General features: G+C 44.9%; 1 protein-coding gene across 3 annotated transcripts; it reads left to right on the plus strand.

The window, feature by feature from the left end:
- The first annotated feature begins 1,699 nt into the window (after positions 1-1,699).
- GLCE (glucuronic acid epimerase) lies at positions 1,700-91,991 on the plus strand. Of its 3 annotated transcripts, XM_062206220.1 has the most exons (5): positions 1,700-1,839; positions 76,172-76,770; positions 80,810-81,055; positions 87,201-87,291; positions 88,243-88,335. In XM_062206220.1, the coding sequence occupies exons 2-5, from the start codon at positions 76,185-76,187 to the stop codon at positions 88,250-88,252; spliced, it is 933 nt and encodes a 310-aa protein (XP_062062204.1). In that variant the 5' UTR covers positions 1,700-1,839; positions 76,172-76,184; the 3' UTR covers positions 88,253-88,335. The 3 variants fall into 3 exon arrangements, with proteins under 3 accessions (XP_062062204.1, XP_062062202.1, XP_062062203.1); XM_062206218.1 differs by lacking the exon at positions 87,201-87,291 and having other exon boundaries at positions 1,702-1,839; positions 88,243-91,991; XM_062206219.1 differs by lacking the exons at positions 1,700-1,839; positions 87,201-87,291 and adding an exon at positions 58,517-58,600 and having other exon boundaries at positions 88,243-91,991.
- The last annotated feature ends 25,750 nt before the right edge of the window (positions 91,992-117,741 follow it).

The following is a 117,741-nucleotide window of genomic DNA, read 5'->3' on the forward strand; positions in this document are numbered from 1 at the left end:
CTGGGTTTCCCATGTGGGTGGCAGATAATGGAGATCCAATATGGGGTGCTGTCATCGCGGGTGGCAGTTTAGCCAGCTGTGCCACAACACCAGCCCCTATCTTTCTCCTCTAAAAGCCTCCGTGTCTGCCTTGGATTTATAAGGGCCGGCCTATTGTTTTACTACCAGCTCAAGCCTCACAGCCACAGCCAATGTCTCCTCCCTCTGGATTCTTCTAACAGCTTTTGTCTGAGCCACTTACTGGCACTCAAAGTGTGCAACCATGTGTGGCCATTTTTCTTATTAAGCACAAGGTGTGGCTACAAGATAAGGAGACATCAATATGCAACACTTATCAAACCAGGAAAGCAGGCTGAAAAAAAGTCTGAAGAGTAGCTAGAGAACCCAGATGTCTTTAGGTGGGGTGGGGGTGGAATGGTTAACATTGTCAGTAGGCTGCAGACTGGTCCTTGGGGAAAGTGCCCCCCACACAGACCACCCTTCCATTGGGAAAGAACTCTTTTGTAACCTGCGAGAGAGGGCAGATTGGTGGAAAAACAAGACGAGCAAGCGGAGACGACAAATACTCTGTTTCTCGGGTAGTATGTTTGGGTGGGTGGGGGGGTCTCAGAGGCAGGCTGGTTTTGCTCTGTTCCAAGGGTGGGGTAGGTTGTGTTTGTGAGACAGAAGAGTTAGAGCCGCACAGAGAAAGCCGATGAAACAAAGTCTGGGCACGGCCGCCATCCAGTGCACAGGTGCAAGGGTTAACCTTGGCGAGGAGAAAGGGGGCTTTTTGCCGTGAACAGGGAGTAAGGAGGTGGGCGAGGGCTGCAGGAGAGGCGTAATAATAGACTGCTGTCATTACAGAGAGGACGGGCAAGCCAGACTTTCTGGGGCGAGTCCAGATTCCGTCTATTTAAATATCACAGTCTTCATTCATTCCTTCCGCCTTTAGTCCGTGCCCTGCGCGCGCCAAACGCTCCTGAGCACTGGGTCCTACCAAGATGGGACTCTGCATGGGATCTGGGAGTCTGCGTGGGATGTGGGAATCTGCTATGCCGTGGACTCCAGCGACATTGACTTCTGACTGGAGCCGGACGGCTCTTCGGTATGAGAAATACACGCATCCGAAGAGAGTCCTTTGTCAGACCAGATGTCCTGGGCTGGGGCTGGGAAAACATGGGCTTCTGAACAATGGCGCCCTGTGTGAGGTGGAGAGAGAGGAGAGGCCGAGACGCGGCAGAGGGAGGGGCCGCGCTGAACCCCGGCTTCTCCGACACCGACGCTGGGAGGAGCCCCGGGCCCCGCAGGACGCGCTGTAACCAGGGGCAACAGCGCCTCACTCCGCAAAGGTGAGGCCCCCGGCTTCTGCCCGCACCCAGGTGTCCCTACGGCGGCCGAGCAGGAGCCGGCGCGAGCCAAGCCACGTCATCCAAGCTACCTCGCGGCGCTCGCCCGTGGCCTTCGACTACTTCAGGTCACTTCTACCTTTGCCCGTAGTTTATGGATGGAGGGCGGGGAAGGGGCGGAACGAGTCACCTTCCCTCTTTTGCGATTGGTTACAGTCGGCTTCGAGTCCCGCCCCCCGTGCCGCCGCCAACAGGCCGCCAGGGCCGTCACTCCAGCCGCCGCAGCTGCCGCCCCTCGCGCGGCCCCGCCCCCTGGCCGTGGCTGGGATCTCGCGGGAAGAGCGGCGGGCACGGCGGTGGCTCGGGCTCCCGGCTGCGCGCGCGGAGCGGCGGGGCTCTCCTCACACAGGCGCTTCCTCGCCGAGGGGTTGGAGCTGCGGCGCCGCAGGCCTGGGCCGCCGCTTCTCTGCCTCAGGGCTCCCCGGTCCGCTCGCCCTGCGACGCTGCCCAGGTGAGGAAGCCCGGGGCGCGTCTCGGGGAGCAGCCAGCCAGGCGGGCTCCGGACGGGGGCGGCTCCGGGGACTGCGCGGCGCTGTCTGGTGGGCGCGAAGCTCGGCGGAGCTCGGAGTGCGGGCGGCGAGGAGGCGGTGCGGTGCGAGCCGGTGCTGGCGCCGAAGGGCAGTGTAGCGGCCGCCGGGGCGGTTTGCTGGGGCTCCTGGGGTTCTTCCGGCATTGCGTGTGGGTGGGTGGGTGGCGGCAAAGAGGGTCCCGGGTCTTCGGAGTCGAGGAGGATTTATGGGGTGTGGAGGTTCCTTGTGCTGGTGTAGCCGGATTCCGGGCTCCGTTTTTCGGGGTCCCGGGCTGTTTGAGGGGGGGCAGAAGAGGCAGTTTAGCAAAGTCCCGGGCCCCTGGGGGTGGCGTGGGGGACAGACCAGAGGGGTCTCTGGTGTCCTTTGAGCCGGGGTGGGCGTCCGTTTCGCATTCCTGGGCTGAAGAAGCGGGGTATCCGGGTTCCGGGGACAGACTAGGGGTGCGGGTGCGAGGTGCGGGTTCTGCGCGGGCAGGGGCCGCCTAGGTGGGCTGCTGGTGCTGGGGGTCTTTTCCGGGGTGTCTGCTCTGCCCAGAGGGGGGCGTAACTCGGCCGTGTCTCCCGTGTTTGGCGGGGCGAGTTAGCGGGTCCCCGGGCGGCCGCTCGAGGTGGGTGACGGCTGAGCGGGCGCTGGGCGGGCTGGGGCGGGAAGGGGCGCTCGCGCCAGGACATCCTGGATCGGCTTGGGCCGGTCCCGATCTGTCTGGAAGGGCTTCCCTTAGAGCTCGCTTGGAGGGTCCGTCCGTGTTGTCGCCTAGTTGGAGGAACAGTGGGTTTGCTCTGCAGTTTTCTCTGCCCCGGGATCCCTGTGGGGGCGCGCTGGGCTCGCTGGAGCGCCGGGGACTGGAGGGTGGCGGCGCCAGAGGTGGGCACCTGGGTCTGTAGGCTGTTTGGGGAGGCGGTGTCCGCGGGGTGCGCGTGGGTCCAGCTCCTCTGCAGCTGGGGGTGGGGACAGTGCGTGGTTCTGACTTCGCTTCCTAGGTGGTCTGCTTTGCCGATACCGCATTGGGAGCCCTGCCGTGAAGTCTTGTCTGAGTGTTAAACAGACTCAGGTGTGCTCTGGCTTGTCGCCGTCCTTGGAAGAGCACTTGCCCAGAGGAACGGCCCCAAGTTCAGCCTCTTAAAAAACCAGAACGTGCTGGAATTCGGAGTCCCAGCGTCAGAACCCTGCAGAAGCACCGTTTGCGACCTGTAGGGGTGGCTGATAGAGCTCCGTAGGGAATCCTGCTGGACAGAGTCGCTGTGGTGTGTCGGTGGCGAGTCTTACTTAAAGAGTTCTTGGGGACTAGCCGAGACGGAGGTGGAATTTCACAAAATGGCCTGTATGTATTTGTGGTTTTGAAACACCGCGTGGACCAGAAAGTGTGTGCTGTGTGTGGCTGACAGTTCTTCGGGTTAGGTAGCTACTTACAGAGGCCTGTAAGTGAAGCCTGCCGGGCAGCGCTGGGAACCGTTCTGTAATCTGGGTAAACACCAATCAGAGCATGCTAAAGCAGAGAATTTTGCCTGCCTCAGGCTTTTGTGTGTGTGTGTGTGAGACGGGTTTTTCTTAATCTTTTTTTTAATGACTTTTGTTTTTAGAGGTTAGGGATAATGTACTTTCTGAATGTTGCCGACGTTTTAAGAAGCAAGGGAATGGCATATCAGTATTTAACTCTGTGAAGTGTTTGTAAGTTTTCAGTGTTATTATGCAAACCAAGATACCTGATTGGCTCCCACAGCTTTCAAAATTGATCAGTTGTGCAGGTAATTTGGTCAGGACCTCTAAACCCTAAGTAGATCTCCCCGCCTGGGCTATTTTTAAGAGAAAGACGAAAAATAAATTAAGCAGATTTCAGAGTTGTTTTTTTTTTTTTTTTTTAGAAAACAGCTTTGAGGGCCGACGCTGTGGTGTAGTAGGCTAAACCTCTGCCTACAGCACTGGCATCCCACATGGGCGCCATTTCTAGTTCTGGTTGATCCTCTTCCAATTCAGCTCTCTACTATGGCCTGAGAAAGCAGCAGAAGATGGCTCAAGTGCTTGGGCCCCTGCACCCTCATGGGAGACCTGGAAGAAGCTCCTGGCTCCTGGCTTTGGATCAGCTCAGCTCCGGCTGTTGCGGTCATTTGGAAAGTGAACTCGCAGATGTGAACTCAAATAGATGAATAAATAAAATCTTTAAAAAGGAACAACTTTCTTGATTTTTAATAAGTGTAAACTGATCAGGCAACAAGTATCTGTCTGTTAGGTATCAGAACCCTGGAGGGATGGTGATTCCAGCTCATATACATCCAGAGGGGCAGGAAGGCAACAATTAAATGGGATAAGTACATGAAAAATTGTGATTCCACTTAGGAAGAAGTACCCAGGGTGTGTGGAGTTTAGCACTCTTGTTGTAGAATCCCTGAATGATAGTATCTTTGAAGTTTGTCCTGATAGCTAGAAACCAAGCGAGATAGTGCTCTACCTTCCAAATTATTGAGAAAGATTAAATTGTGATCAGTAGAGTTTGGGTGTTGAATGTCTTTGGACTCTGAGGATGCTTGTGTTGTACAAGTGTAAAACAGTCTGTAAGGATCCACATCCACCTTGTCTGTGTTGGCGGATTCTTCAGGCAGGTGTCACCGACGAGCAGAAGAGAGCTGTTCATACTTCCATGTTCCCTCAATCCACTTCTGTGAGCCGAAGTGACGTGATTGCAAGTTGGAGAAGTCCAGAGATGACATTTTGGTCACCGTGCAAATTTGTGAAGTGTATAATATTAATAAGGCTTTTTGCCAATGTTGCTACTTCTACCTGTGTGTACTCATGACGGGAAAGGATATTTCAAATATCTAAAAATTATAAGGACATGAGGTGAGGTGGGAAGCACAACAGAATAAGGAAGCAGACATGAGCAAATCTTACAACATGTTAAGGATGGGGGATATTTAATTATATAGACATAAATTAACCTTACAAACTTGTTTTTCAACTCTGTTTCCTGAGTTTGAGAAAAGAAGTTTTCAGACTCTTAAGAGAAATATGAAGTGTGTGTTTTGTGGTGGAGGAGGAGGCATTCTTAATGCGGCACAGACTTAGGAAAAGATTTTTTTTTTTGTCAAACATATTCACATCTAATAGATATGTTTTTCTTGTGAGGCATATGAACCATAAAACTGGTTTTATAGTTTCATTATTACACTGCTGAAAATGACAGTACCAAAGTGTCCTTGAATTATTATTCAGAATTCTAGAATCATAAATGTGATATACTAAAGCAATTTCTAGAAAGGAAGTCGTAAGACACAGATTTCAGTCTTCATTGTGCTATTAACAGTGTGACCTTGAATAATCCCTTAGTCGTTCAGAGTCTCAGTTTCCATGTATACAGTGAATATAAAACTAAAGCAAGACATGCCCCTGTCAGTAATCAATACAAGCTCCAGTTCCCAGGTTTGTGCTACATTGATTTTTATGTTGCAGACTGGCAATATCGTGTGTAGAAAAAGGGATAGATATCATGAGAGGGGCTGGTTCTCAGGGTTTACCTGAGTAGTTCTATGTAACTTTTATGTATCATACCTAATTTTAGATGCCTCTTTTTTAAGATACATGGGAAATATTTAATTCCAGAATGTACATTTATGAAGGTAAATGGTGTCCCTTGGACAGTTTAGCTTTGTCTGTTAAAGCATTATTGTTTACTTTTTATCCCTGGTTCTATCCTAGAGTGCCTGTGTGATAACAGCATGTCCTTGTTGGACTCTGAATTTGATGAGGTTTCTAGTGCTTGCCTCTAGACTGTTTAGTCCATCCTTATGCTACTGCAAAGGTGATTTTTCTGGTTTTTTTTTTTAATATTTACTTATTGTACTTGAAAGAGTTACACAGAGAGATGAAGGAGAGGCAGAGAGAGAGAGAGAGAGAGAGAGAGAGAAGTCTTCTATCTGCTGGTTCACTCCCCAATTGGCTGAAACGGCTGGAACTATGCCATTCTGAACCGAGGAGCCAGGAGCTTCTTCTGGGTTTCGCACGCAGGTGCAGGGGCCCAAGGACTTGGGCCATCTTCCACTGCTTTCCCAGGGCATAACAGAGAGCTGGATTGGAAATGAAACAGCCAGTTCTGGAACTGGTGCCCATATGGGATGCCAGTGCCACAGGCAGCAGCTTTACCTGCTGTGCCATAGCGCTGGCCTCTAAAGGTGATTTTTCTAAAATGTAAACCCATTGGTTGTTTCTTTCTTAAAACTCATTCTTCTTTACCTCACTCTGTGTCATTACAAGGTCTTTCATCATCTGGCTCATTCATTTCCTCACTGTCCTGATGAAAGCAGTTTACACAGTGAGCCTGGCTGCTCCGAGTGCCTTTCCTTCCCTTGTCTTGCTGGCAGAGTCTACGGGTTCTTCAAGATACTTCCTAACACCATCCGCTTTTTAGGTGTTCTGTGTCTAGGGTTTTCACTCACCGTGTCCTGTTCATCTGTTTACTTGTGTTGATTATGCATATCTGCCCTCTTGGGCTCAAAGTCAAGTTTATGTCTTACAACTTTCTGAATCTCAATTGCTTGCTTATGTGTAGTTGGCTCTCATTGCATGTTTGAGCTCTCAGTACCGAGGTTAATGTCTTTTAATGTCCAAGATGAATTAAACTCATATCTCAGTCCTATTTTCCTGAAAATTATGGAGTTGCTAAATTATCTTACTCTTGCCCCTTTGACTGCAAACTGATACTGTAGTTCTTAAGAAATGAGACACCTTACACTCTAGGAGTTAAGGGTTGCTCTGCTAAATGTGCAAAAGTCTTACAGAATTTTGAGGCAGCCACTAATCCTCATCTCTAAAGTTGTCAGGAGAGATAGAAACTAACTTAGGAATTGTAAGTCTTAGGCATCAGTGATTTGGTAGTTATTCTACATGGACTGCTTTTTACTTGGGAAAAGATAGTTGTAATGTGTTCAGGTTTTTATATTGGTTTAATAATTGCTTTATATACATTGCCTTAAATTTTCAAAGCAAATACTGAAGACTTCATACTTTGCTCAAGGTCATTGTTTATTGTGATGCAACCCGAGTCTACATGTAGGCCTGATGGACTCCAGGTTCCTGGCTGTTTCCTAAAACACTGCTATCTGAATATGGCTGCTTATTCACTGTGAAAATTGTTAAGACATTTTAATTCATTTTGTAAATTGAAGACATAGATTGTAAGGTTTATCTAACCCTTACAGTTCTCCTGAAAGAGTGTAGAGTGGAGAATTTGAGACCGATTGGACTGTAGAGGCCGTTTAGTCCAGTGCCTTCACGTGGCGTACGAGGAGAATGAAGGCATGAGAGTTGGTGAGCGGCTTGCTAGAGATCGCACAACCAGCTGTCTGTGATATTTGCTTTGTTAAGCTTGTGAACATCGGTGTTATTAAACTACTATTAGAATGGAAAACTAGATGCCTGCTTTTACCCCTTAGGGGGAAAATAAAATACCTAGAGTAGCTTTTTGGAAAAGTGGTGTTGAGGATCCGAGAGTCTTAAGGATGTGGCTTAAAGAGTTTCCTGACAGTGGATGACACATGGAAACACTTGGTGCCTGAGTCACATGGTCCCCTAATCTTTTTTTCCCTTTCTGTTTCTTTTTTTTTAATCTGAACAGTTTATTGATCATATGCTTGCTGAGTTACGATTAGCTTTACGTGTAATCATTTAAGTGCCAGCCATGGGTCAACTAATACGAATGGAGAGATTATCTGTCTGTCTGTCTGTCTATAAAGTAAAATGCCATGAGTGAGCCATGTAGTAGCTCAAAAGATTAGATAAGGGTAGAATGGGCTAGTAGTTACAGACGTTTGCGTGTGGAACAGGTTCAACTTAAATTTACCTTTAAATGAAGAATTGGAGTGGTGTGGGAAGTGGAAAAAACCAGGGAAAAGAACTCTTCCTCAACCCCTCCCCCCTTTAATCTCACTCTTGCTCACTTCCTTTCAGCAACAGTGTTTGGCAGGGCCTGGAACATGTTTTTCCAGATATCCAAATGTCTCTCTCTATCACTTCCTTCAGGTCTTAATTAAAATATCACCTTTCTGTGAAGTCTGCACTGGCCTCCTTGTTTAAATTACCTTTTCCCTTCTGTGTACCCTGTATCGCTCTTGCTTGCTTTGTTTCTTTGTTTTTTCGTTTCTTTTTGTACTTTTCATTATCCAACACATACTTCATTTTTATTGTCTTTCTGTCCCTTCTAGAAAACAAGACCCTGTGAGCCATGGGTTTTACCTGTTTTATTTAATGCTATATCCCTAGCACCCGGTACCTTTTATAAAGTAGCTACTCACATTTTTGTTGAATGAATAAAACAATGCAACTTTAAAGCAGGAACTTAAAGACCATCTGATCTACCCTTATCTTTTTTTTTTTTTTTTTCCTTTCGAGCAGGCACAGAGTCACAGAAACTCTCCATGGTGTTTGGTTTTTGTTTTGTTTTGTTTTGTTTTTCTTTTTCTTAATAGACCTTTCAAAACTAGTATACAGTAAAGTGTACCTTGTAAGTGACTGGCTCAGTGAGTTTTACATGTGGACACAAGGACCATCAGGCAGCTCAGGAGCTGGAGCATGTCCAGTACCTTAGAAGCTGCCCTCATGCACTGTTCAGCCAGCACTTCCCCTAGGGAGCCACTTCCCTGATTCCCATTACTACAGATTACTTGTGCTTATTCCTCAACTGCATATCAAGGGAATCAAATAATTTTTTTATGTCTTGTTTTCTTGGTACACCATGAACTCTCTGAGAGTCACCCATGTGTTTTGATTGGAAGTGCCTTATCCCTTTTCATTGCTATATATTATTCCATTGCTTGACTGTACCATTGTCTCTTACTGTTGATGTACATTTGTGTTGTTTCCAGTTCTCAGCTCTTTAAAAACGAAGCTGCATGAACAATTTTATGTATTTGTTTTGGTGGACATAAAAACTTGTTGACTAAATAACTAGGAGTTAAATTCATTTAAATATCCATTAACCTACCCACCCACCCATCCATCCACATATACTACACACACATATACTATGACCTGAGCTGCAGGAGCTGTGTCCAAGTCAGTAGGCTGACGCTAAGCTACCTGGAACAAGTGCCCTAGAGTATCATCAACAGGGTCTTCTCCCCAGTTGTTCGGATGGTGGTCCACCTAGAGGGACCTAATTTACAGGTTTGAAAGAAGAGCCCAGTTCCCCACTAGAGCTTTCTAGAAAGATTATGCCAATATTGAGTATTAATTTTAAAAACCTTTCTAATTTGATAAGCAAAAGACCTTACTTTGTATTTTTTTGATTATAAATGAAGTTGAGTGTTGTAAGTAGTTATAGAAACAATTAAATGTTAAAGCATTTATAAGAAACGATTTTTAAAAGAATGCCTCATGTATTCTTATAAGGTAAAAGATTTTAACAACTTAATGTTATCCTCATCTTTTCTTTGAATAAATTAATATTTGAAGGTATTACAAAGGCATACAAAATTCAAAGACCCAAACAGTTATCCCAGATACAACCACTACTATCAATTTCTTTTATTTTTTAAAAGATTTATTTATTTGTTTGAAAGAATTACAGAGAGAGAGCAGGAGAAACAGAAAGAGAGAATCTTTCATGCTGGTTCACTCGCCAAATGGCCGCAATGGCCAGGGCTGGGCCAGACTGAAGCCTGGAACTTCATCTGGGTCACTCATGTGTATGCAGGGGCCCAAGTGGTTGGGTCATCTTCCACTGCTTTCCCAGGTGAGTTAGCAGGAAGCTGAATCAGAAGTAGAGCAGCCAGGACTCGAACCTGCACCTGCATGGGGTGCTAGCGCTGCAGATGGCGACTTAACTTGCTATGCCACAGCACTGGCCCCAGTAAATTTCTTATATATACTTCTTTTTAAAAAAATTTTATTTATTTATTTTTATTTGACAGGTAGAGTTATAGACAATGAGAGAGACAGAAAGAAAGGTCTTTCTTCCATTGGTTCACTCCCCAAATGGCTGCTATGGCTAGCGCTGTGCTGATTCGAAGCCAGGAGCCAGGTGCTTCTTCCTGGTCTCCCATGCGGGTGCAGGGCCCAAGCACTTGGGCCATCCTCCACTACCTTTCCGGGCCACAGCAGAGAGCTGGACTGTAAGAGGAGCAACCGGGACTAGAACCTGGTGCCCATATGGGATGCTGGCGCCGCAGGTGGAGAATCAGCCAAGTGAGCCACAGCGCCGGCCCCCTTATATATACTTCTACAGATACTGTGGGTCATGTGTATACAGTCATCCCTTAGTAGCCTGAGGAACTGAGTCCAGGACCCCCTGCAGATACTAAACTCTGTCCCTTATATAAAGTGGCCTAGTGTTTGCATATAACCTACATACATCCTTTTGTATGCTTTAAATCATCTCAGATTACTTATGATGATATAAAGTAAATGCTGTGTAAGTAGTTATTATACTATATTAAGGGAATAATGACAAGAATAAATGTCCATACTCGGTCAGTACAGGTTTTTTTTCCCCTGAATATTTTCAGTCTGAGATTTGTTGAATCTGGGTGTGTAGCACCAACAGATATGGAGAGCTGACTGTATGTATATGCATGTGTGCAAACTTGTGCTAGAAGAGAAGAGTTATGGAGAGCATTCACTAAAATAATGTCTGAGTTAGATGTGGCATTGTGTACTGTGCTGTGTACTAAAAACTAGAAGGAGTCTACAAATGATTAGTATCTGGCTACTGGCCCAGAAGGAAGAAAAGCAGGGTCTGGTGGCTTTTGGCAGTAATTTTCTATAAGACAAGTGGCCTTAGCTCTTTTTATTATTAGATCAATTCTTTGACAATAGCACTTATGTTTATAGTACTGATTCTGTAGTACTGTTCCAAAAAGGAAAGCCAAGTTTTCAAAAATTAGTTGATACCTGAAAGTCTTTAAAAATACAAAAACTGTTTGTAGGTATGTTGGAAAACATTTAGAGAAAAATATTTTAGGATTTCATTGCTTGGCAGTTTCAGTTTTAATAGAATTTTCATGACTTTGTTGCTTAACAGTGAAAGTCTGAGTTTGACAAAATTACAAATAAAATTTATCATTTTCCTAAACTCTTATTTGCCTAACTAAAAACTAACCAGCCTTAGTATAAGTGTATTTTCGAAATATATATTTTAAAAGATTTTATGCTAATAAATGCAGTAATTTGTCTCATACATCAGAGGTCTTTTTGAGCTTGACTTGAATAAGTGGTTTAAGCAGTAAGAGTCAGAGGCTTTAATTAGATTCTACAGAGCTCTGATAGTTTAGGGAAAAGATATTTGCTTTTTGGATAGATTCTTTTTAAGGCCATTATTTCCAAAAATGAAATTTTGAGATGATTATTATTTACTGAATAGAAGTCATTGTGTGGCCCAGAATAAATAGGGGTATTATAAGAGATCTTATTTACTGAGTTCATGTCTGCTATTTGAGATAATTTGTTTTTTTTTTTTTAAAGGATTTATTTATTTATTTGAAAGGCAGAGTTATAGAGAGGCAGAGGCAGAGAGAGAAGTCTTCCATTCACTGGTTTACTTCCCAAATAGCTGTAATGGCTGGAGCTGGACTGATCTAAAGCTAGGAGCCAGGAGCTTCTTCTGGGTCTCCCATATGGGCATGCTGGTTCAAAACCAGGCTGCTCTACTTCTTATCCAGCTCCTTGCTAATGTTCCTGGGAAAGTAGTGGAGGATGGCCCAAGTGCTTGAGCCCCTGTGCCCATGTGGGAGATCCGGAAGAAGCTCCTGGCTGCTGGCTTTTGCATGACACAGACCTGGCCCTTGCTGCCTTTTGGGAAGTGAACCTGTTGATGGAAGATCTCTCTCTCTTTCTCTGTCCCTCCTTCCCTCTACTTCTCCCTCTTCCTCTCTCCTTTGCTCTCTATAACTCCTCCTTTCAAATAGTAAATATTTTAAAAAGATTCTGTCAGTGGAAATAATAGATCCTAATGATTTTCTTAAGAGAATTCCAGTGTACCATTTATTAATCCCTTCACCTAGCTTCCCTTAAGTGTTAACAGCTTATGTAATCATAGTGTATCTGTCAAAACTAAGATATTCATTCTGAGGTTTTTTTTAAAAGATTTTATTTATTTATTTATTTGAAAGGCAGAGTTACAGAGAGGGAGAGACAGAGAGAGATCTTCAAGGTTTACTCCCCATATGGCTGCAATGGCCTGAGCTGGGCATTCCAAATCCAGGAGCTTCCTCCAGGTCTCCCTGATGGGCGCAGGGGCCCAAGCATTTGGCTGTCCTCTGCTGCTTTCCCAGGTACACCGGCAGGGAACTAGATTGAAATTGGAGCATCTGGGATCTGAGCTACCTGCAATATGGGATTCTGGCTCCTGAAGTGGCAGTTTTACATGGTACACCACAGTGATGGCCTTTCATCCTGATTTTTTTAAAAAGATATATTTATTTATTTGAATGGCAGAGATACAGAGAGCAAAGGCAGAGAAAGAGAGATGTCTTCCATCCACTACTTGACTCCACTGATGGCCACAATGGCCAGAGCTGCACTGATGCTAAGCCAAGAGCCAGGAGCCTCCTCCAGGAGGTCTCCCATGCGGGTGCAGGGGCCCAAGGACTTGGGCCATCCTCCACTGCCCTCCCAGGCCACAGCAGAGAGCTGGATTGGAAGTGGAGCAGCTGGGACTTAAACCTGAACTGGAGCCCATATGGGATGCCAGCACTGCAGGCGGTGCTTTACCTGCCATACCACAGTGCCAGCCCCTCATCCTGATTTTTTAAGAAGGGAATTCAACAAACCCTTTTCTGAACACCTACTGTGTACCTTTATACATCGTGTATAAAGTGTGTTTTAGCTACTGAAGTATGGTGTCGGATAACAAGTAAAGTTTGGAAATAATAATAGACTGCTAAACTTGACATCATTCCTTGAGTGAATCCTCAAACAGTATTGAGCACAAGTCTTACTGGTTTTTATTTAAAAAGGCACTGATCCATAGGAGCCAGCAAGGGTTCAGAAGGAACAAGTCATTATCCTGGACTTCACTTCTTTACTTCGAGCGTAAGTAAACGGATAGTATCTCAGATGAGTACGCTGGCCATAATACATATCTAGGATTATAGTTACATTTAGTGGATCTTTGATTGTGTGCTAGACACTAGGTTAAACACTTTACTTAGGTTGTCTCATTTAGCTCACATTATACAGGGGAGGAAAAGGACCCTCAAGGCTATACACATAGCATTTGTCAGCTTCTTTTGATATAGGTAGATAGATTTGTAATTGATTCAGAGGCTGTCTCCAAAGCTTGATGATTAATGGAGTGATATTAAACTGCAGTATATTCTTAATGATGTGCCTCAAGATGCTATGTTCCCCCCTGTCCTATTTAGGATTTTTATTAGTGACTCTCAATATAGTCAGGAAGTGCTAAGTGTTTTTACAGAACTACCTCTACTTCTTTATTTTTAATAATTAGAACACAGTTATATTTAAGAAAATATGTGTTATAAAAATTTCATATTTGATATGTAGAAAAAAAGCCCTGTAATGGAATGTTTTTTAAAGTCTACACATACGCAGGGTGGGAAACTTGGAGAGCTAGCAGCAGTTAGGTGTTTGGTTGTGTGGTTGGTTTTTTCTTTGTTATTTTAGGCAGAGCTGTGTCCCTGACTGAGGGTATCCCCTTTTTTAGTGTGAAGTTGGTCAGTCTGTGGCTTGGTTTATTAAACTGCCCCAAAGGTGAGTGATAACTCACTTAAGCTTCATTTTTTTAAAAAGATTATTTATTGAAAGAGTTGAGAGAGGTAGAGGGACAGAGAAAGAGTTCTTCTCTGGTTCACTCCCTAGATAGCTGCAGTGGCCAGAGCTGTGCCGATTTCAGGCCAGGAGCCTGGAGCTTCTTCTGGGTTCTCCCACATGGATGCAGGGGCCCAAGCACTTAGGCCATCTTGCACTGCTTTCCCAGGCCACAACAGAGAGCTGGATCCGAAGTGGAGCAACTAGACTCGAACCAGCACCCATATGGGATGCTGGCACTGTAGGTGGCGGCTTTACCTGCTATGTCACATCGCCAGCCCCATCCAGCTCTTAATTCCACTTTCCTTCCAGCAGGTTCCTCACCAACACTGTTTTTTCCCTAACTTTTTTTGTTTGTTTGTTTGTTTTTGTTTTTGACAGGCAGAGTGGACAGTGAGAGAGAGACAGAGAGAAAGGTCTTCCTTTTGCCGTTGGTTCACCCTCCAATGGCCGCCGCGGTTGGTGCGCTGCGGCCGGCGCACCGCGCTGATCCGAAGGCAGGAGCCAGGTGCTTCTCCTGGTCTCCCATGGGGTGCAGGGCCCAAGGACTTGGGCCATCCTCCACTGCCCTCCCAGGCCACAGCAGAGAGCTGGCCTGGAAGAGGGGCAACCGGGACAGGATCGGTGCCCCGACCGGGACTAGAACTCAGTGTGCCGGCGCCGCAAGGCGGAGGATTAGCCTAGTGAGCCGCAGCGCCGGCCTGTTTTTTCCCTAACTTTTAAAGTTTGGCATATTAGCACTATATTATAGCCTGTTGTGAATTATTTATTGTTTTTACAATATGTTAGTTTTCTTCTAAATTAACAAGATTGTAAGCCTCTGAGGACTCCTTCACTGGGACTTGAAAAGTATTTAAAATTTAGAGACTTGGTGGTTAAATGTCAGCTAGTTTCATAAAGTAAAGCCTACGTAGAACTTCCGTGTGTTTGTTTTTACTTTTATCTCCAGTGTACTTTGTGTTTTGTCATCATCCAATATATTTATAAGATTTACATTTATTAGCAGTAATTCCACTTAAATCTAGAAAATAAGAGAAAAAATTTTATTCATCCTGGCATTCTTAATACTCCCATCCCTGAATTTCCCTTTCATTGTGTTTCTCTGCATATGCTGATTGCTTTTTCATTAGCCCTCAAAGGTGGCGGATCCTTAAAAATGTTTATTTTGAATGAAATTTCTCATAAGAAATAAAATCAGGAGATAACATTCCAAGAAATGTACTTACTGTGCCACTGGTATACTTTTCACATTATATAAACACAGGCAACTTGAGTGAAAAAGTATGTTTTAAAGTGTTTATTTGAGAAATATATCTGATGTCTAATGAACCACAGATGAAATTGGTTCACAGTCACCAGCTGCATTTTCTGTGTTCCCCATACAAAGTCTTTTTCATGCCCACTGGGTGTTTCAGACTTAGCTTGTCTTCAAGTCAGACTGCTATTAATGTATTTTGTTTTGATTGGCTTTCACACAAGGGAAGTGTGGGCTCCCATCGGAGATCTGATTGCCTTCGATGAAACTAATGACTTGTATTATGTTGCCAGGCTTCCGTTGCTTCTTCTCCGGGGGGCCTCTGCTATGTAAATTTTAAAATTTTTAAAAATAATATTTCTGAAGACATTTAGGAACTGTTGAATAGAAACACCTATGACAACTAGGGAGATGGATATATGTGGCTGGGAAACCTTACATTGAACTGAGTCATGTAATACATTTACTTCCTCATTTTTATTATTTTTTAATGTTTGTTTTATTGTTTAAGTGACAGAGAGAGAGAGAGAGAGAGCTCTCATCAGAGCTCTCATCTGCTAGTTCAGTCCCCAAATGCTTACCGTGGCTGGGGCTGGGCTGAGCCAAAGCCAGGAGCCATGAATCAGTCCAGGTCTCCCATGTGGGTAGTAAGGACCAAACCACCTGAACTATGACCTCCTACCTCCCAGGGTGCACTTTAGCAGGAAACTGGAATTGGGAATGGGAGCCTCTGAAGTTGGAGCTGGGTGCTCCAGCATGGGATACTGAATACCTGCGCAGCTTGATCAGGTTTAAAAGCTAAATTTCCATTATATATAAATCTCTTAAATATGTACTAATGAAAAGTGAGTAATTCAAAGTCACTAGTGCTGGGTGTGAGTATTTTTGTATTTGTGTCATCACTTACAGTGTTGTAACCCAAAGGGGCTTATATACTTGTGTGATCTGGTCAGGAAAGCCTCCCCCCCCCCCCCCCCGCCCCGCCCGCCGCCCCTACCGCCAACTCCTATATGGTACTGCAACATTTAATGTAAGTATAAACTAATATTTTCTTACAACTTTATGTACAAGTTTATAACTTTAACTTATCAAGTCAATCTGTGACATTGAGCGTGGACTCTTAAATTGTCTTTATCTTTAGCTTATTTTATTGCTTATTGTTTTATTTCCAGCATTTAGCAGTGTTTGATACATAGCAGATTCCAAATGTATCTTAGTGATGTTAATGAATGAATGAATGAGTGAGAGCTGCTGCCTGCAGTGCCAGCATCCCATGTGGGCGCTAGTTCAAGTCCCAGCTACTCCACTTCTTAAAGATTTTATTTATTTGAGAGGTAGAGTTACAGACAGAGGGAGAGACAGAGAGAAAGGTCTTCTGTCGGTTGGTTCACTCCCTAAATGGCTGCAGCAGCCGGAGCTGCGCCGATCTGAAGCCAGGAGCCAGCAGTTTCTTCCTGGTCTCCCATGTGGGTACAGGGGCCCAAGGACTTGGGTCATCCTCCACTGCTTTCCCAGGCCACAGCAGAGAGCTGGATTGGAAGAGGAGCAGCCGGGATTAGAACTGGTGCCCATATGGGATGCTGGCACTGCAGGCAGGAGGATTAACCTACTGTGCCACGGCGCTGGCCCCTGCTCCACTTCTGATCCAGCTCCCTGCAATGGCCTGGGAAAGCAGTGGAAGATGGCCCAAGTCCATTGTTTCACATTTCCTCAAATTTTATGTGAATAGAATCATTGTTTTTTTTTTTTTTTTTTTGACAGGCAGAGTGGACAGTGAGAGAGAGAGACAGAGAGAAAGGTCTTCCTTTGCCGTTGGTTCACCCTCCAATGGCCGCCGCGGTTGGCGCGCTGCGGCCGGCGCACCGCGCTGATCCGATGGCAGGAGCCAGGTGCTTCTCCTGGTCTCCCATGGGGTGCAGGTTCCAAGCACTTGGGCCATCCTCCACTGCACTCCCTGGCCACAGCAGAGAGCTGGCCTGGAAGAGGGGCAACCGGGACAGGATCGGTGCCCCGACCGGGACTAGAACCCGGTGTGCCGGTGCCGCAAGGCAGAGGATTAGCCTAGTGAGCCGTGGCGCCGGCCAGAATCATTGTTTTAGCTGGCTTCTGTCACCCAGCCTAATTATTTTGAGTTTTGTCTCCATTGTTGTTTGTATCAATAATTTATCCCTTTTTCTTTGCTGAGTACTAATATTTCAGTTTTCAGTGTACCAAAATTTGTTAATCATTCACTTGTGGATGAACATTTAGGTTATTTACAGTTGTATTTACAAATGAAGCTGCTCTGAACATTAGTGTGTTCATTACTACGTGTGAACAGTAGTATGTCCATTACTATGGATGTATATTTTCATTTCTGTTGGGTAAATACTTAGGAGTGGAATAGCTGATCACATGGCATATCTATTGTTTTTTCAGAAAGGCTAATTGTCTTAATACAGAAAGAGAACAGGGCTGGTGTTATAGTGTAGTGAATAAAGCCATAGCCTATGATGCTGACATCCCATGTAGTCTCTGGTTCATGTGCTGGATGCTCCACTTCTGATGCAGCTCCCTGCTGATGTGCTGGGAAAAGCAGCAGAAGATGACCTGAGCACTTGGGCCTCTGTACCCACTTGGAAGACCCAGATGAAGCTCCTGGCCGAGGCCTTGGCTTAGCCCTGGCCGTTGTGACCATCTGGGGAGTTAACCTGTAGATGGAAGATATCTCTCTCTATGTAACTCCACCTTTCAAATAAATAAAAAATAAATCTTTTAAAAATAAAAACTTTTGTTGAAGAGAAAAGAAGAAAAATGGGTGGTAGCTTGAGGGAAATGTTTAAGGTTTTTGGTTTCTTGTATTTACATTTTAGATAGGAAAATTAATGTTTATGAGAGGCTGAGAAAGATAAAATAGGGAGAATTTGATGGAGCAGAGTTAAGAGGTAATGGTAGTTGATGGGGATCTAGTGTATAAGTATAAAGGCAGGGGTTTGCATGGAGCAGAAGTAGTTTTAGTAATGAAAGATAAATCATAACATATGGGTACAGATGTAGTTGATAAATAGATGTGGTTGTGAGAGCTTGTGGAAATTCTGTTCTTAACTGCTTTCATTTTCTCAGTAAAATGAAAAACAAGATCAGCAGATGAACTGAGGATGTGTGGCGTGGGGGCACAGCTGTTTAGGCCTCCACCAGTGGCACCAGCATCCCATATGGGTGACAGTTCAAGTCCTGGCTGCTTCACTTCTGATCCAGCCCCCTGTTAATGCACCTAGGAAAGCAGAGGATGGCCCAAGTGCTTGGGCCCCTGCACCCATGTGGGAGACCCAGATGAAGCTCTTGGCTTCTGCCTGGACAAGCCCTGTCTGTAGTAGCCATCCATGGAGTGAACTAGCAGATGGAAGATCTCCCTTTCTCGCTGTAATTCTGCCTTTCAAATAAATAAATAAATCTTTAAAAAAGAAAAGAAAATGAGGATTGGAGGGAGAGTGATAGAAGATTGAAATATGGAAAGTATGAAGTAGTCATGTAGGGAAGTAGCAGAGTTAGTAAATCAGGAAAGTAGGGTATAATTGTTAGGCAGTGTTAGGGATTCATTTGAGGTTCCTGATTTTGATATCAGACATCGTGTGTGTACATCTGTCCAGCTGTGTTCACCTGTGCGTTTTACGTGTGTTTTGTAGCCAGAAAACTCAGTAGCTATCAATTTGAGTCAAGCGAGATCTTCAAAGCGAGAAGGAAGACAAGAAGTTCAGGGTGTATGAAACTGAATATGAATTTGGGTAAGGTGGGGATCAGGAACATGTAAAGGTGAAGGAAAATGAGAAGGTGGTACAGTTAACAGACTGCAGGTCTGATGGTTGAAGGATTGCTGGAGTTAGGATAGTAGAGGGAATGACGCAGAGTGGGATGCTGGAAAGTGGTGTTGGGATGCGTTGATTAAGAAGGTGTGAGGTTTGGTTCTGGGATTGTGTGTCTCCAATGGGGTTAGGGTAGGATCATTGGAAGAGAGGACACCAAGGGTCTGGGAAGACTGTGTGGATGCTGAGATTCACAAGATTGTGACAGTAATGGTAGAGATGGTGTAAGGAGCAAGCAGTTAACTTTCCAGAAATAGAGTGCAGAGCTTGATAGATAACTGCAGTAAGAAGAGGGGTTGGGTGGTTGCGGGCTGCTGATGAGAGGTTCCCAGCTGAATGTTTTTAGGAAGGTGACAAATAATGGTGTGGAGTGGGCACAGAGGAGCAAAGAGGATCCCCATCCCACCTCCAGGCCTTGACATGTGAGAAGTGGGGTGAAGACATGGAACATTTGGGAAAGCCTCAGGAGAAGGCGAGGAGGGGGCCAAGTTGTTGTTAGGGCACAAATTACTTTAATCAGTAGAGCTGGTGATGGACATCCCAGATACAAGGAAGGCTATAGAAAATAATCGTTGGTGTTGGAGAGGAGCAAAAACTATCCTGTAGCTTTGAATGTGAAGTTTATCTCTGTTTGATGTCTTGATAGCTTTATCCCTTTTAGTATCACAGAATTTGAAAGCATTCACTGTATTTCAGCATCTAGAAATTTTTCCTAAAAGCAAATGTCAGCCCCAAAATTGAAATCAGTTGGACGTGATAATGTTTTCCAGGAGTGATCCTGAACCATTAATAATGATTTTGTTACAGCTCTCCAGTGACTCCCCTAATTTATTTGTAGCTCTGAGTTCTCTCTTGAGCCCTGCCTCCCAGCAAGTCTTTCAGGAATAACCAAATCAGAGAATAGTAGTAATTATAAAAAGGAAGCATAGAGTTCCATTTCTTTTCCAAAGTTTCTTCACTACTTTGCTTTAAATTATTTACTAATAACAGTAACAGTGTTCTGAAAAAATTTTTAATACCAAGAAGGGCATTTTGATTTATATGTGGGTTTTGTAGTCTATCAGCTAGGTGTATTGTCCCGTTAATACCTGTTTAAGGTAGTCCTCCTTCAGCTTTAATAATACAGAATCTCAACCAAGCAGCCTTACATGATGAGGAAATTTATTAGCTCAGGATAACTTGAAGTCAAGAGGAAAAGTAGACTTCAAAATTAGTCAGTACCTTTATGAATATGCCCAAGGAGTTCGATTCTTTTCATTGTTCCTCTCTGCTTTCTGTTATGCTGGCTTTCCACCAGGATTCTCTGTAGTTGTAAGATAGTTGCCAGGAGGATACCATATATTACATAAAGATGAAAGTCTAACTTCCTCCTAACAGAACGGGCAGCCTTAACCAGAAGCCCCAGCAAGCCTCTCCTCACTTCAGACTTGCATGATTCCTCCTCATTTCTCAGTCTCTGGCAGTGAAGATAGATTAGCTCACTCTTGAGCTAATGTCAGTTCTCCAAGTTGCTGCCATTCTGGGTCATGGAATGTATATTGGAGAAGGCAGTCACACTGTGTACTGTGATGGCTGCCTTGGTATGTTCTAGTGTTTTGAGGGATTTTTTTTACGCATTGTTTTTCTGTTATATTTTCATAAATATATATCAAATATCCTTAGTCATATTTTATTGATTTAATTGCCGTGTTCTGAGCTTTCTATCATGTAAAGCAATGCAGCAGTTACTGAAAGCATTCCTTCCTGTAAAATTGTTGGCGTAGTGAAAAGATTGCAGCTAGTTGGCAAATTTGAATTTGTGTCTCCTTGTAACCAGCAATTCTTAACCTTTCACCCCCAAATAATTGACTTAGCTGCCATTTATAGATAGACCTCAGGGATTTGATTTCTATCTCCTTTCTCTCTGTCCAAGTTGCCTGAAGCACTGTGTTGAACTGGAAGTGAGCTGGGTTGTGATGAAGTTCTAATTCATCCTTTCTCTGCCGCCTCCTAGTGTTATCTCTGGCAGCTCACTTGGCCTTCAGACTGCTGATTGCTCTGTGAGCTGGAGAGAACTCCTTTTCTCTGTTGTTTTTATTGGAGTCAAATAAGCTGACAAGAAACAAATTTGCAATACATAGAGTGACATGTGCTTTTAAATTGCCTTAATTATGATACTAATGAAAGGATAGGCTGTTAAAGGGAGGGGACCTGTGTAACCTTGGAGACTGGCTCTGAAAAAGAAGTAATGTTGGATTCTGATATGGAAAGGGTATCCCTGGGCCTGTGGGGGCCGGCATCCCACATGGGCGCTGGTTCTAGTCCCAGCTGCCCCTCTTCCAATCCAGCTCTCTGCTTTGGTCTGGGAAAGCAGTAGAAGATGACCCAAGTCCTTGGGCCCCTGCACCCACATGGGAGACCTGGAAGAAGCACCTGGCTCCTGGCTTAAGATTGCTGCAGCTCTTGCTGTTGTGGCCATCTGGGGAGTGAACCAACGGAAAGAAAACTTTGTCTCTGTCTCTCCCTCTCACTACTGTAACTCAAATAAATAAATAAAAAAATCTTTTAAAAAAGTGTATCTCCAGAAGATTAGGATGCATGCAGCTTTTTTGAACTTAGAAGCTTAATGAATAAAAAAGGAAACTTTATCATATGTCAGCTATTTGAATGTTTAAGTGTTCTGCAGAGTTTTTTTTTTTTTTTTTTAAAGATTTATTTATGGGGCCTGCACTGTGGCCTAGTGGGTAAAGCTGCTGCCTGCAGTGCCAGCATTCCATATGGACACCAGTTCGAGTCCTGGCTGCTCCATTTCCAATCCAGCTCTCTGCTATGGCGTAGGAAAACAGTAGAAGATGGCCCAAGTCCTTGGGCCCCTGCACCCATGTGGGAGACCTGGAAGAAACTCCTGGCTTCGGATCGGCGCAGCTCTAGCCATTGTGACCAACTGGGGAGTGAATCAGCAGTTGGAAGACCTCTCTCTGTCTCTGTCTCTGTCTCTCTCTTTCTCTGCCTCTCCCTCTCTCTCTGTGTAACTCAGACTTTCAAATAAATATATAAATCTTTTTTTCAAAGATTTATATATTTACTTGAAAGTTAGAGTTGCAGAGAGAGAGAGAGAGTTTTCCATCCCCTGGTTCACTCTCCACATGGTTGCAACGGCCAGCACTGGGCTGATCTGAAGTCAGGAGCCAGAAGTTTCTTCTGAGTCTCCCATGCCAATGCGGGGGCCCAAGGACTTGGGCCATCGTCCACTGCTTTCCTAGGCCACAGCAGAGAGCTGGTTCGGAAGTGGAGCAGCCAGGACTCAGATGGAACTGGCACCTATATGGGATGCCAGCTTTGCAGGTGGTGGCTTTACCTGCTACACCACAGCATCAGCCCCTGCAGAATTTATTTTTATTTGATTTCTTATTTTTGTCCTTTTTTTTTTTTTTGGTTAAAGCTGTTTTGAAAATATTTGTCATGAAACAAATAATAAACTATAGTGATTTATGTGATATGTAGGGTATGATAGATATATTTGTTCATTCCTTCCAGTTATTGAATGTTTTATCATATATGCCTTCTGTTTTTCCTTTCTTAGAAACATTATTCTGTTGAGGAACCCTCAGGTTTCAGCAGTAAATGTGGCTGGAGTTTGGTTGTAATTAGCATAGGACAGATCACATTTTGTGACCAAAAACTCTAAAGAGCAAAATTTAGCATTTGGAGTTGAGTGAAATTAAGATGATTCTAAGGAATTTGACTTTTAAGAAACTGTTAATAAGTTTATTCATATCTTAGGTTACTTGCATGTTGAATCTGAATAAACTGTAGAGAGTATTAAATATAGTTTCAGTGTCATAATGTTGATGAAACAGATGCTTCTTGAATTAATAACATTTACCTTTTTCTTTTTAGCTGGTTGCTGTAACCTGCTATGTTGGATGTGGGGTAATACCTTCTCCAAATGAAAAGATCAGCGTTACCAAATGTCTTACTCTTTCCTATAGGAGATACTATGTACCTTGTATAATAGGCATTGACAGGAGAAAGGAGCTAACACATGCTGACTTTGTTACTGTAAGGCTGCCACAAAACATGCCAAACACTAGAGTTAAGGGAAAAGTTTATTGTCGGTGGGGGAAGCCGGACAGGTTTGCCAGGACTAGGGGGTGGGGAGTGGGGCAAGAGAGTAAGAGCGCATAAGAACAAGTGGTGTAGGGGAAGCAGGTCCTGTTAAACCTTTGTGTGTAGGGGTGGGGGTGGGGGGCAGGGAAGTAGTAGCAACGAATCCCATTAGCGTGGCAGTGGAGCTGACATCTGTGGTTGGGCCATCTGGTCACCTGGCCTCCAGCAATTGCAGCTGCGGCTAGAGCTGAGGACATGAGGACTGTGTCTGGGGCGTAGATTGCGCCACAGATAAGACTGTGCTGTATTACTAACAAGTACCACAAGTGTTTAATGGTTATATCACTTCATTCTCCCTCCAACCCGAAAAGAGAGTGCTGGTGTTCCCATTTTACAAAAGGAAACATTGGAATTTAGAGATTAAGTAAAGCCAAAATTACCCTAGTGCAATAATTCCACTCTCCCTCTCTCCCTCAGTCGTAGCCTTACTGGACATTTGTCAGAACTGCTTTTATTTAAGTAATACAATTCCTCTTTGAAGATGTTATTCTTATTTTGCAAATGAAGAAAGAGTTGAATGTACAGTTTAAAGAGTCAGAAAATGAACATGTGTACCATTATTAGGGAAGAGAACTTCATATAAAGTATCTTTTTGTTTGTTTGTTTTTAAACACTGATTGTGTTGCAAGGAAACTGGTGAGATGAGTCCGGGTTCGTGTCCTGGTGTTGATAACAGTTTTACGAGATGAGCACAGCAGTGAGAGTAGAAAAAGAGGTTTTATTTAAGTCAGAAAAAGAGAAGCTCCAAACAGTGTAGTCTGAGGGGCTGGTGGAGAGACCAAGCTGCTGAGGTCTTGCCGTCTAGGGGTACTTGTATGTCCTTACCATGTTACCTTCAAGGAACAAAGGTAGTGGTTATAGGTTAGTTACTGAGAAGGGTGGGGGCAGTCGCAGCGGAGCCCTTCCTTGCTGGTTTTTATCTAAATGTAAATCTTGTCATCACTGGTAAGTGTTTGTTACAAGGGGCTTCCATCCTGTTTTCAGCATATCTGTGCTGGGACAGCGCTGCAGTTTGTACCTGCTGGCAGGGGATTTTGGGATGGAGTTGGCCTGGCCTGGCTTGCTTTTCTCAGAGAAACCCCATTCATCGTGATGTATTGTACTTTTTATAGGTTGTTGGATTTGCTTTGCAGAACTGTTAAGAACTTTTGCATTCACGTTTTTGGGAGGGTTGGTGTATAATTTTATTAATGTCTTTTTCTAGTTTTGGTATAGGGTAGAGCTGGCCTTGAAGGATGAATGAGTTGGGGTCGGTGCTATGGCACAGTGGGTTAAAACCCTGGCCTGCAGTGTCGGCATCCCATATGGGCGCTGGTTCGAGTCCCAACTGCCCCACTTCCGATCTAGCTCTCTGCTATGTCCTGGGAAAGCACTGGAGGATGGCCCAACTCCTTGGGCCCCTGCACCCACGTGGGAGACCCAGAAGAAGCTCCTGGCTTCAGATCAGCATAGCCCTGGCCATTGCGGCCATCTGGGGAGTGAACCAGTAGATGGAAGACCTCTTTCTCTCTGCCTCGGCCTCTGCCTCTCTGTAACTCTGTCTTTCAAATAAATTAAATAAATAAATAAAAGTTTGTGGAAAATGCATATCATGAAAAAACTAAACACAGATTAAAAAAAAAAAAGAATGAGTTGAGAAGTGTTACCTCCTCTTCAATATTCTGGATGAAGTTTTTTGTTTTTTTTTTTTAAAGACATGTATTTATTTGAAAGGCTGATAGGCAGATAGGGAGAGAGATCTCCATCCACTAGTTCACTCCTCAAATGGCTGCAGTGGCCAGGAACCAGGAGTTTCATCCAGGTCTTCCACGTGGGTGCAGGGGCCCAAGCACTTGGATGAATTGGTGTTATTGGTGCAATTCACCAAGTGAAGCCAGTTGGGCCTGAAGTTTTCTTTGTAGAATGTTTTAAATACAATTTCAATTCATTTAATAGATGGAGTTATTCATGTTATCTATTTCTTGAGTGAGTTTTAGTAGTTTATCTTTCAAAGAATTTGTTTCATCTAAGTTGTTAAATACATTGACATAAATTTGTTTGTAACATTCCCTTACTATGCTTTTAATGTCTGTAATTTCTATCTCATTTGTGATATTGGGAGTAGTTGATCTTCTCTCTTTTTTCTGGTTAGTCTTGCTAACTATTTATCAGTTTTACTGATCTCAAAGAAATAGCTTTTTCTTTCACTGACTTTAAAAATTAATAGTTTCATTTTTTGGAGCAATTTTAGGTTCATAGCAAAATGAAAAGTACAGAGTTTCCATATACCTCCTGTCCTCTCCAACTTCTACTAGTATGAACATTCCACACCAGAGTGAACCTCCGTTGAGACATCATTATTATCCAAAGTCTGTGGTTTACATTAAGGGTCATTGTTGATGTTATACATTCTGTCGGTTTTAACACATCTATAATGACATGTGTCTACCACTGTAATAGCATACATGAGAGTTCTGCTGTCCTAAAAACCTTCCTCTCCCCAACCTTTAGCAACCTCTGATAATTTTGCTCTTTTTTCAATGTACCAGGCAGTTAGAATCATAGCACTTGGCATTTGCAGATTGGTTTCTTTCCCTGAGTAATATACAGTTACGATTCTTCCATGTCTTTTCATGGCTTGATTGCCCACTTCTCTTCAGCGCTGAATCATATTCCATTGTCTGTATATATCACAGTTTGTTTATCTGTTACCTACTAATCAACGTTTTGGTTGCTTAAAAGTTTTGACAATTATACATAAAGCCACTATAAACATAAGGACATACTTTCTAGTCATTTGAGTCCAGACTAAGGGGCAAGATTGCTGGATTATATGGTAAGAGTATAGTTTTGTAAGAACAGTTTTGTTAAAATAGTTTTACCAAACTGCTTCCAAAGTTGCTGCATTGTGTGAATTTTACTGATCTCAAAGAACTAGCTTTCGGTTTCATTGACTTCTTCTATTTTTTTCCTTTTAAAAAAAATCCCTGTTCTTATTTTTCTCCCATCTTGACATTCCTGTCTTCTGCTTTCTTCTCTTACACAGAGGAAGATATACTTTACTTATTCCTTGGTTTAACTTGTTCCTTTTCTTTTCTTGTCTTTTCTTTTCTTTTTTAAGATTTATTTACTTGAAAGGCAGAATGACTGAGAGAGTGAGACACAGAGGTCTTCCACCCACTGGTTCACTTCCAAAATGCCTGCAACAGCCAGGGCTAGACCAGGCTGAAGCCAGGAACCTGGAACTCTATCCACATCTCTCATGTGGGAGGAGGGGGCCCAAGTATTTGGGCCATCATTCACTGTTTTCCCAGAGACATTAGCAGAGAACTGGATTGGAAGCTGAGCAACTGAGACTCAAACTAGCGCCCCAGTATGGGATGCTCTTGTTGCAGGTGGTGACTTACCCTACTGCACAAAAGTATGGCCCTCTGTTTTTAATTTCTTAAGGTAAAATTTAGGTCATTGATTTGAGACTTTTTCCCCCCAAGATTTAGCAATGTGTGTCATTTAGTTTTACAGATGTTTTGATATTTCTTAAATGTTTTTCTGATTTTAATTATTAATATAATTCCATTTTGTTCAGAGAATATACTTTGTATGATTTAAAATATTTAAAATTTTTTGAGAACAGTTTTATGACTCAGAATATAATCTATTTTATATAATGGTTCTTAGTCTATTTGAAAAGATGTGTATTTTGTTGTTGGGTGGCATGTTTTAAAAATGTTAATTAGGATCAAATTGGTTGTTAATATCCCTGTCTGCTGTATACCTACTAATTTTCTGTCTACTTGTTATATCAATTGTTGAGAGAGAATCTCAAGTGTTAAAATATCTGCCGTGGAGCCAACATTGTGGCATAGCAGGTTAGGTTGCCAGTCTGTGATGCCAGCATGCCATATGAACACCATTTGGGTCTCAAGCTGCTCCACTTCCCATTCAGCTCTCTGCTAATGCACCTGGGAAAGCAGAAGAAGATGGCCCAAATGCTTGGGCCCCTGCCACCCACTTGGGAGACCTGGCCAGAGTTCCAGGCTCCTGGCTTCCTCCTGGCCAACTCTAAACTGTTACAGCCATTTGGGGAGTGAACCAGAAGATGGAGAATCTCTTTGTCTAACTCTGCCTTTCAAATTAATAATAAATCTTTTTTAAAAAGTAAATTTCTTACAGACAGCATATAGTTGGATTTTGCTTTTGTTTTATATAATCTGACAATATCTTCCATGTAATTGAGTTTTGACCATTTACATTTAATGTAATTACTGATCAGTTCTGTTATTTGATTTTTTTCTGTTTTTCTACATCTTTAATTTATCACAGTACATCCTTTTTTTTTTTTTTTTGGGGGGGGGGGACAGGTAGAGTTATAGACAGTGGCAGTGGCAGTGGCAGTGACAGAGAGAGAGAGAGAGAGAGAGAGAAAGAGAAAGGTCTTCCTTCCATGGGTTTACTCCCCTAATGGCCACTACGACTGGCGCTACGCCAATCTGAAGCCAGGAGCCGGGTGCTTCCTCCTGGTCTCCCATGTGGGTGCAGGGACCCAAGCACTTGGGCCATCCTCTGCTGCCCTCCTGGGCCACAGCAGAGAGCTGGACTGGAAGAGGAGCAACTGGGACTAGTACCTGGTGCCCCAACCAGGACTAGAACCCCGGGTACCAGTGCCGCAGGCGGAGGATTAGCCAAGTGAGCCACGGCGCCAGCCAATCACAGGACATCTTTAGTTTATCACAGTGTTCCTACAAAATGCTATTATACCATTCTACATATATGAACTTGACCATGGTCTGCTTTCATTTTCCTTATCCTACCCATTTTCCAAATGTTGCCAAATGTTTTATTTGTATTTATGATACAAATCCCTTGATAGATTGTTACAGTTGCTTTGACCAGTTTTCTTTTAAAGGCTTTTCAAAAAAGATAGAAAATATCTTTTATATTGATATTCATATTTACTCATTTTGATGCTTTTCATTCCTTTAAGTAGGTCCATTATTTTCTCTGCTATCATTTTTCTTCCACAAAAAAATTCCTCGTCTTTTTTTTTGTGCAAGTCTGCTGTGAAAAATTATCTCCGCTTTTGTCTTAAGAAGTACTTCATCAACATTTTCAAAAGGTATTTTTGCTAGATAGTGAAATTTATGTGTCAGAGTCTCCACCACCTCCCTCCAGGTACTTAGGAGGACTCCCAGGACTCAGCATGTAGTGAGCTCGTGGCTGGGTTTATTATAGTGAAAGGATAAGCTGCATTAGCAAAGGAGAAAGGTTTCTGCATGAAGTCTAGTGGAAGAAAAGCACAAGCTTCCAAGAGTCTGCTCCCAGTGGATTAAATATATCACATAGGACACATTTAATTCTTCCAGCAGTGAATTGTAATAGCACATGTGAAATACTGTCTAACAGGGAGATATTTAGAGACTCTGGTACCCAGGGTTTTGTTTTGTTTTTAAGATTTATTTATTTGAAAGGCAGAGGTAGGGGGAGAGAGAGAGATTCTCTATCCACTGGTATACTCCGAAGACATGCTGATCTGAAGCCAGGAGCCAGGAGCTCCTTCTAGGTCTACCATGTGGGTGCCGGGGCCCAAGCAATTGAGCCACCTTCTACCAGTTTCCCAGGCCATAGCAGAGAGCTGGATCGGAAGTGGAGCAGCTTGGACTTGAACTGGTGCCCATATGGGATGCTACACACTGCAGGTGGCGGTTTTACCTGCTACGCGTCAGCTCTGGCCTCTATACTCAGGGTTTTAAATGGGAGCTGGTCAGGTGAAGATCCTCTGCCTGGTGTTTACCAAACTTTCCCCAGGGGGTGGAAGTCTCTCCCTCCTTCCCTGCCTCCCTGCCTCCCTCCCTCCCTCCTTCCCTCCCTCTCTCTCTCTCTCTCTGTGTGTGTATGCGTGTGTGTAACTGCCTTTCAAAAAAATAAATAAATCTTTAAAAAATAAAATAAAATAAACAGCCTACTATGCCACAGCCAGCGGCCAGCCCCAACACAGTTTTGTAATGAATTTAGGATGCAAAAGCTCCCAATCCTGAAGGAACATACAGACATAGGCAGTGTACCTTTCTTTAATTGGTGAGTAATGTGCTGCGTTGTAATAGAAAATAGTGTACTTTGATTTAAAAAAACAAAGAAAAAAACCTCAGTTTTAGTCTAGGTTGAAGCACTTTTAGCTTTGTGTCCTTCAGCAAGCCAGTTAATTTCTTTGAGACTCTATTTTTGCCATCTGGAAAGTATGTGTGTGTGTGGGCGGGGGGTAGGTTCCAGAGGATGCCTGCCTGTTGTACATGCCAGCATGAAGATTATAGTGATGATGTGAAAGCACTTTGGCAAATGTTTAAAGCACCGTACAAATTTAAAATTATATTCATAAAATTATTTCCAGCTTAATCTAGTCTTGTTTTTATCTTTGGGAAATTTGTATGGTTTCTCATGTAAGTATTTTAGAAGTTTGCAAATGAAAAGTATTTAGATTGAAAGAGAATAAAACACATGATATTTTAGCAGAAGTTATGAATTACCTATGGTAAAAGATTTTATAGAATGTACTTAGAGTTTTTTTGTGTGTGCTTAAATTTGAAACTTTTACTTCTCCTTTCTTTCACTCCTAGACTTTGAAGCTCCTGGCAGTTATATCTTGTGATATGATACATGTGGACTTCCTGTTTTTGATTAGTTGTGGAAAATTATTTTTAAGAATCAATCTGATTTCTACTTGTTGTCTAAGACAATTTTTAATTATTCTTCCTCTCCTAGTTAGTATGTATCCAAGAGAATGCCAACTAATTTAATATAATTTAATATGAGTATAATTAAGGAGTTTAATCTGTCAGAACATAAATCATAATGATTGAAATATGAATGTAATGTTTTGGTACCTTCAAAATTACTCAAATTACTCCCTTTGTTAGAATAGATCAGAGAATACCTTGCTTGGTTCAGTTATTCATTAAACAGGTATGAATACAGTGGTTACTACTGCTAGTTGTTTTTTTTTTTTTTAATTTGACAGAGTTAGAGAGAGAGAGAGAAAGGTCTTCCTTCTGTTGGTTCACTCCCCCAGATGGCTGCCATGGCCGGCACTGCGCCCATCTGAAGCCAGGAGCCAGGTGCTTCCTCCTGGTCTCCCACGTGGGTGCAGGTGCCCAAGCGCTTGGGCCATCCTCCACTGCCCTTTCGGGCCACAGCCGAGAGCTGGACTGGAAGAGGAGCAACTGGGACTAGAACCTGGCGCCCATATGGGATGCCGGCGCTGCAGGCAGAGGATTAACCAAGTGAGCCACTGGCGCCGGCCCTCAGCTAGTTTGTTTTATCCCATGGAGAATACCATAGTGAACACAAAAGACAAAAATTCCTGCCTCTGGAGTTTCCATTCTCATGGAGGGAGATGGAAAACATCAGCTAAAAAGTGTGTGTGTGTGTGTGTATTCTGTAAGATAGCAATCAGTACTGAAGAGAAAAATAGAGGGAAAGCTGGTGAGAGTTCTGGGAAGCATGGGGGCTGGAGAAGCAAAAGTCTGAGAAAGAAAAGTAACATTGGAGCAAAGACAGGAAGTACAGTCCATGGGGCATCTCAGGGAAGAGCATTCCTGCTCTGAGTTGGAGCCTGTGTAACAGCTGTAAGGGGAAAGCCAGTGTGACTAATGCAGAGTGAGACTGGCAGCAGTAAGTGGGGTCAGGGAAATAATCAAACTTTGTGGGGATGTCACCTTTTCATCTGAGAAAAGGTGCCATCTCTAGAGCATGAGCAGAGTGATCAAGAGACCTGACTTTTTTTTTTCTTCCTAAATCATAATTGGTGAGGGATTGAAGGGTTCAATATAGAAAGATCATTTATGATAGTGTTGCAGTAATCCATGTGAATTTGGCTACAGTAGAAATGGTGAACTCTGAGAAACCATCAAGTATCTCCACAAATGCTGAATAACAAGTGCATCAAATCAAGAGACAAGAATAAGGAAGACAACATGACACATCAGAAGAACATGGTACTTCAATACTAGATTGTGAAGATGATGAGATTGAAGAAATTCCAGAAATTAAATTAAAAAAAAAATTGATCATAGGATTACTTAGAAGTAATCAGAAGCAAATGCACAAATTAATGAAATCTGTACATGACATGATAGAAATTTTCTCTCACAAAATTGAGATCTTTCTTAAAGAAAAATCAAAATGAAATCTTGGAAATGAGGAATTCAATAGAACAAATAAAAAATGCAGTGGAGAGCCTTAACAACAGAATTGGTGAAGCATAAGAAAATATCTGACTTAGAAGACAAAGCTCAGGAAATTATATAGTCAGACCAAACAAGAAGAACTTAAAAAACTAAAAAACACTGTTGGTAATCTACAGGATACTGTCAAACTGTTCAACATACAGGTTCTAGGAGTTCCTGAAGGTATGGAAAGAAAGGATTAGAAGGCCTTTTTAGTGAAATAATGACAGAAAATTTCCTTAATTTGGGGAAAGAAAGGGACATCCAAGTACAAGAAGCACATAGAACTCCTAATAGACATGACCAGAAAAGATCTTCACCATGACACGTTGTAATCAAACTCTCCGCAGTAAAACGTAAAGATTCTAAAATGTGCATGAGAGAAATGCCAGATTACTTTCAGAGGATCTCCAGTTACACTCACAGTGGACTTCTCATCAGAAACCCTACAGGCTAGGAGAGAGTGGTGAGATAGAGTCCAAGTCTCAAGAGAAAAGAATTGTCAACCCAGAATGCTATACCCTGCAAAGCTCTCATTTATGAATGAAGGTGAAATAAAGACCCTCATGACAAACAGAAATCAAAAGAATTTGTCACCACCTGTCCTGCCCTGCAGAAGATACTTAAGAATGTGTTACACACAGAAACACAGAAACATTGTCATCACTTTGAAAGAAGGTAAAGGAAGAAAATCTCCCAGTAAAAGTACAAAAAAAAAAAAAGAGTAAAAAATTGGAATATTGGATGTAATTGGCCTTGACTCTCTACCTTGAATGTAATTGGCCTCAACTCTCCAGTTAAAAAACACAGACTGCTGAATGGATTAAAAAACAAAACCCATCTATTTGCTGCCTACAGGAAATACATCTCACCAACAAAGATACACACAGACTGAAAGTGAAAGGATGGAAAAGATATTCCATGCTAACAGAAACCAAAAAAGAGCTGGTGTAGCCATCCTATATCAGACAAAATAGACTTTAACACAAAAACTGTTAAAAGAGACAAAGAAGGGCAGTATTTAATAATGAAGGGATCAATTCAACAGGAAGATCTAACTATAATAAATATATACACACCTAATTACAAGGCACATGGCTATTTAAAAGAAATGTTAAGGTATTTAAAGGGAGATATAGATTCAAATACAATAGTAATGGGGGATTCCAGTACCCTACTTTCAGCAATGAACAGGCGATCAACCAGATAGAAATTTAGCAAGGAAACAGCAGAGTTAATTGACACTGTAGTCCAAGTGGACCTAACAGATATTTACAGAACTTTTCATCCTACAGTTAGAGAATACACATTCTTCTCACCAGGGTGTGGAACCTTCTCTAGAACTGAGACTTTTGGAATGGGGTGGAAAGAAGTCTGGATTGGGTCAAGTCTTGACTTCATCACAGACTTGTTTTAGATGTCGTGGCAGTTCTTAATTTTTCTGTACTGTCTTTAACATTAATAGAAAAATGTCATTTTCTGGGAAAAAATATAAAGAAACCATGAACTCCCTGGATAAAGGTATTTTCAAAGAATTCATGAAAAGTGTGTATTATAAAAACTATTCATAGATTTCAAAAATGTTTACACCAAAATAAATTTGACTTTTAATTGTTTTATACAACCATTTGAAATATTTTTACATTTGATAGAGGGCTAGGAAGGATAAGAATTTAGGTTGAGACAGTTCTAGTAACTTGATATTCAGGGATTCTTTCAACGTATGTTTCTGGTGCCCTAATGATAATTTCTTTAATGAAATGAGTTAATATTAAGGAAAAGTTAATTATTTTGTGTCTTTAGGAGCTACATAAAAGCATGAATGTTATTAAAGAAAATCAGAATACATGCAGTATATTTTAATAGAAATTCAGAAAATAGTCTAATAGCAAGCTATACTTTGAGATAATTCAAGCTTCCAATCATTCCCAGCTTATCATATGCAATTTTATGGCTTAGATGGACGTAAACACGTATAAAAAATCTCTGCAGTGGCTGGTGTTGTGACGCAGCAAACAAGACTACTGCAGACAATGTAGGCATCCCATATTAGGGTGTTGGTTCAAGTCCTGGCTGTTCTGCTTCCAGTCCAGCTTCCTGCTAATGCACCTGGAAGTGCAGCAGAGGACAGATTAAGTACTTGAGCCCTGCCACCTACATGAGACACCTGGATGGAGCTATGGGCTCCTTGCTTCAAATTGGCAAGCTGCATCCCTTGCAGCCATTTGGGAGTGTACAGTAGATGAAAAGTCTCTCACTCTTTGTCAGTGTCTGCTTTGAATAAATAAATCTTTTTTTAAAAATTTCTGCAGTTGATATATGGCTGAATTTAATCCCTACTGTAACATTTTTCATTATAAAAATAAGCTCCCAATAGGCAGGAAATAAACATCAGATGGTGGATTTTTATTTCTTTTTTTAATAGTTTAAATGTTGAGCAATTTAGTTCTTAGAATAAAGACTACCATCCTAGATCTGTGTTAGATATAAGAAGGAACTTGTCCAACCTTGTCTTTTTACAGATGAGGAAATGTCTGCCCAGCGATGTGCCCAAGCTTGCTGGTGGCACAGCCAGTGCCAGATCCCAGGCCTCCTGCTTGTTTCAATGTACTGTACCTTGCAGCATTGCTAGTAATTAAGCATACTACTTCATTAATTATATTAATTAATTAATGTGCTTAAGGATCTCTAAAAATGCTCATGCCTGGCTGATTTTATTGGTGTGGGATGGAATTTGGGCACTGGGACTTTTTTAAAAAATATTTTTATTTATTTATTTGACAGGTAGTGTTATAGACAGTGAGAGAGAGAGAGACAGAGAGAAAGGTCTTCCTTCTGTTGGTTCAATCCCCAAATGGCCACTATGGCCGGAGCTATGCTGATCCGAAGCCAGGAGCCATGAGCTTCCTCCTGGTCTCCCATGCGGGTGCAGGGTCCCGTGCACTTGGGCCATCCTCCACTGCTTCTCCAGGCCACAGCAGAGAGCTGGACTGGAAGAGGAGCAACCGGGACTAGAACCTGGCACCCATATGGGATGCCGGCACTACAGGTGGAGGATTACCTAGTGCGCCACCATGCCGACCCCTGGGCACTGGGACTTTTAAATGCTCCTCAGGTGATTCCAGTGTGCAGCATAATTTGGGAACCTCTGCTCCACAGGGAATTAGTTTGCTTAGGAAATTGGAACCAGAGTGAAATCAATAGTGCAGTCTTCTGTCCATTTTGATTCCTTAATCGCATATTTGGCTGGGTTTTATTAGGACAATAAAAAAAAAAAATCTTTGTATTGCAAAGTAACCAAGATTTTTGCTAAGCAAGGACTTTCTTAATAAAATTGTTCTTTCACTACTTTGTATCTTGTAAATGAGATAGGCTGTGACAAATTCTTAATCATGAAATAGAACCGTTCTTTGACAATGATCAGGGCAGGGAGAAAGTCTTCTGCCGTCTGTTTTGGCATATTCTGTTGTTTTAACTAGATAAAATGCTAATTACTATTAAACTAATTGTTTATGGGGTTTTCAATATTTTAGAGCATATATAATATGTATATTATATATATGAAGAGGCAAAGAAGTGATTCCAGGTTTAAAAACAAAAGCCCTTTTCTTTGAAAGTGAGTTCATCAGAATCTGACATGCAGGATTGTGTGTATTTGGAACTGCATGTTGAGGAATGTGAAGTTTGCAGTTTAGTTATAACTATTCTGTGGTACTGTCAGGTACTCTTTGGCATAATGATGGCCACACATTCTAACTAGAAAATTCTGCTTCATGATTGGTAAGTGACATTGTTTCAAGATATCAATTCTTTACATTTTATATATTTGTGAGGTAGAGAGACAGAGATCCTCCATCTGCTAGTTCACTCCCCAAATGGTTACAACGACCTGGGTTGGGCCAGGCCATAGCCAGGAGCTTCCTCCAGGTCTCCCACGTGGGTGCAGGGGCCCAAGCACCTGGGCCATCCTCCACTGCTTTCCCAGGTTGCTGGATTTAGCAGGGAGCTGGATTGGAAGTGGAGTGCTTGTATGGGGTGCTGGCACTGTAGGCAGGGGCTTTAACCCACTGTGCCATGGCACTGGCCCTGATACCACTTCTTTTAAACAAGACTTTTCCTTCACTGTGACTGGTGTTGGGAGTGTAAAGTAGAAAAGTTGAGAATAGGAAATAATGAGATCAGAGCGTTTCAGGATTTTAGGTCTTTTGTTGAAGCAGTGTCAGGGTCCTGACAGGAAGCTCTTGGGTTGCTAGAGAGAGGTGCTAGGGGTGTGTTCTGTTGCCGCCATTAGAAATTATAACACATCATGGCTTCAACAACATGAATTTTATTACCTTACAGTTGTGTAGATCAACAGGCTGACACAAGTCTCACTGTTCTTTGTTTTGGCCCTTCCTCTGCACATTGCTATAGCAGTGTTTCATGTAATAGATGTTCCGGAGATACTGTTAACGAAGTCTGACTTTGTGAATCCTTTGCATTGACTTAGGAGCCTGACTTTTCCTTTTTGGCTGTTTTCTACTCTGAAAGTAGTAAGCAATTTTGAGTTTAACAAGCTAAACTCAGAAGACTAAAATTTAATCAGGGGGCCAGCGCTGACAGTAGGTTAATCCTACGCCTATGGCGCCGGCATCCCATGTGGGCCCTGGTTCTAGTCCCAGCTGCTCCTCTTCCAATCCAGCTCTCTGCTATGGCCTGGAGAAGCAGTGGAGGATGGCCCAAGTGCTTGGGACCCTGCACCTATGTGGGAGACCGGAAGAGGTTCCTGGCTCCTGGCTTCAGATCAGCACAGCTCTGGCCGTTGCGGCCATTTGGGGAGTGAACCAATGGAAGGAAGACCTTTCTCTCTGTCTCTTCCTCTCACTGTCTATAACTCTACCTCTCAAACAAATAAACAAAAAATAAATAAAATTTGATCAGGTACTCGCTGAAGAATTTTTTAAAAAGAGCACTTGGTAATTCTCAAGTGCTCATAAATTAGCAAACCCGCCTGCCTACCCTTCTCCCCTAACTGAATTCAACAACTAAGAAAGCACTTAAGCTATGAAAAGAAAACCAGCAGTTGCTTTAATATTCAAGGGCAGGCTTGGTACAGTGGTTAAGATTCCTGCATCCCATATAGGAGTACCTGGGTTCAAGTCCTGGTTTTGCTTCTGAGCCCAGCTATGTACAGGAGGTAGCACGTAGTGGCTCAAGTACCTGGGTCCCTGTTATCCATGTAGGAGACCTGGATTGAGTTGCTGGATCCTGGATTCTGCCTGGCCCAGTGTGGCCATTGCATGCATTTGAGGAGCGAGCTAGCAGATGGATAGAATATTTCTCTCTCTCTCACATTGCCTTTCAAGTAAATGAATAAAAACTAGTATTCATCAATATTGAAGTGTTACAAACTCAGAAGTAAACTAAAATAAACTCAATGTGGCTTTTTCTGTAGAAGGATATACTTTTAAAATAATGGAAGAGACTTGCTACCTATTGTTTACTACTGTTAGAGTGTCAGTCTTCCTCATAACACTGTTCCCTATTGTGCTCCCACCATATGCTGAGTCTATTGTTTATGCAAAACTACAGAATTCTTATCAATTGTTTACAGCCTTCTTTTCTCGATGATAGTTACGGTTCCAGTTCCCTAATAGGTTATTTCCCAACGCAGCAATAGGGAGCTTTAGCAATGATAGGTGAGATTTATGGATAATCTACCAAAGCACTGATTTTAAACTTGGCTGTCAGAACTTTTCATCAGAACTATTAGCAGGTGGCTAGTATACTTGTAACACAAATTTGGATTCCAAAGTGTGCGTGTCACCTGGAGCCTTAAGATGCCTTCTTAGTTTCAGTACGTACTGAACTCTCCATCACAAGTCTGTTCTTGATCCTTGGGTGACTTAACATTATGAGTATTTATGGACCTCTTCATTCTTACTCTTAATGACAGATAGTTTGAGTATATTTTATATGAGACTTCACTCCTTATGGAAGAACTTTAGGAATAATGGGTGGATAGTTCATTTGGTTTGCTTAAATAGAAATGCTTGTCATGATAAAAGTGTGGATGATATTAACTTTGAAGACAGATGATTGCTACTTTTATAGAAACAGGTGGTTTAATGTAACATAACTTTATTTATTTGAAAGGCAGAAAGATAGCTCCCAACTGCTGATGTATTCCCCAGAAGCCAGTAACTGGGAACTCAATCCAAGCCTCCCACGTGAAGGCAACCCCTGGAGCCATCACCTGCTGCCTCCCAGGGTACACACTCAGAGGATGCTGAGATTGGAACCTAACCACTCAGATGTGGGATTCGGGTATCCAAAATAGTGTCTTAACTGAGCGACAAACTGCTGCCCCTTGTATCAAGATGTTACTAGATAATGTTGATTTCTGTGAACATTTTTTTAGTATTGTGCATCTAGGAAGATATAGCATCCTGTTGGATTTAGTTCATATGTAAGAATTCTTATTAATTGGACCTTCTGTAGAAAATTATAGCATAACTAATGCAGTAATAATGACTTCCATAATTTTATGAAAAGGAAGCAGAACCCTCTGGTTATGTACATTAAAATACAGGAGTGACTTAAATACTTGTTTATGTAAAGACAGAGAGACAGATGAAATGTAATGACTTAGTGAAAGCATTTGACAGGTGCATTGCATCTTTGGAAGTGAGATTTGGATTATTTGAGCAGCCCTTTTTTAGTAAATTGAACACTAGTGAAATGATTGCATAGAGCAGTAAGCACACTGATTTGCAGTCCGTGCCGTTATAATGGATATTGAAACTAAACTGACCTTAGTGAACTATTACAGCTACCACACACAAATGGCTTCAGTTAGAAAGGGTATGGTGGCAGATGTAAGTCATATATCTTACCAAATGTGTTCCTGGGGGAAATAAACCTAAATTCTTGAAGCAGGCCATTTCACTTCTAATTGAATGTAATATTAGGAGAACAAAAGGCCTTAAGGCAGAAACTGTTTTACAGAGGCTATTTGTTTTCCAATTGAAACTTGTGCAACTGCAGGTTGACTTTTTAATATAATCTGTGACTCCTTTAAAGAAAATATAGCTATGTGAGATTAATTGCTAGATTTACTAGCACAATTGAGAACACCAATATCCTTAAAAAACAAGTAATCATTGAGGTTAGTTTAAATAGAAATAGGCGCTGTTTATGAATTTTAAAAATAATAGCTAGCATACACTTAGGAATCAAATAAAATGATAAAAGGTTCTGGAGAAATCCTCCCTTTGAACTTAGTTTTTTGGAAAGATCAATTCTTGCAGAAGAGTTAAAATTACTTTTGGGATGCTATGTTTTCTGGTTTATATCTTGGCTTCCCTTCATTGTTCTTATTCAAATAAGCAATTATCTTTTCCCTGATAATAAAGATGGAAACAAATTATTTTACTTTTCCATTTTGCATAGGCTCTCTCTATGCAATTGAAATGGAATGAATCACATTCTACTCCTCCTTAGTCTCTACTGACTATGAATCCATATTCTTCAAACAACAAAACAACAAAAACTGTAATGAAAGTTCTTGGATGAGATCTCTAAGCAGATCTCAAGATTCACTCTTCCATGAGGTGGGATTGTGATTAGCAGGTGATGTACTGCCTGGGGAAATTGACATTTAGGCTCTGGATCTCCCCGTGATTTTACATGGCAGGACTGAGCTGAGAAACTTGTCATTTGTTCTGTCTTTAAAGTAGGCAGATTAAATGAGGATTTGTATAGGCTGTAAAATCCAAACCAAATATCCTGGAAAAGCCTTGATAAGTTTAAGTATCAGAAATTTTATTTTTTAGAATGATCATGCAGTAAAACTGACTATCTGTGTGTAAGTCAGTGAATTCTGACATGAAAATTGATTGGTATAACTGTCATCACAGTTGGAATCTAGAATAGTCCCATTAACTCAAGAGACTGCCCTGTGCTATCCCTGTGTCATCTCATCCCAGTTCCTGGCAACTACTCTGTCATGTTACTTTTGTCTTTTCAGAAGTGGTCATTAAATGGAGTCATAAGTGTAGCATGTAGCCATTTGAGATTGCTGCACATGCATTAACTCAGCATAATGGCTGTTAAGATTCATGTAAGTTGTTCTGTGTGTCAGTATTTTATTCATTTTTATTGCTCAGTAGTATTCATTTGTATGGATGTACCACAGTTTGTTTATCCATTAATGAATGACATTTGAGTTGTTTCCAGTTTTTAGCTATTCTGAATAGAACTGTTACAATCATTTAAGTACAGGTATTGTCTGAAAGTAAGCTTCCTCTTGGGCAAAAATTTGTAGGAGTGGGATTGCTAGGTCATGTGGTAAGTTTATATTTTGCCAAACTGTTCTCTAAAATGGCTGTGCTATTTTATATTACCATTAGCAATATATGGGTGTTTTAGTGGTTCTTCATATTTGACAGTAATCACTCTGTTAGTCTTTTAACTTTAGCCATCCCAACAAATTTATAATGGAATCTAATAATGCTTTTAATTTGCATTTTCCTGATAGCTAACGATGTTGAACATCTTGTGGATTTTTGTCATATATCCTTTTTGATGAAGGTTTTGTTCTTTTGCCCATTTTTAAAAATACAAACTTTTTAGTTAGAAATAAGTTCCTTTATGTTCCTCATAATTGATAATATCTACAAAACCAACTGAATTTATCAGAATCAAGAAACTGAAACTGACAGGTTAATATTTGCCAAACTCCAGATTGCAAACTTAGATTTTGCCAGATTTTCCAGTAGTCTCCTTGCACTCCAGAATCTAGTCTTGGATTCCATGTTGTTTGTTGTATGTCCTTAGATTCCAGCAGTCTGTGACAGTTTCTCATCTATCTGTTTTTCATGACCTTGCCAGTTTCAAGAATACTAGTCACAAATTTTGTAAAATGTCGCACAATTTGCATTTGTCTGATGCTTTTTCTTGTGATTACGGGGATGTTACGGGTATTAGAGAATATCACAGATACTCTCTTATCGTTACATCTTAATACGGTGATATCATTTGATTTAGGTAGTGTTTGCTAGATTTCTCCACTATAAATCAACATTTTAAAAAATATTTATTTACTTGGGAGGGCAGAGTTAGAGAGAGAGAGAGAAAGAGATCGAGAGATCGAGAGAGAGAAAGAGATCTTCTAACTGCTAGTTCACTCAGCAAATGGCTGCATTGGCAATGGCTGGGTCAGGTTGAAGCCAGGAGCCAGGTCTCCCTCTGGATCTCCCACTTGGGTGGCAGGGGCCCAAGCACCTGGACCACACTCATCTGCTTTTCCAGGTGCATTAGCAGAGAGCTGGATTGGAAATGGAATAACTGGGGCCTGAACCTCCATCTGTATGGGGTGGTGGTGTTGCAGGTGGCTACCACGCTAGCCACAGGGCCGCCCCTAAAGTCAGTTTGGAAGCAAGATGCTGATTTCAGTCCATGCTCAGGGCAGTGGAGATTTAAGTTTCTTGTTATCGGTGGAGCGCATCCACATTTGTTATTATGAATTCTTCAGTAAGGAAGCTTCTCTTCCTCTTACTTATGTCCCTCTGCTTTCACTGGTTTGTAATATAGTTCAGATGGTTCCTAACTTACAAGAGTATAAAAGCATACACATACAGCCATTCTATTTGCATTTTCAGTACAGTAGTTGACAAATTATGTGAGATAGTCAACAGTTTATTATAAAATAAGCTTTGTGGTAGGTGATTTTCCCCCATTTTAAGATATGTAAGTGTTCTGAGCCCATTGAGGTATGCTGGGTTAAACTATGAAGTTTGTTAAGTTAGGTGTATTAAATACGTTTTTGACTTAAGATACAATTTACAATGATAAATATTGTGTAGTTCTACCAGAGTCAAGGACTGATGTGTATTGCACTGTGTTGTTTATTTTTTGCTACAATAGTTTCAGTGTTAGACCTTGTATCCCCTTGAAATGTCTCTATCCTTTTCTTTTGCATATTTCCTTGATTTCTAGCTTAGCACTGAACTCTTCTTGTTGGCATTTGATTGCCATAAATTAAAAATAAAAAAAGCTCTTTGTTTTTATTCCCAGCTTTTTTCTCTCTGTTGTTCATTTCTGTTCATCTATAGTAAGTTCATTGATTGTTTTTCTTCTGTCACTCTATTTCTGTCATTGAGTTAATTTTATTGAACTTTTAAATTTGGTTGTTGGTGTTGAGGAACGCTTCTAAGATTTCCATTTGGTTCTTCTTTATACCTTCTATTTCTTTTCTGAACTTATCTTTCTGTTTGTTTCAAGAATCTTTGCTCCTACATGTGAAGCATTATTCTGTAATAGTTGCTTTATTTTTTTTCACTTTTTTAAAAGATTTATTTATTTTATTTGAGAGGCAGAGTTACATAGAAAGAGGGAGAGACAGAGACGGAGAGATCTTTTTTTCATTGGTTCACTCCCCAAATGGCCACAATGGCCGGAGCTGGGCCGATTGGAAACTAGGAATTTCTTCCAGGTCTCTCAGGTGGGTGCAGGGGCCCAAGCACTTGGGGCAACTTCCACTGCTTTCCCAGGTCATCAGCAGGAAGCTGGATCAGAAGTGTAGCAACCGGACTAGAACCAGCACCCATATGGGATGCCAGTGCCACAAGCGGACGCTTAACCTGCTACGCCACAGTGCTGACCCTTTTAATGTTTTTAATATCTTGATCAGGTAATTCCAACATCTGTGTTTTATTAGTGTTGGCATTTCTGCCATGCAAGTTGAGATTTTCCCTGATTCTTTGTAAACCTAGTAAACCTTTGTAAACCTGGACATTTGGTTATTTTGAGACTTTGGATCTTGTTTGGCTCCTACAAAATGTTGAAATATTTGTTTTAGTTGGCGATCAACCCAGGTAAACTGCAAGTTCCTGCGGGTGGGGTGGGTTCAAGTCTCAGCTTCCTATTAGTGCACACTCTGGGAGGCTGCAGGGGGTGGCTCAAGGGTTTGGGTCCCTGCCATTCACATGGGAGACCTGAATCGGGTCCCTGGTTGCCTAACCTGGCCTCAGCTGTTGCAGGAGTTTGGATGGGAGTGTGCTCTCGCTCTCGCTAATAAGCAGTGTTTTTTTTTTTTTTTCTTCCTTGATTTATGTTTCAGCTGTACTTAAAAGAAGTTAAAGGGACAATAAGGATTACAGGATAAGTTCACACTTTTTTTTTCTTCCATATAACAATAGATTTAATAGGTTAACAATAGATTAACAATAGGTTAATTAGATTTTTCTAGATCAATATAAAATATTTAAATATTTAATGTTTAATTTAATATTTAATAATTAATTTTAAAAAATCAGATACTGAGGAGCAGATGTTTTGCCTAGTGGTTAAAATGCCCACATTCCACGTCAGAGTTCTGGGTTTGAGTCCCCTCTCTGGCTCCTGACTTCAGGTTCCCTGCAGTGCAGACTCTGAGAGGCAGCAATGACAGCTCAAGTAATTGGTTCCTGCCACCCATGTGGGAGACCTGGATCAGAAAACTTGATGACATTCCCAGCTCCTGGCTCAGCCCTGGCTCAGCCCTGGCTCAGCCCTGGCTCAGCCCTAGTCCTAGTCCTTGTTAGCATTTAGAGAGTGAACCAGCAAGTAACATCTTTTTCTTTGTGTCTCTCTGCCTCTCAAATAAAAGAAGTTTTAAAAATCAGATACTGAAGCACTGCCAGTTTGACAGTATCATTAAATTTTTAAAATATATGTATGTTAAGACACAGGCAGTTTTTCTTTAAATCAAATTATACTGCTTGCCTTTTAGAATTTATAAGGGTGGATAAGAATTGGCGGCTCACTAGGCTAATCCTCCGCCTGCGGTGCCAGCACTCCGGGTTCTAGTCCCAGTTGGGGCACCGGTTCTGTCCCGGTTGCTCCTCTTCTAGTCCAGCTCTCTTCTGTGGCCTGGGAAGGCAGTGGAGGATGGCCCAAGTGCTTGGGCCCTGCTCCCGCATGGGAGACCAAGAGGAAGCACCTAGCTCCTGGCTTCGGATTGGCTCAGCGCGCCAGCCGTAGCGGCCATTTAGGGGGTGAACCAACGGAAGGAAGACTTTTCTCTCTGTCTCTCTCTGCCTGTCAAAAAAAAAAAAAATGCAAAGGGTGTATAAGAATGGACCTGAATGAACTTGTTTTGGAATTTTTTCTGTTCATATCTTGGAAAGTATGCAGACTGAAAGACAATGCCGGCTTTTTAATTTGTCGACTCATTGGTGTCATTATGTAGCTGTTAGGACAGTAAAGAAACAAGTTTCAAAACAGACCTCTGAGGTTTAGCCTCACAGGAGATAACATAAAAACAACTTGATATAATTGACCACTATGGGACCTTCTTAAAGAAACTTTAATGTATTCTTCAAAAAATGCACAAAGCCTTCAAAAAGTTCTCAGAAATGTGTATCATGAAAAAATCAAGTATCTCAAAAATCTTTTGCACAAAATGAATTTATTTTTTAGTTATAATTTTTTGACAAACTTATTGAAGTACCATTGTCCTTGAGTCATTCTGTTTTCTACTAAATTTACAGAATTTGTTGTCAAGAAATAACCACATTTGAAAGAGAAAAATGCTGTTTTTATTTTTTTAAAAACAACCTTTTATTTTGAAATAGATTTAAACCTACCAATACATTGTAAATATTGTAAATATATATACATATATATATATATTCTTCACTGAGCATCCTTTATTTTGAACGTCTCACATAATCATGTCACAACAAGCAAGACTTAAGCATCAACATATGGCTCACTTTAGACTTTGATAGAAGTTCACCTATTTTTTTACTAGGGTCTTTTTCCAGGATCTCACATTACATTTGGTTATAGTATTTCCTCAGTTTCTTCCACCTCTGACAGTTGCTCAGTCTTTCATGACATTCACACTTCGATGTTTTATAGAATGTCACTCAATTAGGATTTCTCTGATGTTCTGATCGTGTTGAAGTTAGGCTCTTGGGCAAGAAGACTGCCGAGGTTCTGCACACCTCTCTCGGCATGTGACCAGGGCGATGTTAGCCGTGGTCACTTAATTGTGCAGGAGTCTGCCAGGTTTCTCTGTTGGAAAGTTAATTACTGTGGGGGAAGAAATAATTTGGGATTTCACAAATATCCTGTTTCTCCTTAAATTTTTGGCCACTAGTTTTGGCATTTATTGGTAGATCTTGTCTGGCACTGATACTACTGTGGTGTTGTAATGGTGATTTTCTGTTCTCATTTCTTCTGTATTTATCACTTTTAGTTCTTCTATAGGACTGAGTAATCCTCCCCCACATTTATTTATATAATTCATAATAATATATTTATATATTTACATAATTCATTATATTTGTTTTATTCTTTATATTGAATCAATACTATTGTTATTTATTTTACAGCTCAAATTATTCCAAATAATTACTGGGAGTTTGCTTTTAAATTCTTTCAACATATCCTTTTTTTTTTTTTTTTTCTTCTTTACACCAATTCTGCTTCTATAACATGCCTCAGACTCATCTTGAATTTTCTGTGTTCCATTTCTGGAATTACCTGCTTTTCCAAGGAACTCGGGTCTGTCTCAAATCCTGTTGCTGAACTGTACATTTACAGACCAATATCTGGGTGCCAGATATGCTCTGTTACCACTGAGGTGTTACCGCTTTGAGGCCTTTAAGTGGTCAGAACAAGGAACTGTTTGTATGTACAAAGAGATTTTTAAAAGGTCATGGAAAGGGCACCATGGCCTACCAGGCTAAGCCTCCACCTGTGGTACCAGCATCCTGTGTGGGTGCCGGCAGCCCATATGGGCGCCGGCCCATGTCCTGGCTGCTCCACATCTGATCCAGCTCACCACTATGGCCTAGGAAGGCAGTGGAGGATGACCCAGGTGCTTAGGCTCCTGCACCCATGTGGGAGACCTGGATGAAGCTCCTGGCTTTGGACCAGCCCAGCTCCGGCTGTTGCAGCCATTTGGGGAGTGAACTAGTAGATGGAAGATCTTTCTCTGTCTCTCTCTCTCCCTCTCTCTCTCTCTCTAACTCTACCTCTCAAATAATAAATAAATATTTTTTTTAAAAAAAGGTCATGGAAAATTAAGTAGAAGATGAAAGTAAAAAGTGTAAACTTCTAAACATAAGGTCCCTCAGGTTCCAGATAGATTTGTAAATGGTGATACTTGCCACTTGGTTTGTTCCTAAAGAACTGAGAGTCCTGGGGATTCAAACATGTCAGTACAGCCTTTCTTACATTATTAACTGAAGAAAAACGTGGGTCCTCCAAAGATGAGAAGACAAAAAGAAGTCAGAAGGTACCAGTCCAGAACTGTCGGGTGGGCCTAAGCATTTCCCATGAAAACTCTCACAGGTTGCCCTTACATGGTGAGAGGAATGGGCCCAGAGAGGACTCGTGTGAAGCTTTCCCAGACCTTTATCTGCCTAAGCCTGGGTGACTTTCATATCATGCTTTGTTCCTCAGAAATTTACAATAAGCAAAATGCTGTCAACATCCAGAAACACAGTTGCTGGGACCTTTGCTCTTTACCAGCCTGCTTTGTTTGACTGCTCCACTTCCCTGTCTTGGTAGCCATTGCTTTGACTGTACTTTTCTTCAGGATCATATTGGGGAAGTTATGTCTCGTCTCCTGTTACAGATCTTGGAAGAAATGCTTCTGGATCTTGCTAAGCCACTTGTTTAAAATTTCCATTGACAGTTATGCTCCTGTCTGCAGTGAATCTGGGGACAGCAGTCGGGGCAGTGGTGAGGCAGAAAATTGGCATAACTAATTTTTCAAGCAGAATTGCGTAAGATGAGCCAGTGGTGATGTCTTCAATGTTGACAGTTGTTTCTGCGGTTAGTGATTGGTTCTCTTCCATCAGAACATCATGGAGATTAATTTTTTCCTTACAAATTGATGGGTTTGGTCTGCTGCCGACTTATCTTCCACATTATCTCATCCCTTCTTCAACAAGCTACCCATGATAAACTGTGAATTTCTTTGGAACACTGACCCCATGAACTTTTCATTAAGCATCAGCGATTTCACTGTCTTTCCACATAAACTTCACCATAAAGTTGATGTTTGTTGTTGCTTCAGTTTTAGCAGAATTCATGCTGCTTCGATAGGGGCTGTCTTCAAATCCATGTCTCACCTTTCTCAGTGCCTCAGATCCTCTTTAGATGTGTTTTCAACAAATTAGCATGAAGAAATGTTTTGAAATCTATGTGTAGCTTATTTATAATACATATTTCCCATGAACTTTTTGAAGATCCCTCATATGCTAACCCATATATATGTATGTATACACACACACACACACATACATCTATATTTATTTCTGTGGCTGCTATACATTTAAAAAATTAGTTCACACTGATACCTCCAACTCCAGTCTAGCACCACAGGACTTTATCATTCCCCTTTTGCCTTTTCATAAGTGTTTTCTCTTATAGTGAGAAACCTGACTCATTAGTTGCAATGTGTTTATTATTACACATGTACAGAAGTTTCAAAATTTTTAACACATGCACTTGTGAGAAACATTTATCAAGTAGAATACACTTCTTTTTATTCTCACAGTTTCCAGCCAAAATACTGTTTCCAGAAGTTAGTTAAGTTGGGTGCTTTCTTCCATATCCCTTTCATTGTGTTTTGTTTATCGTCTGTTCCACACATAGTCACTTACCACAGTTCACAGTCCATTGTGGGGTTCCTGATGTCCATGGTTTGTATATCCGGCTTTACCCTTTGTGTTGTACATTTCTGCGGGTTTTGAAACAGTGTAGTCATGTATCTCAACATGTCCACCTACAACAGTTCCATGACACCCCAGTTCCCCTTGGGAGCCACTGTATAGTCAGACCCAATCGCTAACCCCAGGCCCTGGCAACCACTTCTCTTTAGTCTTTTCCGAAGCCTCCTATAAGTAGACTCATACAGTTTGCAGTGTCTTAGGTCTGGATTCTTTTTTTTTTTTTTTTTTTTGACAGGCAGAGTGGATAGTGAGAAAGAGAGAGAGACAGAGAGGAAAGTCTTCCTTTTTGCCGTTGGTTCACCCTCCAATGGCCGCTGCGGCCGGCACATCTCGCTGATCCGAAGCCAGGAGCCAGGTACTTCTCCTGGTCTCCCATGCAGGTGCAGGGCCCAAGGACTTGGGCCATCCTCCACTGCCTTCCCGGGCCATAGCAGAGAGCTGACCTGGAAGAGGGGCAACCGGGATAGAATCCAGCACCCCGACCGGGACTAGAACCCGGTGTGCCGGCGCCGCAAGGTGGAGGATTAGCCTGTTAAGCCACGGCGCCGGCCAGGTCTGGATTCTTTAATACAAATCGTTAATTTGTATTTTCCATTCCTAGGTCTGGATTCTTTAATACGAATTGTTAATTTGTACTTTTCCATTGATGGATAGTATTCTCTTGTATGAACCACAATTTGTTTATTCTCTTACCTGTTGAGGGACATCTGGGTTGTTGCCAGTTTTGCCAGTTTTGGTCAATCATGACTAAAGCTTCCCAAACCTTGACATAAAGGGTAAGTGTGGTTTATTTATGTACAGTCGTTTTCATTTTACAGGTAAATACCTAGAAATGGAATTATGGACCTTATCATAAGTTTGTATTTAACTTTCTAAGAAGCTACCAAATGTTTTTCCAAGTAGATACACAAGTCTGTGTTCCTACCACTGTGCACATGAGAGTTCCTGTTGTTCTACACCTCTGTCAGCACTTGGTAGTATTAGTTTGCTTTTGCCTTTTAGCTGATTGTATGTATGTGTAGTGGTATCTTATGGTTTTATTTTGCATTTCCCTGGTAATTAATGATGTTGGATACCATTGCATAAGTCATGCGTACACGTTTGTGAAAAAGAAATGGATCCCTTTTTATTTTCTGCTATTATGATAAACCAGATGGATAGAATCGTTTCAACATCTTGATTGAATCAGTTGCCATCATTGATGGCTGTTTGGTTGTGTTTTATGAAATACACATTTCCATATATGAGTTTTGATTATTTGTGCTTATCACAAGAAATAAGTTTTATATTGCAGAGTATTTAAATGAGAATATCCTTTCTAAAGCTATATTGCTTCATGGATATCTATTAAAAGACTGTTTCTTGTAGTAAGACTTTTTCTTACAAGATATGGAACACAAGGTAGATAGTAAGTAACTTGTAATACCCTGTCTTCTGTAATCAGTTCTGCTGTGGGGAAGATTGGCTTAGAGTTGACAGATACCAAAGTCAACTTTAGAAAAATAAATTTGAGGGCCAGGTGAGATCTTTGCCCCTTTGGCTATCAAATGAGCAAACAAAGCTAATACTTTCTTGCAGTATTTGTCAGTAAATGCAACCTTTGGCGTGTTCTTGTTAAAAAAAAAAAAAGTCAATACTGGATGAAAGAGATAAAAAATGAATGTTTTGGGGGCCAGCATTGTGATACAGTGGGCTAAGCCACCACCTGCAGTGCCAGCATCCCATATGGGTGCCGGGTTGAGTCCCAGCTGCTCCTCTTCCAATTCAGCTCCCTGCTAATGTGCCTGGAAAAGCAGAGGGATAAACCCACATGGAAGACCCACAAGAAGCTTCTGGCTGATGGATTTGGTCTTGCCCAGCCCTAGCTGTTGTGGCCACTTGGGGAGTGAGCCAGTGGATGGAAGATCTCTGTCTCTCCCTTTGTCTGTAACTTATTTATTTATTTATTTATCTGTAATTTATTTCAAGTAAATGAAATAAATTTTTAAAAAATGAATTTTTAAACAGTCCACCTTATATAGACATTCAAAATAGCAACTTAAGACTTTAATATATTACTTCATTGCACTGAATTTAAGAAAAATGTGTGGAATAACTTATAATTCAATGACTAAATTGTGAATTTACATTTAGTTTTTATAAGAATGAAATGAAGACATAGCAAATTATAGTGGTTTTTGGCCCTATTTGAGTTCATATTTAGTATTTTTTATAAAGATGTATGAGTATATTTATTAAAACAGGTACACAGATGCCATATTTAAGTAGACCTTTCTCTTTGCTTGCTGTGCACAGAATATATTAGAACTTAATATGTTTGAGTCTGGTGTTGGAATAGAGAGTAAAGCTGCCACCTATATGCTGGCATTCCTTATGTGTGCTGGTTCGAGTTCTAGCTGCTTCACTTCCAATCCAGCTCCTTGCTTAATGTGCCTGGGAAAGCAGCAGAGGATGGCCCAAGTCTTTGGGCCCCTGAACCCACATGGGAGACCCAGATGAAGCTCCTAGCTTCTGATCAGCCCAGTTGAGGCTGTTTGGGGAGTGAGCCAATGGATAGAAGGTAGCTCGCTCACTCCTTTCTCTCTTTTTTTTTTTCTCTCTCCCTACTTCCTTCCCTCCTTCTCCCCCTCCCCCAGAACTCTGCCTTTCTAATAAATTCATAAATTTTTTAAAAGAAATAATATATTTAATCTAATACACTGAGAACCTAATATATTACATAAAATAATATTCTTAAATGGGAAACAAATATATAAATTAAAGGATAGTATTCCTGTTTGGGGTTATTATGATTGATTCTTTGATACTTCTGGTTAATTGAGTTATTCTCTATTTCAATAGGAGAAAGTCAACCTAAGCAGTATTTTATTTACATATTCATAAATTCTGAAAATGATATTAGTAAAGTCATAAAATATGGGAAACATGACTTTCTTTGCTTTTTTTTTTTTTTTTTTTTAAGATTTATTTACTTGAGAGGCAGAGTTACAGACAGGGAAAGACAGAGAGGGCTTCCATCTGCTGGTTCACTTCCCAAATGGCCGTAACAGCCGGAGCTGGGCTGATCCGAAGCCAGGAGCCGAGAGTGTCTTCCAGATCTCCCACGAGGTGCAGGGGCCCAAGAATTTGGGCCATCTTATGCTTTCCCAGGCCATCAGCACAAGATAGATTGGAAGTGGAGCAGCCAGGACTCAAACCGGCGCCCAAGGTAAATGCTTAACCTTCTACTCCTCAGCACCGGCCCCTCTTGTAAGCTCTAAAATAAGCATGTCTCTGCAGATGTTCTGTTTGGTAGTGTGGTTTCACTGATGATATTTCTAGTGGCTACACCCTCTGTTGCTGTTATGATGATGGTGCCAGTCTTTGAACCAGAAAGTTTTAATTTAGAATGCCCACTCTAGTCACTGCACGTAACCTGTTGTCCTACCTTCTCAGGTCCTGTTTATAAATGACATATGTAAGATAAAGTGTTTCCCAGACTTGCGAAAAGGGGGGGAAATACCACATGTACATATACATTTATGCATATTTTATTTCTCTCCTCTCTTTTCTTGAAAAGCAGAAGGGGAAAAAGGAAACCATGTGGATTTTTGTTTCTTAAGGTGTTGATTTCAGCCTACTTCCTAGTTTATAGGAGACTACAAAGATGAACTTTGTGGTTTCAGGTCAATATGCTTTCAAGGCTGAGACTAGTGAAGCAGCAGCTGCAGACAGTTGTGCACATGTGACAGTTAACAGTGCCCATTTTGCCTTCCAGTGTTGCAGTCATTTCTGAAAATGCTGAGTTGAGGAAAAAGTGTGGCGTTTAATTTCTTTTGAGCAGCAGTTCTTTTGTCAACTCTGACTCAGGCACTTTGTTTTTTATATTATTTAGTCCTCATCCTCACTAATTAGCCTACAAGGTAGCTATGATTGTCTACATTTTAGAAAGACACAGTAGTAATAGTGGTAGAATCAGATTTTGAAACTTTGTCTTCTGACCTTAAAGATAACTCTTACTTATTTTATATTGCTAAGATTAGAAAAATAATAAAATGTAATAGAAAATCTCTTCAAACTTATAAGCCTCTAGGAAGAAAAACAGTATTTAGAAAAGACTGTCTCTGCTTTATGTAGTGTTTTGCTTAACCTTAAGAAAATTCACTTTTGGGAAACATAGTTTATATGTGTCAATATGCTAGAACCCCCAGCATGGTACTCGTTAATGTTAATCATAAGTCTAAATCTCCATCTGACACAGAAACAGATCGTTAATGACATTAGTGATAATTAATATTATCTTGAAAGCAAGTCATATATGAGCCAGAAACATAATATACATATCTGCATTGCTTTTGGGAAAAATATTCATTCCCAAAATTGAACACATGTTCAGTATCCTTTTGATAGTCTATTAAACTCTTAAGTGATGCTTAGTAAAATATTTGCAACACAAACTTGTATAAAAGTAAATAATACTGAAAAGTGTTTTGTCAATAAACTCATTTTGTGGCAGATCAATGAATTCCATTTGCACAATGATTAAAATGTCTTTATCTTAATGATATTTTACCCTTTAGTAATGTTATATTGTCAAGATTAATGACTTTATGTAGAATTATCAATGGTAAGAGTTTTTCCTAACATTCTTGTTGTATTAGTGGCCTTAGTGTATACTTAACATCAATTTATCTATAGACCAGTCATTAGTTATTTAGTATATTTATTCCCAGCATGTTAACATTCTCAAGTCAATAAATAAAATATTTCCAGTATGATGAAATTATATGGAAAATTGTTGCAGTGCATACAGGCAGTCAAACTATATAACTGTAACAAATGTCAGTTGACATTTACTAAGGAAAAAAAGTCCATTAATTCAGTATTTCTTTTGTAACATTCCAGAATAAAGTACTCAAATATTACAGTACTAGGAGGGATGTGTGTCTCTGTATTTTGATGTTACGGGTAGATCTACAGACGTAGTAAGTTCCAATGTAAGCATAGCTTTAATAATCAGAAGAGTTCTAGTGGAGCCAACACTGTGGCATAGTGGGCTAAAGCCACTGCCTACAGTACCAGCTTCCTGTATGGGCACAGGTTCTAGTCCCGGCTGCTCCACTTCCAATCCAGCTCTCTGCTATGGCCTAGGAAAGCAGTAGGAGATGGCCCAAGTACATAGGCCCCTGAACCCACGTGGGAGACCTGGAAGAAGCTCCTGAGGTCAGGTCGATTCAGCTCCAACCGTTGCAGCCATTTGGGGAGTGAACCAGCAGATGAAAGACCTTTCTGTCTGTCTCTCCCTCTCTCTGTCTGTAATTTTCAAATAAATAAATAGAAACCTTTAAAAAAAAAAGTTCTAGTGATGTTAGAACCAAAATTTTGGGCAATTATATTCCCAAGTCCTAGTATTTTGTGTGTGTGTGTGTGTCTGTCTGTCTGTCTATGTCTGTGTCTGTGAGATCTTCAAAATTAATGGAAAACATACATTGTGAAAACACCATGGGTAGATTTCAAAAAATTTTTATACCAAATCCACATTTTCATTCCATTTTTATTTTTTTTAAGATTTATTTATTTATTTGAAAGTCAGAGTTACACAGAGAGAGGAGAGAGGAGATTGAGAGAGAGAGAGAGAGAGAGAGATTTTCCATCCGCTGGTTTACTCCCCAGTTGGCCGCAAATGGCGGGAGCTGTGCTGATGCAAAGTCAGGAGCCAGGAGCTTCCCCACGTGGAGACCTGGAAGAATTTTGAAACTCTGTACACATTAAACAGTAACTGCCCCAGAACTCCCCCTGCCAATCACCATTCTTCAGTCTGTCTCTATGCTTTTTGACTTCTTTATGGAATTTGTTTAAGTGAAATCATATAGTATTTGTCTTTTTACAACTTTTTATTTCTCTTATTATAATGCCCTCAAGGTTCAACCACCTTGTAGCATTTGTCAGACTTTCTTTTAAAAGCTTAATAATATTCCATTGCATGTGTATGTCACATTTTGCTTATGCACTCATCTGTTGAGTGACACTTGGTGTTTTAGCTACCATAAATCATGCTGCTATGAACATAGATCTGAAAATATGTCTTCAGGATTCTGTTTTCAGTTCCTTGGGGTATATATCAAAAAGCAGAATTGTTAGATCATGTAATAATTTAGTTTTTATTTAAAAAAATTTTTTTCTTATTTGAAAGAAAGAGGAAGAAAAATATCTTCCATCTACCAGTTCACTCCCCAGATATCTACGGCAGGCTGACCTGGGCCAGACCAAAGGTAGGAACTCCACATGGCCTCCCCTGTGGGTGTCAGGGCCTAAAACACCTGGGCCATCTTCCAGTGCTTTCCCAGGCACATTAGCAGGAAGCTGGATTGGAAGCTGAGTACCTGTGACTCTAAGCAGCCCTCCAGTATGGGATGCTGGTGTCAAAGTTGGTGGCATAACCCACTGTGCCACAATGCCACTCCCTATTTTTATTTTTTTGAGGGGCCTCCATATCATTTGGTTTTTTTTAAAGATTTATATATGGGGGCCGGCGCTGTGGTGTAGCGGGTAAAAGCTGCCGCCTGCAGTGCCGGCATCCCATATGGGTGCCAGTTTGAGTTCTGGCTGCTCCACTTCCTGTCCAGCTCTCTTCTATGGCCTGGGAGGGCAGTAGAAGATGGCCCAAGTCCTTGGGCCCCTATATCTGTGTGAAAGACCTGGAAGAAGCTCCTGGCTTCTGGCTTCAGATCAGCGCAGCTCTAGCTGTTGCAGCCAATTGGGGACTGAACCAGTGGATAGAAGGCCTCTCTCTCTCTCTTCTCTCTTCTCTCTTCTCTCTCTCTCTGCCTCTCTGTGTAACTCTGACTTTCAAATAATCTTGTGTAACTCTGACTTTCAAATAATCTTTTAACAAAAAGATTTATTTGAGGGGCAGAATTAAAGAGAGGCAGAGAGAGAGAAGGAAAGAGAGAGAGAGCAAGAGAAAGGTCTTCCATCCGCTGATTCATTCCTAAGATGGCCACAACAGCCAGAGCTGTGCCCATCCGAAGCCAGGAGCCAGAAGCCTCCTCTGAGTCTCCTACGAAGGTGCAGGGGCCCAAGGACTTGGGCCATCCTCTACTGCTTTCCCCAGCCATAGCAGAGAGCTGGATTGGAAATATCTCATTGTAGTTTTGATTTGCATTTCCCTAATGATTGTTGAGATTGAGAATCTTATGCTTCTTGGCCATTTGTTTATCTTCTTTAGAGAAATGTCTATTCAAGTGCTCTGTCCATTTTTTAACTAGATTGTTTTTCTGTTGTTGAGTTTTAAGAGTTCTCTATGTATATTCTGAATATTAATGCCTTGTCAAATATTTGCAAAATCTCTTTCACTTCTGTAGATTGCTGTTTTACTATGTTGATCCTGTCTTTTGATGCACATTTTTTATTAAGAAAAATTTTATTTAATAAATATAAATTTCAAAAGTACAACTTTTGGATTATAGCAGTTCTTCCCCCCATATCCGCCCTTCCACCCGCAAACCATCCCACCTCCTACTCCTTCTCCCATCCCATTCTTCATTAAGATTCATTTTTAATTATCTTTATATACAGAAGATCGACTCTATACTAAGTAAAGATTTCAACAGTTTGCATCCACACAGACACACAACTGTTTGAAGTCTAGTTTTACTGTTAATTCACATAGTACAGCACAGTAAGGACAGAGGTCCTACATGGGGAGCAGGTGCACAGTGACTCCTGTTGTTGATTTAACAATTGACACTCTTATTTATGACATCACCCGAGGCTCTTGTCATGAGCTGCCCAGGCTATGGAAGCCTCTTGAGTTCACAAACTCTGACCTTATTTAGACAAGGCCATGATCAAAGTAGAAGTTCTCTCCTCCCTTCAGAGAAAGGTACCTCCTTCTTTGATGGTCCCTTCTTTCTACTGGGATCTCACTCACAGAGATCTTTCATTTAGGTCATTTTTTGCCACAGTGTCTCGGCTTTCCATGCCTGAGAAACGCTCATGGGTCTTTAACCAGATCGGAGTGCCTTATTAAGGGCTGATTCTGAGGCCAGAGTGCTGTTTAGGGCATTTGCCATTCTATGAATCTGCTGTGTATCCTGTTCCCTATGTTGGATCGTCCTCTCCTTTTTAATTCTATCAATTGTTATTAGCAGACACTGGTCTTATTTATGTGATCTCTTTGACACTTAATCCTATCTTTACGATCAGTTGTGAACTTAAACTGATCACTTTAACTAGGAAGATGGCATTGGTACCTGCCAACTACTTGAAATACACAATGACTGGGGGCCAGTGTGGGGGGGGGGATCTTCCACCCACTGGGCCACTCCCCAAGTGGCCCCTACAGCCAGGGCTGGGTCGGTCTGAAGGCAGAGCCCTTATGGAAAACACATCAGAGATTCCATGTAATCTCCAGAAGTCTTGAAGCTTGACCTTCCTAGTCACTTCCTGTTGCTAAGGTAGAAAAATGAGAAATCAAAGTTTCATTGGCTTTATGTTTGTTTTTAGTTAATAAATTAATTCATTTCTGTATTCAAGCTGTGTAAATTTACACGAAGAAACTGACAGTTAAATTTCCAGTCAAGGAGTAGGCATCACTAATGTACCTGCTCCCTGCCTCCCAACACAGACAGTAATAAGGCTGGGAAACACGTCTTCCAGTGAAGTAGATTAGCTTCTTTGTAAATTCATTCTGCTTCCTAGAGGTGCAGTTTTGGCACTAAGGAAAAATGATCTCTCTTGTTGCAAATATACATCATAGGGCATGATTAAAAAGCTTGATTCATAACCCAGGTTCCTATGGATTATTTGGAGACCGTAGCTGCTTTGTGGTTGGTTTACTAGAGAAGGGAAGAATTGTGTATCTTAATTTCGTGTTTCTTTAGTCACTTTTTACTGCATTTGAAACCTAAAGGTTATTGAATGAATAATAATTTAAATACTTATTTTAAGGAGCTAATTTTGAAAGCATGAATCATTGTGTAGAGGGTATGGTAGAGTGTGCTATGGGAAGAAAGCACACATACATCCAGATACATGAAATATTTGTGATGCAAACATAAATGCATAAATGGACAAAAGGATTTGATTTGGGGAAAAGACCCTAAAGATATGATTTTGTCTTTGCCAAAAATTTGTAATTCACATTTCATTTTTGTAAGTAATTCTGTGCTAGACTTTATATAAATATCAGTGAAAACTTAGTTTTAACCCTTAGAAAATGCACAGGCCATATATTTCTATATATTGAGAAATACTCTTTTGGATAAAATTTCATTTCTGCTTCAACCACCTTGTTGGGTAAATGGAATTCACCTTAAATTTAAAAGCCAACAGAAGATGCCTCTACTCTCTGCACAGCATGTTGTAAGGTCTTAAGAAGGAGATAAGTGAAAGTTGCTACAGTGCTGGAGTTAATTTAATTTGGTAACCTTCCTATTTGCTTAGAAAATTGTGCTTCTGGGAAATCTTAGCTTAAATATTATTTAATTCACATTTATTGCTGATAAAATTTATGTTCCTTCCTAACATATCCTCCTGTGGAAAGGCAGATTGTATTTGTTGCTTGATTGGTATTCTTATCAACTTTTATGAGATAATAAAAATTACAGAAGCTTAGAGAAAGGTGTTCTTTTCAGGAGAACTTTTACTTCATTTTTTCAAAACTGCTTATTCAGGAATGTCTTCACAGACCTTTTGTAGATACTTAGTAAATATTTGTTGATTAAATGAACAGATATACAGAGATGAAGGTTACTCTTTTTTATTGGCTTAGGGAAAGGCTACAACTTCATCCATAAACAATTTTCTTTGCCCATCATAAGCATGTACTGTGTGGCAGGCACTAAATTATTCATTTAATCTGGTTAGTACGGCATTTTCCTGAGTGACTTGCTTATAGATTCTTTACTTTTAGATAACCCAGTATAAGAGGCACCTCAGTGAAGGCTCTGAACCCTCTTCAGCAGCTAAGGATGACTGTTCAAATTTGGAGAGTAATAGATGACATCTGGGACATACTTTTTGAAAAAACATTAGCATGCTGCAGTAGTTGAAAGATAAGTAATACAAAATGGAGTACAGTGAAAATGTAGCACAATGGCAAAACCCTGGACTACATTAGAAAACTGGGTTTAGGCCTATAATCTGGTTTCAGTGTTCAGCTGTCTCTCTTACTAGACTTTGAACAAATTGTGACTTTGAACAAACGAGTAAGCTCCCTCAAAGAAAAATGGAACCCACACCATATTGTTTAGGTATGTATGAGAATACTTTAAGAAGTTTGTGGTAAGCTCTCTTCTGTGGCCTGGGAAAGCAGTAGAAGATGACCCAAATCCTTGGGCCCCACCTGTGTGGGAGACCCCGAGGAAGCTCCTGGCTCTTGGCTTGGGATCGGCGCAGTTCTAGCTATTGCGGCCAACTGGAGAGTGAACCAACAGATGGAAGACTTTTCTCTCTCTCTGCCTCTCTTTCTCTCTGTGTAACTCTTTCAAGTAAATCTTAAAAAAGTTTGTAGTAAAAGGAATTAAAATACTTTTTTTGGCACATACAAAAAACAAATTTTCCATGTATATGAGTTTTCTAAAAGTTCATGAAAAATATATATTAAAAAAAAAAAAAAAACCCATGCATGTGCTTCAAAAGCTTTGCGCCAAAATGAACTTACCTTTTCGTGCTGTTTTCCATGAAACCATTGACATGCCGCCCCCCCCCCCCCCCCCCCCGTTACCTCACGTGTTATTCCATCTAGTCCTGGCGACACCTGTGCAGGCAGACAGCGCAAGCCCTAGTTGACTGAAAGGAAGCTGCAACTGGAAGTGAAGTCACCGGCAGAGAAGCAAAGGTGATTTGGTCAACAGTGGATCCCATATCGTCCTTTTCTGGAAGACGGAGATGTATCCGCTTTATAGTTAGGAGAATTAAATATGATCACATTAATAAGGAACCCAAACTGCTAGCCTCTTCCTCTCTCCCCCTGTTTATAAAGGTTCCTGATTCCCTGTCTCCTGCTCTGCTAGTCTGTTGTCTTTTTTTTAAGTCACAAAAGATTATACAATTCAGAAGGCTGGTATATTAGATGTTAAATTTTATCATAAATACTAGAAAAGTGCGGAGTTAAATAACTGATAGAATTCACAGTGTAGTTTAACAACCTGGCTGATTATTCTCATCTGATTCCTGTTTGTATATACTCTCTCATTTAAAAAAGAATTAATTTAAAAGCTTTATTTGTGTGAAAAGGAGAGAAAGAAGAGGAAGAAAGAGATCTTCCATCTACTGGTTCATTCCCTAAATGGCCACAACAACCAGGACCCAGGAACTCCATCCAGGTCTCCCATGTGGGTGGTAGGGGCCCAGATACTGGGGCCATCTTCCTCTGTTTTCCCAAGCTCATTAAGCAGGGAGCTCCATGGGAAGCGGAGCATCCAGAACTCCAACCAGTACTCCTGTGTGGTATGCCGGCGTCACAGGCAGTGGTTTAACTCACTACCATAATGCCGATCTCTAATTTTTTCTGATAGGATGCTTTCTCTGAATTGCTTTGTGAAATAGCTCAAAACTGCGTTCTTTTATATCTGTATCAAAAGCTGGCCCAATAATTGCTCATATTTAATTAGTTTGAACACTGATTTCTCTGTGTCTTAGGATTTTAAAAATTACTGTAAGCAAGCTTCTTAACTGTCCCCTTTTGCATTCCTGTTTTACAGGATGGCACCAAACTTGGTAAAAGCGATTCCATAGAAATTCACTGTTAACAGCTGTTCTGTGGACTTCTTAGCATCGTTTACCAGGTTTGCACTATAAAGTCCCTCCTATGCATGAACTTTGCAGAGTAAACACATTAGGTTTTCTTTTCCTTGGCTTTCCTAATGAGTGGAGAAATATACACAGCTGGAGAAGCCTGGGACTACTTTCTGAGCTGATTTATTTACATAGCCTATGTTTAGTTTGACATATTGCTTAGAAGCCAACAGAGAGCTTTTTTAGTTAAGTACTATACAATACTTCAAAGAACATTGTAGCTACACTGCAATTGTTCAGCTTTTCTGGATACCAAGCAGCTCTTTGCTCTTTAAAAAAGATTCCTGTCCTAGTTCTTTATATTATTGCTTCAGTGCTCGAGAAAATTAAGCTGAATACATTTAAAAGCTCTTTTCAGAAACAGATTTTAGTTTCAGAAACTGATGCATAATGCTAATAGTTTAAGATTGGGGGTGGGGGGGCTGGTGCTGTAGGTTAAGCCACCACGTGTAGAGCTAACATCCCATATGGGTGCTGGTTTGAGTCCTGGCTGCTCCACTTCCAACCCAGCTCCCTGTTAATGCACCTGGGAAAGCAGCAGAAGATGGCCCAAGTGCTTGGGCTGCTGCACCCACATGAGACCCAGATGAAACTCCTGGCCCCTGGTTTGGACCTGGCTCAGTCCTGGCTGTTGTAGCCATTTGGGGAGTGAACCAGTTGATGGTAGGTCTCTATCTCCCTCTGCCTCTCCCTCTCTCTAATTTTGCCTTTCAAAAAAAAAAAATAGATAAATCTTTAAAAAAATAATAAAAGATTGGGTGTCCCTAAACCAACAGGAAATTGTTTTTGCTCCTACCTCATTAGGGGAGAGATTATGTATTATGGTCCGGTGTAAAGAACTTAAAGCTTGCAGTCAGTTAAATCTAGGTTTAAATCCTGTGTGCTTGCTAATAATTTTTCTTCAGCAGAGTTAAAAACTACTCAGACTCCTCAGCTATACAAGTATGCTGGTAATAATACCAAAAGCTTTGATTTTAGTGCCTGAAAGTGTGTGTAGCGCTTGGCAAATAGTAAACTAATTATTAAATATTTCCTTTTCCTGTAACTTTCTCTCCCCTGCCCCAACCCCTGAAAAAGAAGAGTTTCCTTTTTCATTCAAATGAGATTAAAAAAAAAGAAGAAGAAGAACTAAACAGGTCTCATGGAGTTCTGAGGACAGTTGAGGGTGGCAGGGTTGATTGGCATGTGGAGTCCTACTGATGACTTTCAGCACGTGCCCTGGATGGTGGGAAGGCTAGTAACACAATCCACTAATTACTCTGAAAACTTACATAACTGCTGGCACTGTGACTAGACAGTGCCTTCAGTGTCTGAATAAAGCCCATTCCACTCTACTGTGCATGGAGTATCTCAGTGGATACACTTGTGATAGACATGGGAAGAGGGAAATATGGAAATGAAATATGCCCTGCACCTTGGAGAAACTCCATCTAGAGAAGAATACCAACAGCTTCCTAATTAACCATAAGCCAGACTTGAAGGAGTTGTGCGGGTGAGATGTAAGTAGAAGCCCACATGTGGAAAGAGTGATTAATTTGTGCAGTAAGAAGGGCTTTCTGGGGAGATGCTGCGACAGAGACTGCTGGTCTCCTCACGGTATCCGCTTCTCTCTCTCACTAATAGAGCCCTAGCTTTTTACCTGGCACATTGCTACCTGGAACAAAAGACATCTCCCAGCCTTCCTTTCCACTACAGGGGCCGTGTGACTAGGATTTGGCTAATGCAGTGTCAGAAGTGCTGTGAAGCTTCAGAAAGGTCTCATTAAAGCAGAATTAATGAAAGATATGTTCTTTGCCCTGCTGCCTTTACTCTTTTTCTGGGCTACTGCACAGACATGGACATGACTGAGGCTCCAGTCATGTTCTGGGGTCACAGGGCGAGGTAGAAAGCTGGGAAGTGCCTAGGTTCCTGATGAGTATGTAGCCACATCCCACTCCAGACTAGGTACTTCTGAGTTTCTTTTATCTGAAGGAAAAATAACAATGGCTGAATATATGTTTGTTTATTGATTTAAATTTATTTGATGTCTGTTTCTGGCTGTAACACGTACTCCTCACTGGTACAGATGGCAATGTGGGTATGGGCATTTGACTCCTTCAAGCCCCGCCTCTAGTCACCACTGTAGTGACCACAGATATATCTAAAAATAGTAGGCCAGCAGTGGGAACAGGAAAGGAAGTGTTCATCTTCCTGAAATACAAGGCTGTCAGGAAATTTCTATCAAGACACAATGTAGAGGTCTCCTTAAGAGGTATTAGAGCTCCGAAGGATGGCTGTTTCAGGATTTTGGCAGTAGTGGTACTTGAGGAACCTGGGATCGCTTATCATACAAGATAACAAGAAAGCTGTCAACAGCCGCTTGGATTATGTCTAACGGATTTAGGAGGCCAGCGCCGTGGCTTAACAGGCTAATCCTCCACCTAGTGGCGCCGGCACACCGGGTTCTAGTCCCGGTCAGGGTGCTGGATTCTATCCCGGTTGCCCCTCTTCCAGGCCAGCTCTCTGCTGTGGCCTGGGAAGGCAGTGGAGGATGGCCCAAGTCCTTGGGCCCTGCACCCGCATGGGAGACCAGGAGAAGCACCTGGCTCCTGCCTTCGGATCAGCACGATGCGCCAGCCGCAGCGGCCATTGGAGGGTGAACCAACGGCAAAAAGGAAGACCTTTCTCTCTCTCTCTCTCTATCACTGTCCACTCTGCCTGTCCCCAAAAAAATAAGTAAATAAAATAAAGGATTTAGGAGCCATCCTGAAGAGATTTGCATTGGCTAATGATGGGATAATTAGAACACCAAAAAGTAATAACTGCAGTACATTGAAACACATCTAATGGGTTAAAAACCTATGAGTTCATGTTACTTTTTAAAAAAGGCCACTGTTTATTTTTGGATGTTATTGGGGAGTCAGTTCATTATTCTGAAAAGTGGTAAGTGATTCAACCATCAATTCTGCCTTTCCTATACAAGCTGTATACTTCACAGCAACTAAGAAAGTTGATTAAGGACAAAATTTTCTTTATAAAAGTATTCTAAATAATACATTGAGAAGGACTGGTAGAATCAGGATGGTAATCATCACTATTTTTCAACCCTAAAACAATCAGTGGCTACTAAAACTATTAGATGAATTGCTAATGGAGAACTTTCTAGCACCAGGATTGGGTTTACAACGCCTGATCATACGGATTAAGCTTAATAGCACAAAAAGAGAGATAGTTAGACATGTTGTATATTTCCTGATGAAAGTGCACAGCTCTATCATAAAGTATTTGCTGAAAAATCAAACACTACTTTTCATTAAACCTTCAGATCTAGCCTACTGATTTATAGGAAATACTGGAGGGATGGAATCTGAGCTAAGACCTTGCCATTTAAAAAAAAAAGTATCCTAGCATTTAATACAAGGCAAATAATAGACTTTTGATACAAAAGTTTACTTTAGTAACAGGAAATTTCAGAAAATATTATATGTGGTTGAAGATTTAAAAAATTGTGGAGTCCTTGGAATAATATGTGCAAAATGAATTTGCACACAGTAGGCTGAGACGAAAGAGGGGTTGAGCTGAGGGGCAGCATTAGGTAAAAGACTGGACAAAATGAGCCGAAGAATGGATGCTAAAAATACAGTAACCAGATAAAATAGAAGATAAATATATATGTTACCAAGTCAAACTGCCCAGAAGCAATAGACAGCAGATTAGAAAATTGGGTTCATGGTATGGAATACAAATTTGAAAAGCTCTTCCAAAATGTAAAAGAAAGGGAAGAGAGATGGTGAAAAAGATTCTAGACACAAAATACAGAGACCCAGTATACTTATAGACTGGCATCCTGGAAGAGACTGAACAAACTGAATAGGAACAATTATTAAACACACTGAAAGTAAAACTTTATGAGAGGAATAAAGACCTAAATCTTCAAGCAAATTTTTTGCCAAGCACCAGAAAAATTTAATGAAAAGAGACTGAGGGCTAATCCTATCCTGGTGAAACTTTGTAACTTTCCCTTATTAAAATGATCATCACCATGGGCATCAGGCATCCAGGCAAGGGGAAAAACGTAGATAGTCATGAAGGAAAAAAAGGTGGACTAGCCTTGTTCTTGCTATCAACATCAGGGAGCAATGAGCAGAGTCTACAGAGTTCTGTAGGCAATTTGAACCTCAAAAATTCTTTATCCAGCTAAGAAGCAACACACATTCTCAGTTCTTGAAACTATAGATAAGGAAATCTATTTTCAATTCTGTAAGGCTGCAAAAATATGTACCACCTACCTATCCATCTGAAAGAGTTATTCCAAAACGTACTCTAGCTTGGCAAAGAGATTATCCAGGAAAAGGCGGATTTTGCAACCTTTTTTCCCCACATATGATTTTTATCTTAGGGTTTAGCTAGTTCTTGAATTTACTATTTTAACCTTAGAAAGCAGGAACTTGAAAGTCACCACAAGGCCGGCGCCGTGGCTCAACAGGCTAATCCTCCGCCTTGCGGCACCGGCACACCGGGCTCTAGTCCCGGTTAGGGTGCTGGATTCTATCCCGGTTGCCCCTCTTCCAGGCCAGCTCTCTGCTGTGGCCTGGGAAGGCAGTGGAGGATGGCCCAAGTCCTTGGGCCCTGCACCCGCATGGGAGACCAGGAGAAGCACCTGGCTCCTGCCTTCGGATCAGCACAATGCGCCAGCCGCAGCGGCCATTGGAGGGTGAACCAACGGCAAAAAGGAAGACCTTTCTCTCTGTCTCTCTCTCTTTCTCACTATCCATTCTGCCTGTCCAAAAAAAAAAAAAAAAAAAGTCACCACAGTATGTAATAATCTACAAAAACTCGGTGTGCCAATGACCCTAATCTTCAGAATTACATAAGATGTTTCTGAGCTTGGGCAACATACGTAACACCTGTTTTCACTTGAAATTACTCCGGTTCCTACTAGTTAAATAAATGTAATGCATTTGGCATACTACAGATTCTCACAGTGTGGTCTGCTGACAAGCATAGATTTCACCTGGAACTTGTTAGAAGGGCAAGGGCTTGGGCTTCTACCCAGAGTTAGTCACTCAGAAACCCTGGGAGTGGGATCCATGTGGCCTGTGATTGATGAGGTTGGGCAAGCTTTCCCGGTAACTCCAATAAAATGTTAGAACCACTGGTGTGGTATATTGGTTCCCAGCCCAATTCATCATCAGAATCACCTGTAAGGATTTTTAAACTATCTTTTTTTCAGGTCAGAAGAGATTTGATCTTTTAGATTGGAAAATCACTGGTTTGCGAAAGCTTGGAATGAAAAGACCTAGGCCTGGCTCTCTTCATCAATATTGCTGAGCCTCACTATTTTCTGCTGCAAAAGTTTCCTGCCCATTACATTGTGTTGTTGCAGGAATTAAGTGAAATAAACAATTATGAAAGTACTTTGCACTGTGGCTAAGAAAATCTGTAGTTATAGGGCTAGTGCTGTGGCATAGTGGGTAAAGCCACTGCTTTGTGCCACTGGCACCTCATATGGGCACCAGTTTGATTCCCGGCTGCTCCATTTCTGATCCAGCTCTCTGCTGTGGCCTGGGAAAGCAGAAGATGGTCCAAGTGCTTGGGCCCCTACACCCACATAGGAGCCCTGGAAGAAGCTCCTGGCTTCAGATCTGCTCAGCTCTGGCCGGTACAGCCATTTGGGAAGTGAACCAGTGGGTGTAAGACCTCCCTCTCTGTCTGTAACTCGGCCTCTCAAATAAATAAATAAATCTTTAAAAAATTAATATGAACTTGTGTGAAAAGGCTTTAAGCAATGCAGTACAGATATTCATTGGTACCATACCAACTACCTTTCCATACTACTAGAAACAAAGCTTTCTTAGCACCGAAGTAATAAATTCATGAAGTAAAAAGTGAAAACTTTCAATTCCTAAAAATTCATATTCAAAAAGTAAAATGCAATTGGCAAATCAAATAAAAAGTAATGTGGCAATAGTCAGGAAAGGGATAGATTCTAGAAAGAACCACATGAGAAATTCTTATTAAAGCAGAACACAGGTGGCATATATTCATGTCCAAAGAACACTGGCAACCATGAAGAGTCTTCAAACAGGATAGTAAGCGGATACCTCAAAAAGTGCAAAAAACTTTTGAAATCCATGCACAGGTTTTCGTAGTACACATTTTAAAGACCCCTTCATATGTATGGATTTCAGAGTTCTTTTGCACTGAAATAAACATGTCTTTTTAATTCCATTTCCACAAACTTTCTGAAGTACCATCACATTCTTAGTTGTAGATCTGCTGGTGTCATGGGCAGAGTTTAACCTATGCCACAGCACCGGCCTCCAGCATATCACTGTTTCTCCTAGTTTCAATTTTTTTTTTTTTTTTAATTTTTGACAGGCAGAGTGGACAGTGAGAGAGAGAGACAGAGAGAAAGGTCTTCCTTTTGCCGTTGGTTCACCCTCCAATGGCCGCCGCGGTAGGCGCGCTGCAGCCGGCGCACCGCGCTGTTCCGAAGGCAGGAGCCAGGTGCTTCTCCTGGTCTCCCATGGGGTGCAGGGCCCAAGCACTTGGGCCATCCTCCACTGCACTCCCTGGCCACAGCAGAGAGCTGGCCTGGAAGAGGGGTAACCGGGACAGGATCGGTGCCCCGACCGGGACTAGAACCCGGTGTGCCGGCGCTGCAAGGCGGAGGATTAGCCTAGTGAGCCGCGGCGCTGGCCTTGTTTCTCCTAGTTTCTAATTGCCATGCTTAAGAAAACTGGAATTACACTGATGAGTTAGCAGTGGCACTGAGATCCTTCTATGAAAGCTTGTCCAGCCAAAGCCCCCAGTGGGTTTATCACATGAGCTTCCACACTCTGGGCCAACAGGAGCCACCAGGTAGTCTGAGGTCTCCTTACAGACAGAGCTCCATACCACAAATGTAACACTCCCAAGTGCTGTTTTGAGTTTTATTTATACAGTTAGCATATTCTTCATTAGATGTTTTCTATAGTGTTGACATTTTTTGCGTTTGTTTTTCCCTTTTGTGTAGTTGATACGTTTATAGAAAGCTAGCAGAGAAAGCACAGGTATTGGTTTAAGTCACTTCTAAGCAGATTGGGGGGGGGGGGGTGTTGGCTTTTGGCACAGGGGTTTGGACAGCAGCTGGGACACCTGCATCTCATCTGAGTGTCTGGTTTCAAGTCCTGATTCAGCTTTTTGCTAATGCACACCCTGAGAGGCAGATGGAGACGGCTGAAATACATGGGTCCCTGCCACCCTCACTGGAGGCTCTTAGTGACCTAGCTTTCTGGCTCCTGCCTGGGCCAGCCTGGGCTGTTGTGAGCATGTGAGGAGTGAATCAGTGGGTCGAAGATCTCTTTTTGTCTGTCCCTCTCTTTTTCTGCATCCCTGCCTTTCAAATAGAATGAAAATGAATTTTTAAAAAATTTAAAAACCAAAAGAATATTTGTGTTGAGTACCTGAGCAGAGATATTTGAGCTAGCTATCAAGGCTAATTTTCATTTGCAGGTAATTACATGTACTGTATATTCAAGATTATATGTCTTTGCCAGAAATTAAACTGGATTTAAAAAAAAGCTTAAGCATTTATAGTCTTCCTCCCCCACTTTTTTTTTTTTTTTTTTTTGGCTGTGGTTAGTAAAAAGGCAATCACACAATAAAAATTATAAAAATTTCTTCTTTTTTATACCGTAGCTTTGCATACTTGTGTTGACTGTCCTGTGTATTGCCACTTTGGGGCTTTGAAGGTACCAGTACATTATTTTCAAAGCCTAAATTAACAGGGACTGATGAAATTGTGAGACTCCATTTCTTTCTCAGGGGAAAGTTTTGCTTCAACAACCTATACAACAACCTCATAGTAATTATTAGGAGAACTGAAGTGCCGTCATGCATTTGAAAGCTGTTGCTAGATTTGTAGAAGCAGTAGAGATCCTGTTTTCAAAGGCCTAATTACTGTAGTCCAACTGGAGACAAGTTAGCTTTATTAGACTGTGAATAAAAACTCATAGTTATGACTCTCATTTCTACTGAAACTGAAGAAAATTCAAAAGTTCTAGTAGCTTCATTTAAAAATGCTAATAAATTTTTAGAACAACTAGATCTCATTCTAGAATTGTATGTTACCAGTGGCAACTGTTGGCTCATGGTTCAAAATGCAACTTGATCTAAAATGAGATCTGTTCTTATCTGAGATCAGTTTGTAATCTGGTAGCCTCTTATGAATTAGAGTGTTTTCTGGGCAAGGAGAGCGTGCAGCTTCCCAACTATGATATTTATTTGCCTGCTCATAATACCGTAGGACACCTCGAGGTGCAGGCCAGCAGACTTGAGGTCAAGTCCCTTTCTCAATACATCACATAACCATGTGACTGCAAGTAAATTCTTTAACATCACAGAGCCTGTTTGATCATCTTGTAAGATAGGGGACACGCAGATTTTTTTTAAATGTTTAAATTTTCATCTTTGCTTTGTCTCCATGCTCTTCTTTTTATTATTATTATTACTATTTATTTGAAAGAACTGGAGAGGAGAGAGAGATTGAAAGAGATCTTTCATCTGCTGTTTCACTACCCAGATGGCCAAAATGGCCAGGGCTGGGCCAGACCGGAGCCAGGAGCTTCCTCCTGGTCTCCTGATCTTCCTCCAATGCTTTCCCTGGCTCATTAGCAGGGAGCTGGATGGGAATCGGAGCAGCCCAGACTCAAAGCAGCATCCATATAGGATGTTGGTCCTGCAGACTGCGGCTTAACCCACTACACCACAGTGGCCTCTCTCTGCTCTTCTTCTTCTTCTTTTTTTAAGTTTTATTTTATTTATTTAAAAGGCAGAGTTAGAGAGGCAGAGACACGGAGATCTTCCATCCGCTGGTTCATGATTCACTCCCCAAATCACTGCCACAGTAGGGCTGGGCCAGGCTAAAGCCAGGAGCCAGGAGCTTCTTCTGGATCGCCCATGTGAGTGGTAGGGGCCCAAGTACTTGGGCTATCTTCCACTGCTTTCCCAGGCACGTTAGCAGGGAACTGGATCAGAAGTGGAGCAGTCAGGACTCGAACCGGTGCCCATATGGGATGCCACACTGCAGGCCAGGGCTTTAACACGCTGTGCCACAGAGCTGGCCACTGTGCTCTTCTGTAGTAAGTCTTTTTGTGAGCTGTTATGCCTTAGTCTTTTCATTTATATGTCCCCCACTCTGTTTCTCTGGAATATCTGCCTAGAAATATAATCTTATTAAAATGTTGTAAGCTGCTACTATCATAGATGATTTTAAGTTTGTTGCAAAAACAAAACAAAACATAAAAATTACTTTCTCTTTTTTTTCTGTTATTATGTAAGTAGTTGCCAGAGAATTCTACTTGTTTACATTACATTACTGGAAGGTTCCTGACCACTAAAAATGTCAGGCAGTTCTCCTGTGAGATCTGCCACTAGATATGTAACCATGTGTATAATTTAAATCTTAGTCTGCGTGGCAGTAAACAAATGGGACATTGCTAATAGCAGCAGTTAAGCTGTAAGTCTGTTTTGAAGAATTGGCCAATACACAGCATCACAGCTGCCATTCCCTCATGGCAGTTGTGTTCAATGTTACTTGAATTTCGATTTCCAAATACCCAAATACGGGAAGGAAAATGAAACTGCCAAGTTCAAAGGTCAGGTATTTTTGTAAGTTGCATACTTCGCAGTGTTCATTCACCCGGCACATCTTTCCCGAAGCCCTGCTGTGAAGCAGACACTTTGCTAGGTAGTGGGGATGCGGCAGTGAGCAAAAGAAGCAGAATCCCAGCCCTGCTTTTTACTGAATGAACTTTAGTAGTTTGAGTCCTCAGTAAGATGAATCTGAAAAGTAAGACTTCACAGAAAAGCTCTTTGGATTGCAGATAATTTTAGAATATAAAAGTGTACTCTCAAAAGAAAACTGAAAGTTCTGTTTTACTTGTTTTCAGCTATTTCTGCAAAGATGTTTTTCCAGTTTCTTTGTGATGCCTACTGAATGTTATTTTCTGTTTAGATCCCCAAAGTTACTAAAGCAAATTTTTTTAACCCTGAAAGCTATTTTACATAGTCCATGGGTATGGCTAAACTTTTAAAAATTAGAAGGAAGCAGGCTTACCACCGTTCAGCAGTAAACTTTGCTTTTAACTTTAAGTTACCATCATTAATACCCAGCAGAATGTCAATGCCTTGTACTTTTTGAAGCTTGAGAGTAACTTACGAGTGTCACTTTTCTGTAGGTTGGCAGCATTGTAGTAATGCTACTGCGTTATTGCCTTTAGATCAGCCTGTTTGGTATTTTTTTTTTTTAAGATGTCTTTGTTTATTTGAAAAGCAGAGTTACAGAGAGGCAGAGGCAGAGAGAGAAAGAGGGGTGCTGCATCTGCTGGTCCACTCCCCAAATGGCTGCAACAGCCGCAGCTGGGCTGATCTGAAGCAAGGAGCCAGGAGCTTCTTCCAGGTCTCCCACGCCAGGGCGGGGGCCCAAGGACCTGGTCCATCTTCTACTGCTTTCCCAGGCCATAGCAGAGGGCTGGATTGGAAGTGGAGCAGCTGGGACTGGAACTGTCATCTGTATGGGATGCTGGACTGCAGGCAGCAGCTTTACCCACTATGCCACAGCGCTGGCCCGGCCTGTTTGGTATTAATACTTAGCACTCAGGGATTTCCTCCCTCCAAATTCCTTCCCTTTTCTCTCTCAGCCCCCTCCCCCACAAAAAGCAAGTACCTGCTTTAAAAACTAAATATTGCTAGACATTTTTAACTTAAGATTTATAATTTGTTCAACATTTTAACAAAAGTGACATTATACTCATTTTTTTCATATTAGTTAAAAATAGTAAACATAATTATGGAAAATTTAAAACCTAGTTTCCTAAAGTGAGATCATACTAAATGCCCTGTTTTGTAACCTCATTTTTTCAGTTAACAATCTCCATGTCACTATCTTTTCCTTATCAAATCTATCATCAAATTTCTTAGCCTAGGGCCACGTGTTACAACTGGTTGTTGTTATATCACTAAGTCTCTTAAAAAAAACTAGCACAGTCTTCTTTTTCTTTCCATATCACTAATTTCATTGAGACAGAGCCAGCTACCCTACAGGATGTCTCACCTTCTAGATGTGTCTGGGTGCTTCCTCATGTAACTTGTTCCTGTTAGCGAGAGGTCTGAATGATCCAGGTGAAGCATTTTTGATGAGAACATATGATAGGTTATATATTCCTTTTTATAATGTTTTAGGAGACTCAGTACTAAGATACTTCAAAAAGTTCAAGGAAAATGAATATTACAAAAAGACTGCATAGATTTCAAATTTTTTGTGCCAAAATGAACTTATCTTTCAGTTCTACTTTCTATGGACTTTTTAAGGATGAGTCATCATTAGTAAGAATGAAGCGGATACTGAATCTTTCTTCAAGTTTCACAATGACGTACTTTTAATTGTTTTTTTTTTTTTAAGATTTATTTGTTTATTTGAAAGTCAGAGTTACACCAAGAGAGGAGAGGCAGAGAGAGAGAGAGGTCTTCCATTCGATGGTTCACTCCCCAAATGGCCACAACAGCCAGAGCTGCACCAATCTGAAGCCAGGAACCAGGAGTTTCTTCTGGGTCTCCCACATGGGCGCAGGGGTCCAAGGACTTGGGCCATCTTCTGCTTTCCCAGGCCATAGCAGAGAGCTGGATTGAAAGTGGATCAGCTGTGTCTCGCACTTACGTCCATATGGGATGCTGGTGCCACACAGTGGCAACCCCACATTACATTTTTTTGTACTCTATTCATTACCACAGAACAGGGGAAACATGATACTTGTCTTTCAGGGACTGACTTATTTCACTAAGTATAGTAGTTTCCAGTTGCATCTATTTTGTTGCAGAAGACAGGGTTTCATTCTTTTTCACGGTTGAGTGGTGTGTGTGTGTGTAGGTGTGTGTGTACAATTTCTTTATTTAGTCATCAGTTGATGGACATCTGGGTTGATTCCATATCTTAGCTATTGTGAATTGAGCTGCAATAAACATGGGGTACAGATAATTGTTTCACATGCTGATTTCATTTGGTTAGGGTAAATTCCCAGGTTTGAGGTGGCTGGGTCATATGGTAGCTCTACTTTCACATTTCTGAGGAATATCCATACTGTCTTCCACAGTGCTGTACTCGTTTACATTGCCACCAACAGTGGATTAGGGTACCTTTTTCCCCACATCCTCGCCGGTGTTTATTGGCTTTTGATGTCTGTGTGAGAGCCATTCTAACTGGGATGAGGTGAAACTTCATTGTGGTTTTTGTTTGCATTTCTCTGAGGACAAGTGGTCCTGAGCATTTTTTTCATGTGTCTGTTGGCCATTTGAATTTCATCTTTTGCAATATGCCTGTTTAAGTTCTTTGCTTATATCTTGACGTGATTGTTTGTCTTGTAACAACAGTTCCTTGGGCTCTTTGAAGATTCTGGATGTTAATCCTTTATCAGTTGCATAGTTTGCAATATTTTCTCCCAGTTTGTCTTCTGTCAGTTGCCTCTTCACTTTGCTGAGTGTTTCCTTTGCAGAAGAGTCTCAGTTTGATGTAATCCCATTTGTCTATTTGTACTTTGATTGCCTGTGCTTCTGGGGTCTTTAACAAGAAGTCTTTGCCTAAGCCAATGTCTTGCAGTTTCCTCAGTGTTCTCTTCTAGTAATTTGATGGTATCAGGTAATAGGTTTAGAGTGGATTTTTATGTAAGGTGTGAGGTAAGGGTCTAGGTCAATCCTTCTGCCTGAGGAGATCCAGTTTTCCCAGCACCATTTGTTGAAGAGACTGTTCTTTCTCCAGGCTTTGATGTTAGCTCCTATGTCAAAGATTAGTTGGTTATAGATGCATGGATTGATTTCTGGGGATTCTGTTCCATTGGTCTACATGTCTGTTTTTGTACTAATACCAAGCTGTTTTGATTCTAACTGCCCTGTAGTATGTCCTGAAATCTGGTATTGTGATGCCTTCAGCTTTTTGTTGTGGACGATTACTTTAGCTATCTGAGGTCTCTTGTGTGTCCATGAATTTTAGCATCATTTTTTTTTCCTAGATCTGAGAAGAATATCACTGGTATTTTGATTAGGATCGCATTGAATCTGTAAATTGTTTTCAGTAGTATGGACATCTCCCAATCCACAAACATGAAAGATTTTGCCATTTTTTTGTGTCTTCTATTTCTTTCTTTAATGTTTTGTAATTTTGATTGTAGAGATCTTTCACATCCTTGATTAAACTTATTCCAGGGTAGATATTTAGCTTTTTTTTTTTTTTTTTTTTTTTTTTTTTTTTTTTTTTTTTTTTGTAGCTGTTGTGAATGGGACTGATCTTACAAGTTCTTTCTCAGCCATGGCATTGTCTGTATATACAAAGGCTGTTGATTTTTGTGTGTTGATTTTAAATCCTGAAACTTTACTAAACTCTCTTATGAGTTCCAATAGTCTCTTAGTAGAGTCTTTTGGTTTCCCCTATATAGAATCATGTCATCTGCAAACAGGGATAATTTGACTTCCTCTTTTCCAATTTGTATCCATTTAATTTCTTTTTATTTCTTAATGGATCTGGCTAAAACTTTCAGAACCATATTGAATAGAAGTGCTCAAAGTGAGCATCCTTGTTTGGTTCTGGATCTTAGTGGGAATGCTTCCAACTTTTTTCCCCAATCAATATGATGCTGACTGTGGGTTTGTCATAAACTGCCTTTATTGTATTGAGGAATGTTCCTTCTTTACCAAATTTGCTTAAGGTTTTTATCATGAAAGGGTATTGTATTTTATCAAATGCTGTCTCTGTATCTATTGAGATAATCATATGGTTTTTCTTCAATTTGTTAAAGTGATGTGTGACACTGTATTTTTAAATTATGGAAATGTTTAAGCTTGAAAGTATATAAATAGGGGCCGGCACTGTGGCGCAGTGGGTTAAAGCCCTGGCCTAAAGCACCGGCATCCCATATGGATGCCGGTTCTAGTCCCGGCTGCTCCACTTCTGATCCCAGCTCTCTGCTATGGCCTGGGAAAGCTGTGGAAGATGGCCCAAGTCCTTGGGCCCCTGCACCCGCATGGAAGATCCAGAAGAAGCTCCTGGCTCCTGGCTTCAGATCGGCACAGCTCCAGCTGTTGCAGCCATCTAGGGAGTGAACCAACAGATGGAAGACCTTTCTCTCTCTCTCTGTCTCTACCTCTCTCTGTAACTCTTTCAAATAAATAAAATAGATCTTAAACATAATAATAATAAAAAGAAAGTATATAAATAGTGAACCTCCAATACACATGTCACCCTCAGTTTTAGCAGTTACTTGTATTTTTCCAATCTTGTTTCATCTATTTCCTGCTGCCTTTTTAATTCTCCAGGTTATAATCACGTTGATATCAGAAAAGTGTTTTTGTTTGTTTGTTTGTTTTCTGACATGGCAAGATATCCCAGCACCAAATCTGGAATCAACCGTTTCTCCCATAAACCATGATTGCTTTCAGTAAGGGATGGTATAACAAAATTGAAATATAGGTTTATTGAAATTTTTAATTTTATTTTTATGTACTGTGCCATTGTGTCTCGTAATGGTAGCCTTGCTCCATAAGCAACATTACATTCCTCTGAAAGGAGAAGGCAGACACATCGCAGAGATGAGACTAAAGCTTCACTGACCAAAATGTTAGGCGTACCTGACAGGTGACTCTAATGTTGATGGGTAAATACCATTTAACACTATCAGGTTGCCTCTACTACCAAAGAAGGAATTCCTCAACTTATAAATACATGACTTTTGAAGGTTTGCTTTTGCTACCCTTTGGTTTTTTTGTTTGTTTGTTTGTTTGTTTGTTTTTTAGTATTCAACCCACTTTCTCATAGTCATAAAACACATCATAAAACATATTATTGACTTCCTATATCTTAAAGTCTATATATTTATATGAGAGGGAGAGACAAAGATCTTCCATCCACTGGTTCACTCCCCGGATGGCCACAATGGCCAGGCCTGGACCAGGGCACAGCCAGGAGCCAGAGACTTCATCTGGGTCTCCCACGTGGGTACAGGGTCCCAAACATCCTCTGCTGCTTTTCCCAAGCCATTAGCTGGATCAGAAGTGGAGCAGCCAAGACACAAACCGGCAGCTTAACCTGCTACGCCACAATACTGGCACCTGTATATTATTTTCAGAATGAGCCAAACCCAAGACTTTGCCTCATTTTCCCTCCTGCTGCCCCACTGCAATAAAATGTATAGAAGCCAGAGGTGAAGAAGCCCATAAAGGAGAAAAGGCTGTCTTCATTCTAGCATGCCGAAGGGCTGCTGGCAACCACCCGCCCTTCCTAAAGGAGCGCTGCGGTCAGCTTGTGCTCGGCCCGCACAGAGCTCCCTCCTTTAGCCCTTCAGGAGAGCAGTCGAGCAGAAATCCAGATCAGCTTCTTTGTGGGCGGGTCCTTTGGTCTCAGATACGCCATGTGAGGGAAACTGATGGCAGAAAAGAGAGACTGAATAACCAGGAAAATGGCCAGTGGAGGAAAATAAAACTAATCAGAGAGAACTTCACTGAAAGAAGAAGAACATAGCATATATAGAGATCCAAAAGCTACTACATCCATTCAGTGAGTACAGAAAGACATGAATTTTCAGATTTAAAGCGCATAGCAAGTGCTGAAACAGAGAATCAAGTAACATACTCTACCCTATCCTCACAGAACTGCAGACTTCTAGGATAAACAGAAGATCCAGAGAGAAGTCATGCACAAAATGACAAGTGTCAGGCCAGATCTCTCATCAGTAATCTGGAATGCTTTAAGACAGTAAAAGATTGCCTACAACACTTTGAAAGGAAATTGTGTACAGTCCAGGATTCTATATCCTGTCCAACTATTAATCAAGAATAAGAGCAAAAGAAAATTCCTTTGAGACATTTAAGAACTCAAAGTGTACTTTCTCTTGGAACGAAAAGAAATGAGTGAATTACACATTCACTGTCATTTTTCTTGAGAAACAGAAGATCAGCATTGAATTTTTCATTAAACATTTTCATTTGGGTTTTTTGTTTTAATTTTTTAAATCTCATTTCTGCAAAAAGGTTTCGCTGTGGGGAAAATAAAGAGGGATTATAAATAGTACAATTAGTAGTTGTGGATTTATACCATATAGTTAGCTTTAAAGCTGTGGCAAACAGCAACGGAATTACTTTCAGCAGGCTGAAATATTCCATATAATTGTACATGTACCTAGCTCAAAATGTTCCATGTCTCCCAACAACTCCCAACAGCTGGTGGGCAACCCAGGACTGCTTGCATCGCAGGCACAACTGACTGGTACGCCCATGGCCAGCAGAAGCAACAGCATCAATTCTCCCATCACAGCTGGAATGACTTGATCTGGCTTGAATTAGAAAGCATCATTCTGACTGTGGTGTTGAAAATAAACCCGAGGATGGAGCGGTGGGACAAGGGGAGAAGAAGCAGAGACCAGTTGGGACATCAGTGCAGTATTCTGGGCATGGTGGTGACAGTTGAGGTGCTGAAGAGAAGTCAGAGCCCAGGTGTAATTTGAAAGAAGAGCTGAGAGAATTTTCCGACTGATTAGAAGGAGGAAGAAGAGGAGAGTCAGGGTTTTTTCGTCTGAGCAGTAGGAAGGGGAGGGATAGGTTGAAGGAAAAGATTAAGTTTTAAATGTTAGATTTCAGACATCTGTTTAACCTGCAAGATGTCAGTTACTTGGATTGGCACATGGACATATGAAGATATTACAGAAAATTCATGGAAAATGGGATTAAAAGATAAGTTCATTTTGGTACAAGAAAATTTTAAATCTATGCCTAGTTTTTTCATAATAAACATTTTGCATGAACTTTTTGGAGATGCTTCATATATACCTTCTGTTCTGATGAAAAGTCTGAAATGGAGATACACTTTGGGAATAGTCAGCATGTAAATTGAATTTAAAGGCTTGAGATTGTGCGAGATCACTTAGGAATAAATAGAGATGAAGAGGTGTGAGGACTGGGACTTTACGGCACTTCATCATCTAAGGATCAGGGAGATAAAAAGTAAGGCAGCCAGTGAGATAGAAGAGAGTCAAGAACGGGGCCCTAGGAATCATCAGGAGAACATGTGTCAAGGAGTCACTGACTAGTTTATGCTGCTAAGAGCCTAAGTCGGATGAGCCCTGAAACTCACTGTTGGATTTAACAACATGGTTGTTGGTGTTTTCCTCGAAAAGCTCTGTTATGTTTTCTCATACAGCCACAAAGGTACTAGGATCTAAAAACAAAGTTGTCTGGACCTAAGTACTTAATAAATGGAACTGTTGGGCATTTCTTGCCCTAGGAGGTGTTGTGAAAAATCCTGAGATCCCAAGAAGGACACAAAATAAGAAAGTTAGGTATCTCTGCTTTGGAGGGTTACATTAACTGAGAAAATGGAGGTGACCGCCTACCTTTTTCTTTGTGCTAAAAAGCTTGACTTAGTGATCTTAAGTCTGATTAGATTATATGCAGTTACTAAGCTTTTCCTGACAGTGTTGTTCAACATAAAATGAAGACAACTTTATCCTACAAAATGTCAGTAATACATCTTGCATGCATTTTTCTTCTTGCCTCCGTAGGTATGGTCTGAATATGCGTTGCCTGGCAGCTCGGGTCAACTATAAGACTTTGATTATCATCTGCGCACTCTTCACTTTGGTCACAGTACTTTTGTGGAACAAGTGTTCCAGTGACAGAGCGATCCAGTTTCCCCGGCACCTGAGTAGTGGCTTCAGAGTGGATGGATTAGAGAAGAGAGCAGCAGCGTCTGAGAGTGACAACTATGTGAAGCACATGGCCAGACAGCAGTCTGAGGAGGCCTTCCCTCAGGAGCAGCAGAAAGCGCCCCCTGTGGTGGGAGGCTTCAATAGCAACGGGGGAAGCAAGGTGTTAGGGCTCAAGTATGAAGAAATTGACTGTCTCATAAATGATGAACACACAATTAAGGGGAGACGAGAGGGGAATGAAGTCTTTCTGCCATTCACTTGGGTCGAGAAATATTTTGACGTTTATGGAAAGGTGGTTCAGTACGATGGCTATGATCGGTTTGAGTTCTCTCATAGCTACTCCAAAGTCTATGCACAGAGATCCCCTTACCACCCTGATGGTGTGTTTATGTCCTTTGAAGGCTACAATGTGGAAGTCCGGGACAGAGTCAAGTGCATAAGTGGGGTTGAAGGTTGGTATCTGTTCCACTTGCATCTTCCTAGCCTGGTCGTGTTGAGGCCAGAGGAACTGTCGGTGTTAGACAGCAGGTACATCACTTACTGTCTAGAGATCTTTCATCGCCCTGACGTTGTAGGGAGTAACGGGTTAGGTCTGAACCTGCAGTGACTTTTTAGATTATGTGACTCCCAGGCTGTATTTAAGATCATACCTGAACAAATAGGGTTATTCCATTAACCTGCCTCTGAACTCTCACCAGGAGGATCAAGGAATGAAATATCTATAAGAGACAGGAACAGGAACAGGACCATCCAGTGGCCCTGGAAGTGTCCGCCTGTGGCCTTGTTACCTGGTTAACCAGATGTCGTCTCTGAAAGCGACGACAGGATGCACAGACCCTGATGTCTTTGAACGTGTGCCGAACTCGTAGTCTGCCACATGCTGTCTTTTACTGTCTTTCAGCCTGGGGCAGTTGCATTTCCCTTTGGGTATAAGTAGGACATTTTGTAATTTGCTTTTCAAGCTTATGATTGACTAGAAAGGTATCATTTTTAAACAGGGGGAACAATGTCATCTGTTTTGAGGGGCTGGCGCTGTGGCATAGCGGGTAAAGCTGCTGCCTGCAGTACCAGCATCCCATATGGGTGCTGGTTCAAGTCCTAGTTTCTCCACTTCTTATCCAGCTCCCTGCTAATGCATCAGGAAAGCAGCGGAAGATGGTCCAAGTCCTTGAGGCCCTGCACCCACGTGGGAGACCTGAGTGAAGCTCCTGGCTCCTGGCTTCGGCCCAGCCCAGCCCTGACCATTACAGCCATTTGGGAAGTGAACCAGTGGATGGAAGATTCTCTCTTTCTTTCTCTCTCTCTCTCTCTCTCTCTCTCTCTCTCTCTCCCCCCCCCCCTCTCTCCCTCTCTCCTCTCTCCCCTTCTCTCTCTCCCTCTCTCTGCCTCTCTCTGTCTGTAACTCTGCCTTTCAAATAAATAAGTATTTTTTGTTTTGAGATTGCTTCACTTCTTCATTTTGTTATGATTTTAATATCTTAATATTACTATCTTAAAATCTGTATTGAACATGCCTTGACTTGATAGATTTTTGCTTCAGAAAGAGGTTTGTGCTCACCTGGTGATACTGTGGATGTTATCAGACTGTCAGATCGACGGCCTGCAGCCCACCCCTGTCTTTGAAACTAATGCTAGCTTTATTCCTCATATTGGGAACTGGAGTCTGCATACTCTGATGCAGTTTCTTCCCTTATATATTGTTTATTTTTTAAGGTTTATTTATTTATTTGAAAGGCAGTTACAGAGCAAGAGAAGAAGCGACACAGCTCTTCCATCTACTGGTTCACTCTCTGAATGGCTGTAATGGCCAGGACTGGGCCAGGCCAAAGCCAGGTGCCAGGAGCTTCATCCAGGTCTCCCATGTGGGTGCAAGGACTTGGGCCATTCTCTGCTGCTGGGAGCTAGATTGGAAGTGGAGCAGCCAGGACTTGAACCAGCACCCATAGGGATGCTGGCACTGCAGGCCATGACTTTAACCCACTGCACCACAGCACCGGCTCCTATTTGTGTTTTTAATAATATCTTCACCAAATGTCTAGAAGGGGTTAGATTCACCTGTATTCTTACCATGTCAAGATAATTGTTACCACATCTGTGTGTATTTTCTGGAGGTCTTTGTACTTAGACATATGCTTTAACAGAGTTGTGTTGCTATTATACAGGGATTCAGAAAGATAACAGTAGATTTCAAAGCTGTTCTCTGTTTCCCCGTAACATATTAGGATTACAACGTTCCCCCTTGTTATTGAGTTTTTATTCTGTAGTGAGAACCTGCCATGATATCTGTGATGAATGAGGCTATTCTCTTTAGTTGGACACTTAGATTGTTGCCAGGGTTGTTTTTTTACTAATATAAATAATGTTGTAGATATTTACTGTTAATCTTCATGTGCTGTTTTAATTATGTTCTCAGAGTACTGCTAGTAGAAATATACTGCTCTGAAAATATAATTAACTACCATGTAAAATAGTATAAACTCTGAATCAGTTTTGTCAAACTCCTTTCCAAAAAGGTGAGACCTACTGAGACTTTCAGTAGCAGAGTGTGAGAATGCTTTTGTTACTCAACTCTTGCCACCATGGAAGATTTAGTTTCACTTTTTCATTTGAAAGACAGAGGTCTTCCATCCATTGGTTCACTCCCCCAAATGGCTACAACAGCCAGGAGTGGGCCAGGCTGAAGCCAGGGTTCAGGAACTCCTTCCAGGCCTTAGGTGGCAGAGCCATCATCTGCTGCCTTCCCAGGAGGCGCATTAGCAGGAAGCTGCGTCAGGGTGGAGCTGGGAGCTGTCAGGCACTCCATAGGGGATGCAGGCTTCCCAGATGTCATCGCGACCACTGCCGGATGCCTGCTCTTGGAGTATCTTTGGTGTTTTGATATCTTTTTGATATTTAACCTTGTGTTCATGTTCTTTCTTCTAGTGGTGTGATTAATATTTTTCTTCCATGTATTTGTATGAATTCTTATTTATAATGTAAGATTAGCAATGCTGTGACATTTGTTAAAAAATATTTTCTTCAATGTGGTTGTTTTTTAGTTTTACTTATGATTTCTTTTATAAAGTTTTAGTTTTTTTTTTTTAATAAAAATTTATTTATTTCGAAAGGCAGAGTTACAGAGAGAGGGAGAGATAGCAAGAGACCTTTATCTGCTGATTTGCTCCCCAAATGTCTGCAATGGCCACGGCTGGGCCAGACCAGAGCCAGGAGCCAGGAGCTTCATCCAGGTCTCCCAAATGGGTACAGTACCCAAGACCTTGGGGCAATCCTCCACTGCTTTCCCAGGCACATCAGCAGGGAGCTGGATCAGAAGTAGAGCAGCCTGGACTCAAACTGGCGTCCATATGAGATTGCCAGCACTGCAGGCGGTGGCTTAACCTGCTACACCACAATTCCCGCCCAAATTTTTAGTTCTGTTAATGGATTTTTTTTTGTTTCTTTAAAAAAATTATTTAGAAACAGTTACAGAGAGAAAGGAAGATACGGACAGAAAGATCTTCCATCAGCTGGTTTATTCCCCACATGGCCACAGCAGCTGGTGCTGGGCCAAGCCAAAGCCGGGATCAAGGAGCTTCATCCAGATCTACCACATGGGTGGAAGGGACCCGAGCACATGGGCCATCTTCCGCTGCTTTTTCCAGGTGCATTAGCAGGGAGCTGGATCAGAAGTGGAGCAGCTGGGACACGAACTGATGCCCATAGAGGATGCTGGCGTCACAGGTGGTGGCTTTACCTGCTGCACAATGACAACCCCTACTTCTTTGTTTTATGTTTTAAAAGGCATACCAGTAATGGAAAATTTTGCTCAGAATTTTATGAGAAGTAATTCATTAGTGAATTATTTTTAAGAACCTATAGCTAAATAAACAACTGTAATTCAATTATAAAACACTCCTTAAAATCTTGACAATTACATTTTTGACAGGAAGGGTAGAGAAAAGTATTCCAAGCTCAGATTATTATATTTTAAATTGCTTAGTTAAAATTGTCTTCTTAAGTAAGTAAATACTTTAACTATGAGATGACATACCGAGTCAGCTGAAAAATCACCATGCCATGACACTGGAGGGAGAGGTGATTGTGTGATTAACACGAGTGTTAAGTAAAATGTCTACGAGTTCAGGGCTAATATTTAGACTCCAACTGTGATGATATCATCTTGCATGCCTCTGAACTGTGTGAAATCTGTGTGAAATACAACATCTATAGCTGTGAGCAACAGGCATTAAAAGTCCATCCTTGAAAGGTAATTGATGGTGTTGCATTGCTGTCAGCAAATACTGAGAGGGTGAATGAGTATTGAATTTTGTTTTTCATATTTGGTTTATTTGGTACTAGTTTGCAGTAATTATAAAAACAGTATAATAAGGAAGCTGAAAAATTGCTGATAACTCAGTGACATTCTCCAGAAGTGAACCGGTGAGGAGTGCTCTTTAGAATAGGCTCAACAGTGGTGGACGTGACTCTTCATTGTATTTCTCTTTCTTATAGGTGTGCCGTTATCTACACAATGGGGACCTCAAGGCTATTTCTACCCAATCCAGATTGCACAGTACGGGTTAAGTCATTACAGCAAGAATCTCACTGAGAAGCCCCCTCACATAGAGGTATATGAAACAGCAGAAGACAGGGACAGAAGCAGCAAGTCTGGCGACTGGACGGTGCCGAAGGGCTGCTTCATGGCGAGCGTGGCTGAGAAGTCCCGGTTCACCAATGTGAAACAGTTCATTGCTCCAGGTAAGTTACACACTCTGTGCCTGCCAGTCTTCTGTTGATTTGTGGCACCTGGTATTCCCTTAAACTTTTTATATGGTTTTCAAAAACACATTAACAGACCCTTTCTGTTGCATACACAAAGAAACAAATGGTATCACCCGAGTGAAATCCTTGACGAAAGAACAGCTGAAAAATCAAGATTATTGAGAGAAATGTTCACCCTGTGAAGAGCCAAGCCAGAGATTAAATAAGAAACAGATCATCCATGTTGTGTACCTTCCCATAACCCATAGGAATGATGTTCCTTAATTTAATATGTGGTAGATGATAATTTAATTTTTAAAATACTTTTGCATTATGTAGAAATTTTTTATAGAGGGAGCTAGCCTTTCCTTTGCCTATTTTTTGCCAATGTCTTTATGCTTTTTCAAGAAAATATGACACATATTTCTAAACAAGCCTGCTTCCGATATTGAATTTTGTTAATGTACAAGATTATCTCAAACTTCATATAAAACCATTTTCATTAATAAAATCATTTATAAAATCAAATTAACTTTATGCAACATTTCCCCTTTTACGAAGGCAGTCTAATTAACTAGGATATAATGTATTTTTCTACACTAATCAATATCCATGAGAATTAATGAGCCCATTGCTTAGAAAAAGACAATGGAATAGTTTTAGCTAGCACCTCTGTGGGGATACATCATCAAGAGCAGAACACCCCCTTTCCCGCTGACCCGGCAGTCGGTAAATAAAGAGGAGCACCGCTGTCCGCCCTCTGCTGTGCTCCCTCCTTGTCCTTTGTGACGGCTGTGGAAGTCCCCGACCTTGAAAGCCACAATACAGATCTACTCATTCTGGATGGCCAACAGTAATGGGTCTGTGAGTGCTGACTGCAGTGTGAATAATGGGTGACCTTTGTTTTTTTTTCTGTAACTAGAACTTCTTTTTCCACATGGCATTCTGTGGTTTTCCAGTCTATAGAGCGTCTTTGCTTATTGTAAACCAACAGGCATGGCTGAGTAAGAAGGTACAAGGAAATGTTTTTAAATATTTAGCTACGATACCTAAGAGGTGATTGGAGCAGGGAATACTAGACTTCGGTTTTGGGTGCATTCAAAGGAGCCTGTTTTGCACTTAGTGATGTTGTCTGGATTAGTGTAGAAAGGAGCAGCCCTCATCTAGCTCTCAGGCATCTGGGAGGTTTTCTAGAGTGATCTTTTGAATGTGATCCTTTTTGGAGTAACAGATTTCCTTGTACACTTTTGGGTGATATGGGTAATACAGTAGGTAGGTAACCACATGCTAAGTGAGAGATGCTCACCCTGGCCATAGCCAGGAGCTGGAGAGAAAACTGCTTCCTACGCAATTCCGGGCATGTGGAAGAGAGAACTCTGTGACAGCCGCTCTACCAGGGCGACACAGCGACTCAGAGGGGGAGCTCGCTGTTGGTGGGAGTGTGCTAGCTGGGACTGGGGCACGTGTTTTGATATCCTGGATGTGCCTGTTGCGTATTATGAGGATATGAGGGGAGGGATGGTTTGAGGTTACATGGCAGTTACTGCTCAGAGCAGAGAAAGGAATCAGAAAGGTGAGACAGTTTTATTGAAGCCTAAGTGTGAGAGGTGAGGCTTTTTAGAGGGTGTAGGCCTCATGAGAGACAGAGGTAGAGAATCGTGGTTGAGAGAAGGTCAGCGCTTGTCCATAAAAGCAGCGGCCTAAGTGAGGCAGCACTCGGGCCCACGGGCTGCGTTCCGTTGGCCTTGTATTTTTTCCTTTCTTGGAAACAAAATCATCTACAATGCAGAATCATAAAATGAACCTGCTGCCTCTTTTTATTGTCTCATTGATGAATAATGTTTTGTTCCTAATTTTAAATGAATAGAAGGCCGGCGCCGTGGCTCAACAGGCTAATCCTCCGCCTGCGGCGCCGGCACACTGGGTTCTAGTCTCGGTCGGGGCGCCGGATTCTGTCCCAGTTGCCCCTCTTCCAGTCCAGCTCTCTGCTGTGGCCCGGGAGTGCAGTGGAGGATGGCCCAAGTGCTTGGGCCCTGCACCCCATGGGAGACCAGGAGAAGCACCTGGCTCCTGCCTTCGGATCAGCGCGGTGCGCAGGCCACAGCGCACCAGCTGCAGCAGCCATTGGAGGGTGAACCAACGGCAAAGGAAGACCTTTCTCTCTCTCTCTCTCACTGTCCACTCTGCCTGTCAAAAAAAAAAAATAGAAACTTTAGGCCTGTCCTATTCTGTTAAATTAAACTAGCTGTCCATTTCCCAAAGCACTCTCATTTCATTCCCATGAGCTCACTTTCTTCTGTCTCTGTAGCCACTCTGTCAGATTCTTGTGAACGTCTTTTGTGCCCAGCCCTCATCCCTCCATGTCTCTCCATCTGAGGGCCTCTTCTCACTCAGTGTAGGAAACCTGTTGATTAAATGAATGAATGAAGACAGCTTGTATTGTATTTCAAAATGCTGACTTAAAGAATATTATTTTTTACAGCTTCATAGAGTTGTAATTGACAAATAAAATTATGTGTGTATTTCAGGTGTTCAATGTTATGCCTTGATATATCAAGTACAGGTAGATACTTGTACTGAGAAATGAGTACTGTAATCGAGTTAATACATCTGTTGTCTCACATAATCACCCCGTGAGAGAGAGAGAGAGAGAGAGAGAGAGAAAGTGTGTGTGTGTGCTCGTGAGAACATTTAAGATCTACTCTCAAGGCCAGCATTTTTAGGTTCCGTATAAAAGTGATATCATTTTTGTCTGATGCATTTCACTTAGCATTACGCACTCAAAGTTCATCTGTCTTGTCACAAACAACAGGATTTCGTTCTTTTTTATGACTGAATGAGATTCCATTGTGTATAGATGCCACTCACCCATCACCAGACACATGTTATCTCTGACACATGTTATCTCTGTATCTTAACTATTGTAAATAATGGTGCAGTGGACATGGGAGTGCAGGTATCTTTTTGAGAAACCAATTTTATGTTAGGGGTATATACCCAGAAGTGGCATTGCTGGGTCACATGGCAGTTGTATTTTTAATTTTATGAGAAGCCTCCATACTGTTTATATAATGGCTGATCCAGTTTACATTCCTATCCAAAACGTATAAGGGTTCCCTTTTCTCCATGTTCTTGTCAACACTATTTATTTGAAAGGCAGACTTAGAGAGATCCTCAGTCCTCTGGTTCACTCCCCAAATAGCCACAACAGTCAAAGCCAGGTGCCTGGAATTCCATCCAGGCTTCCCACATGGGTGTAGAGGCCCAAAGACTTGAGCCACCTTTTGCTGCTTTCCCAGGTGCATTAGGGATACTGGATCAGAAGTGGAGATGTCAGTGTTGCAAGCAGCAGCTTAACCCTCTGTGCCAGAGTGATGGTTGCCCCTTCGGTATTCCGACAGCGATGAGGTGATAGACCACATGGCTTTCATTTGCATCTCCTTGATGATGAGTGGTCCTGAGCACCTTTCTGTGTAGCTTTTTTTTTTTTTTAAAGATTTATTTTATTTATTTGAAAGACAGAGTTACAGAGAGAGGTAGAGACAGAGAGAGAGGTCTTCCATCTGCTGGTTCACTCCCCAGATGGCTGCAATGGCCAGAGCTGCACCAATCCAAAGCTAGGAGCCAGGAGCTTCTTCTGGGTTTCCCACGTAGATGCAGGGGCCCAAGCACTTGGGTAATCTTCTGCTATCCTAGGCCATAGCAGAGAGCTGGATCAGAAGAGGAGCAGCGGGGACTAGAACCAGCGCCCATATGGGATGCCAGGGCATTAACCCACTGCGCCACAGCGCCAGCCATCTGTATATCTTTTGACCAGTGGTGCCATGTAGAAAAATCTATGAGAGCCTTTGTCCATTTTTTAATTTGATTATTTAATTTTTTTTGCTATTACAAATTCTTGATATATTTTGGGTATTAACCCCTTATCAGATACATGGTTTGCAAATATTTTCTCATGTTCTGTAGGTTGCCTTTTCATTTTGTTGATTGTTTCATCAGTGGTGCAGATGCTTTTTAGTTTGATGTCACCTTTCCCCACCTTTGTTATTCTTTGCTTTTGTTGCCTGTGCTTTTTGGTATCATATCCAAAAAATCATTGTCAAGACCAATGTCAATACTGACCTAAAATATGTATCATGCTCTGTTGCCTACAGCACATGTACATGTACCACAGATACCAAAACCAAGCAGTTGTAGTGACTCCTTGGATTAATTGCGCAGAGAGAGTAGTGGTCTTGGATTTCAACAGCAGAAAAGTTGGAACTTTCTACTTGTCAGTTTGAAGCTGAGTGCTCAGGCAGCTCACTGCTTGCAGTGAAGCTCAGACATGGGTAACTTGCTCTCATTCAGATCTTCCTGAAAGGTGTTAGCAGGCAGGGTGGCCTCTTACACCTGTCTGTGAAATTAGAAGACCTGTCTCATAAGACTGCTGGGAGGATTAGGATTGGTAGCTGGCTGTCACTTCTCTGACTCGGCAACCCCCTCTGCTGGTGTGAATGTTTTATGAAAACCACCAGTAGATTTTTTTTTAAAGGTTACATCCCATAATATCATTTATTTTTGCGTTATTGGTACTGATCTATTGTATTAAGACAAAAGTGATTGAACCATATCATTTCATTAAATTTGTAGAAAGTAAAAATTAGAATGGAATTATGGGAGGAAATAGGTGTGCCTTCAGCGTTCTCCCAGTTGGACTTCTGAAGATGGGTTATTGTTATCTAGTTTGGCCCAAATAAATGTCATAGTTAATACAGTTGTCCGACAAACGAGACATCTCCCTAGAATGGGAAAATAAGTAACACCAGGGCAGTCTGCTTTGCGGACTGTGACTTCATCTTGAGTGATTCGTGCATCAGCTCAGAGTCCTTCAGTGTCTCGGGGATGTGCACTGAGCTGCAGATTCCATTGCACTATAAATGCAGAAAATGCTAGTTCAGAGAAAGTACATGCTGACTTTTTGCCAGATAAAATGGATTTTTGCTGTATTTGAAGTTTACTTCTGAAATCCATTTTTTAAAGTCACTCAAAGCATTCGTTGATGTTCTCATTCTTGATACAACTTCCATAATTGTCTGGTCCATCAAATGAATTGATTAAGAACCTTGTGCCAAATCTATCTATACGGGTGGAGTCCTGTGTAGCAGAAGTTAAATGATGAACTCAACAAGCTGTTGCCCTCCAGGCTGGTCACATCCTGTAGCCATCGCAAGTTCACATTTCTCATCTTGGCTTCTGGTGACACACAGATTTCCTTAAGTTCCCCCATAGCAGAGATTGAGTCCTGTGCCTGTGTCTAAGAAAAAGATCCTTCACTGATGATTCTCACCAGGATGGCATTTCCAGGATCGTCTGTCTGTCAGTCTTTGAACTGTGGTCCAGGAAACCTGAATTCTGGTTCTCGCTTAGCAGTAATTAGCTTTTGGCCTTGGGCAAACCATTTAACCTTGCAAAGCTTGGGTTCCTCCATCTCTAAAAAGGGCATAATAGTTCCTGCCCCGTGAACCTCAGAAGATTATTATGAGGTGGTACATAGGATTTGAGTTAGAAAGTGTTGTATAAAAATTATGCCTTCTGGCCGGCGCCGCAGCTCAATAGGCTAATCCTCCACCTGTGGCGCCGGCACACCGGGTTCTAGTCCCGGTCGGGACACCAGATTCTGTCCCGGTTGCTCCTCTTCCAGTCTGGCTCTCTGCTATGGCCCGGGAGTGTAGTGGAGGATGGCCCAAGTGCTTGGGCCCTGCACCCGCTATGGGAGACCAGGAGAAGCACCTGGCTCCTGGCTTCGGATCAGCGCAGCATGCCTGCCGCAGCAGCCATTGAAGGGTGAACCAATGGTAAAGGAAGACCTTTCTCTCTGTCTCTCTCTCTCTCTCTGTCCACTCTGCCTGTCAAAAAAAAAATATGCCTTCTTATTAATATGTTCAGTTTCTTTTCTTAGTAGATCTAGATGAACAATATTCAGAAATCATCTTGCTTGTAATTAGTAATTATTGTATGCGGTAGAAATTTCCTATTAATTTTGTCAAATAAAATAGCTCTTACTGTTTGATTACTATGTGATAATTAGTGATATTAACTGCTTTTACTTATTTCTACGTTCCAAGCCCTTGTCTTTTTTTTTTTCCCTTTACAATGACAGCCATCTTATCTCCAGCATGGGAAGGAACTGAGGCTCGAGGAGATGCATCTCACAGACTTCTCAAAGCGAGTGGTAGAGCAGGAGCTCCAAAGTGAGGTTTTTAACTCCAAATTCTGTGCTCCCTTACTCTTCCCACCCCTCATTTTTCATACACACATTTAATTTCCAAATTTTTTGAAATATCTGAAAACGTCATTTTTAGCATCAAGTTAGAACACATAGTAATAGCACTTACTGTTATTAAGAGGGTTATATGAGTTAATATTGTAAAGTGCATAGAACATAGTAAATACACAATTTAAAATTCACGTGCAACCGTTTTTTTCCTCCTGCCCTTTCTCTGGCAATATGTATTAAGCCAACTTTGGGCTATTTTTTTCCTTTTGAAGAGTGGGTATACTAGAATAATCATTGAGATCTAGAAAAGGCAGTATAATCATCAATACCTTAGCCATTTATTATTGCTTAAGATTTGTTTATTTGAGAGAGAGAGACAGAGAGAGCTTCCACCTGCTGGTTCACTCCCCAAATGGCCACAACGTCTACAGCCAGGCCAGGCTGTAGCCAGCAACCTGGAGCTCCATCCAGGTCTCCCATGTAGGGAACAGGCCCAAATGCCTAGGCCATCCTGCAAAGCCTTCCCAGATGCATTAGTAGGGAGCTGGATCAGAAGAGGAGCAGCTGGGACTCAAAGTGGCATTCATATGGGATGCCAGCATCGCAGGCAGCAACTTAACCCAGTGCGCCACAGTGCCAGCCCCGCCACTTGTTCTTAATCCCTAGTGTAAACCAGAGAGGGGAAAAGGTAGGAGGTTTAGCCTGTTGCTCACAAGTCATCATAAACTCATCAGCCATAGTTTTGTACTGGTTGATGGTTAATTTGTTTTAAAAAAAAATTAAATAATGATGCGATTTGCAACATAACTGAGATGCAAGTGTCAGCTTTGTATGACGTGGCTGTCAGGGTGAATGGCACCACTTCAAGCACAGAAGCCCTCCTCTAACACTGCATGTCCTGTCCTGTCGGTGTGTCCCCCTGCAGAGACCAGTGAAGGTGTGTCCTTGCAGCTGGGAAACACAAAAGACTTCATTATCTCATTTGACCTCAAGTTCCTGACCAATGGGAGCGTGTCTGTGGTTCTAGAGACCACGGAAAAGAACCAGCTCTTCACTGTGCACTACGTCTCCAACACCCAACTGATTGCTTTCAAGGACAGAGACATATACTATGGCATCGGGCCCAGAACTTCGTGGAGCACAGTGACCAGGGACCTGGTCACTGACCTCAGGAAAGGAGTGGGGCTTTCCAACACAAAAGCTGTCAAGCCAACCAAAATCATGCCCAGAAAGGTGGTCAGGTTGATCGCAAAAGGGAAGGGGTTCCTGGACAACATCACTATCTCCACGACGGCCCACATGGCCGCGTTCTTCGCTGCCAGCGATTGGCTGGTGAGGAACCAGGACGAGAAAGGTGGCTGGCCGATTATGGTGACCCGCAAGTTAGGGGAAGGGTTCAAGTCTTTAGAGCCGGGGTGGTACTCTGCAATGGCCCAAGGGCAAGCCATGTCTACGTTAGTCAGGGCCTATCTGTTAACAAAAGACCACGTATTCCTCAATTCAGCTTTAAGGGCGACGGCCCCTTACAAGTATCTGTCAGAGCAGCACGGGGTGAAGGCCGTGTTTATGAATAAACACGACTGGTATGAAGAATATCCAACCACGCCCAGCTCCTTTGTTTTAAATGGCTTTATGTACTCCTTAATCGGGCTGTATGACCTCAAGGAAACCGCAGGGGAGAAACTCGGGAAGGAGGCGAGATCGCTGTATGAGCGGGGCATGGAATCCCTGAAAGCCATGCTCCCCCTGTACGACACGGGCTCGGGGACCATCTACGACCTCCGCCACTTCATGCTCGGCATGGCGCCCAACCTGGCGCGCTGGGACTACCACACCACCCACATCAACCAGCTGCAGCTGCTCAGCACCGTCGACGAGTCGCCCGTCTTCAAGGACTTCGTCAGGAGGTGGAAAAGCTACCTGAAGGGCAGCCGGGCAAAGCACAACTAGAGCTCACGCCACGGCCACACCGCACGGCAGCCCGTGCCCTGGCTCGGCGTGGCCATGGCGTGCTGGGAAGCTGTGTCCTGGGTGTCTGTGGGCTGCATCAGACCGGCAGGTGGTTCCTAACAGCAGTCTTCTGAAACAGTCGCGTTCCAGGAGCTGGTGTGGAGGCAGGAGGGGCGGGCAGAGCAGCTGTTGAGTCAGTGGGCTGATAAAGATGTTTCGCATTGCCTTGCTGGCCGCTCCGTGCAGTCCCCCACTCAGCTAGGTGCAGGCCGACTGGTACAGCTCTCTTTTAAAATGTGGATTATTTATATTTAGATGGAAAGCAGACTTCACAGACGAGTAACGTGCTGTGACAGTAAATATGTACTTGTGGCCTGGATGGTGGATTGTGTTCAGCTGCTTTTCTGTAGATTAATTTCCTGGGAGTGAGTGAGCTCTTGTTGCATTGTTCCATTTGTTGTATATGGCAAATATTTTGAATTACGATTTTCTTCAAACGTGGGATGTAAAAACACAACCAGTGTTCAGGCTTCAGTTATATAACGTAAGCACAACTAAAATGAAACTTGTTGACTGCACAAGAAATGACACAATGTTTCCTGTTTTCTGAAACTTGCTCTACAATCAGCGAAAGTTTGATAATCAGTCTGTCCTCCCACACTCCCTGGTGGTGCTTTCTTTCTGTCCATGTCTAGAATTCCCTATTTCATTTCAGACTACCCTTGAGAGTCGTGTCCACTTCAGGGGAGGGACATTTCCAGGACATCGTTTGGGATATTTATTATGAACCCAAATTTGGGAAGGAACTCGTAATTTGAAGGCCATCGCCGCTCCCTTTCAGGATTTTTCCCCCTTTAAATAAAAACACTTGGTCACAGATTATATGTAAGAATCATCAGAGTTTTTCCAACCTGGATCATTCTTGATCATCACTTTGCAAGCTATTGGTTCTGTGCAGTGTTGTTGAAATTTAATTTTAGGTTATTCCCACCGTGAGAAGGGCTGCTGCTGCATGTGCTGTCCGTGTGTGGTCGGGGCTGTGTGTCGGTCACTCAGTCCTGCTGTACCTCACGGCAGGAGGCCCCGGGGCCCTCAGCGTGGGCAGAGGACACCACGGGGCTTCAAACGTTGGGTTAAAATGGAGGGGGTTGATTTTGCTCTGGTTTTGTCTCGGAGTATGACAGTGTGCTAAATCAGTACTCTAGCTTACATGCTCGGGAGACTGAGTGTGACACACAGGCAGCTTATCTGGGAATGAGATGCACATTTGGGAGCCAGGTGGGTTACTTGCCTACACACTGTCTTCATTAGGTTTGGCCTACCAAGCACTACTTAGAAACTGGAAAATATATACAGGTTCATGTATGTAGTGTACATGTCAAAATACATATCTAGGCATCACCGTGGGCAGGAGTGAGGAAGATAAGGCTCAACATGGAATATTAAAGTAGCCACAGAGGAGGGAGCTTAAACTCCCATTTTATGTGGCCGTAACTCTGAATTCCACCCACAGCCAAAACAGTTGTAGGTTGTTACATCTTCCCCAGTTTTGGCCGTTGTGGTTCTTCTACACCAGATGCTTCAGCCACGGTTAGACTACGTCTCATTGTCTCCCTTGTTTTTGTTTTGAGTGGCGATGTTCAAAATAAACTTTGTGCAATCTGGGAACCCTTCTTCCTGCATCATATTTGTTATTCTTTGGAGAGGTCCAGACTTCTTCGTGTTTGCCTGCTGGTCTGCAGTGAAAACAGTATGGTGCTGCCTCTGTGGCAAACGCCGGCGCCTTAACCACGCGGCTGTCCCCTCCGCAGAGGGCGGCGAGACTTCGGACCTGCCCCCCACCGCCGTGGGCTTTCCACTGCCTTCCACGCTGCAGCAGCCCGGCCTGTGCTGGGCCTCGGGCTGCTCAGAGCACGCACTGCCCCTGAGCAGCGTTGTCAGTACGGACCGGTGCTGCTCAAACCTGGGGCTGCCTCTGCAGCACGTCTTCCTGTGCTGTGCCACGTGGGGCCACAGCCCCGGACCATCCGCCGCGCTCTTGTCTCCAGACATGCAGCCTTCTCAAGGGATTGTGAATCATGCAAAATGGTTACTTACTCTGAGCTTAGAAAGACTAGGGAGCATACTTTGCATGTCAATTTTGTTTATTTTTAAAATTTTCTCTTTAAGATTGTAGGTGCTGGGTTTTTTTCTTTTTTCTTTATCTTGAGTTAGCTTGCATGTTAAATCTGTTGGCACTTCAGCTGTAAAACCAGCCCCAGGTTTCTGGATGCAGGTCAAGTTGGACCCTTCAGGAGTGACCATACGTAGAGGCGTCAGCCGAGAACCGTCCAGCGTACGTGAGCCAAGGCGGAACCAGCAGACAAGCACAGCTCTGCAGATGTGGCCGTCCTTCCCCTTTGTCTGTGAGCCTCGCCCGAAAGCTGCTGTTCTCATCCTGCGTGTCGTTGTCTCTCGTGTCCTCCCCGGCGTCCGTGTGGGTCTCATGCCACGTGTTAAATATGCAATAAAGTGTTTACCGGATGCCCCCGGAAGGGCGTCCTTTGTACAGCTGTACAGACTGCAGTTGAAGCACAATGTGCACATGCTAGTTTTATATACAGCAAAACTTGATTTTTTGCAGATGGAAAGGTATTTTGTTTCTATACAAAGTAAACGGATTGTTTGTGCTTAATGGAAAGCTGCTTTATAAAATTGTAAAATAAAGTTTTTATCTTAAAAGGAGTATGTGTGGACACTTCTCTTTCCTCCTGTGATTGTTCTAAGATGATTCCAGCTCGGCCAGCAGCTCCCTGGCAGTCACTTCCTGTGCAGCCCATGATGGATGTTCAAGAAGGACATCCTGGGCCCTGTCAGTCCCCAGTGGGGAACAAAGAGGTGACGTGAGCTTGACCGTGAGGAGCTTCCGTCTGCAGGGTGAGCCAAGGGATGCCAGACAGTTTGAGAAAAATAAATGGCTACGTTGCGTATCAGTCAGGTTGATGGGGGGTGGATATTGGGCACCTAAGCTGGGGTCCCACGGGTGGGGCCGGGTGGGAGAAAGGGGGTGGTGTTATGGACAGAGCAGGGGTACCCGTCCAGCTGGAGGGAGGCCCCTCTCTGTGCTAATTCAGGCTGGGTGACTGAGCATTTGTGCCTCCTGCATTTTCTACACTGCCCCTTCTTCCAGATGACACAGAGCAAAGTTGAGGTTCCCAAGGACATAGAAAGTGGGAGAGCAGTCTGGCTCCACGTTGTTTCACTGCACATTGTCTGGGGATTAGAGACTGCATTCCACTGGTGGCTGCGCAGGTTTTGACAAGCCGCTAGTCAGCCTTTTTGGCAGCTCCTCTGCTGAGCTGCATGGGAAACAGCCATGCGGTTGCAGGCAGTCTCCGGCCAGTGAGGTCCCAGGCCACTCTTGCTTTTGGTGTTGCTCTGCATGGCCACACTGTCGGTGCACTGGCCATTCTGCCCTCGCGCCCTGCACAGCTCACGTTGGTTCCCCATTGTCCTCAGAATGCCTCCTTCATGTCCTCGCTGGTCAGCCAGCCACGGGGCCTCCCCTTAGTATCTTCCCCGGAATCCAAACTCGGCATGGACATTTGAAAACAAAGAGCAAATCTGCAGGTGAAGAACCATCTTCACAGTGCTCCGGGCCCTGAGGCCAACTGCCTTCCACTCCGGACGGACGCTGAGATACCAGTGTGCTCTTGGGACAGATTCCTTCTGTGTGCTCAGACTGGCTGCATTTGCTTTCAGTTGCTAGCAGCAAGTAAGCTTTAATTAATAATCCAACGTTTCGGTTAACAGGAAGTAGCATGGCTTTAACAACAGAAGTGAATTTTCTCACGATCCCGGAGGCTGTAAGGTGCCCACAGGGTTGCTCTCTTCTGAGGCTTCTGTCCGTGGTTTGTAGGTGACATCTTCCTGCTGTTGTCCTGGCGTGACCACTGCCCTGTCTGCGTTGTCTGTGCCCTGGCGCCATCCTCCTGCAGGGACACAGGCCAGACTGGGTGATAGCCTATTCCTCTGATCTCATTTTACCTGTTACCTGTCTCCAGATACATGGGCACTGGAGAAAGTCTGTGGGAAAACAGAATTTAAAAGTGTGTGTGGGTGCAAAAAAAAAAATTGAAATTGATGCATAGCTTTCTGTGAGCTCTGAAGACGGCTGTGGCCGCCTGGCTGTTTCACAGCCGAGTATGGAGGAGAAGGAACGGCTGCCAAGGTAGATTAGAAGTTTGTCAGAAATCTGTGCAAGGCCCGGGGGCCAGGACCTCAGTGTGTGACCTCAGTGCCCAGCCAAGGCCGCCGTTTAATGTAGAGATCGCCAGCGAAGGCCGAAGCTCACTGGGCGGAGGTGTGGGCCTGGGGCTCAGCAGATGGGGCTCCTGGCACCTCACAATGTAGTCCGATAACCAGAGAACTCCGTGGTCTTGAGGTTTTGTTACAGACTTAACACATGGGCCATATCCTTCGTTAGCCCATTCTGAGTGTGGGGCTCTGGGGATATAGACACAAAGTGTGTACAGATCACAAAGCGTGGGGAGATTTGGCTTCATGGCACTTTTAAAAATCCCAAGTCTGCATTACTGTACCCATTCCCAAATAGTCAACAATATAGGGATAAAATACTGATTTTCATTAAACCAGCTCGTTAAGGCTGTCACCTTGAAAATGGATGTGAATTTGAATGCAATGTTGCTGACGGGTTTGAATGTTTGCTGCTCAGTTTCTGGTGAGCAGAGATCCGTTCGCCATCTGGCAAGCAGGATGGATCACTGGCGCGTGCGCGCTGCATTTCCTGACTGTTAAGCAAGCCGCGCGCTGTAATCTTGTTAATCCTGTTCCGGGAGAGGAGGATCTTGCAGGATGACAGGCCTGCGGAGCCAGCCGTTCAGCCGCGGTAGCAGAGGGCGCAGCACAGCCGCGGAGCAGCAGCACGGGGCTGGTGTTGGACGCAGGAGACTACCAAGCAGGCCAGGGCGCCTGGGCCTAAGCTTAGCCAGTGCCTTCTGGGGATTGTGCTCCGTTCTCAGAGGCGCCCGGGGTAATCACCAAGGTCGGAAGGGCTGCTCCATTTCAGTTCCGAGCGCTGGTCTCTGGGAGCCGGAATAGGAAGCGAATCCCCGGGGCGGGCGAGGATGAGCTCCTGTTTGTGAGGACGGGAGAGCACCGGGGAAATGGAGTGTCTGCAGTACCACCGCGGGCAGCGGGGGGCGCCAGTCAGCTCTCAGATCCCATCGGAAGCGTGGGCAGGTGCTCAGCAGGAGAGAGTGTGTCCCGTCTCCACCTGGAAGCATCCTCCACGAGAAATCAACCCGAGCCGCTTCTGGAGTGTGACCAAACGCTCTGAGGGTGGGCGTTCCGCGGCGGTTAGGATGCTCCTGGGGAGGCCTGCTTCCCACGTCAGAGTCCCTGCTCCACTTCCGATCCCAGCTTCCTGCTAGTGTGCACCCCGAGAGGCAGCAGCTGGTGGCTCGCATGCTCGGGTTCCTTCCACCCACGTGGGAGACCCAGACTGAGTTCCCAACTTGTGACTTTGGCCTGGCCCTGCTCCTGGCTGTTATAAGGCGTTTGGGGCACAAACTGCAGAACATTATTTCCCCTCCTCCCCCCTTCCCAATAAAATGAAAAAATTTAATTTTAAAAATAATTTAGAAGCCAGTACTGTGGCATAGTGGGTAAAGCCGCTGCCTGCAGGTCTTCCATGCACTGGTTCACTCCCCAAATGGCTGCAATGGCCGGAGCTGAGCCGATCCGAAGCCAGGAGCCAGGAGCTTCTTCCGGGACTTTAGCCCACTACACCACACCGTCGGCCGCAGGTATTCTCAGTTCTTGGTGTCTAGATAGAAGAAACTAAGGTTTTGGATGGGTGTTTCTTACTAATCAGGAAGTGAGTGCCAATTATGAGAGCTCCCAGAGCCGAATCCCATTTGCAGCCGCTCACCACGCAGGAGGCCGGCTGTGGATGACAGTGTGGGAGGCTTGCTCAAGGCCACACGAGAACGCCCCTAAATATTTTCCCAACACCTCCCTACCAGTCCTGCGCCTACCCACCGAGAGCAGAGCCGGGCAGCGCCCGCATCCCGGGGACCCTGCTGACGCCCCGCCTGCCCTTCCCCTTCCCTAACCGCTGTCCTGCACGCGGCGCTAGGGGGCGCTCCGGCCTGCGCACTCCGCGTGCATTCTCCTTCCATTAGGAGAGATCCTGTTGACCCTCACAGATGAACACAGGAGCCCGGGAAGTTCTTCCGCCGGAAGTCTGCACGCTCTGCGCTCCAGTCCCAGGTTCCGAACCATTTTCCCCAGGCAACACCACTGACCCCCTCTCTGCCGACTTCAGCCCTGCAGTCTGGCACAGAGGGCTCCACTAGGGATGCAGGCCCAGCCCCAGCCCTCCCCTGCTCTGTGCCAGACCTGCTGGAACAGGTACCCGAGCCACTGGATGCTGGACAGAGCCCAGACGGAGTGGGAGGGTTTCCAGCATGAGGCCTCCTCGGCGGGCGCCCCCGTTTCTTCTGCTGCACGAACGGCAGCCTCTCTCCAGCACCTGCCTTCGGCTGCTGGGGGGCTTCCCTGGGGGCTTTGAAGAAGCTGCCTGTGCGGAGATGGAAGTGGAGGGTGGCTTAGGACGTGCAGACGTGCACACACGCACGCACTCACTGTGTGCACAGCACACTACAGTCTCCATGGGAGGTGACTCCGGTAGCATAGCCCCTGCCCTCCGTGAAGTGACAGATGGGGGAGGGACACACGTGTTGTTCTCGCTGTGACAAAGAAAGCAAAACATGTTTATGATATTACAATCCCAAGTCAGGAGTCTGAGTCGATGCGCTTCCAGAGCATCTTTGTGTATTACACTCTCCAGAGTCCTTGCGTTACTTATTTTGTCCTCAGAGTGGACCCTAAGGTTCCCAGTGGGCACCCGCTAATTAATGCAGGAGAGACGCTCCCAGGTGCGGCGCCTGGGGTCAGTGTACCCGCCACAGGGCCACACCCCAGGGTCTCCCCAGAGTCGGAGGGAGCTGGGGTGGCGGGGGTGCACCGAGGCAGGGCCACATCTTGTCTGTAGGCCTGGCACTACAGTGACAAGGAAGTGAATTCCAGGCCACCTGTTGCTCTGTTGCCTTGTTCCGAGATGGGTCTTTAAAGAAAACATATTTCAAAGAGGGAACAGTACTTGATCCTGAGGTGCCCATAGCTTCATAGGTTTTAAGAAAGATTGCCTGTGTTCCCAGGGAACAAGCGCCTGGCCTTACAGCACTTGCTGTGCACATTCCAAAAGCCCCGGGAAGGGCTGCGCCGGCCGGAGGTGGACGCTAGCTCGCAGCTCTTGGGGCAGTCGCCTCGCCTTCCCCCACTGAGGCAGCCCCCTGGCTGTGTGCCTATGGACGGCAGGGCGCAGGAGTGGACACGGGGGTCTGGGGAGCGTGGGGAGGCGTGGTTGTAGCTGTGCAGGATGAGGGGTAACCAGGAACCCAGGACAAGTCCCAGGTGTGCGTGACAAGTCCCACCAGGTCCTCTAAAGCCTGGGTCCTCTCCAGGCGTCAGAGCTGTGCCTGTTCCAAGGGTATTTGACAGTTTGTAGAGGGGAGAGGATTGGGGGGTAGGGGGTTCACACACATGGCAGGTGGCCTTATCACTTCGGGTTTCCCTGTGCACGGTCCCTCTGCCCCATTGCCCTGGAGAGTAGGGGCCTTGCTCTTTGGTCTCTCTATCCCGAGCACAGAGCCTAGAGCCAGGCACACGTGAGTAGCGTGAGCTCAATGAATACTGGTTGGTTGGCTGGCGGGATGAAGGGGTGATGGGTGATACATGGGAGGGGGAGAAAGAAGGACGCAGAGCAGGAGCCAGCTTACTCCGGGCACCCCACTGACAGAGAGGGCTTCCCACCCTGTGCCCTCAGCATCACCCTGGCCCCTGCTGCAAGTGAAGCATCTCGGGCTCCATTGCAAACCGCAGAACAGGAGTGGGCCTTGGGCCAGTATCCGGGGGCACTGGGGTGCACAGGGCAGGCTCAGAAGCAGTTCCTTGGGCACTGGATCTCAGACTCGCCTGCACACTCGGGTCACCTGGGAGCTGTCCGAGCTCCGCTGACCATCCTGGCTGCCGCCCCTCTCCCCCACCCCCCACAGCACTTCTGACGTCATCTGTTGCAGCTGGGCCCCCAGCTGATGATTAGGCAAGCCCACCTCGAGCCCTAGCTGGTCCCCCCATTCTTTCCTGCAGGGAAGCAGAGGGCTAAGCTCAGGGAATGGCTGGGGTGAGGGCAGGCAGAGCACCCATCCCGTCTTCCTGTTGGATGTGGGTGCCTCCCTCCTGGTTCCTCGGGTGCTCTACACCGGCTTCCCCCACTTCAAAGACCTCACTGAAGGGAAGGCTGTGCCTCCGCCATCAGACTAGGGCATCACTCACAGTAGGAGCGCCCATCAGACCAGAAGCAAACCCACAGCTGCTTCTCATTTCCCGACCTCCCCTCAAAATCAGCCTGTTCCCAGGGTTCTCAGCACAGGTGTGTGCTCAGCTGAGGAGGTGGGTCAGGGTCAGGGGGAGCCCGGCACAACAGACTCTGGGGTGGGCGGGGGGGTCGGAGTGGCAGGAAACCCAGGTAGCACCCAGGCCTTGGATCCTAAGACTTCCAGGGCCAGGGGAGAGCGGAGCTTTGGGCCAGAGGCTAAGACTGCCTCCCCACCCACCCCGCTCCCCAGTGACTGGAACCCAGCCCTGCACGGAGCGGGGTTCCAGTTACAATGCCTGGGAATCCGCAGGCGCTGTGGTGGGAGGACAGGCTCCGGGTCCCCTCAGCCAGAGGTGAGGGAGGGAGGCCTGTACAGGACCCCAGCAGCCTGGCCCAGGGCCTCGCTGCTGGCGCCCACCCAGCCGCTGTGCTGGGCTCCCTCTCTGGCTCCTGTTCGCTGAGGGCGGCCCCATGGTGGAGGAAGTTGCTCCGCCACGCGGTCACGCCTCTCGCCGGGCAAGGGCGCCCAGCCCACCACTGGCGGCCACCTGCTCTGTAAGCACATCTCATGGAGAATTAGTGTTTTCTTAGTGACTCACTGCATTCAAATAGACCCAGAGGAAAAAGACGACCAGAACTCAGGCCACCCCTGCTGGCTGTGTGGGTCCCGGCCTAGCCCTGCCCGCAGATGGCTGCCCTGGGGCCAGGGGGCTCCCTCTGGGAAAGCGCTCAGGGAGTCCCAGGGCCATTCCCGGCTTCTCTGTCCCCACGCACAGCTGTTGGGCCTCCACATGCTGGGAATTTCACCCAAAGGCCTGGAAAGGGCCCACAAACCCCAAAGGGAAAAAATCAGCTTTTAAAAAATATTTAGGGGCCGGGTAAAGCTGCTGCCTGCAGTGCCGGCATCCCATATGGGCTCTGGTTTAAGTCCCAGCTGCTCCACTTCTGATGCAGCTCTCTGCTATGACCTGGGAAAGCAGTAGAAGATGGCCCAAGGCCTTGGGCCCCTGCACCCACGTGGAAGACCCGGAAGAAGCTCCTGGCTCCTGGCTTCAGATCAGCCCAGCTCCGGCTGTTGCAGCCATTTATGGAGTGAACCAGTGGATAAAAGACCTCTCTCTCTCTCTCTTCCCCCTCCGCCTTCCCCCCTCTCTCTCTGCAACTCTGCCTTTCAAATAAATATTTTAAAAAAGATTATTTCAAAAATTAAATTATTCGCAGAGAGACCAAAACAAATACACGCATCCTCAGACTAGACTCAACCCACGGGCAGCCCAGGCCGTGCTCGGAAGGTTCCAGTAGATTCCCCGCCCCAGGCTCCAGCAGGGAGTGAGGTCCACGCGTTCCCATAGGGGTGGGCCTATTTCTCCCCCATCTCTCCGGATAAGAATTCTGCAGGTTCACCTGGCTTCGTGCTGGTGCTCAGCTCCCTGGTTCAAGTCCACACACATCTGTCTCGTGAGGCATCTCTGACAGCCGCCCGCCCGCGGCCCGCTCTGCCCTTCCACCTTCGGGTGCTCCTCCCTAAGTCTCTAACTCAGTTGTCACCGCCATTTCCTACCCCAGTGGTTCCACAGAGAGCTGTGCCATCCCCCGGGGACACACTCCTGAGGCCTGATTGTCACCATTTGGAGAGAGGGAGTACTGCTGGCATCTAGGGGGTAGAGGCCAGAGACGCTGCCAAACCGCCTACCACACACAGGACAGCCCCACGAGGGACACCCATCCCACCTCCAAGCCAGCAGTGCCGGGGACGTATCACTCCTTGAGGGCAGAGCTGGGCACCGGGAGCGCAGGGTCTGGCCTGCAGCGGGCGCACAGCACGAGCCTGTTGTTGGGGTCTAACAGCAGGGCTTGCCTCTCTCTGCCTGCACATGGCCCACAGCTGAGTCGGAGAGGCACACACAAGGCCAAGGCGACAGCAACCAGGGCACCACCACCCCAAAGCAAGCCTGCTCCTCCTGGAAGGGCAGGCTTGAGGGAGGTGCCCGGTAGCCTGCTGTTTGTACAGCCAGGCTCTGCAGGCTGCAGGAACACAACAGAGCACGCAGGCTTTGGCGAATGGAGACACAGGCGTGGGACGAGCAGGCTCGCCCTGGCGCCCACCCATCGCGGCAGAAAAAAAAAAAAAAGAAGAAAAAGAATGTGCTAATAATACAGGTAACAAAATGAACCCAGCCCCGAGCCCCCTAGGGTGTACTTACCAACATATTTTATGGAGAGAGGGGGCTGCAAGGGTGTCGCCAGCACGTCCAGCACCCCCAGGCCCCTCTCTGGCATGGTCCCCAGCGTGGACCGGCCCTCCTGGCTCCTTGGTGGAAATGTCGGGGAGCCCACCAGAGCCGCTGGAACACAGCTTGTCACTCAGGAGCGCGCCGACGCTGATGAATTTTCCTTGGGAAAGGCGTTTTCCGGAATGGACTCTATTAAGTCAATTTAATTCCTTGATCAATTTTCTGTGAAACTCAGCTAGGCTATTTCCGATTCTTTTCACTTCTTCATTTCCGATCGACTGAAACTCTTCATGAGGACCAAATTCTTTTTCACTTACGTTTTATACCAGAAATGGAGCTCATAGATCAAATTTGTGTCGATAGCAAATTTTTCTGATGATCGCTTCTGCCACGCTGAGGGTCGTTTGTTTTTTTTGTTTGTTTGTTTATTTGTTTTTCTTGTGGACTTTACCTCTGTCGAGTCCACTTTTACAGTGTCAAATTCTGCGCTAAATATCGTAGCGGACATTTGTCTCTTGGATGAGTTCTGGTACATAACAACCTCTCTAATCAACCATCTGAGTTTTTCTGTGCATTGGATAAAACGGGTCAGAACCAGCTCCTATTTCCCGGCTTGCACTGCGATGCGGGAGGGAGGCGAGGCAGAGACTGGGAAACTCAGCCGCCGTAGGGTGCTGAGAGCGTGCACTGCCGAATCGAGGGTAGGAACAAAATGTGGTTTTCTGCTCCAGCTCATCTTTCTGCGCTGTCTTCTGCTACGGGTCCCTGGAGCGCCCTTGGGTCAACTGTGAGGAAGGCGGAGTTCCTGAGCCATAAAATACGGCTGTCCCAGAGCGCCGCTGGACCAAGCTGGAGCGGCTCCATGGAGGGCAGGTGAGGCCGCGGGACCAGGGGTCTTGGGGCACACACACACATACACACACTCACAGAGAGAAATCTTCTATCTGCTAGTTCACTCCCCAAATGGTTACAACAGCCAGCATTGGTCCAGGCCAAAGCCAGGAGCCTGCTCTCCATCCAGGTCTCCCCCTGGGTGGCAGGGGCCCTAGGACTCGGGCCGTCTTCTGCTGCTTTCCCAGGCACATCAGTAAGGAGCTGGCTCAGAGGCTGAGCAGCCGGGACTCAACCTGGCCCTCATCAGGGATGCTGGCATCGCAGGCAGTGGCTTAACCTGCTGCAGCCCGAGGCCACCCCACAGGATCGCTCTGGGTCGATGGCTGACGACTCCTCCGGTTTCCGATCCAGTGAGTTTGCTGTGACCCCCGCACAGGCTCTCAAAAGCAGGGCAGTGCGTGTGTGCATATAACACTGTCCTGTTGGGAGAGGTTGCCAGGCTGGCTGCTAACCCTGCTGGGGGGGCCTGGGGCAGGACGCAAATAAGGACACACACACACACACACACATACACCCCATCTCTAGACACTGGGATCCAGCAACCCAGCTCCTGGGAAATGAAATCGGTAGTTCTTAGGGCCGCCTGCGCCTCCACTGTCCCTGCTGCGTTATTCACAGAAGCTAGGACGAAGCAAGCTAGGTGTCCCGCGGTGGTGGAGTAAGTGGCCAGAGACAGCGACAGCAGCGGTGGGGCCGGCAGAGGAAGGCAAACAGCACAGACGCGAGCTCACAGCGCCCCCTGGAGGCGGAGAGCCGCCTGCTGTCACCAGGGGCAGCACAGCCCGCGGGGCCGGGAGAGACCTTGGCACAGAGCGGCTGGCCAGAGCTCTCTTGCACAGAGAGTGCACTTCCAGGGGCTCAGGGGAAAACGGGGTTAAAAGTGTGACTTTGTCTTGTGCAAAGGAAAAAAACATGTGTTTCATAATACCTGGAAAATGAATATTCTAAAACAACTACATATGAATCTCAAGGTTTTTTTGTACCAAGACAAATTCGCTTTCAGCTTTATTTCCGGTGAAACCTTTTGAAATACCCTCAAAACATCAGACTACACAGGAGACACAATCTTACCTGCCATTTCACAAAATTAAACTGTTTTAAAAATAAGTCAACAATTAAACACTATTACTCAGAGGCTGCCCTTGTGGTGCGGCTGCTTAAGCCACTGTCTGTGGTGCCGGCATCCCTTATGAGTGAGGGTTCGAGTCCCGGCTGCTTCGCTTCCGATGCAGCTCCCTGCCCATGTGCCTGGGAAAGCAGTGGAAGATGGCCCCAGTGGGAGGGCCTTGGCTCGTTGCTTCAGTGGCCATTTAGGGAGTGAACCAGCAGATAAAGATGTGTTCTCTCTCTCTCTCTATCTCTATCTCTATCTCTCTCCCTCTCTGTAACTCTGCCTTTCAAATAAATACATCTCTTTTTTTAAAGCTACCATTCAGTCTGATAAGCTCTTAGGAAAAGTGTTTTCTCCTGCTTTGACAAATATGCCTTCCTAGTGACAATACTGAAAAATATTTTTCATGTGGTTGAGAACTGGTTGTTATGATTGCAAGTCAGTAAACTATCAATGATGACTGAGTTTAATCATTGCTCAGTTTTCTGTTAAGGGACTAGTGGTATTTGAATAAATAATAAAAATATATAAGTTACACGTTATTCATTTGTTTCATAAAATTTGCTTCTCTTCAATAAAATTATGTTGTTATAATAAAGTTTTACAAAAATCATGTTCTATTGACAGAAGTACCAAATTAGATGATCTTTTTTTAAAAAAATGATTTATTTATTTATGTATTTGAAAGTCAGAGTTACACAGAGAGAGAGGCAGAGAGAGAAAGAGAGAGAGAGAGAGAGAGAGAGGTCTTCCATCCGCTGGTTCACTCCCCAATTGGCCGCAACAGCCGGAGCTGTGCCAGTGTGAAGCCAGGAGCCAGGAGCTTCTTCTGGGTCTCCCACATGGGTGCAGGGGCCCAAGGCCTTGGGCCATCTTCTACTGCCTTCCCAGGCCACAGCAGAGAGCTGGATTGGAAGTGGAGCAGCTGGGTCTCAAACCTGCGCTCATATGGGTTGCCGGCACTGCAGGCCAGGGCGATAACCCACTGCACCACAGTGCCGGCCCCAGATGATCTTCTTAAGTCATTGTTCTTAGACAGTTTCTCATTGAATTCAATTTTCTGCGACAACAGCAACTGGGATTACCGATACATCCCGTAAAGCAGGTCTTAAATTCATTGATGACCCATACATTCTACACATCATGTTCAAACAGTGTAACAGGCCCACATATCCTAACAGCATTATCACGGAAAAATTACACACTATTCTAAGTTTTCCACATAAATTTCTACCGATTATAATCTTCAGTATCTATTGTTGCACTCAGCTGTACCTATCCTTAAAGCTCTCACTGCTGGCGACACAGTAGGGAGCGGCGACCAAATGAGCCCCATGCACACTGCTCGGTTCACCTGCTATTGTTTTTCTTTAATGATGTAGAGACACATAGAGACAGCGCTTCCATCCACTGGTTCACTCCCCAACTGCTCACAACGCCAGGGCTAGGCCGGGCTGGAGCTGGGAGCAGCTCGCCCACGTGGGTGACAAGGACCTAACTATGTGAGCTGTTACCTGCGGCCTGCCAGGGTGCCCAGTAGGAGGAGCTGGACTCTGGAGCAGAGCTAACACTAGAACCCAGGCATGAGGACTGTAAAGTGTTCTAACCCCCAGGCAGTCTGCCCACCACTGCTATATTTAAAAGCGTGTCGTTATTTTAAAAAGATTTATTATTATTTATTTGAAAGGCAGAGCTACAGAGCGAGGTAGAGAGAGAGAGAGAGAGAGAGAGAGAGAGAGAGTCTTCCATCTGCTGGTTCACTCCCCAGATGGCTTCAACGGCCAGAGCTGGGCCAATCCAAAGCCAGGAGCTAGGAGCTTCTTCTTCCAGGTCTCCCACATGGGTGGGGTTGGGGGGACTAAGTACTTGGTCCATTATTCTCTGCTGCCTTCCCAGGCCATTAGCAGGAGGCTGGATCAGAAGTGGAGCAGCTGGGATTTGAACCTGCACCCATATAGGATGCTGCGTCAGTTTTACCCACTACATTACAGTGCCAGCCCCAAGCTGCTATTTTTTTTTTTTTAATAGCAAGACTTTCTCCTTGTGGTGCAGTGGGTTAAGCCTCCACTTGCAACACCAGCATTCCACACAGAGCACCTGTTCGAGTCCAGGCTGCTCTGCTTCCAATCCAGCTCCCTGCTGATGCACCTGGGAAAGCAGAGGGAAGACGGCCCGAGTATCTGGGCTGCTGCACCCACATGGGAGACCCAGCTGGAGTTCCAAGCTTCTGACTTCAGCTTTGCCCAGTCCCAACCTTTGTGGCCATTTGGAGAACAAGTGGATGGAAGACCTCCCTCCCTCCTTCCCTCTCGCTCTCTAACTGCCTTTCAAATAAATACATATTTTGAAAAACGAGATTTCTGCTTGAAGAAAGCAGTGTGTTGATTTCTATTCCTCAACCAGCATTAAGTATCCCTACAGCATTTTTTAAGTCCTAGATTTTTCAGTGCTGTGATATTACAAAGAAAACCAAAAAAAATCAGTATTTTGCTCGTGTGTTCAAATCTCTTTGCAGTTGAGAGTCTACCCTGATCTACAATGATCAGAAAACGGTCTATATCATGACTGAATGTAAACCTATTTTGTAGTCACATAAGCCTTCCATTTCTTTTTTCAAATTTCCTTACATTTTATTGGCATATCAGTTTTATACAAACGTTCTTTCCATTTATTAAAAACATCTCTAAACATTTAAAAATATTTTCAATCCTTAAAAAAATGACACAACCAATTGAGATCTATTTGCATCCTAAAATAACCTTTTGTTCACCTTGTTCATGGCAAGCAACAGTGCATACCAAAGAAATATGAATACGGATAGCACAGAAGAAAATACTTGCACTGTCTGTCCAAGACCATGATTTGTTCTTTACCTGCCGATCTCATGCCATCTCATTGAACGCGGTCCTCACCTTGCATCTGATACAAATGACACATGATTGTGCATGATCGCATTAAGCCACTCTGCTGGCCCAAGGTCACGTTTGCTGTGTGTTCTTTAAGATGCGCTATCTTGGGACAGATCCACGAGGCATCACATACAATCGCTGAACGGTCCTGAGCGTGATACTGCTCAGCTAAAGCTCTGGTTCCTGGCATGGACTGAATGAACCCTGCCTGGATTCAGAGTGCTTCTGAATCCCCGACCAGAATTCTGGCTCTTGGGGCTGGTGGGTTAAGCCTCCGCCTGCAGTGCCGGCATCCCACGTGGACACTGGTTTGAGTCCCAGCTGCTCCACTTCTCATCCAGCTCCCTGCTAATGCACCTGTGAAAGTAGCAGAAGATGGCCCAAGAGTTGGGCCCCTGCACCCACGTGGGAGACCCAGAGGACCCTGGCTCCTGGCTTCAGCCTGGCCCAGCCCTGGCCGTGCTGGCCATCTGGGGAGTGAACCAGCGGATGTCTCAGTCTCTCTCCTTCTCTCTGTGTTTCTGCCTTTCAGCTAAATACATCAGCGGGGCTGGGGAGCGGGCAGGGCAAGGCAGGCGCCGCGGGGGAGACACTCGCGGCTCTCCGCAGCTGAAGATGAGCTCCGGCAACGTCCACCCACAGTCCGCGGGCTGCAGAGGGAGTCTTCGCACAGTGGCCAGGGCTCCGCAGCTCCCTGGGTACGCATTGAGGAGCAGCCCTGTGGAGCAGCCCTGTGTGTGGTGGGCTGGGCGGGTGCACACGACCGCGCTCCGCAGACACGAGAGGGTGGGGACGTGCATGCAGGACCATCATCAAAGCAGACAGAATGGACCCTGCACCCCCATGCTTCTGCATAAACTACTGGAAAATGTGTCAGAGCCCAGAATGTAGAAGGCAAACCTGCGAACCCTCTAGAAGCCACAGAAAAATACCTGGATTGAGCAAAGGAGTCTTAGGTATTGAAAGCATAATCTACAAAAGAAGCTGATACATGGCATTCAAAGCCTTTGCCCTGCAAAAGGCACTGAAAATGAGAACACAAAGCACATAGTAGTAAAGAAGAAGAAAAGAACAAACTGCAAATCACGTGTTTGACCCAGGACTCACACGGAGACCGTGTGAAGAGCGATCTAGGGCGCAGGAATTGACCTGGTGGTGAAGACAGCCACGCACGGCGCAGTGTCTCAGTTTGAGACCCGGCTCTGGCTCCGGCTCCAGCTTCCCGACAGTGCAGACCCTGGGGGGCAGTGCTGATGGCTCAGTGATTGGTCTCCCACCACCCACATGAGACCTGGGTTGATAAATGTTCACGGCCCCAGCTTGGGCAGAAACACTTGCCACAAGTGGACAGTGGGCCAGAAGATTGCCCAAAAGGAGGAGGGATGCAGGAGGGAGAAAGCGGAGCCTAGCAGCAACTCCAGCTGTTCTGCACTGCAAGAGAGCGAGAGGGAGAGTGAGATGGAGGGAGAGGGAGGGGGAGGGGAAGGGGAGGGAGAGGGGAAGAGGGAGGGACCCTCCCTTGTAGGGTGGGAGGCGGTGCTTCTCCAGGTATGAAGCCACCTGGTCCACGTGGCGCTCACTAGCCATGGCCATGTCTTCACAGTGTCTCCCTCTCAGGTCCCACATGGCACAGACGCATCCCCGCAAAGGGGACATTTTGATTAACAAGTAGAATTACATATGGGGGCGTGTGGCTTCCAGCTCAGCAGACTTTATCCACCTGCCCATCCCACATCAGTGGCAGTGACTGCTCAATTGGGCTCCTTGAGTTCCTGCCACCATGGGGGAAACCGCTCGGCTCCAGCACCATTCACCATTGCATGCATTGGACAAGTGGACCACACAGCAGACTCATAGAATGATAAATGCCTTAAATAGCACTCTGACCTCAGAATCAGCCCCTAAGGCATTTGGATCTGACTGAAAATCCCATGAGAGCATTTCAGGCATGGAAAGCCAAAACATAGTGCCCAAAACAGTTCTGCATGAAAGATCTCTGTGAGTGAGATCCCAGTGGAAAGAAGGGACCATCAAAGAAGGAGGTACCTTTCTCTAAAGGGAGGAGAGAACTTCCACTTTGACTATGGCCTTGTCTAAATAATTTCAGAGTTTGTGAACTCAAGAGGCTTCCATAGCCTGGGCAGCTCATGACAAGAGCCTCGGGTGATCACTAACATCATAAATAAGAGATTCAATTGTTAAATCAACAACAGGAGTCACTGTGCACCTGCTCCCCATGTAGGACCTCTGTCCTTATTGTGTTGTACTATGTGAATTAATGGTAAAACTCATCTTCAAACAGTACTTTATACTTTGTGTGTCTGTGTGTGTAGACTGTTGAAATCTTTACTTAGTATAGAGTTGGTCTTCTGCATATAAAGATAATGAAAAATGGATCTTCATGAAGAATGGGATGGGAGAAGGAGTAGGAGGTGGGATGGGAGTAGAGGTGGGAGGGTGGTTATGGGGGAGAGAAACAGTATATCCCTAAAAGTTGTATATATGAAATTCGTATTCATTAAATAAAAACCTTCAAAAAAAAAAAAAGAATAAGAAGAGTGGACTGGAATGTGCGCGCGCTCTCTCTCTCTCTCTCAAGGCTAGAGAGGGTTCAGCTCCAGCTCCAAAAGACCCCCTACTGCCTAGTCAGGGACGTCCCTTGCATGCATGCCCAGAATAGCCCAACAGGCCCGCTAAGCAACCTTTTAGTGTGTGTGTGCCAAGGAGCTGGGGGCCTGCTGTGACCTTGGGGCCAGGTGCGGACGGCAGTGCCGTGTGCAGAGGGGAGCCGCCATGAGTCCCCACGTGATAAAACCGGGGCCCAGCTTCCCAGAGTGCCCCTGGTGCTGGAGCGCAAGCCCGGCCAGGAAAGTTTGTCCACTTCCACTTGCAGGTGAGCTTATGTGTGTGTGACAAGGGCCTAAGGGATTGACATCTACAGTGGTCCAGCATCTGCATTTCAAAGTCACCCCATAGCCTTCCAGGTGCAGCCCAGTATCTGCACTTTAAAGTCCTGCCTGGACCCTGATGACCTTCCAGGGGGTCCTGCCCCTTCTACCTGGCCTGGTAAACACCCTTCCTCCTAGGCGGGGCTACGCCAGCCAGGCCCCTGTCTGACAACTTCAGGGGGAAAACTCAGAAAGGAATGTGTTGTATTTACATCCAACAAGTCCTTTGTTCCAGAGGAGAAGGAGAGGGGGAGAGAAAAGTGGGAAGGCGGGAAGGCGAGACCCATCCCCTTACAAGCCCCAGCCTAAATGTGCACTAGGCACTCTCTCAGGTCCTGTCTGGAGAGTGCCCGTCCGTTCTTACGGATGTCCCTGCCCTAATACACCTTGCTATGTTGCTTTCCCCTGCTCTCTGTCGCACGCCTGAATTTCTTGCGCGAAGACAAGGACCCTTTGCTTCTCTGGTAACACTCAGACTGGTCCTAAATTTCTCCCATCGGACACATAATATTGGTGCACATTAAGTTGAGAGTAAGAGCGAGCAAGAGAGCAAGAGAGAGAAGTGGGTGCCTTCGTGAGCCCCTGCACTCCCTGCTCATCCAGCCCCTCACACAGGGGAGCCACCGCAGTGCTCCCCAGGGAGGCGAGCGGTCGCCTCCCCCTGCCTCCTCTTGAGCCCCCTCCGTCTCCCCGTCCTTCCAGGTGCTGATCTGATGCAGCCATTTGTGCGGAACATGAGCTTGAGTGGGTCCCTGGAATTCTCTGTCCTGGGTGTAGATTCCTGGGATTCTCTGTCCTCACCAGGCTGTAGTCGGGGACAGAGAGAGACCTGGGGGGCGGGTGGCGAGGGCAGGGTGGAGGTCAAGGCAGGGACTCTACCTGGGAGTCCGGGCTGCCTCAGCCCCGACAGGCCTGGGCACACATCCCAGTCCGGGTCCACCGGTGCTGACTCTGGTTAGTCATTCATGGCGGGGGGGCCTGTGAGTGAAGAGAGCTGGGCCCCGGGGCTGTCTGGGTGTCCCCGTGGGTGAGCAGGGGTGCACGCAGGGGACAGGAGGGGGCTGCGGCTGGCTCGGGGCTGCAGCCTGAGGAAGGGCTCTTGTCATTGGCATCATCGGAGACGCCCTGATAAGGCCGTTGATGCTCTGTAATTAAGGATAGCCACGTGGGGCCACGTTAAATACGCAGCCCTCCGTTATCTTCTGCCTCCTCCCGCAACGCCGCCCCCACACTAAAATAGTTAGCAGGGGTTTTCAGGAGTGCTCACAAGCCCCGCGATGGTTCTTCAGGCTTCTGGGGAGTGAGGAGGTTTGTTAGTGGCTCCCCGGCGGAGGCGGCTACCATGTTGGAGGCCAGGACAATCCAGGCGGCTCGGACCCACTGAGGGGGTGCAGGTGGAGAGAACTTTTTAAAGACCTTTGGGTCTTTAAAGGGGATGAAAGGTAAATGGTGCATGAAGAGCCAACGTGACTCCATTTTAAAACAATAAAAAGCAGCCTCCGCTTCCCGTAGCAGGCCCAAGTCCTTGTAAAAGCAGGCACTCCGGAGACAGCAAAGCTCCCCAAGGGCAGCTCAGTGGAGGTTACCAAATAAGGCAGCTCTCTGAACCCACGCCAGTTGGAGACCACCCTGTCCGACTAACAGTAACCCGGAACAGCCCCGTCCAATCACCAAAGGCCCCATACTATAAGCTCTTGCTGACGTATTTTCCCTTTAAAAGTGTCCCCGAACAAAGCCCAGGACCTTCCTCCTTCCTCTGTTGCGCCGGATGGTTGGATGAGGTCCCTGTCGTGGCTTTTTTTTTTTTTTTTTTTTTTTTTTTTTTACAGGCAGAGTGGACAGAGAGAGAGAGAGAGACAGAGAGAAAGGTCTTCCTTTGCCATTGGTTCACCCTCCAATGGCCGCCACATCTTGCGCACCATGCTGATCCGAAGGCAGGAGCAAGGTGCTTCTCCTGGTCTCCCATGGGGTGCAGGGCCCAAGCACCTGGGCCATCCTCCACTGCACTCCCGGGCCATAGCAGAGAGCTGGCCTGGAAGAGGGGCAACCGGGACAGAATCCGGCGCCCCAACCGGGACTAGAACCCGGTGTGCCGGCGCCGCAAGGCGGAGGATTAGCCTGTTGAGCCACGGCGCCGGCCGGTGGCCTGTATTTTTAATAAAAACCTTGCTTTTGCATTTCGGAGTGTTTGAGTTACTGGGGACTTTTTGGGGATCCGTGATCTGGGAACAACAGTGCAGGGTGAGTGCCAGATGGGCTGCACCCCGAGGCACTCTCAGATCATCAGAAGCTGCCCCAGAATAGCTGAGGAGCGAATCAGGAGTGCGGGGCAGGTGGCAGCTGATGGGAACCTGACCTTCAGTTCATGCACTGGGGGCGGCGCTGTGGCTTAGTGGGTAAAGACGCCACCTGTGGTGCTGGCATCCCATATGGACGTCAATTCAAGTCCCGGTTGCTCCACTTCCAATCCAGCTCTCTGCTATGGCCTGGGAAAGCAGTAGAAGATGGCCCAAGGCCTTGGGCCCCTGCACCCACGGAGGAGACCCAGAAGAAGCTCCTGGCTTCGGATTGGCGCAGCTCTAGCTGTTTCAGCCAATTGGGGAGTGAACCAGCAGATGGAAGACCTCTCTCTCTCTCTCTCTCTCTCTCTCTCTCTGCCTCTCCTTCTCTCTCTGTATAATTCTTTCAAATAAATAACTAAATCTTTAATCCATGCAGTGACCTCAGGTGAGTCACTTGCCCTTTTAGGAGCTTAATGTTCTTAGAACAGCTGACAGCTGTCTGGGGTCCCTTCTGGTTTAACGTACAGGAAGACTTCAGAAGGTTTGTGGAGAAATGGAACTAGAATTTTGAATCCGTGTCTGTTTTTGTTTTGTTTTGTTTTGTTTGTTTTGGGGGGGGAACATTTACCCCTAACTTTCTCCACGTGTGCACGGATTTCACGGTGTTTTGCACCAAAGTAACTGTATCTTTTCATTCTTTCCACAGGCCTTTTGGTCAATGCACTCGTATGTAACGGCCCGGGTGTACTTGACAGTCCCTAAAAGAGGTGTGGACAGGACACCTGCTCCTAACATCTCAGCAGTCACCTGTTTACCTCCAGGGCGTGATCCCGAGACAGCCTCAAGACTGGCGGGTTCCGGTGAACAGGAGTCCTGAGGGCACGGCAGCGTCAGGGTGTACATGCGGCGCCGGTCGGAGCAGACATGTTCCAGAAAAACAATTCATGCATTTAATTAAAAAAAAAAAAAACACCTATTTTATTTGTTTGAAAGGCAGAGAGAGATACACAGGGAAAGACAGGTCTTCCACCTGCTGATTCACTCCCCAGAGGCCCACAACAGCCAGGACTGGGCCAGGCCAAAGCCGGGAGCCCGAAATTCAATCCAGGTCTCCCATGCGGGCGCGAGCGGCAGGGTTCCAAGTACTCGAGCCACCCCTGCTGCGTCTCAGGGTTAGCAGGAAGCTGGACTCAAGATCTGTAGCTGAAACTGGCACCCAGACGCAGACGTGGGATGCAGGTGTCGCCAGCTGCGTCCTGACCGCTCTGCCAGATGCTGGCCCCTGTACGTTTAATTTGTGTTCCATCTGGTGGCTGAGTGAAGCAACACAGCACAGCGATTGCGCACGCAACCTGGACCTTGTTGCAGTCCCACTGCGTGTCCTTGGAGACGTCACAGCCTCGGCTCACCCATCTGTGAAATGGGACGATCCAGAGGTTGGATTTGTGAGCATGAAGTGAGATCCGGAGCCCATAACGCCCCAGACGCCTGGCCCGACTACTCTGAACCCTCTTGTCTGGCGAAGCCTTCTCCTGGCCTCCAGACAACTTCCACAAGGTGAGCCCCGCCGACGGGATGGCGCCCGGGCTCTCGGGCTGTCCTGAGCTGCCCCGCGGCCAGAGGCGCAGCTTTGAGGCCCTTCCGGCTCCTCCTCTCTCAGCTGCTGGGCTGGATGGGGACAGAAAACACAGTGTTTCCTGAGAACACAGCTTCAAAGCGTCCACACCAGACTGTCACAGAGCCTCAGGCCTGGCGCCAGCCCCATCCACGCAGGGGTCAGCACCCTGTGCCAGCACTATTTCTAGAAGGCTCTGTGCCCGTCTGGTCCAGCCTGCTGTGGAGAAGGCTCGGGGTAGCACTGGCCATGTCTGCCCTCTCCAACTCTGGGGAAGAGCCAAAAGCAGAGGGGAGAAGGCCAGTGGCTTGGCCGCGACCCCCTGGGACCCAACTCCACTCCGCCCGTGTCAGCCCTGGGCCCTGCACACCCTTCCTCCCCCGCTGCGAGTGTCCCCTTCCTGCCCCACAGGTAGTCTTCACGTGGAATAAATTAGTCTGCAGAGAATGGGAGGCCCAGAGCCTGTGTTCCCTGGAAGCGCCCCGGGAATGTGCGTCACAGGACAGACAGACAGCATGGGTGGATGGCTGGACAGTGCGGGGGGCGGTGCGCTCAGGGCCCCCCCCACCCCCCGCCACTCTGGCATTGCTGTCAGTCTGAAGTGCGGCTCCTCTCCAACACAGAGGCTGTGGAGAGCCATCCCCCAGTAGAACTTTGGCGCGATACGCCTGGCACCTGGGTAGGGGCGCGTGAATCTCGTATACAAGACCCATCATCGTCCTATACACACCGTGCATCCGCGTCGTGGAAACAGCGTGACGTCGCCAGAAATAGAGAGAAGCACCGCCAAGCCCCGGCCTCCGAATCGGGCACGTGGCTGGCTTTCCGTCTTCCTGCCGCTCTCGCCCTGGTACCTGCAGCTCGGCGGCCTCTTCACAGCCTGGCCCCTGGCCAGTGCACATTTGCACGTAGCCCCGCGCCAGCAGGACTTCTCCATGTTGCAACAGAGTCTGCACAATTAGCTTTTAAAACAGGCGTGCTGTGGTTTGCGTGGGCCCGAGTGCTGGGCATTTCGGTTGCTTCCAGCCTCCGGTTATTAGGTGTACAGCTGAAACTGGGTGCGCAGGCCCTTGTCATGTCTTACGGATTCTTTCCTTAGGCTACACTGTCAGGTGTGGTGTTGCTGATGACAGGGGACGACTGTTTCTGTGGCTGTTGAAAGAGCCCCGGGCAGGCGTCACTGGAGCCGTGCAGACAGCTGGCGCCTGGGGCCGGGATGGGTCAGTGTTTCTCCCGCAGTCTTTAAGGAAAGAGTGGATTCAGGCTGAGAGCAGACAGCCGTGGCTGCCTGGAACGGGGCTCAGCCTGTGCAGCGTGCGTGCACTCAGGATGGGAAGGAGAGAAACCCAGGCACGCCACAAGCCAGGCATCATGGGTGGCCTGTAGTGTAGACGGGGAGTGCGAGTGTAGTCACTGCTGCGGAAGTCCACCACCGCTGTGCGCCGGAGCTGTCAGAGAAGGGGCTGCGTCTTCTGCACGTATTTTTGTGTATATGTGCATTTGCTGTGTGGCAGGCCCAGCCAAGAGCACTGTGCAGCGAGATGACAAAGAAGCACCAAGTATCAAGCAGGTGGAGACGGTTGGGCCCCCTGGGGGTCTGCACAATCCCCTGGGGAACAGAGCTCTGAGCCCTACCTCGAGGGATCTGGGTTGGATCAGTGCCTGATGCTAATGGCTAATGAGAATTGAGAACCCTAGATGGGCATTTTCTCATTAGGGTTGTATTAGTGTTCTTATTAGGTTGTATTTTCTTATTACAGTTACACATGTAACAGGTTCTGAGCTGTATGAGCTGTTGGGGATTCCAGACTTGGTCTGGAAGTGGAGTGCCTGCCGGAGGCCCCTGTGTTACAGGCTACGTCCCCAGGGTGGCGCTGTTGGGAGGCAGTGGCACCAGTAGGAGGCGGGGCAATGGGAGGGCCTTAGCTCACTGTGTGGCCCTGGAAGAAGCTCCTGGCTCGTGCCCCACCCAGTCTCTCTGCTTCCTGGCCCACCACGTGACCCATCCTCTGCATAGACTCTGCCACCATGGGGCCTCTACCAGAGCCTGCTTCATGCCCTTAGGACTTGCAGCCTCTACAACAGAGCCGCGTGGACCTTCCTGCGTAATCTCCCGTCTCGGGCACGCCAGTGCAGGGACGAAAGGTGGCTGGTACAGACCCCGTCTGCCGTGGGCTAGCAGATGGGGCCACCTGCTTGTGGGCTCTCAGCCTCCGAAACTGCCACATGAATAAACCTCTTTTCTTTGTAAAATAGCCAGCCTCGGGCCGTCTGTCACCTACGTGGAAACTGGGATCATACAGGGTATTCTGAGATGAGGGACAGGGACCCTCCTAGGCTAACGGGACAGGACAAGCTTACCGTGGGTGAGGAGGGCGCTCGCAAGCCAAGGGGGCGCTAAACCCCCTTTTAATCTCTACAAGGACCTTCCCCTGAACCTCCCCAAGCAAGCCCTCCACCCAAATCAAAGGAGCTGCTTCTGGGCTAACGTCACCTCCAGCCCAGTCCCTAACTGTCCCCTTGCAAGCAAGGAGCTGCCCAAGAGGAAGTGTGGGCCCCCAGCTGCCAGAAAGACCAGCCTGGGCCAGGCAGCTCTGGCGCCACGCGTCTGCAGGCCCCTCTCCGGCATCTCTGCTGCTCTCCGGGCCTCTTTAGGACTGAGGTCAGGAGGCCCTGATGGCCCTTCCAGCTCCTCTGGTGCTGAGGGACCTGGAAAGACAGGCCCTGGTACTGTCCCTCCCTCCTCACACACAGTGGTCAAGGACCACCATTTCCTGCTCTACCCGCCTCGGTCCTGTTCCCAGGACAGCAGCTGGGCCTACGGAGGGTCTGGCAGTCACCGCGTTGTCCCTGGCACACCCTGGCACAGGCCGTCAGCCCCTGGGCACCATCGGAGGGGCTGCAGGCTCAGGGCGGGTGAGCAGGGAGAACAGTTGCTTTCTCTGAGCCCGTGACTCTTCTATTGCTACAAGGTCCCAGTGATGGAAACAGCCATGGGCAGCCTGGGGAGGGGGGCGGGCAGAAAAGGGCGTCAGAGAACCCCACCCGGGTGCCCCCAGCTGCGTTGGCCATCACACGAGCAGATGGGAGAAGGCGCTGCAGGAGACAGAGAACTGATGGACGGAAGCAGGAGGGCGGGGGTCCGGCCTGGCTGGACTGCCCAGGGCTGCCAGTCGGAGGAAGGGCACTGCGGCCGGCTCAGCCGGCTCCCCCGAGGGATGTCACAGCCTCAGCCCCACTGCCTGGGACCGTGACCTGACTGGGAGAACTGCAGACTAACTAATGAAGTGACAGATCCTTCTGAAGCCGGCGACCGGTCTCCTTACACAAAGGGGTGCGGACAGGCGGGCCTTCTGGAGACGTCAGCCTGCTTTGGGGCCGGGAGACAGGAGACGTCTGCTGTTGCTACAGCCCCGGAGACTAATCCCAAGCCCGAGCGCCCCGGAAGAGGCGCCTCATGCCCGCCCTGTCTCTGTGCAATACGACTGGTCCTTCTGGCCCCTGGGAATGGCTTTGTCAGCAGTGCAGCGCCCGTGGCGTGGGCGGGGTGGCGGGTCCAGCTCTGACGCCTGCAAAGCGGAGCCCTGGCCCCGCCCTGACGGCTCCACGGCTGAGGAGGAGTGGACCTACGGATTAGGGTGGGGTTGGGTGCAGGAGGGTGGAGGACGGATCCTGCCGTGGAGTGAGGGTGTTGACCGTCCCAGCTGTGGGACACGGCCTCTTAAACAAATACAAAGAGTACAGACAGCCCGGGCCCACCGGGCGGAGTAGCTGCATGCCTGGGGTGGGGCACCTGCGCAGACAAAGGAAGGGTGGCCGGGTCCCAGTCAGGGGGGTGCCGCCGTGAAGGTGTCAGGGGCGACTCACTGTGGGACCCTGCCCCCGGGCCTCGGACTGCTGCCGAGGCCATTTGCGGTCCATCCCCCATTGCCATAAAGACACACAAGTGTCCACTCTAACATGGGTTAGATTGTGCACTGGCCAAAAAAAAAAAAAAAAAAAAAAGCCAAATTCCAGATATCAAACTTGCTCAGCATTTTGTGGTCACAGTTCCCCTGAACGGAGAGAGATCCTTATCCCCCTTGGCATAAAGAAACTGCGGGTCAGAGAGGCGAAGCAGCACGGCGGAGGCCACGCACGCGCAGGGCACTGACTCCGGTGCTCGCCCCGTGTCACTTTGCTGCCTTCCTGGCGTGTCACCTGCCGTCTCATCGGGCAGGGATGTCCCGTATCCCTCTCTCCCCACTGGCAGGCACCCACTCCGGATGCTGCCGGGTCTACTGTTCTCGCCGACGTTCGGGGTCTGTGTCGATCCCTCCTCCCAGCTCTTGCCTGGCACTTGCGCTGCCTCCCTTGCTGCCCAAGGTCCCCACTCAGCTCCTCCTCCCTGCTAGCAGGCGCCTCCCACCTCCTGGTAGAAATCCCAGTCGGTCCCAAGTTCAAGTCTCTGTGGGCAGCACAGGATCTTAAAGTCCTGTGTCCAAGCTGCAGCTCTTCTATGAACTTCCTGCGACCATGTGACCTTGGAAAGGTCACATCCCTTTTCTCTGGCCATCCATTTCCTCACCCATGAAATGGGCGACTTGAATCCATCGTGCTCTGGCACTGGCGGGTAAGCCACGACTTTCATCGCCAGCACCCCATATAGGAGCACCGAGCACCGGCTGACATGTCCCGGATGCTCTAACTCCACCCGAGCTGCCTTCTAACGCGCCTGGGAAAGCAATGAAAGATGGATCCCTGCCACCCACATGGGAGATCCAGATGGAGTTTCTGGCTCCTGGCTTCAACTTGGCCCAGCTCCGAACCATTGTGGACAACTGGGGAGTGGCCCAGTAGATGGAAGATCTTTCTATCTCTCCCTCTCTGTCCCTCTGCTTTTCAAATAAATAAATACATAAATTTTTCCTCCCTGTGGTCCCACTTCACTTTCCTGGGTTTCGATGTCCCTGTGTGTTCACCAGCCATAGCACCCTCTCTGCTGCGCTTTATTACTTTTTTAAATATTCATTTAAAGTCAGAGTTACAGAGAGAGAGGGAGAGAGACAGAAAGATCTTCCATCTGCTGGTTCACTCCCCAAATGACTGCACCAGCCAGAACTGTGCCAGGCTGAAACCAGGAGCCAGAAGCTTCATCCAAGTCTCCCACGTGGGTGCAGGGATGCAAGCACTTGGGCCATCCTGGGCTGCTTTCCCTGGCACATTAGCAGGGAGCTGGATCGGAAGTGGAACAGCCCAGACTCAAACTGGCGCCCGTATGGGATGCCGGCGCCCCTGGCAGCAGCTCAACCTGCTGCGCCGCAGCGCCGGCCCCCTTGGCTAGCTTTTACTCTGGAAGGGCAGGAGCGGGTGTGGCGCTGCCAGTGAGGGATCTGCCAAGACACGCGGATCAACTTACAGGCAATCTACTGACGCCTGCGCCTCTTCGCCTGCCCTCTTTGGTTAGGGTGTGCACAAAGATGCCTGCAGCAGGCCTGAGGGCGTGGCTCTTGGCGGGGGGGGGGGGGGGGCGTGCCACTCCTGCAGGGTGGGCAACAAGGCTCGACTGACCTCTGCTCTGTCACTGTCCGGGGCGTCAGGAGATGGTGTCAGAGACCACGCCTGTCACACTTCTGTCCTCCAAAGTGGGTAGTGGCCAGAGGCTCACCGTGCCCCCAGCAACCCTGAGACGACCGAGCAGGGACTGGCCATGTCCATTCTGTCCACGGTCAGCGGCCTGCCCAAGGTGTCTGTGAATTCAGCACAGAGCCGAGACCTGGATCTGCTCTCCTGGTCCTGGTTGCGGTCCTGGTCCCGGTTCCAAAGCCCAGCTGTGCAAGAGATAACATCTGGCCTGTTTGGATGGAACTGAGGCCTCAGCGGACAGACGGACAGACAGACACCCGGCCAGAGGCACAACCACAGAAAGACCCCACCAGAGCCTTGAGACCCCCAGCTGCAGCCCACACACAGAAGGGGAGGTCTCTGGCCTCCAGTCCCCCGCTCCTCCTGCTGTCTGCACAGGGCATACAGGGTGAGGCTGGGAGCGGCAGCGGCCC

This window comes from Lepus europaeus, chromosome 11 (genome assembly GCF_033115175.1).
Source record: "Lepus europaeus isolate LE1 chromosome 11, mLepTim1.pri, whole genome shotgun sequence".
Lineage (NCBI taxonomy): Eukaryota > Metazoa > Chordata > Mammalia > Lagomorpha > Leporidae > Lepus > Lepus europaeus.

Excerpts from the sequence above, each read along its gene's own strand:
- GLCE (XM_062206218.1), top strand. The coding sequence starts at position 76,185 with ATGCGTTGCCTGGCAGCTCGGGTCAACTATAAGACTTTGATTATCATC. Across the intron at positions 76,771-80,809 it reads GTGCATAAGTGGGGTTGAAG|GTGTGCCGTTATCTACACAA; the intron begins GTTGGTATCTGT and ends TCTTTCTTATAG. Across the intron at positions 81,056-88,242 it reads GAAACAGTTCATTGCTCCAG|AGACCAGTGAAGGTGTGTCC; the intron begins GTAAGTTACACA and ends GTCCCCCTGCAG.